This window comes from Peromyscus californicus, unplaced genomic scaffold, assembly GCF_007827085.1.
Source record: "Peromyscus californicus insignis strain IS unplaced genomic scaffold, ASM782708v3 Scaffold_7__1_contigs__length_154581171, whole genome shotgun sequence".
NCBI lineage: Eukaryota > Metazoa > Chordata > Mammalia > Rodentia > Cricetidae > Peromyscus > Peromyscus californicus.
In genome coordinates this window covers 4,465,706-4,609,884 of record NW_026294595.1, presented here as the reverse complement: position 1 = coordinate 4,609,884, position 144,179 = coordinate 4,465,706, and the positions used below count along the sequence as shown (strand labels likewise).

Below are 144,179 nucleotides of genomic sequence, written 5' to 3'. Positions count from 1 at the left end.
GCTTCCTTCCAGCCCCCAACGGCCTGGTTCTTCCTCTAGGCTTTTTACCTTTCATGTACCACTTACTTTTCCCAGCCACTGTCAGGAGCCCCTTGAGGCTCAGGAGCCAGCTGAGGAGACAGTAGTTTTGAGTCACTGAAGGTGATTTTTCCCAACCTGTTCAGAGCATGCCAACTGGGGCTAGCCTGGTAGGAAGCTCAGCTCACTCACCCTTTGCCAAACTAGCGTTCAACTGCCTCAGCAATGGTTACTCTGTCTCTAGAGGGCTCTGCCTCATCAGGGGAGACAGACCAAAGTAGAAATTACAATGCAATACTGACAGTCACAGAGATGCTATGTGGGTCTGTAAAGGGAAGCTGGCTGACATTGCCCTGGGTAAACAGGCAGATTCACAGCAGCCTGGGAAGGGGCCAGGCAGCAAGCTGGGTTGCCAAGAGGCTACATCCACATCATGGGTCTTGTTGATTCAGGAGCTCTAGGGCAGGACCTGGGGTTGGCCCCCTTCTCTGAAGCACCCTGTGCCACTCAGGCCTCTGATCTCTGTGGCACAAGCCAACCAGAATGCCTCCCAACCAGCACTCCTTTCCCCAGGGAAGTCCTCCACAGTTAACAAGTAGAAGAAACAGTGCTGAGGAGTGAGAAGGAAGACGGCCTCCCTACCCTGTGCTTGGTGACCCTTATACAAGCTCTGGCTTTGTTTCCCTACTTGTGAGGTGACCATCAGGGTATCTCCATTGCCCCCACCTGCAAGGGACTGCTCAGGTGTCAAGTAAACCAGATGAGATTCATGGCCCCTCTGGATCATTCTCTCATGAGAGAAGCAGTCAGGTGGTAGTGACAGGAGCTGAGCTCCCCTTCAGAGTTCCCACTGAATCTCGGCAAGTCTGAGGTGGGCCCAGGAAGGTGTTCCCGTTGCCTGCATGAACAAAAAACCCAGAGGAAAGGGGGCTGTGCTAGGGCGGTGACTCTGGTACATCGGCAGGACCAGAAATTAACCGTGCATGTGGCCGGTTCTGAAGTGTGTGCTTGCTGTCCCCAAAATGCCCTGGCTTGACATGAATACCGCAGTTCAAAGACCTCACGGCCACCCGAGAAATCTAAAGGATAAAGCTTCTGGGAGGACAGTTGAGGACAAGACACAGTGTCATGGGCAGATGGGGAAGGTCACAGGCCATGCTGACCAGAGCCCCCAGGGGACCAGGGTGAGGATAGCGCCCACTCAGCAGACTCCCAGCAAGCCAAGAGTTACTTGGCAGGCCATCACAAGACCGTCCAAGGAGCTTGTGCCAGGTGTTTGGAAAGTGGGTAAAAAAAATATCGCAGTCCCCCACTTCATCAAGGCCTAGACTTATTTTTATAGCAAGCATTAAAATATTCAAGTCTTGAGAAGGGTTCTAGTAAAATTATAATCCTGTGTTTGACATCAGAATAATTTTCACAAGAGCAGATTGATGACAGAAACACAGGTTTATGACTTCAGTATGAGACTGGAAGATCAAGTACAGAGAAATCATTTGACAGGGCAGAACGCTCCCTTAGTGCAGACGCTTCTCTGCGAGGCCCCCCACCCCCCACCCCCTAGCCTGCCTCCTACCCTGTAATGCCTGTGTGCGTCTCAGGGTGTTTGTAGAGAGATCACATCATCGTGCACTCAGAGGGCTTCATCCCAGAACCTGACTGGCTCACAACTAATGATCATGGTCCTGAAGGCTGAATTTCACTCCTCCTGCCCCGCTCTCAGAGGGTTAAACTCCAGCTTTTCCGACATTCCCTTCACGTTCGTACCCAGGGCTGTGTGAGCTTTGTACCTGAGCTCGGCTACCAAGGCCCTGGCCGGCTCCAGAATTGACAGGAATGTTAAATCAGGGCCTCTTTAGGGTTCATCTCAGACTCAAGTAACATGTCAAGAGCTTAAATGAGAGTTTAGACCAAAATTAAGAGCCAAAGGCTGGTGCCAGTGTGGCCGTCACAGAGGCTTTCTGTAGGACGATGCAGGAACCCCTCAATAGAGGCTGAATAGCAGCTACACCTAGGGTGTCTCATGTGCCATATCTTATCTCACCCTCCCAACTTTCCTCACAGTGTAGACATCATTGTCCCCATTTAATAGATGAGTAGATGGAGGCCCAAAGTCTCAGAGCATGGGCAGAGCCTCACTGGAGGCCTTTCTGCTCAGGGCTGCCCTCTACTCATTCTGATACGCTGGAGCCACACAGTGCTCAGTCCCTCATTCTGCCAGGCTCGAGATGAATCTCTGAGGAACCGTTGGGCTCTTCACACTGGGTTCTTCTGTGATCGAGTGATGGGGGCTGTGGCTTTATTGACCATGAAAACTCCCTATATTTTTATGCCTTAAGCTGTAAAGTGCATCGAAAGTAAACCACTCCGTAGTGCATAAAATCGGCCCGTTTTAAGCCACAGCATATTAACCAGCTAATGGCAGACCAAAGGGCGTTTTTATCTTTTGATTATTACATTAATCTTGCATTAAAATTATCTATGTGATTATCACAAAGTACTGAAGATAATAAATTTCGGAAATAGTTGGCTTGTTAAGGACCATTTTAAAATGTTTTTGTCAAATTAAACATGCCAAAAATACACTGCAAACACTGGTCCGCTGAGTACAGACGGTATAAGGCAAAGATGGCATTTACCAAGTAGAGACTGCCTCCTGCCATCCCCACACCTTGTCCACACTGTCCCAGATCACGCTCCCCAGCCTACATCCTGATTTATGGCTCTCAGCTGGTAACTTGGCAAGGCTGTGGCCGAATGAGGCAGGCCTTCTGTACCCGTGCGCTAGCCTGTGCTTCCCACTGTTGATGACTAGCACAGAAAGTGTGGAGGGACATTGTCAGAGACTCGGTCTGTGCAGCTGCCCTCCTCCAGAGCCCTCAGCTGCCTTCTCCAGCCCGAGATTCAGCTTTCGAGCCAGGACTTTGAAAAGTATGAGAGTGAAAGAATTTATGTTTTCACAAAAAGCCCAGGCAGAAGACAGAGAGCCGTGAAGGAAACCATGTCCGAAGGGGCACAGGTGGCCCTGAGAAAACACACACTCCAAACGGAAGTCCACCCTGACTTCCGACCTCAGCCCTCTGCAGCCTCTCAGCCTCTCCTTTCTTACTGGCTCTGGCTGGTGGGGTGCAGTGGACATTGGAGGGAGTCCCATGCCAGGCTGTCAGGAGGCTGAAGGGGAGCTTTGTTGTGACGTCACCCACCACATTTTTCAGATGTGGAGGCCAGGGGGGGTCATGTGACAACCAGGGCTGTAGAGCTGGCTGGACGAAGCTGGGAGTGGGGCGTTCTGGGAGGCAGCCCACACCACGTGACTGAGCAGCCTGCACTGGCCTCCTGTCCACTGTAAAGCAAGGGCCTCATGCTGGCCTGCCGGGCTGCAGTGGCAGAAGCAGCTAGTCCAGGGTCACCAGCCCAAAGCAGGTCCCTTCCACCCCATGCTCTGGCCTGGGTGAATAGCCGGTGCTGCCAAGTGACAGCCATGTCCTCTTGCTCTCTAGGTCAACTACATCCTGGAGTCACGAGCGAGCACTGCCCGGGCTGACTATTTTGCTCAAAAACAAAGAAAACTGAACAGACGTACAAGCTTCAGCTTCCAGAAGGAGAAGAAATCAGGGCAGCAGTGACACTGGCCTCCAATCTGTTGCCACAGGCCAGCTTGTCTGCAGGGCCAGGTGCCCAGAGTCCACCTTCATCCTGCAGTGCCTGAGCTCCCAGGCATAGGGCTGCTGGGCTCTAGGGGGAGGGAGGTGGAGAGGTAGGGGGTGCCCTACTCTGGAGTCCGGGGACATTGCCATTGGACTGAAACCTGGCAATGGCTTTCAGTAGCAATGCCCCGGAGCCAGACCGCCTCCTAGAGGAGCCCCGCCGTGCTCGCCGCCTGGCAGTACCACCCAGGATGTATATAGCCATGCCAGATATCTCCTTGCAACTTGATCACATTTCTTAAAGCAGACAAGGAACAAAAATGTACATTTCTTTTTTTCCTTTTAATAAACAGGTGTACTCTTTATCATGGTTGGTATGATGGACCATTTTTGGGGGGCAGAGGATTGACTATATTATCTTCTTTAAAATCTGTTCCTGTATTGAACAGGCAGGTTGCAAAAGCTGTGGTTGGAGTTCTCAGAAGCAATGTTTAGGGTTTAGCCAGTAGTTAACTATGCCATTTGTTTAAATGAGTTCATTTGCTTTGAGAATAGCATCTTACAGAAGTTAGGAACGAGGGCCGTGCGTGCGTGCGTGCCTATCATTTTCCCCTTCAAAGGCCTTCTCAACATGCCAGCGCCTGTGACCTGAGAGACAGGTGCTGGTAGGATAGTATGACAGACAGTGTGTCTCCAGGTACTGCGTTCCTAGCCAGAGTGGTCTCTCATTTCCTCAAAACAAGTATAAGACGGTCAACCTGAATCCAGAAGAGTCTGCCTCCCTGGCTCTGGAGCCTGTTTCCTACCCTCTTCCCGGTGCCTGCTGAGAGAGTTGTGTTGGGGAAAGGGGAGTAGAGGGGAGCCCATGTCCTTGCACCCAAAGCCCTGAGCAGAAAAGGCAAGGTACCCAGCACCCTGACACCACACCTCTGACTACACCAGATGCCTCTGCAGACCTCACCATGGTCCCTCCTGTGACAGCATCTTCTCATACTGTCCTGGGCCAGTGCCGTGGGCTGATGTCTCAAACACCTCTGTTTAAAACATTTTTTAAATCATTGTGTTTAAGCATCTCAGAGTCAAGTGTGTTTCCTTGCAAAGGGGTCATCTGAATGAATGTCTCTCTTATTCTGATCTGTTCAGACAGCAGGGGCACCCTTTTCTAATGTCTTCCATTCCTATCTCCCCAAAAAAGAAATATTATTTGTAGCTTGCTGTGTATTTGAATTTTTAGCAATTTTATATTTAGATATCTTTGAAATGTAAATGACTAATTTGGTCATTAAATCTTGTCATGTATTCAATATTAAAATACTAAAATAAAAGTCATAAATACCCTCTTGTATATTGCTTTGAATTCCTAAAGCCTTGAGTCCGCAATGCTGAGATGGCGATGCCATGGGTCTTCTGGGGTGATACACACTGGCAGTCGATTTCCCAGCCATGTTAAACTGTACACAAGCCACATCTGGTCCTCCCTTTACTCCAGGGACACTGGGATCGTGGGCTCTGCTCTCCACAACTGGTGGTATGTGGTTCTCAGCTGGCTAGGGTCTCTGGGGCTTGAGTCGCCTGATGTCCCAGTGCAGGTGCTACATTAAGTGAGCTGTGATCAGGGAATCTTAACTCCTCGGGGTCACTGTGAGCCAGCCTGCCGGTCATTGATGTTTGCTAGTCTTGAAGATGCTTCCCTGGCCTTGATGGGGGAGTCTGGCCAGCCCCATCTCAAGTTCATTCTTGTATAGCTGGTCTCTGAGCCTCTGCCAGCACCTCTGGCTACAGTGCTGACAGGCCCCATGCTTTCTCTGTTGGCCAATTTGGTCATCCTAACTCCCTGTCACCTGCTGGCTTCTGTGGCCAGAAGTCCTCCAGCTCAGGGGCATGGTTCACACCCAGCAATATGTGGCTGTGCTCTATTGTGTTCCTTTTCCCAGCTATGAGCTGGCAGCTGACCTACACATCTATGTCTTCATGGAGTCAAAAGTGGGAGGTAGCCCCACTGGCCATATCCCTGCCAGCTGCTTTTAGGGACTCACTATCTCCTCAGATCCACCCACATGCAGGCATACACACCTATACATAATTAAAAATAAATCTCTTAAAAAAAATTAAAAAGAGGAGGTCAGGTTCATGACAGGGGAACCCACAGAGACAGCTGACTTGAGCTCATGGGAGCTCAGACTCTGGAGCTAGGGAGCCTGCATGGGACCCACCTAGGCCCTCTGCATGTGGGTGACAGTTGTGTAACTTGGTCTGTTTGTGGGGTCCCGAGGAGTAGGATCAGGACCTGTCTCTGGCTCATGAGCTGGCTTTTTGGAACCTATTTCCCATGCTGGGATACCTCACCCAGCCATGATGCAGGGAGAGGAGCTTGGTCTTGCCTCAACTTGATATGCCAAGTTTTGTCGACTCCCATGGGAGGCCTGCCCCTTTCTGAAAGGAGGAGGAGTGAATGGGGAGAATAGACAGGAGGTGGGGGGGGAGAGGAAGGAGGGGAAACTGTGGTTGGTATGTAAAATAAATGAAAAAATTGAATATAAATAAATAAGAATGGGCTGGGCTCCTTGTGCTAACAGACTGCACCCAAACTTGAGTGTCCATCAAAGCTGTGTAATTCAGTCATGGGTCCAGCTTCCTCGGGCTGTCACAAAGGCCAGGGCTGGGAAAGGAGGGCTGGAGGATGGGACACTGTCCACTTCCACTCACATTCTTCCACCCAGGCTCACCAGATGACACACTCCAGGGAGCCTAGGAAGGGTAGCCACCGAGGATGGACAGTCACACGCGTACTTCGCCAGTGTCCCCCTTCTCTGGCCACTCCAGGGGCACCTTGCCTACAACTGAACTTTTCCTTTTCATGCAGACTAGCAGCCTCTCGCCTTCAGAGCCATCCAAACAAGCAGAGCCATGCCGTCAGGATTTAGTGAGCACTGTGTGTTCTCTGGTCCCCTGAAATAAATATGTGACTATTCAGGTTAACACTCATCCACGTAAGGGGCTGGAGAGATGGCTCAACAGTTAAGAACACTGGCTGTTCTTTCAAAGGACCCCAGGTTCAATTGCCAGCACCCACATGGTAACTCACAAGTGTCTGTAACTCCAGTTCCAGGGGATCTTGTGCCCTCTTCTGGCCTCCATGGGCATCAGGCACACGTGTGGTGCACAGACATCCATGTAGACAAAACACTGCACACATAAATAACAGGGAAACATTTTTATACCACCACCATCCAGATATCCTACAATCATGTCATGATGAGAGCCATATCCCACACAGGGGACAGGAGCTATCCTTGGAAATTTTTGAAAAAAAAAAAATTTTGTTTTTTTTGTTTTTTTGGGACAAGATTTTTCTGTATATCTCTGGCTGTCCTGGAACTCACTCTGTAGACCAGCTAGCCTCAAACTCACAGAGATCCTCCTGCCTCTGCCTCCCATGTGCTGGGATTAAAGGTGTGCGCCACCACCACCCAGCTTGAAAATATTTTTATTACATTGTATTGTCTTATTTTCTGTGTGGCAGGCACACACATGTGGAGGTCAGAGGACAACTGTAGGAGTTGGTTCTCTCCTTAAACCATGTGAGTCCTGGGATCAAATTCAGGTCATCAAGCTTGACAGAAAGGGCCTTTACCCACGGAGCCATCTTACCAACCCTGCCTTGAAGATCTCGACCAGTGCCCACCCCTGCCTGCATTTCAGAGTCTATAGACTCATTTCTATTTCACAAATCTTGGCCACCCCAGGCCAAGCTCTCCCCCACTTTACAGATGGAGAAAAGAAAGCCACTTGGGGTCCTGTCCGCCTTTGCTTTCTGTTGCTGTGGTAAACACTGTGACCAAAAGCAACTTGACGAAAGGGTTTGTTCAACTTACAGTTCCGTGTCACAGTCCATCATGAGAGAAGCCAGAGCAGGGACCCCACTGGTAGGAACTGAAGCAGAGGCCACGGAAGAGTGCTGGTTACTGGCTTGCTCAACCTGCTTTCTTACAGCACCCAGGACCACCTGCCCAGGGCTGGCAGTGGGCTGGTCCATTCCACATCCATCATCAATCAAAAAATGCCCTGCAGGCTTGTCTGCAGTCCAGTGGGATGAGGGTAGAGCTTCAGTAGAAGGTCCTTCTTCCCAAGCGACTCTAGTCTGCAGCAAGCTGACAAAAACTAGGCAGCTCCTGTCCCCCTGGTGTCTCTGCGCCCCACACCTTCTCCAGCCCACTGATGAGGGCCAGACGGCAGGGAGTGTGGGGCTGGAGGGCCAAGGCTTGAATATTTGTTTCCATCGGGACTCGGCCGCCAGATGCGAAGACCACCAGGGAGTCGCCAGGCCAGTTCTCGGGCGCAATGGGATTATGTTTCAAGTGGCTCCAGCCTGTTCAGTGTGCAGTTAAACTCCTCTGACGGCAGGAAAGCTCCCATTGCATTGGCCGCCGCCGCTCACCTCCTGATTAGACAAACACAGGCTGAGGTCTGGAATGAAAAGTTAATGCACACATTTATTCATTTTTCTGACAAGTCACAATAGATTTTTAACTGCCAATGAGGAACCTCCCCGAGGTGCAGAGGCCGTGAGTGGCCATTTCCGCCTAACACCCTCTGCCAGCCGGCTCTCTCTTGAGGCCAGGGCACTGCCAGCTGTGCCCTCTCCTGCACACCACAGCAGCTGCCCACCCAGCCTCATGGAGGTGACCAGGAGGTAGCGGTGGCCTCTAGCATGGCAGCACAGCCCTACTCCTCTGCAGTCAGGGATCAGGACACCTGTCTTAATCTGCCTTGGCCTCTGTAAAATAAAAGCTGTGAGAGGTTGTCCTGGTGGTGGGGTTCGGCCTAAAGAAACCAGCTCTGTGAGGGAAAGAAGAAACTGCGCTCGGGGTCTTGCTCCAGCACCAGGGATCCAGCCAAGGAATCCACAGAGAATACTAACATCTATCTCCCTATACCCTGTGAGTCCAGGCCCAGGACCCAGCCTCCGACAAACATGACAGCTCCCCACCTTGAATACAGCGACGTGCACAGGCCTGCTGTGTGCAGTAGGGCAGGGGCCTGGTAGCCATGCGGCCCAGCCACACACTCCTGGAGAGCACACTGGCCACACCTCCCGCAGCAGCAGGGCCTCTCCTGCAGGGCAGCCTGGGGTGCAGCAAGGTCTGTACTTTTCCTCCAAGAGCCCTAGCACCTGGCCCTGCTCCCCTCCCTGTCACATCAGCTGAGCAGCCTCAGGCAGGCCTCATATCTTCACACATTCACTCCTGGGATCCGGGAGAAATACTGGAAAGCTAATTCTTTTTAAACAGATAAAATCTGTCTGTGTTACAGCCCCCAGCTTCCTGAAAGCTAAAAATATTTTAATGTCGTATTTCCATGCAAATTTTAGTTTAGAATTTAATACCCTTTTAACATATATTAAATTTTTAGCATTCTTCAAGCCCTTGACTGTGTTAAGAACTTAACTGATGTGTGTTGGAGGGAAAAAAAAAAAAAAAAGAAAACAGCTGGAAGAAGCTGTAAATTAAGAAAGTTCTAGAAGCAAGGTTACCACAAATCTTCATGCCCACCTCATTTGGGGTGTTATTCTTTTGGCTAGCCCCTAGCATGCTGGGGAGCTGTTGGAAGACTGCAGTCCCCACGGGGACATCAGCTGTGATTGGTGGCTTCCCTGGGGAGTGGAGGGTCCCCACACGAGGCGCTTCGAGGACAAGAGACTTGGCTTTGCGGCAACTACGCTGCCGGGCTCAGGTTTGCTGTGCCGTTTGCCTGCATGGGGCTCTTGACATGCTTGGCCGTGCCTGTCGCCTTGCCCAAGGTCATATGCAGGTGAAGACACAGGAAAGGAGAAGTTTGGGGGGGCGGCTGCAGAGAGTGGGGTAGCTGCCTTGTTCTGGGTTCAGGGTACAGTAGCATAGAGTCAAGGACAACGGTGCCTTTTTTTGGTTTAAGGAGCAGAGGAGACTTGGACCACAGGAGCCATAGACAGCTCCTGATTCCATTGACTCCAGACTATACGACGACCTGCCTGGACAGCAGGTGACCAGGGAGCAGGGTCTCCAGCCTGCCTCCTGAGAGCCCTGATGCCAGTCTGGCAGGGCACATCCCCTGAGGACAGGAAGCAGCTAAGTGCCCAGCCAGGTCCCTGGGAATCCAACATCTAAGCAAGGATGTGAGCAGTGCAGCCAGGCTCCAGGACCACACATGCCAGATGTACAGGGCAGAGATGCAGAAGCCGCAGCCAGCCTCAGCCAGCTGCAGCCAGCATCTTTATTATGATTCTTCATGCCCCAGGAGCCCCAGATCCTAAGAGACCCTTGACCGGGACCCAGAGATGGTTGCAAAGCCCGTGAATGGTCTGTGAGTTCTGGCTCTTGGTACAGTCCAGCAGCAGCCAGGAAGGGCCCTAGCCATTTCTCACCTAGCAAGAAGGTGAGAGATTGAACAGGCCCAGGTATGGGGTCTCTCTGAGGTACACTATGGCTGGGCTGCTCTAAGTCACCACACCAGGGTCCCTCTGAGGACCCATCTGTGAAACAGGGCAGAAGAGTTCAGGAGACAGTGCCCAGGCAGGCCCCAGAGCATTGGCCGCTGGCCCTAAACAAAGCCTTCATTGCAAAGGGCTTGCCTGGCCATCTGTGCAAGTCACCCTAGCTGAAACAGGAAAGGCTGAAGATAAGGCTAGGGTACGCTCGAGCGCCTGCCTACTGTGCATGAAGCCCTGGGTTCAATCCCAGTGATAGGGAAACCTGTTTGGATGGTACACAAATGGTATCCCAGCACTCAGGAGAGGAGAGGCGGAGTTTAAGGTAAGCCTCAGCTACACAGAGTTCAAGCCAGAAAGATCTCGTGTGGAGACAGGAAGTGAGATGTCATGGACAGCTTGAGTTCCTGTCACTCCTGGACAGATATGGAACCTACAGGGATAACTCAGTTTGGGCTCCAACCAGCATCTCTGTGTCACGGGCTGTGAGTCGCTGCCACACTCTGGACAGCTCAGGCTCGAGGTCTCATGCCTGACCCATGCCTGGAGAACAGGGCCACTGGCTAAGCCTGAGCATTCTCCACCCACAAGGAGCACCTTCATTACCAGTGTCTCCTGGTGCCTGCCTGTTCCACTCCCATGAGAGCCCTGAGACAGGAATGATGTCACCTGATCCTGTTCTTAGGAACCAAGTCCTGGGGCTCCCATTCTCCATGTGCAGTTGACCCGCCTCTGTGACAGGCGGCTGCTGGACCTCTCTATACAGTAGGAGCTGAGGATCCTCCGGGTGAACATCTGAGTAGCACAGATTCCCAGAAAAGGAACCCCAAGGATATTCACCAAGAACATGACTAGAGGAAGGGGCCAAAGATCAGTGTGCAGAGGACCTTCAGGTGCTACAGAAAGGGGGTTCCTTCTGTTACCCCAAAATTGTTAGCTTCTTTCATGTCGAGAAGGGAGGTCTGCGCCTTGCCTGGGCCCCTGTGAGGAACCTTCTTCAGGGACGGGACTCCAATGTTTCTGGCAAACTTCCCCCTGGTGGCCACACCACACCCAGGCTCTGTGTCAGCCACATGTATCGCTGTGACCTCCCTCAGTGCCATTGTCTGCACCTGTGCCTATTCCCACCCCCGAGCAGGGTGTCCCCCACAAGGGACAAGGCAGTCCAGTACCCTCCCGGGCCAGCGTAAGTCGCACGCTCACCCCCAGCCAATCCCTGGTGTGAGGAAGTACACCTGTGACTGGCAGCTCTTCTAGGACAAGGGCAGGGCACCAGGGGACAGGAAGTGGATGTCTCTAAGTGTTTTAAACTGTTCTCAATTCCAAAGCAGCAGCTGCAACATAGGTCCGCAGTGACAGGTCCCAAAGAGGAAGGAGTTTGCCCAGAAGGGGGAGATCCTTGGAAATCTGCCCCTGGTTCTCACTCCAGTCAGGCAACCTGAGGGAAGAAGAGCTTACCCAGCAGCAGCCGGGTGGTGTGGTAGGAAGAGTGAGCATACACCTATGTGCATGTGTAGTCGCGTGACTTGTATCCATAGGGAAGGTTGGGCCACAGGCTTATGTATGTACTTGTGTGTGCCTGAGCTAAGAGTCAGTATGTATGTATTTATGTATGCCTATGATATATGAGTTTGTATGTGTAAGTTCATGTGTGTCTATATCCCTGTATGAACACGTGTGTCCATACATGTCTTTATATGCACTCTGTGCGTGTGTGTGTCTGTGTGTATGTGTGTACACATGTGTTGGTTCTAAAGCACGGGCAAGCCAGCCAGCCAAGCAGCCAAGCACCACCTGCACACCTGCACTGGGCCCCAGGCCGGCCGGCCGCCTTCTCTCAGAGGACATGTCCTGCTCTCTGAACAGCCCTCCTCTCAGCCAAGCAGCTGGCCACCATTTTGGCACACATTGACCTGTCACATCTGATTTGTGAAGTCATGTCTGCCAGGCCCACAGGAGCGTCCAGCTGGGCTCTTTCAGGTCAGGGAGTGTTTTCGTCTCTGGCTTTTCGGAGCGATGCAGAGCGAGCAGCCACTGCCTTGGTCAGCCGACCACACTCAGCCTCTGCCTTAGCCCTTCGTAGTGATGGGAAACTTCGGGCTGGAGAGTCCTTCTATCTTCCCAAGGTACACAGGGGCTGAGAGTAGACTGACCCAGGATTTGAACCAGCCTCTCTGTCCCTCCAGAACCTTGCTGTCCACAGCCTCCCTGCACGAATTAAGCAGGGCTATTACCAGCCAACACCATGCCCTCCTCCTCCTCCTCCAGGAAGCCTACCTGAGCTGACCCAGTCACCTCAGCCCCAGCGCCTGTCCACAGCCATGCAGGGTTTTCTGCAGGGTGACTCTGAACCCCGCAGTCCCTAGGAGCAGCCCTTAGAGCCAATGCTGGCAGTGGGACACGCGATATGATGTGCTGTTGGGTACTGTGAGGCTCCAGCTGAGCTAGTGTATAAGGGCCAAGCCACACTGTTTCCCTGAGGACGCCAGAGCCACCAGACCACCCAGATTCCCAAGCCCACAGTCACTCCTCTGTCGCTAATCTGCCTGTGAGCTCTGACTCCCAGAGGGAACATCCTACCCAAGTTCGGGGACAAGCAGAGGCTTAGGGAGAAACAGCATGATGTTAAAGGCTCCCAGAGAGATTCTGTGGCCCGGAGGTTTGCTGAACACTGTGGTGTGTGTGACTACAGGGTCCCTTCCTGCAGGGCTCCCAGAGCCTGTTTTGAGCTGTCAAGCCCTGCACTTCAGGAAAGGTGACAGAGAAACCTAATGAATGTCTGCCTACAAAGTGAAGCTCACAGCCAGCCTGAGGTGGTTAGGCCTCCAGAAGAGCAGTCGCCCTGGCCCAGGTGCCAGTAAGTATTTATAAGATAAATTGTGACCTTCTGCTGTCCCAACCTGGAACCAGATGGGGAAAGAAGAAAGCTGGACCCAGAGCCGTGGGGACAGGGCTAGCCACAGCCTGGACCCACTCTCTAGTTTCACAGGCTCTTTGTGGGGACAGGAGCCTTAATACATGTCACCAAGGTGACAGCAACATCAGCCAGGTGGCTTCACACTCAGTCAGGAGCCAAGATGAGCCAAGATGGCTGCCTCTCAGCTGCCATGTCGGGCCCAAAGGGGGCTGGAACTGAGGCAAGAGCCCCAGTATAACCAGATCCAAAACAAAAGTAATTGTTACGTTGCGTCCTGGCTCCAAATGGGGTAAGCCAAACCCCAGGAGAGCCCACATCTCCAAAGAATAGGATGGAGCTTGTCGACTATCCCTATGCCCCTGAGGATGCTGGGTAATTACTTCTCCCCTTTTGTCTTTCTGTTTGCTCTTAGCTCGACCACCAAGAAGCAGCTACAAAATCGGTTAAAGCTTCCAAAGTATGTTTCTCTCCAGAAATCTCTTACAAAAGGCAAAAGATTTACAAGATGTGAAAAGTAAAGCAGGATAATTGTTTTTGGAATGACCCCAATATTTTCACCCCGGCAACCCCAGCTGGGGATCTTGCCCCCATATTTACGATTCCTGGTCCTCTGCGCACTGCTGGGCGACCTTTTGAGCCCCCCTCTGAGAACCCCCAGTCCCTTATCGGGCCTGTAACTCACCCTGACGTTATCTCTCGGGAGGGTTTTATGCAGTTTAATTTAACTCCCCATCATTATTTCCCGGACTTCAAGGTTTTCTCTTTGGAAGTGCCCTTCCTGGGACAAGCATAATGTGTTTGCCATCAAACCCAATAAATATGTTTGTACGGGAGATGGGAACCACTGGGGAGAGGAGCGCAGCCTGAGAAGCAGCCCCAGCTCTCACCCCGTGTGCTCCAGGGCGGGTGAGCTTTTGTCCTTGAACCTGGTTGGGGGGTGGGGGAGGGCAGGCACCATATTCTCAGGCCGGTGGCAGAGCTGGCGAACAACATCAGATGCCGGACGGACGAACAGTTTCCTCCTTCCTGCTCTTCTCTGTCTTGGTTTTGTGGTGTGGTAGTCACTGGAGTTGTTAGTTCACAGCTCACTGGCCTGGAGCCCAAGCTGCCTCAAACCCACCGCCTCCTGCCTGCACCCCGAGAGCGAGCAAGCAAGCTGCAGCCACAGACCTGCAGCGATGCTGAGGCCCAGAAGGAGAACCAGACCCAAGCCGTGCTGCAGAGGGGAACCCTCCCAGCTGGATCCCCATGTTGCCTGAGCCGGCCGCTTCGGATCCCATCAACCTGCTGCACGGGGGGGGGGGGGGGGGGGGGGGGGGGGGCGGGCCCTCCCCGAGTTCCCTTCAAAGGAAGCTATGGCTCACAGTAGGGACCCAGCCGGAAGTCCAGAGGGCCAGTTTGGGTCCCTCTCAGGAGCCTTCTTCAGAGAGCGTGTGGCTCCAGTGGGAGCACACTACAGTTTCTTCCCAGTGTCTCCCCTCGAATTGCGGGCCTCAGCTTCCTCTCCTGCAAGATACCGGAAGGAAATTAGCTCTAAAACATTAGCCAGATGTAGGGGCTGGAGAGATGGCCCGGAGGTAGAGTGGGTTTTGCTCTTGAGTAGGACCCAAGTTCAATACCCAACACCCATATCACATCAGTGGTTCACACATGCCTGAGAGATCTGGTGCCTCCATGGGCACCTGCACATGTACACATACCCACACACAGACATTCACATCTACAGGATTAAAACTAATTCTTTAAGAAAATTAACCAAGAAGGGGTTGGGGATTTAGCTCAGTGGTAGAGCGCTTAAGGCCTTGGGTTCGGTCCTTAGCTCTGAAAGGAAAAAAAAAATTAACCAAGATATGGGGGCCCACCAGGCATTCCTATTTCCCATCCTGTGGCAGCTGCATGTGGTTTGGCACCTGCTACTGGAATGAGGGTGAGATTCCGTCCAGTTTGTGGGACCATCCTGCCTGAGCCATCTACTCCTCAACCCTGACCAAATGGCCCCAGAGCAGAACCCCCGTTGGCTGAGGCCTACAACAAAAGTCAAACCATGTTCTGGGGGCCGCCGAGTGGATGGCACCGAGCGATGTTGCTGTCCTCTTGGTGACATGTATTTTAATTAATTAAAAGAGGATGGAAGTGCCCAGAGCCCCAGAGAACAGGTTCCCTGCTGTGAGTGAGGACCAGGGTGGCCTCCGGCACTCCACAGGTGCCAGGGGCCTGGTAATGACCCTGTGTCCAAGATGCCAGTGAGCCAGAGATACATTGAGACCCCAGGGAGCCTCAGAGTCTTGGGTGCCCAGAGCAGGGCCTGCTGTCACCGTGTTTCCTGATGGGAACAGTGGGGCATTTGTCACTGCTGTGAGAAGTCCATATGGGTCATTGCTCTGTTATTATCTGGGGAATTCATGTCACTGAGTGCTTGAGTCCTTTAAAGATTTTGGAGATTCTACCAGTCCATTTTCTATGTCGTGGACTAGGGTACATCATTTGTGCGTGTGCGGTGTGCGTGTGTGTGTGTGTGTGTGTGTGTGTGTGTGTGTGTGTGTGTGTGTACATGTGAACATGAGTGTGAAGGTCAGAGGTCAACATCAGGCCATTTTTATTTATAATCCAACTTGCCTCCAACTTGCTACCACAGATCAAGTTTCCACCCTCTTAGCACCTCGCTGTGGGGACTCAATTTCAGCCTCACAAGGCTCTGAACCTTGTTGACAGCAAGGCTCTGCCTGTGTTTCCCCACTGGACCCTGAGCTTCCCTAATGCAGACACTGATGAGCCCCGCCACACCTGTACCTGAAACGCTGGCTATGCCGGGCCCAGCTGCATTATGCCCCTGACCAAAGACTCCAGGAGCCTCTGCCCACATGGATCAGTGGTAGAGCACCGGTCCGGCATGCTCAAGGCCCTAGACTCTGATTTGATTTGGGGCTATGGGGTCTCCTAGCACACCGGAAGCCCTGGAGTCCTCAGCACTGCGTAAGCCAGCTCTTTCAGAGGACGCTATAATCGGCCCTTTGGAGATGGAGGCATCTGGCGGGTCCACGTCAGCCTGAACGAAGATAAATCTGATTGACAGCCCAAAGGCACGTGTGGACAACTTATTAAAGCATGAGACTAGCTGACACACTGCACAGAGCACGTGTGGCCAGGAGAAAGAGCCTGAGGTCTCAACCCCACGTCCAGTTCAGGACTGAGGCTTCGGCAGCTTCGGCAGTCACATGTCACCAGAACATGAGGAGTTATTTTTGCTTCTTAGAACATGTTCTCAGTTGCCAGGCGGTGGTGGTGCACACTTTTAATCCCAGCACTCGGGAGGCAGAGGCAGGTGGATCTCTGTGAGTTCGAGGCCAACCTGGTCTACAGAGTGAGTTCCAGGACAGCCCAGGCTACGCAGGGAAACCTGATCTTGAAAAAAACAAACAAACAAAAAGAAGAACACTCTGTCAGCTTCCTATAGTTCTAAACATGCTGGATTAATACCTCCTCTTCTGAACCTGATGAGCCAATAGAATAAAATGAAATATTGAGGAGAAAGGACCATCAGAGATGTCCAAGATGAGGGCATGCTAACCCTGAGGCGTGGTAAGACAAAGATGGTGACCCTGACAGGAAGCCTGCCCGCCTGCCCGCCTGCCCGCCTGTCTGCCTGCCCGCCTGCCCGCCTGCCCGGCCACCTCTTACCCTCAGAGTCTGGCACAAAGAAGGCGTATAAAAAGCATGTGTTGGCTGAATGTACGATACGTGAATGGAAGAATGGGTGAGTCGGGGGAGAGCATATTGCTTCAGTTGGCTTCCTTGGATTGAATCCCCCAAAATGAGACAAAAAGCCACTGCTCTTCCCCCAAAAGGCCTGGGCTCTCCACTGTAGCCAGAGGTGGCCACTGCTGATCCCTTCCCTGGTACCCAGCACCAAGAATCTGGCCTGTGAGTATCTGGCCATGCCCCTGCCATAGAGCTGGTGAAATCTGATGAGATCTCAGCCCTGGGAGAACAGAACTTCCAAATCCAGACACAATAAAAGATTCTCAGCTAAATAAAACGGCAGTGACTAGGGCCAGCAGGCCCTGTTGGATAGAAACCGAGAGGGCCAAGTGGCCCTCCCTGAGAGATTTATTCCCAGTGGTGGCTTCAGGCGGCCGGCCCAGCTGGCGCAATTAGACTTGGTCTCCCTCCCTCCATTTGGGGGAGGGGAGTACATTTTTATTTTATCTTCATTGAGCTAGAACAGCAAAGATGGTGTGAACCCACATTAATTCTGAAACAAATTATTACGGCTTGATCTGGGATTCCGGGAACACCGCCCCACACCGCAGCCCCATCTGCCCCTCCCCTCAGTCAGACCATCCGTTGCCTCTGGAAGTCCATGGCCAGGCCAGCCAGGCCCCATTGAATGTAAAGGCCCAGAATGGATCAAGCCCAGAGCCAATGGAGCCGCGGCCTAGTGGCTATCTGCTACCTCCATATTCTGTTTCCTCCCTGCCCACGTGCATACAGAATGTCCAAGGTCAAGTGCTGCCTCTCCACAACCTCAGCCTCCATCTGTCTTCTCCTCAGAGACCATGGTCCACTTGGGGCTTCTCAGAACATCAGTATCCTACCTGGGCTGGCTCAGGTGTGGCTGCACCTTGGGAGCCATAGGGCTCCCACCTCCCACAGACTTGGGGCAAGACCCAGAGTTGCCCTAGTCCGGGACTCTGTTCACTTCTCCCCTGAAAGCTTCACCTGCTGGTTCCTTTTCCTTCTGGAGCTGTGGCCCACAGCCGGCCTACCTGCCACGCAAAAGCCCCACCCTTCCTACCTCAGGCTGTGAATGGATGGCTATCTGTGTATTTGTGGGGCCTCTGCTCCCCACACCCCAGTCTATACCAACTCCTGCATATCCTGTCCTTGGAATCAAATAGTACTTACTCAGGGGCTGCTGAGACGGCTCAGTGGGCAAGAGTACTTGTGCAAGCATGCGGCCCTGAGCTCGAATCCTCAGCACCCGTGGCCATGTGCATGCCTGTGACCGCAGAGCTGTGAGGGATGGGGTGGGAAGATCACTAGGGCTTGTCGGTCACTTGTCTAAGTCTAGGCTTAGTGAGAGATTGGTCTCAACAAGGTGACAGAGCAGAACACCTGATGTCCTCTGGCCTCCACATACACACACGTGTGCACATGTACCACCTATATACATTTATAGTAACAATAATAATAAATACACACTTAGTGCCCAGCCCCAGTAGACATGGCCCCGTAGGAGCAGAGGGAACAGAGTTTGTCCTGCTCAGTGTGAGCCGGGGGCAAACAGTGGATGTTCAATAAATGACTATTGATGAAGGAGGGGAAATGTGAGTCCCCAACCGCTCCCAACCCTCAAACCCTCTCAGGTACCCCAGCGCTGGCCCAGCCAAGAATTGGATGCTTCCAAGAAGCTGGCAGAGTTGGGCCCCTCTTCCACCCCACCCCAGACCTCCCAGGAATGGGACGACTTACTGTGTCAGCAGTTTACAGGCAACAGGACAACCCAGGCTCCCAGCAAATAGGAGTCGCCATTCAGCCCCGTCCCCCAGTCATGGGAATTTTGCCAACTGGACAGCAAAGGCCAGAGTCTTGGAATGACCTTGGCTAGCAAGGACCCCTTCTTCAGTCCTGGCCTGACCCACCTTTCTTACCAGAGACCTGTTCCCCTCCCTGCCCAGGCCACAGCCCAGGCTAGACCTCACTGTCCTTGGACCTACTCTTTCACTGTCATTTATGGCAGGACAGGAGTGAGCCGGTCAGCTGTAATTGTGTATATCACCTTCCTGGGGCTGCACCTGGGTCCATCCCCCCACCCAGAGCCATACATCAGGGCCATGAGCCCCCCATCTTCTCACATCTGGGTCAGAATTCCTGGGGTGTAGCTGCCAACACAGCAGCTACACCATAGAGTCCAGCCCTCTCAAGACTGGGTGCTGTCTTTGGGGGTGGTGAGTGGGGTTCCTGGGGGCCCCTGAATGGGCCCTGAAAATGGGTAAACAGGGTCAAGTAATGGCTCACTTTCTAGGTACCAGCAAAGGGTGGGGAGTCCTACTGTCCCTGTCCTGAGATTCAGAATGTGTGGTGTGCAGGAGCCTCCTACAAAGGCAGAAAAACTGGTACAGAATCCAGTCTGTGTCCCTAACCACTGTGCCCCGGCCAGGGTCAGGGGTCCCAGAGTAACCTTGCTCACCCAGTGCAGGGCAAGCAGCCACTGGGGGGCTCACAAGTACTGGCTGGGTTCTGAGCAGGGCTGTCTGGACTTAAAAGCTGCCTAGGTGTGCCGGGCGGTGGTGGCGCACACCTTTAATCCCAGCACTCAGAGGCAGAGGCAGGAGGATCTCTGTGAGTTCCAGGCCAACCTGGTTCACAAAGTGAATTCTAGGACAGCCAGGGATGCACAGGGAAACCCTGTCTCGAAAAACAAAGCTAACAACAAAAAAGAAGCGGCTGCCTAGGTGATGGATAAAAAGACACCCAACTGACAAACCGGAAAATCCAGTTGTGGGAGAGTGATGGGGCTGGAGGGACACAGGCATACCATGGTCACCAGTGGCTTCAGCTTTGGTGGCCTGAGGATCTGCCATTGCAAGCCTCCAGTCCCCGCACGCAGGTGCCTAAGTGGGTGGCACCGGCTCTTGGAGACTACACCTCTGTCTGGCTCGGCTTAGCGATCTCCGACCTGGGTCCCCACTTAGCAGACAGTCTGTGGACTTTTGTGTCCTTGTACTGGGATGACCTGAGGCCCTCTCACCGGACACCTGCCACGCTGCCCTCCTGGGTCACCTCTAAGCTCGACCTCTCCCCACCCCCCGCGACACACACACACACACACACACACACACACACACACACAAGCTGGTCCTGGAGCCTGGGTCCCCTAGGCCTGGAAGCTGGAATGCCACTTTGGTGCTGGGGGACTTGAGCAGGTTCTGAGTCCAGGCTGTGGAGGGGATGCACGGCTTTCTCCAGTGTAATTCCGGGGTCAAGGGAGTGAGCCACCGCGGCAGGGCCCACGGACACTTGCCTCGCAGGAACTGAGACCTTCTCCCACTACAGATGACGGCAGGGCGGGGCACGGAGGGAGGCCGCGACACCACCGCCTGCAGCTCGGCGCGGGAACAAAGGAAGCACCGGGCGGCGGCCCTGCATCCCACGCGCGTCCCCGGCACCCACGCCCACGCCTGTCGTGCACACGCACCCCGAGTACTCGGGCTCACCACGCGGCCGGGGACCCCAACTCGGGCACACCGCCCCTTGCGCGAGTGGGGCCCGCCTTTAACACCAAGGCCCTGGAGCGGGCAGCTGCAGGGACAAGGAAGCTGTTCCAGGCTTTCCTCCACGTCCAATGCCCGTGCGTGGCTGGCTCTGGCAGGCCTGGGGTCAGCCCTAGTGCCCCAACTGACTCACGGTGTCCCGTGGACCCAGACGGTGGGGATGACCACGCCGGCGAGGAACAGCCGGCACTGGACCGCGAGGGAGCGCAAACTGCAGCCTTGGGGCGCCACCTACGGCCCAGTCTGGGTCGGCAAGCTTTCCGCCCAGCCAGCACGACTCCGGGTCTCCGGGTGTGGCTGTCTGTCTGTCTGTCTCTTCCTTCCCCCAGGGACGCCCTTTAGACCACGGCCTTGGTCTGGGGATGCCAGGGCAGACAGCCCACCGGGTCCTGCCTCCCCCCTTGAATCAGCTGCGGGCAAAGGGGTGAGCGCCAAGCTGTCCATAATCCGAACCTTCCCCTCCACCCCAAGGAGGTCCTGCCGGGGAAACTGAGGCCTGACTTGGAGTGTGGGTTGGGGAGAGGGACATGTGGATTCCTGGTACCACCCGGCACTGTCTTCTCCGCCCAACTCCTACCTCCTCTGCGTGCATCTGTACCCCACACTTAGCCCCATCCCAGGGTTTCTAAATAATCACACCAGGAAAAGCTAGCCCGTGGCCCCGGAAACACCAGCCACAAGTTCTGAGCAGGGCTCCGTTTTCTGGTGTTCTCCCACCAGCCGCTGCTGCCACCCGAAGCCAGCATGGCTCCCAAGGTTGTGGACACTCTTGGGTCAGGAGTCATGGGAGGGCAGAACCGGACAGCTCTGGCTTGAGCAGCACCTGAGCTGGGGTGGAGTCTCAGTTGGCCCACGGCCCACGGCCCACGGCCCACTGCCCACCGCCCACGGCCCACGGCCCACGGCCCACGGCCCACCGCCCACGGCCCACGGCCCACGGCCCACGGCCCACGGCCAGTACCTGAAGGCCAGGCTACTCTGAGCTTTCTGAGGGAGACCGAGTGACATGACGCCCCGTACCCCACCCTTGAGAAGTAACCTCTAACACACACACACACACACACACACACACACACACAAACACACACACACACACACACACACACACACACACACCAGAAGAAGGACAGTCACGTGGCTCAGAGCCTCCAAGTGTTCAACACACCAGAGTCTGGGCCCAGGTTATCTTCACCACGGGAGAAGAGCACCAGCTCATGGGTCAGTCCGCATGGTAAGGGTCACAATGGTAAGGGTCACTCCACGTGGTAAGGGTCACGTAGTAGGGGGCACTCCAGATGGTAGGGGGCACACTGATACACCCAGGGGCAAACCCAGAGGTCACTACTAAGACCTGGGGCTTGGGGGGAGTTCGGGGAGGGATCACAGCTGAGAGGATTCTCCAGAACTCACGAAGAGGTAGGTATCAGCAGGCCCTGAAGTTGGGAGTGGACCATCTCACTGGAAGGTGTGGACTGGCAAGGAGGTCAGCCAGCGTCATGTGGTGATAGTGAAGAGAGGGCTTGAACAGCAGGCAGGCCAGGGTTCAAGGCCAGGTTGCAGCGCGGCCTCCCACAGACAGCCTTTCTAAGCAGGTCAAGTGAAGGTGACCCTGCTGGGTGGGCTAGCACAGTGTGGGGCCCACAGGAGGTCTCCAGGGAAGACTGCTCTTCGGAAAAGTGGAGGAGAAGAGGTGGGGATGGTGGGGAGGTCGTGAGAGGTCACCTTGAGTGCCACTCTGAGGACAATGAGGAGCTATGGGGGGGACTGGACCTCACAAGGGTTATTTGGGTCTCAGAGGGGCCTGACCCTCGTCCTTGAGGAAGGCTCTCCCAACCGCACAGGTCTCACACTGGGGTCAGGCTCTAGGCTCACCTTCTCTGACCCTGTTGTGAGAGGCTCAGGACCCCTCCCCAAATCCAAGGCCGGACCTGCCTGAAAGGCGCTGCTTCCACACCAGGTTGACACAGAGGAGCCTCCCCGCCTCTCCCCCACTGCACAATCCTCCCCACACCCTGTACAGTCCCCGCCACAGAGAAAGGACAGTGGCACCACCATAATTTCTATTTCCTTCTAAATAGACATTCCCAGATCTGCTCCCACAGAACCAATTAAAGCACCTGCCGGGACCCGGCTTTGTCAGCAAATTACCTCAGGCTCCATGGCTCGGGAATAAATCTCAGGCAGATGAAGGGGATGAATCGAGAAGCTGGAGGCACCAGAGCAGGCAGGGGCAGCCCCAATGGCAGCCGTCCAGCCTGGACCCATTGCCCCACTTCGGCCAGAGCGTTCATTAACTAGACATGGGACAACCATGTCCGGTAGACCAGCGTGGAAAACGGCCCCTGTAAACAGTGGCCTGGATGTTGCCATCTCCTCGTCCCAAAGGCCAAGCTCCCCTGTGCCCCTTGGCCTCTACCCCACCAAGCAGTGAGAAACAGTTGCCCCTCTGCAGCAGAACCCAGGACAAGTCCTTCCTGCTTAGGCCTCCCTCCTGGACAAAGCTGAGGCCTGGAGCGGGGAGGATCTCAATCCAGTGTAGCCGCCAAGTTCTCAACCAGGCCAGGGGAGGAAAGGGCCTGGGTGGAGCTAGGTGGGTGGGGGTGAGTTGTCGCTAGAGTTTTCCTGCCTGGCCCACAGTCAGGACAAATCTCTCTCACCTGCCAGTCCCACAGCCTCTCAGACCCGACCAAGTAAACACAGAGACTTATATTGGTTACAAACTGTATGGCCGTGGCAGGCTTCTTGCTAACTGTTCTTATAGCTTAAATTAATCCATTTCCATAAATCTATACCTTGCCACGTTGCTCGTGGCTTACCGGCATCTTCACGTGCTGTTTGTCATTGTGGCGGCTGGCAGTGTCTCTGACTCAGCCTTCCATTTCCCAGCTTTATTCTCCTCCTTGTCCCGCCTATACTTCCTGCCTGGCCACGGGCCAATCAGTGATTTATTTATTGACCAATCAGAGTAATTTGACATACAGACCATCCCACAGCAGTGAGTGGGTGGGGTTGAGTGGGTGGGCAATGACTCCAACCCTGAGGGTAGGGCCTCCTAGGGGAATCTTAAAGGGTATTATTATTATTATTATTAATAAACCTAGAGCCAGGTACTGGGATGGTGAAACGCTGAAAGATCAGAGAAGCAGAACAAACCACAGCTAACCTCACTTTGCCAACTCCTCAGCCCATCCTGTTTCCTCAGACTGGAAGCTTCTGAGTCCTCATCCAAATGGATCTCAGCTGAACTGCTGCTAAAAGCCTAAAAGCTTAACCAGCTCTAGTTCCTGGTCCTCACACCTTATATACCTTCTGCTTCCTGCCATCACTTCCTGGGATTAAAGGCATGTGTCACCATACCTGGCTGTTTCCAGTGTGGCCTTGAACTCAGAGATCCAGATGGATCTCTGCCTCCCAAGTGATAGGATTTAAAGGTGTGTGCCACCATTTTCTGACCTCCATGTCTATTCTAGTGGCTGTTCTGTCCTCTGACCCCAGATAAGTTTATTAGGGTGCACAATATATTGGGGGACACAATATCACCACAGGAGCCCTCTTCATGCATAAATAGTTTCACCAGATACCAGTGGTACTCCCAAAGATAAAACAACCCTGACTCCTGTGCCATCTCTGTGGGAATCATGAAAACACACCCTTCTTGGAGGAAATTGTTCTAACTTTAGAAAATGTACCATGCCGGGCGGTGGTGGGCGCACGCCTTTAATCCCAGCACTCGGGAGCAGAGCCAGGCGGATCTCCTGTGAGTTCGAGGGCCAGCCTGGACTACCAAGTGAGTTCCAGGAAAAGGCGCAAAGCTACCCAGAGAAACCCTGTCTCGAAAAAACCAAAAAAAAAAAAAAAAAAAAAAAAGAAAATGTACCGATGCCTATGACCTGAACAGGGCCCCTAGGGCCAGTAGCTCTGTACTGCGCTCTAAAGGGGGCAAGCGCCTCCAGAGAGCGGGGCCAGCTGTGCCCCGCCCCAAACACTGAAGAGCCAGAGCTTCCAAAACGACCAACCACCGAGAAGGCTCCCTCAGTACGGACCATGCTCCCCAAAGGGGCTGGTGCCACCACTTCATCCTGTGAGCCCTTGCCCAACTCTACAGAAGGTGCAATGCAAGAAACTGAGGCAACCAGTAATGTGATAGAGAGACTGAGTCAGCCCTATGACAGCCAAGGTCCTAATTCCTGCAGGAAGGGTCCATGGTGGCCGCTTTCCTGTTGAATCCCTGCAATGCCACTCACAGCATGGAAGACGGGCTGAGTTGGTGGACGTGGGTAGGGAAGAGGGCTTCTGAGGTAGACAGACGTCCTGGGATGGTGGGCTGTTGTCTGATGCCTTGGACCTGTCCATCATCCCTCTCAGCCTGGGACTCTGGCTGCTTTGTCTGAGAGGGTGCTGGTGAGACAGAGAAAAGCTTAGAAAAAAGAATCATTATTATTGTTTTTATTTTTTCCTTTTGGGGGGTCCCCAAGGTGAGAGAGGGGATCCTGGAACCAGGAAAGTTTGGGTTGCACCTATTGGAAGCAGGTCCGACCTGTCCAGATGGATTCAAGCTGGTTCCAGAGCTTGCTGATCTGTCCAGGTGGATTTTCTGGAACTTGGAAAAAATTTTAAACACATTAAAAAGCAGCCATGGGGGGGCTAGAGAGATGGCTCAGAGGTTAAGAGCACTGACTGCTCTTCCAGAGGTCCTGAGTTCAATCCCCAGCAACCACATGGTGGCTCACAACCATCTGTAATGAGATCTGGTGCCCTCCTCTGTATACATAATAAAAATAAAAAACCTTGGCGCCTGCACACGAGCCCGCGCGCCCTCTAGGACTTACCCAGAAGGCGCCGTGCGCTCTTGGGTCAGAATGCCGGCCGGCCTCACGGGTTAATGTGAGATCATACAGCATCTGAGACTGAAGATGTGAACGAAGCCATAAGAAGGCTTCCTGACCTTCTAAACAGCAGACTGTTTAGCATTGAGAGAGCCCTGGACCCAACTGAGGCATCAGATTTTGCCTAAGGAGCAGTGGACAAAATATGAGGAGTTAGAACAGGACAAAATCTCCCTTGAACTCTTATCTGAAAGAGGCTATTCGGGAAAGAAGGGAGAAGAATGGGCAAAGAAGTGAACTTGTAGTTGAAATCTGTGGATGTGCCTGGTCTCAGCATATTTTTATGAAGTTGGTTCAGCCTGAATCACAATTTAAGAATTATTTGCTCTGCAGATGTCTCATTTTAAATAAATGTTGGAATTTCTGAATTAAAAAAAAATTTAAAAAAAATAAAAAATCTTAAAAAGAAAAAAAAAGATGATTAACAGTTTAAAAAAAAAGCAGCCATGGGATATTTAAAATCTTGAGCTGGTGACCATATTATTATAATGTTTTAGTACTCTGCTGCATTGGTTAGTGTTGGGGGGAGGATATTTGGAACATGCTTTTAATTTTTACCTGAGATAAGCCTTATCAGAGACAGATTATTTTAAAGTACCTGTTTCCTTTTTTAGTTTAGCATCCAGGAGACACAGGTGATCAATTGCTGAGAGCATTTAACAGTAATAGATTGTTATATTAAAGTCTGTTGTTTTTTTTGTTTGTTTGTTTGTTTTTTGCAGAGCCCAGACACTTTTGGGTCTGGGGGTGTAAATATCTTTGAACTTGTACTGTTCCTTACCACCTGGATATACTTGATGGTCCTTGGACTCCAGCTCTATGGTGATCCTGTAACAACTGGCTGAGTAGTTAATTAGAAGAGAGAACCAGGAAGGGTCCCATTCTTCTGGAATTGGTGACAAGGCAGTGGATCCTGGTGTCCTCGGGAACTTGAGAGAGAGCAGGGCCCTGTCTGTGTCACTGTGCATGAGAAGCACTGCTGATCAATCTGGTATGAGGCACATGGAGGGAGCAAATGAAACGAAAGCTCCTACCTTAGCTGGAAACTCTCTTCCCATTAGGTACCCCTGAAAGGACAATTAAATCTGGTGAGGTGGGTAAGGCTGTCCCCCTTCCCCAACAATAGGGAAACGAGGAGAGGTGGGACCCCAAAACTCCCTCAGGACTGAGTAAGTGGCTCGGTGTCCAACAGGAAGGAAACGGATCACCCCATGCTGCATCCTGAGTTCCCTGTGAGCCCGTGGCCAAGCCTAGGAGTTCTGCTGGAGGTCTTTAAAGTCCCCATGCCACAGGGTGCATGAGGGCAGTCAGCTGACCAGTTATCCCTCTAGGTGGCACTTTGAACAAGTCTCAGTTGATGGCCCGAGGAGGGACAGGGCACGCACTAGCCTGCATGGCCTTCTCTAGCACACATTTGAAACAGGGACCTGGAGGCCCTTATGCAGTAGCCACTTGGATAGTGTGTGCCAGCATTTGGCAATTTTGTTCACGGCTTTCTCATCTCTCCCATGGTACCTTAAATGCCACAGCTGAAACTTCCACCTGTGGGGTCAGAAGCCTTTCTCTCCAGATGCTTAAGTTCAGCCCTGATGTTAGGAAGCTCTGGGAGACAAGAGACAGATTTTATTCCATATCTTGAATTACTTTTTTTTTTGTTGATAGTTTGCTGGTGTGAGGACAGCTTTAGAAAGACCCGCCAGGAGGCAGGTTGTAAACTGATCTGTGGCTAGAGAGCCATCTAGATTATTATGATCCCAATGTGGGTCCTGATCGTAAACTTATTTGCATGTGTCCTAGCCTGCTTCCAGACCTGTCTGTGCTTCTCAGGGCAGCTGAGATGGGTGACAGTGAGAATGGAGGTGTGAGCTAGAGTCAGGCAGGAGCGGCCCGCCCAGTATCAGAGCAACAGAGCGGAGGTCAGATAGGCAGAGGTTCTTTGGAGTCAGAGACTCCTCAGGTTCAGGAATGCATGTGGGCAGGAGAGAAAGACTCAGAAAGGGAGGGTTCAGAGCTTAGGTAAAAGCGTGGGGTAAGGTAACTCTTTTCATTTGCCCATTTGCTGGTAGAAGTTAGATAATTCCCGTGAAATATGGGGGTTCAAGCAGCCATTACGTGGCCATATTTACATAAAACAGGGATACTTAAGGCATTTCTCAGAGGAGGAGTGGGACCAACAGGAGGGAGCCTCCATGTCCCATGACTTCAGCTGAGAGAAAAAAATCAACACAAATTACCCCACCCTTCATCAAGGGAGGGGCAGGGGCTGGGAGCGTATGTTCCAGAGGACCCCCTCCCCCAGAGTCCAGACGGCATTCAATGCTTCATCAAGAGAAAACAAGTTGTGGTACACAGCCCGAGGACCCCCGGGAGTACAGCGTGAGAAATACATCTCAGGCTACAGTCATTGGAAATGGAGAAGGATTGGAAAGGGAAAACTCTCCAATCTGGGCAGCCAGTGTGTTGTGCGTAACAGTACTGGTGACTGGGCAAATGAAAAAAGCGGGCAGTTGTAGATTCAAGAAACCTTGGTACCGGTCCCGGATGCCGAGCGCTGGGAGAGCCTGCTTCCTCACAGCACCAATGTTGGTTTTAAATGCGGCACTTTTACTCTGTGAGGAAAGGTCATGAAGCACGACAAAACCCAGTATCAGAGCTTTATTGGGGGAGGGGGACAGAAGAGAGCGACCAGGCCTGGGAAAGGCATGGGGGGCTGCACATGCGCATGTGGGCTTACGGAGCTACACCACACATGCGCAGATTGCGAAATTATGCAGCACACTGATGTCGTAAGACGTAAGACCCCTTACTTAGCTACTGAACTGCGCATATGCAGTCATATAGCTGAAGGAGTGGCAGAATTCTAACAGTCTCCACCTCTCGAATTATAGGATGACAGGTGTGCACAACCACACCCATTTAAATGGTGCTAGGTAGGGATCCAGCCCAGGGCTTTAGACAAAGCTACATCCTTAGCCTTAGGATTTGATCTTTTACAAATCCAAACCCAACTGTGCGGTGCCCTGAAGTACATCCACACTGCAGAATGGCTAGGTCAAGCCAGTGCCCAGTGAGTGGAGGGAACACGGGGTGAGCTTGGAATAGGTGTGGACCCAGAGATTTCAGAAGATCAAAGAGCAGGCAGAGCAGGCAGAGCCCCTCAGATTGTGTTAGTAGAAGCCTGCTTTCCCCCTCAGGTGGGCCCCCTGGAGGAGGCTGGAGCCCGGCAGGTCACCTAGGCAGGGTCAGAGTTGCCTGTGTCAGAACCTGTCCCCACACAGAGTACAGAAACGCACATGTTCGGTCCCTATCTTTCCTGTCTGTCCCCTAGTGCCTCCTGGTGGCCATTTGAGGGTCCTAGACAACCTCGGAGCAAGCTTGCCAGAGAACAGCAAGAGTCTGGGGGCCTTGGCTCACCCAGGGACAGCTCAGCTTGAGGTGCCGGCCCAGAGGGTAGATGGGCCTGGTTCCCACTCTCTTCCTTTGTGTCATAAAGATAATATGGAATAAGAACTGTTTGTGATGACAGAAATCCACTCAAGCTAGGCTTCTCATGAAAATCGAGATGTAATAAAAACTCTGTCTTTAAGGAGGCACAGGCTGCACTGTGGTGAGGTGGGGTGGATCCCTCTAGGTCCTCTGCACCTCCCCTTCCCCAGGCATCCCGATAAGGCGGTGCCTGTTCTGACCCAATCAATCAAGATCAGGGGTGGGATCATGCTAGCACTGCGGGTGGGTGGGGCCCACAGCCCAGGGATTCCTGAGCTGGACAGAACTTCAGAAAATCTGGAAAGTGTGAGGGTGCTGTTAGGTTTGAATGATAAGGAAACATTTGACTTTTCTTCTCAGATGTGCTTACCTGCAGCTGTCTCTCTCCCATTTTCCAGATCATTCTGTAGATGCAATTTTCCATCTGGTTTTCATGGGTCATCTGTTTTCCCATCTCACAGAAAAATCTAACTTTAGTTATTCCTGGTGTGTGTGTGTATGTGGTGTGTGTATGTGTGTGTGTATGATGTGTATGTGGTGTGGTGTGGTGGTGGTGGTGGTGTGTGTGTGTGTGTGTGTGTGTGTGTGTGTAGACCAGAGGACAACAATGTTCAAGGCACTGTCTCTTTTTTTTGTTATAGGTTAGTTGGTCAGCAGGCCACAGGGACCCTCCTGCCTCTACCTCCCCAGGTCTGGGATTACAAGGTATGACTATACTCAGGTTCTTTGATTGTTTGGTTAGTTGGTTGGCTGGCTGGTTGGCTTGGGTTCTGTTTTATTTATGTGTTTTGCCTCTTTCTGTATGTGTATTGTGTGCACGCCTGGTGCCCTTGGAAGCCAGAAGAGGGTGTCAGATCACCATGGATTTACAGACAGTTGTGAGCCACCTGATGTGGGTGCTGGGAACCAAACCCAGGTCCTCTGCAAGAGCAGCCAGAGCTCTTAACTACTGAACCATCTCTCCAGTCCCCAGCATTCATTTTTGTTTTGTTTTGTTTGGTGTGTGTGTGTTGTGTGTGTGTGTGTGTGTGTGTGTGTGTGTGTGTGTGTGTGTGTGTGTGTGTGTATGTGTGTGTGTGTCTACATGCACACACGCTTGCTTTGTTTTGTTTTGTTTTGTTTTGTTTTGAGACAGGATTTCTCTGCATAGCCCTGGCTGTCCTGGAACTCATTTTGTAAACCAGGTTGGCCTTGAACTCACAGAACTCCACCTGTCTCAGCCTCCCAAGTGCTGAAATTAAAGGTGTGTGTCACCACCTGGCCCCAGCATTGTTTTTAATGTGGGTTCTGGGCACAGAACTCAGGTCTTCACACTTTCAGGGCAAGTGAGTTACCCACTGAGCCATCTGCCCCTACCCCGCTCTTATTTTTCACAGAAAACCCTGGGGCAGCAAAGCCGCCGTGCTGTGCTTCCCGAAGAAGATATCCCGGAGTTGAACGAAGCCACCTCCCTGTCTGAGGCAAGTGTTGTTCTCGTCCTCTCTAGACAACAGAGGCTGGGGTCTCCCTAAATGGTTGTTCACTAGAGGAGCAAGCAGCAGGTGACCACAGCTAGTTACTTCAGTCTCGGTTTCTCTTGGCAGTTCGAGGTCCGTCCATCTCAGTGAGGAAGGCAGGGAGGGCCACAGGGGCTGAAGCAGCTGCTTACATCTGCAGTCAGGAGTAGAGGGTGACAGCTGGATGCCACTTCTCAGCTCCCTTCTCCACTCACACAGTCCAGGATCCCAGCCAGGGAATGGCACCACCCACAGTGGGCAGGGCTTTCTATCTCAGTTAACACAATCAAGAAAACTCCTCACAGCCACGCCTGGAGGCAGGTCTCCCAGGTGAGTGTAGATGCCCCTCAAGTTGACATTAACCATCACATGCCTCCCACCACTGCCTGACTTCACAGACACAGACCAAAGGTATCTTTATTTTGCCTTTTTGTGCATGTATTTATTTTCTGATTGATTAATTATCTAATTCATTTTTATTCTAGGCTCCAACATTTCATACTGTGAAGTTATACAGAGGCTGGCAGGCTTAACTAAGGACCTCGCCTCTGTTGAGAGAAATGGAGTTTTTGTTATACATCAATGAGCTGTGTGTCACATACCAAGCTTTCGTGGCGGACACACTTGTGACACAGAGCAGGAAGAGCTGGGGTCCAAGGCCAGCTCTACCACTGAGCTCAATGCTCAGCCAGGAATGGTTTTGTTTTCCTCCCATTTTTTGTTTTGTTTTTTGTTTGTTTGGTTGGTTTGTTTTGTTTTTTCGAGACAGAGTTTCTCTGTGTAGCCCTGGCTGTCCTGGAACTCACTTTGTAGACCAGACTGGCCTCAAATTCACAGAGATCCGCCTGCCTCTGGCTCCCTCCCAATTTTTATTGTATGATTTCTTCCAAAACACAGAAAAGCTGAGAGAACTGTGCACTGAATTCCACCACCCCTCCACCTGGAGTGCCTAGTGAGTGCAGCACTAGAGTGGGGTGTGGCAGAATCAACAAGGATTTGGGGAGAGAACTCAGTGGGCAAAGTGCCTGCCAAGCAAGCACAGGACTTGAGTTTACACCCCCAGAACCCATCGTTAACCACCAGGTGTGGTGGTGTGTAGTTGTAATCCCACTGCTGGGGAGGTAGAGATGAGTGACCCCCTGAAGCTCGCTGACCAGCAAACTCCAGACCAGCGAGAGACCCCGTCTCAAAACCAAAAGTGGGCGGCAGAGCTGGTTCGGTGGTTAAGAGCACTTGTTGCTCTTGTAGAAGATCTAGGTTCGATTCCCAGCAGCCACATAGCAGCTCACAGTCATCTGTAACTCCAGTTCCAGAGGATCCAACGCCTTCTTCTAACCTCCTCAGGCGCCAGCTGTGCGTGTGATGCACATACGTATGGATAGGCAAAATATAAAATAAATAATTTTTTTAAATGTTAGTGTGGAGTTAGGGTGTCAGGGTCAGGAGAGACGGCTGAGCAGTTTACAGCACATCAGGAGGCTCACAACCTCCGCTGACTCCAATTCCAGGGGATCTGATACCCTCTTCTGGCCACCAAGGGAATCAGGCACCCGCATACACACCCAGGCATACACATACACATAAAATTAATAAATAATTTTTAAAGGTGGATGGTGGATGGCTTCTGAAGAGTGACATCCAAAGGTTAACCTCTGGCCTCCACGTGCCCACATGTTCCTGCACGCTCATAGACACACACTAACAATAAGTCCCACTGTGCATGCTCTCTCTTTCTCTCTCCCTTCTCCCAGTCTGTCCCCTCCCCTTATGCACTTTCACTATGCAATTTTTTATTTAATTTTCTCCCAGAGTCAAGTGTGAGTTAGAGGTGAACAGCTGGACCTCTCACCTCACGTTCCTTCTCTCCCAGAGCCACAGGAATCAGGACATTCGTGGGCTGCCATCATTCCTAACCCACCTTAACGCCGTGACTCCATGAAGCGTTTTCTAGGGGCCAAGTCTTGCTTCTAGATTAGTCACCACTGATAAGCCATTGCAAGAAATAAATGATGTTTGTAAAAGAAATCATCGGAGTTCATGGACCACCGTGGGGGCCCAGCAAAGACCCACACCTCACCTCAATGTAAATGCTCTGGGGTTCCCAGGAGCGTTCCTGGCAAAGTCATGCAGGGACAGTCAAACCATGGGCAGCCTGGAGAGGTTCCTCAGTTCTCAGCGCAGACACTGAAGACCCAAAAGCAGAGTGCAGGATGCTGGACTGAGTGAGCCTCTTACACCATCCAGTCATGACTCCAGGGAGGGGATCGGTGCCAGCCACAGCCACTCAGCCATGACATGGTAGGCAGAGCCCGGCTCCTGGCCGGGTCCCTCCTCTTACCAGGACAAGAGTAGGATTTTTTTTTAATTGTTTTCAAAACAGATTTCATGTGGTCCCAAAATGAGACCATGATTGTAAATTAAAGTGTAATTAGCCTTTCTGCTTTTATATTCATTAACTCTTCCCTGTTAATGATGCAAGGCTGGAGCGGAACCCCCCGCATTATAAAAACCACATCCAGGAAATAAAATAGTGATTTAGATAATAGCCACAATGTATTGCTGCTTACACATAATTAAACAAATGCGCCATTTAAACTTGGAAACATGACTGAATGTTGATTAACCTCGCCCGGCGATTCTGCTTGGCCCAGGGAAAGGGAGCTGCCTGGAGTGGGACTGGGACAGTGTCTGGGCCAGCCACATCCACTGGACACAGGATAGGGCCATGCGGGTCCTGGGAGCAGTGACCACAGAGCGGCCCTCAGACCATTTGGGAAAGAGCCACATTAATTAAGCAAGCCAGACACACAAGGATCAAACTGTCATTTTTGGGTCCAGTTGTGTGGGATTCTAGAGTGAAATTGTAGACTGACAAGGGGGACCACCAGGGGCTGACAGACAAGGGACTTGGGGGATGGATATTTAAATTTTTATTGTATACATTTATTTATTTATATTGGGGATTGGGTGTGCACATGCCATGGCCTGTGTGGAGGTCAGAAGACAACTTAAGTGAATCTGTCCTCTCCTTCCATTGTGTGTGTCTCAGGGATCAAACTCAGGTCGTCAGGTTGGTGACAAGGGCCTTTACCCACTGGACCATCTCGAAAGCCCCAGGATGAATGTTTAGTGGGGATGGAGTTCCAGCTGAAGTAACAGTTTTGGAGATATAGTGACTGTCATAAACAGAGAGCCGCTGAACTGTGCACGCAAAGCAGGGACATTTACATATCACAGTCTTTAAATGTGTATTTAAAACATTAAAAATACTGTTGCTAGGGGTTGGAAAGATGACTCGGTAGCTAAGAGCACTGGCTGCTCTGCCAGACAACCTGGGTTCAGTTCCCAGCACCCACATAGCAGCTCACAGCTGTCTGTAACTCCAGTCCCAGGGCATCCGAAGGCCTCTTCTGACTTCCACAGGCACCAGGCATGCACGTGGCACACATACATACATACTGGCAAATACATACCCATATACACAAAACAAAATAGAAAAATTAAAAAGTAATAAACACCATTGCTGTGCAGGCAAGAGGGCTCTGAGGTAAGGTGCCTGCAGGCAAACCTGGCGACCTGGGTTCGACTCCAGGACCCACACCTTGGGAGGAAAGAAACCACTGTGCAGCTGCCCTCTGACCTCGGCACCCACACGAACAAACAGTTGTAGTTTCCAGTCCGGCTGCTCGCTGGAAGCAGACCCAGAATCTGCTTCCTGGGTCTATCTTGGGTCTTCTGAGGCCTGACCACGGCTTTGTGGGAATGGTGTCTTTTGTGGTTTTAAGTGTTACTATGAAGAGAGAAGTGCAAACAGAGAAGCTTCTGGTTCTGGAACCCCGAGTGTTTTTCTGTTTTATAATTTTCTTCTTGGTTGGGTCCCCCAGAAGCAGATGTAGTGGCCGATTTGGAAGGTGGTCCTAGGAAAACCAGGAGGGCAGTGACGTGCCACAGGAAAGGACGCAGCGGAAAAGCAGTCGCGACTGTGGGAGAAATGTCTGCTCTGCGAGCGTGAGAACTGAGTTTGATCCCCGACACCCATGTGAAAAACCAGGCATGTTGACACACACCTGAAATCTCAGTGCTGGGACAGGAGACCCTCGGAGCTCACTGACCAGCCCTAGGTGCCAGTAATAGACCCTGTCTCAAAACACAAATGGGGCCACAAGACGGCTCAGCAGAAGCAGGTGCTTACAACCAAGTCTGATGACATGAGTCCAAACCCTGGGACCCATGTAGTAGAAGGCTAGAACTCACTCCAAAGGTTGTCCTCTGATCTCCACACATGCAGACGTGTGCGTGTGTTCACATACCCACACAATAAATAAATGCTGTAATATAACATTTTAAAAAATCAGATGGTGAAGCTGGAGTGATGGCTCAGTGGTTAAGAGCACTTGCTGTTCTTGCAGAGGACCTGGGTTCATTCCCAGCACCACCCACATGGAGGCTCACAACAGTCTGTAACTCCGATCCCAGGAAATCCAGTGTCCTCTTCTGACCTCTACGGGCACCAGGCATGCACATGGTGCAGAGACATACATACAAGTAAACAATCATATTCATAAAACAAACTAAATAAACCTTTTAAAACTGTTAGGGGCTGGCTGGGCGGTGGTGGCACATGCCTTTAATCCCAGCACTCGGGAGGCAGAGCAGGCAGATCTCTGTGAGTTCGAGGCCAGCCTAGTCTGCAGAGTGAGATCCAGGATAGGCACCAAAGCTACACAGAGAAACCCTGTCTCAAAAAAACAAAACAAACAAAAAGTTAGGGGCTGGAAAGATGGCTCAGAGGTTAAGAGCACTGGCTGCTCTTCCAGAGGTCCTGAGTTCAATTCCCAGCAACCACATGGTGGCTCACAACCATCTATAGTGGGATCTGGCGCCCTCTTCTGGCATAAGGTCATACATCAGATAGAGTACTCATATATACATAAAATAAATTAAAAATTCTTAAAAAAAAATGTTGGCTAGCACCTGAGAACATCAGACATCAAGTATGTGCTCTGGCCTCCCGTGCTCATGTGTACATACATGCACATGCACCTGTCACACATACACACACCTACACACACACCTACACACACACACTGCCCACAATTGTTGCATATTTAACTGCTGTCTTAACAAACAGCCCCCAAACTTAGAAGCTTGAGACAAAAATTCTTTGTCAGCTCTCATAGTTTGTGTGGCTGGTGAGTCACAGCATCTGGGGCCCTATCTTGGAAATCAGACATGGGTACCAGGCATCTAAAGACTGACCAGTCAGACGTGGGCACCGGGCATTTAAAGACTGACCATAGCTAGAAGTTGGTCCTGCCTGTCCCTGGCTGAAGCTGTCAGATGAAATCCCTACATATGGTAACCTGGCTCCTCAAGATTGTAGCCATGTCCCAAAGACAAGTATGAAGAAGAGACTGAGAGGAGCCGGATGACAACCATGCCGTATTGCCAGGACCTCAGACGTCATAGACTTGTCTCTTCACTAGTTACGAAGGTCAACCAGGTTCAAGAGGAAAGGGATGTCAATAGCCTGCTGTGCCAAGAGGAGACATTCTACCCCGGCCATCAAGGCACTCTGGGGACAGCTGGAGCATGAAACCACAGGCCGGCTCACCACAGCTGTGGAGGCCATGCGGCCAAAGACAGCTGTCAGGCAAGGTGGTAGCAGCTGGGGCTGGGTGTCACCATGTCAGGCCAGAGGGGCAATGGCGGGGCACTGACAGCTTCCCGTGTGAAGAAGCTATTTGTTGGCCAGAGAATGTGGCCACTGAGATTGACAACTCAAAGGTCACTGATCAGTGCCCCCACCACCACCCCTGTGTCAGGCACATGTTGGGATCCTTCCCCTCTACCCCTGTGCCAGGCACAGCCCAGGATTCAGCATTAGGCAAAGACCAACCAACCAGGACAGAGTGAGACACATGAACATGTCTGCTGAAACAAAACCCACCTCGGGCTGCATCCCTGCCCATGCTCATCACTGCTGCATGGATGTGACCAAAAGACCTGACAGAAAGAACTTAAGGAAGTGCACTAGTTACTTTCCATTGCTGATAAAAACAAAAACAAAACACAATGCCATGACCAAGGCAACCTAGAAGAAAGAGTTTATTCCAGCTTATGGTTGCAGAGGGCTGGAGACCATCATGGTGGGGGCAGCAGGCAGCAGGGACGGGAAGCTAAGAGCTCACATCTTTGTTTTGAAACAGGGTTTCTCTATATAGCCCTGGCTGTCCTGAACTCTCTAAGTAGGCTAGGCTGGCCTCAGACTCACAGAGACCCACCTTCCTCTTTCTGCCTCCCAAGAGTGGGGAGAAGGTGTGTGCCACCACGCCCAGGAGAGAGCATGTAGATATGCAAAGATGACCTGAATTTTGTTAATTAAAAAAACAACATCATTGTATGTATATGGATGTTTTGCCTGCATATGTCTGTGCACCACGTCCATACCTGGTACAGAGGGAGGCCAGAAGAGAGTTCAGATCCCACGGAAATGGGGTTACAGGTGGGTATGAGGTATCCATATGGGTACTAGAATTGAACCAAGGTCCTCTGCAAGAGCAGCCAGGCTCTTAACTGCTGAGTCAGCTCTCCAGGACCCCACCTTATTTTTTGAGACAAGGTTGGGCTAGGCTGGCTGGCCAGTGAGCTCCAGGGATCCACTTGTGTCCACCCCCACAGCACAGGAAGCACAGACTCGGGCTGCTGGGTTGGGCCTTTATGCACATGCTGGGCTCCGAACTCTGATCTTCGTGCTTTGGTGGCAGGTACCAGCTGAGCCATTTCCCCAACATTATTGCACAGTTTTTATAAATATTTATCTCATATCCAAATCTATCCTGGGAGATATGTATTATTACTATCCCCACTCTGGAGCCAGGAGAGCTGTCACTCTAGAGCCAGGAGAGCTGTCACTCTGGAGTCAGGAGAGCTGTCACTCTAGAGCCAGGAGAGCTGTCACTCCAGAGCCAGGAGAGCTGTCACTCCAGAGCCAGGAGAGCCTTCACTCTAGATCTAGGAGAGCTGTCACTCTAGAACCAGGAGAGCTGTCACTCCGGAGCCAAGAGAGCTGTCACTCCAGAGCCAGGAGAGCTGTCACTCTAGAACCAGGAGAGCTGTCACTCTAGAGCCAGGAGAGCTGTCACTGAGAAGAGTTGAGATACTTTCGCCCCAAAATCTCATCATCTGGAAGAGACGGAGCATGAACTTGGCCCAGGCACAATGGCTCCTCATGAGAACTGTGCCCCCAGTCCTGGAAGCATGGGGCTTGCTTCAGGAGACCCTCAGGCTGAAATGTGGCATCTAGGACTGGCTGGGGCTCCCTTTCTTGTCAGGCAGAAGAGAGACATGGAGTGACCTGTGTTGTGAGTGGTGAGCAGGCCTTGGACATGTGCCACCAGGTCACTGGCAGCAATCTGGAAAGGCCCTGTCATAGGCTCTCCTCTTGGGCCTCTGCATTCTACTGCAGGGAGCTGGCTTTCTCTTTCTTGATCCCAGGAAAGCAGATCAAGGTGGGTGGGAGTTCTGCCCCCACGATCAGCGGCCACACACCCTCTCTGTGCCTTTGCCCCACTGTCTGGATGGTGGAGTTAATGCCAGGACTCACCTCAATGTCACCATGTGGGCAACCTCCATCCCCCTGTAAATGCCACCAGCCCATCTCCAGGACTTCTGGAACTCTGGCTTCTTAGCTGCCTGGTGGACATGCCCTCTCTGACCCCAGCGTCCTCTCAGCCTTTCTGCCGCTCCCAGTCAGGCTAGACCAGTATCCCATAATACTCATAGCCCAGCTTCCTGGAAGAGCCTCTTCCCCAGGTGGCAGCCTGGCATGGCAGCAGGGGTCTTCCCCAAGAGCTGTCCCTATGTCTTGGACATCTCTCAATCTTCAGATGGACAACAGACGTGGCAAGCTTCAGGGCTCAGAGACACAGGGTGGCCCCCAAGGAGTATCTTCATCATGAGAGAAGTCTAACATGGGCTGTGATTAGCACCATGACCAAACTACACAACTTGGGGAGGAAAGGGTTTATTTGGCTCACAGTCCATCACTGAGGGAAGCCGGGGCAGGAACTTGTAGGCAGGACCTGAAGCAGAGCCCATGGAGGAGTGCTGCTTACAGACTTGCTCTCCATGGCTTGCTCAGCCTGCTCCGTTCTTATTCAGCTCAAGGGTGACATGGCCCACAGTGGGCTGAGCCTCACACATCAATCACTAATCAAGGCAATAGCAGATAGACTTGCCTACAGACCAATCTGATAGAGGCATTTTTTTTCTCAATTGAGGTTCCCTCTTCCCAGATGACTCTAGCTTGTATCAAGTTGACAAACACCTAACCAGCCCATGTGCCAACAGAAGCCATCAGTGGCAGGTACTTGGGAGCCAATCTTCCGTGTCACAGCCAGTGGAAAGAGTAGAGCGTTGGGTCTGGAGTGGCTTGCTGACACAGGTGGGCACTAAGTGGACACTGGGCTCCCATGGGAACTCAAGCAGCCAGAACAGACCTAAGGGTTTGCTTGGTCGATTTATCAAATCCTGGATCCAGAGATCCTCTCTGCTGAGTGAGGCTGAGATGCCGGGATCTCCTTGGTACTGTGTAGAAAGCATCAAAAGATTATAGAAGGTCAGATGTGGAGGTGCGTGCCTGGAATCTCAGCATCCAGGAGCTGAGGGAGGAGGATTATTCCCTTCAGGCTAGCCTGGGTACATAGGAAGACAGCATCTCAAGATAAAAGCCAGTCAGGCGGTGGTGGCACTTGGAGGCAGAGGCAGAGGCAGGTGGATCTCTGTGAGTTCGAGGCCAGCCTGGTCTACAGAGCAAGATCCAGGAAAGGCGCAAAGGTACACAGAGAAACCCTGTCTTGGGGGGGAAAAAAAAAAGAGTTTTTTTAAAAAAAAAAAAAAGACAAAAGCCAAGCGCTCAGTGGGCAAAGGTGCTTGCCCCCAAGCCCAACAACTTTAGCTCCATCCTGGAGCCCACACAGTGGAAGGAGAGAACTGACTCCTGTCGGAGTCCTCTGATGGCCACACCACACATCCACACACAAGCAAACCGATGTTTTCAAAAATAGACACGTTTAGAGGGGTTAGAACTGAACGCTCTAAAATCCACCCACTGACACACACCCTCAGTCTCTTCTGTTTGAGATGACAAAGGACAAGGAGACAGAATTAATGAATGGATCGTTTGATCATGGAGACCTCAGATAAGTGGGCAACATAATAAATTCCTGATTCGTACTAACATGGACAACAGAATCACAGGGATCATTGTGAGCCCCTGACCCAGTTCCCGTCTAAGCAGCTCACAGCCCAGAGGCCCTTGGATGAAAGGGGCACTGGATCCCCATGATGAAAGACCCCACAACACTTCAAGTCCCTATAAAACTGCTTCTATCGTCTACCCAAGACCACTTAGCAATGTGGCCCTATGTTAAAAAGAGAACACCAGGGATTACTGGATGGTGGCTCTGACTTAAGCTAATTCTTAGAAGTCTCTTGATATATTGCTGCATGCTAGTCTGAGGAGAGGCTTTTGGATGAGTTCTGCAGGGAGCAAGCTACCACACTTTTCTCAAGTCACTTTTGGGGTCCATGCAGAGCTCAGGGATATTGTTTTTACCCCTGCCCATGCCAGCCAAGATCATGCAATGGTACTCAGTGAGTGGGGTGGGGGCTCTTGGAGGTCCATGAAGCCCCTTTCACATGCCTTCCTGAGTGTCTGGGGACAGAACAGTGCCAGCCAAAAGGTGAGCGATGAATTGTTTAGTGTGTAAGCAAGGAAGGCACCTTGGGGGCTCAAGTCCTGCTCTAATACACCTTCAAACTAGGCATGCACAGAACTGTACCCTCCCCAAAGTGCCTCTCCTACTGAATACTTACATGTACCCTCATAAACTCCTCCCCGTCCCCTGTTGCTGCAAATTGTAGCTTTGGGACAAATTCCTCTGCTCTCCTTGCACCAAGTGGTGCCTCCATCTTTCTCCATTCTTGTATGTCTTGACTACTGATGTTGGCTTTGTGCTCCTGAGATGCAAGCCCACTGCATTCTATTACACATCTTTTTTTTTTCCCAAAAGATCTACTTATTTATTATTGTTTACAGTGTTCTGTCTGCATGCCAGAAGAGGGTACCAGATCTCGCTCTAGGTGGCTGTGAGTCACCATGTGGTTGCTGGGAACCGAACTCAGGACCTCTGGAAGGGCAGCCAGTGCTCTTAACCCTTGAGCCATCTCTCCAGCCCACCCACCCCCATTACACATCTTGTTGAGCCCAGATGTCACAGTGTCTTCTGTTAATGTGGGGGTCAGAGCAACCAACCACATTCCATCCAGACTCAAGAGAAGGGATGTAGACTGAATTTCCTAACAGAGGAAATCTCAAGAAATGCAGAGCCTAGGTCAGATGATGTTGACAGCCTCCCTAGATCCCATGTACAGGGACCTGAGGGCTCCCCGACACAGCTCAGGATCAGGAGACGGAAAGCTGCCAGTAATGCTTTCTTAGTTCACTGTTGTAGTAAACACTCGAGGCCCGGTACTTAATAAAGAAAAGAGATTTTTAGTCAGCTGATAGCTGCTAAAAGTTCAAGGGCATAAGGTCGGCGTCTGCTCGACTCCTGGTACCTCACAGCACAGTGGAGGGCACCATGTAAACGTGCTTGTGAGAGAGTCTGTAAGGAAGCCAGAGAGTCATGGGACAGGTTCTCTCTTCCTGTAATCCTCTTGTGGGAACCACCCAGGGGCCTGCAAGAACTATATGAATCCCTGGGGGGCAGGGTGGGGGTGGCAGGCAGAGGTCAAGTCGGCTGTTGTTCCTGAATCATCCCCATTTTTTTGAGCCAAGGTCTCTCACTGAGACCTGGGCCTGCCAGCAAATCCCAGGATCTCCAATTTCCACTTCCCGGGGGTGCGATTACAAACAGGCTGGCACGCTTCATTGCTTTTGGTTTTTGTTTTTTCATGTGAGCCATCTCCCAGTCTTCAGAACCTTTATTTTAATATAGATTTGCTTCCCCACCCAAAATGCCTCTGCCAAAACTCCATCCATCCATGTTCAAGGAGCTTGTCAGCCACCATGGAGATGTGCAGTCCTGCCCAGGCTCAGAGAGCCTGTTCTGCAGCAAGTTACACGTCACAGGGCACGTGGAAGTCCCCGTCCACCTCGGGGACTCTCCTCCACTCTGAAGCAGCAAGTTTTGTAGAAGGATGTGATTGTCATTCAGAAGACTCCATTATGTCACTGGCCATAGAGCACATGACATTGTAGGGCAGGACTTTGCCCATCAGGCTGGGCTGTGCTCTCACGGTCAAGAGTCCAAGTGAAAATGTGGGAATGGCTCCAGTCACTGCCACCCTTGGTGACCCTTGAGAACAATGTCGGTTTCCCACTCCTGCCAGGAGAAACAAATGTTCTGAGCCGGGAACACAGCACACTGTCACACTGGAAGCCGAGCCAGGAACACAGCACACTGTCACACTGGAAGCCGAAGCTGTAATTTGGCCATCGTCTTGAAAAACAAAACAACAAGAAATTATTAATTTTTTTTTTTGAGACAGGGTTTCTCTGTGTAGCTTTGCACATTTCCTGAAACTTACTCGGTAGCCTAGGCTGGCCTTGAAATCACAGAGATCCACCTGCCTCTGCCTCCCAAGTGCTGGAATTAGAGGCGTGCACCACCACCGCCCAGCTCAAGAAATTATTATTTCTATATAAATGATTCAGGATGGAATTTCTGGTCCACCAAGAGGGTCTTTTTCCTTTTCTCAGAGTTGGGCTGCACCATGACCACAAGCCCCTTTTCTCCTGTTCTCATTCAGCCTTGAGATCTTTCTCTGTCACTCTTCTTTGCCTTCTGAGGAGACAGCTTAAGAAATAATTATATCTATATAAATCATTCAAGATTATAATCTGGCTGTACTCAAAGATCAGCACCCCTGTCCTTGCTAACTTCTTAAGTTGTAACTAACTAGGAAACCTGTATACTAAGATTTGAGTCATATATATATATATATATGCTCTCAAAGTTATAAATACATCTAACAGATTTTGTTCCCCCAGTCCTCAAACACCTGTAGAGATCTGAGAATATGGCCATTTAATATAAAAGCTTTTTATGATAAAGATACATGTCAGCTCCTGGCAGCATCCTGTATCTCCTCCAAGAAGATGGACAGCCACAGAAGAATTTCCACCCAGAAGCTCATGGCAATGCTGGCCACACAGTGAAAAGCTGAGATCCTGTCCAGACTGTGAATAAGTGGAATGGAGGACCAATTGCCCCATACTGCAAAGTCAAGGTAGGTCAGTCTTCCCAAATTTCTACTCCACAGGAAAAAAAAAAAACTGTCAGATCTTCTGGGCTTATCAGCTGAACAAATGCTGCCTTTGGGGCTTCTGTCCCCCAACAACCACTGAGAGACTTGGGATTGCTGCCTAGGTAGCTAGAAAGCTGTCTCATTTCTCCTTAAATTTATCCTTCTCAGATCTGAAGATGTTTGATGACTAGGGTATCAGTTTAACAGCCCCAATCCCAAGAATATATACATATATATATATATATTCTCCAATTACAGACAGGTATGCCTCATTCACAGACTTCATGGTACAGGATAGACTGGTTTCAGATATAACTCCAGAGTTTCAAAGTTTTAATACTGACAAATGCAGCCCTGATAAACCGATAGGACATTGACTACAAAGAGTTCTTAACAGTCCTTAAATGGATTTTTAACCCTTTTGCCATGATGTAAATCCATTCCAGCTGTCTTACAGATACCTACTGTATCTGTAAAAAGGCTCCTGGAAAAAGATCTGCTACTGCATCAAGAAATCTGGATGAAAACTAACAATCTCCAGAGCCCATTTCTGACCCCACCTATTTTTCCGAGCATATTTTGCAGGTTCACTGTTCCCGCCTGACCTCCAGAGAAACAACAGATGCCATGGCTTCTCTACTCCTGATTTGCTGTGCCATTCCCCCGTCAGCTCCCTCAAGGAACGGTCCTGAGATCTCCCACCATGCGTGACTCCCAGTTCCCCCTCCCCACTTCGCCCCTTGTCAGCTTGAAGCAGTCTCGGGAATTCAGCGCCCTGTTCCCCCACTTGCTCCCATAACTCACCTCTTTTTATAATAATCAAAATGGAGGAATGTTAATATTCTGACCCGCCCCTTGAAATCCTACCCCTGGGGGCTGTCTTGTGTCCTGACATAAAGGAAAAACCTCTCTCTCTCTCTCTCTCTCTCTCTCTCTTTCTTGAGGTATGCACACCTCCGCTTTCTCCGCTTTCTCTCCCTCTCTCTCTCTCTTGTCTCCCTCTTTCCTATCTTTCTCTCCATCTTTCTATTATAATAAACTCTCCACGTGGATGCAGTGCCTGGGTGTGAATGACTTTCCATGCGCTGCCCCTGCTGCAGCTGCCCAGCATGTTTTCCCTCCTGTGGGATACCCTGGCCTGGCCAGCTGGGGGTTCTCCACTCATGCAAATTTGTAATAGTCCCAGAGTCCTGTCCCAAGCTCCGGTCCCAGGTTTGGGTCCCAGGTTCCAGTCCCAGGCTCCAACCATATGCTTCAACTCCAGACACCAGCCATGGGCCCCAGCCACACGCCCTAACCAAAGGCTGCAGCCCTGGATCCCACCCCCAGGATCCCATGGCAGGTTCCACTCTAAGTACTATGCCAAGTCTCTAGCCCCAGGATTCAGTCCCTGTTGCAGCCCCAGGCTCTGCACTCAGGTCAGGTATGGCCCTTGCAATCACTCAAGGATCCTGGCTCAGGCCCCAGCTCCAGATGCCAGCCTGGGGCAACAGCCCTGGACTCCAGTCAAGGTCTCCATACTCAGACCCTTAGAAGCCACCCCAGGCAACATTCCCAGACACTGACCACAAAATAAAGTCTCAAATCCCAGCCCACCGATCTTGCACTAACTCCAGACACCAGTCCCAGGCATGCCCCAGCTCAGGCCTCGGCCTCCACCGTTTGTAGGACTCTTGCAGGACACAAAGGAAGTGTGAGCTCCGGCACTGAGTTGGGGCACTTACCTGCCTGCAACCCCAGGACTTGGGATATGGAGGCAGGAAGGTCAGATAGTACTTGGGGAGTTCAGGTCAGCCTGGGCCAGAGATTCTGTCTCAAATAAGCCGTAAATGTGGTGAGCACCTATCTCAAAAGACAAATGATGAGAATTAAGTATATATACGTATATGAGCATATATGCAAATATAAGCACACGGAAAGACACTCACCTTTGTCAGCCAAGCAAGGGAGAAATGTGAAGGGGTGATGGTAACCACGACAGCCACCAAGCAGACCCATCTCAATGCCGGATCTGACCAACTCAAGTCCCTGAAGGAAAGATGCAACAGAAGTGTGCGCGTTTCCAGACACCAGCACTGTCTGTCTCTGCTGTCCACCACAAGATGATGAGTGTACAGCCTTCAACCAGTTATATACACAAGTGTGAGCCGAAGGCATAGGAAAGCCATGCCATGTTCCAGGTTCCATGCCTGTGTTCCAGGTTCCATGCCGTGTTCCAGGTTCCATGCCCATGTTCCAGGTTCCGTGCCTGTGTTCCAGGTTCCATGCCTTTGTTCAAGGTTCCATGCCCATGTTCCAGGTTCCGTGCCTGTGTTCCAGGTTCCATGCCTGTAGGTTCCATGCCTTTGTTCCAGGTTCCGTGCCCGTGTTCCAGGTTCTGTGTATTCCAGGTTCCATGCCCGTGTTCCAGGTTCCATGCCTGTGTTCCAGGTTCCATGCCTGTAGGTTCCATGCTTTTGTTCCAGGTTCCATGCCGTGTTCCAGGTTCCGTGTTCCAGGTTCCATGCCTTTGTTCCAGGTTCCGTGCCCATGTTCCAGGTTCCATGCCGTGTTCCAGCTTCCAACTGACTGATGGGAATCAGAGACTGTGGAGTGATTGTGGAAGTTGAGCTATCTTGAGACCTCTGTGTGTGACTCACACCCTTGTGACTAACATGCCTGGAATGTGCTAACACAGGAGCTTCCAACAACCCAAAGCTTAGAATGTCATGAGGCATCTGAATCCTGCACAGAAAGGTCCCTGCTCGCAGTGACACAGTCACTTGATGTTTCTGACATGGTGTTTGAAAAGTGTCTTAATCCAAACTCTTCCTCTTTGTGTTGGGATGAAAACTTTAGGCTAGAATGTGATATTGGGGCAACCCGAATCTGTGCTCCTGGACCACGGTCACTCATATTTAGCTGCAGAATAAGCTGTCTTTTATTCCCTGCAGGCATGTGCACCAGATGTGTGCTTACTGGATCCCCTGGAACTGGGATCTGTGTTTTTGTGTCAACACACAGAAGCAGAAAAGACAAACAAAAAACCAGCTACTGTCAAATGACAAAGACAGCTCAGTGGTTAGAGCACTGGCTGCTCTCACAGAGGACCCAGGTTCAGTTCCCAGACCCACATGGCAGTTAACCCACTTCTGGCTTCTTTGGGAGCACGAGGCACAAATGTAGTGAACATATACACATGCAGGCAAAGCATTTACACACACGAAATAAAATAAAGAAGACTATGCTAGTTCAAGGTCACATTGTAGTACAAATGGAGTTTGGGGCAACCTAGGCAGAGGACACCATGTCTGAAAAACAAAACACACAAAAGAAATAATAAACCGGCCGAGCGGTGGTGGCGCCCGCCTGTCATCCCAGCACTCGGGAGGCAGAGCCAGGCAGATCTCTGCTCATACCTGTAATCCTACCACTAGGGAGGCTGAGGCAGGAGGATTGCCGTGAATTTGAGGCCAACCTGAGTTACCATAGAAAACGGACTGGGGGTGTAGGCATCATGTCTAAAACACGGTTTCCCATCCACAGACACTCACGACTGTTAGGCCCAAGTGCCAGCACCCAGAGGCCTGTTGACAAGCCCTGCAGGCTGTACCCGTCTCCAATACTGTCTGTGTGATGCGGTGGTGCTTATTTGGGGGGCTTTGTTGTGGTGGTGGTTTGGGGTTTTTCGTTGTTGTAGGGTGTTCCTTGTTTGTTTTGTTGAAGGCAAAGTATCACTCTGTAGCCCTAGCTGGCCTAGAACTCACAATATAGCCTGGGCCAGCCTCAAATTCACAGAGATGCCTCTGCCTCCACCTCCTGAGTGCTGCAATTAAAGCCGCATGCCACCATGCCCTGTCTCGCCTTGTGCTTTAATTACATGAACATATTTTGGAGGATTTTAAGGTTAACTTTTGTCTCTCATCCCCAAAGGTGTGTCGAGAGCCTCACCCTAATGCCTCGGTGTGGCTCCATTGGCAGATGACATCAAGTTAAGATGAACCCAATCTGATAGGGCTCTTAGAAGAGGGGACAGAGAGGGAAGACAGCCCTGCGATGTGGAGGGTCACGGTGGTGTCAGCAAGGGTCACAGTGACAGCCTCCACCAGGACCTAGAAGCGGGGAAGTTCTGCCCAGTGGGGACAGAAAGCTGCTTGCTGTCGACACCCCATTTGAGACTTGGCCTCCGCAGCTGTGAAAGGACATCGCGGTGTTTTACGTCACAGCCCACAGAGGTGACTGCAGCCACACTGGGCACCTCTCACCATCGGCCCCCTGCTCAGAGTGATGTCACCCTGCCCCAGGGAAGTGGAATCAGCTTCTAGCTTTCCAGTCTCGTGACTTCAGAGGACAGGAGTCTCTCTACCCACACAGACCTACTATGAGAATCATCAAGGTCATTCTGGATGCTTCTAAACCTTCGCAGGCATTGAAAGCACCCTCAGGCTAAATAGTCCCTGTGAGCTAGGGAGCCAGGAGAGGCATGATGAGGACTGGGGGCCTGGGTCTGCCACACACTACCCCACTGCAGGAATGGCATGGCCACAGGTATCTTCAAAGTTTGTGCACCCTGAGCCTGATGGGGTGGTGCTCACGGTCACAGAATCACTTCAGTAGAACCTCCAACAGATTCCACAACAGAGGAACCCGCACATGTGGCAGACAAACATGCGTAGGGTCCAGAGACGTCCTGGGAACCCCCTTCGCACAGGGTCCTGGCGTAGGCCCCGTGGAAGAGACCTCTTTTTCATAGTTCCTCTTTCCTCACTCCACTCGTGACCCTAGAGCCTCTAACTCTGTCAAAAGCTTCACCAGCCTGGAAGGCAGGTTCATGTTGCCCCTCAACTAGGAATGTTCTAGAAGGGCAACCAGGCCAGTGGGAAAATAGAGCAGAAAATCAAAAGACTGGGCTCCCTTCTAGTACAGGCCTTTGCGCATGTGTGGCAGACACATGTGTGAACCAGCGTGTCCCTGTGTGCTCTCTCAATCCAAAGGGCCTGGCCCAGGAAGTTCACTTTCACTAGACCCCTTCTGGGCCTAATCACCAATGATCCGGCATCCCAGTCTCTGCCCCTCCAGTGGGAGGGACTTCTCCAGCCTGGCCCTGGCTGGTGAACAACTTCCAGGTAGAGAGGAAGGATTAAATGGAAGGCACAATAACAGTGAAACAATTAGAATTTCTGCCTCATTATCATGGTAATCTTATCAGTGGGATAATGAGGTATTAATGGAGACTTAATGTGCATCTCATAACAGAATCCCTTGGAGAAAACACACAGGGAAATTGCTGTAAACCCACTTAATGATGGAGAAGTCCCCAAACACCATATTCCAAAGGATGAAAAATGCAGGATGTAAATGAGAAAGAGCCAAGGTCAATAACACCGCGGGGACGGCCCTAATGGCAGATTTGGAGATATATGTAATAAAAATTGCATGTTGCTTTTAGACCTCACCCTCTGTTGTTTTCAAATGTGCATTCCTAGTAATGAAACACAGAAGCACAGAGTGATTTGTATGTTTTAGAAGCCATGGGGGGGATGGCAACATGTCTAGAAACCCATCAGGCCCCCCACAGGGAGTCCTGGGAAATGGGGTGTTTTACAGAGAGGCCTTCAAGGGGAGGGGAGTCCCCTAGTTGTGGGTAGAGAGGGAAAGCTGATCCAGGGTCAAGGTCATTTGGGAAACACCAGCAATGAGAGGACCTTGCCACTTGGCTGGGAAGGCAGAAGGGCAGTGGAGGGTCAAGCTCTCGTGGAGAGAAACTGCTAGAGGTGGGCCCTGCAGCAGTACCAGGCAGGATGATCCGGCTGGATCCCACCCTGCGGAATGGGAGCAAATGAGATCTCCAGACGCCCAAGGTGGCCTACCAGCACCCAAGCGCTGAGAGAGAGAGACAGAAGGGTCAGGAATTCAAAGCTAGCTATGTAGCAAATCTAGGGCCATCCTGGGCAACATAGTGAATTCAAGGCCAACCTAGGCTACAGAGGAAGACCCTCACAAAAGGAAAGGAAAAGAATGGGGAGGGATTTGAGTGCGCTAGTGTCCTAGGTAGCTTTAACTGTGAACTTGACACCACCCATAGACACCTGAGAAGGGAGTCTCAACTGAAGCTTTGTCTGGATGAAATTGGCCTGCCGGCAGGCATGTCTATAAAAAACTATCTTAATTACTAATTGACTAGGGGCCACTCCCACTGTGGGTGGCACCATCCCTTGGCAGGTGGTTCTGAGCCTGAGCTGTGCAAGAAAATTTGCTAAGCCAGCAAGCACTGTTCCTCCATGGTTTCTGCTTCAGGTTCCTGCTTGAGTTCCTGCCCCGGCTTCTCTCCGTAATGGGCTCTGACCTGCAAGCTAAAACAGCCCTTTCCTACCCTCAGGTGCTTTGGTCAGAAGAGTTTATCACATCAATAGAATGAAATTAGAATATAGGAACATAGTTCAGCTGATAGAATGCTAGCCTGGCATGGAGGTGGAACGTATCGCTAGGACCACATACCACAGCTGTGGTAGCACATGCCTGCGATCCCAGCACTTGGGAGGCAGAGGCAGGAGAATCATAAGTTTAAGGCCATCTTCTACTTCATAACAAATGTTAGGCTAGCCTGGGCTATGTGAGACCTTGTAGCGGTGTTAGGATGATCACAACAATGGGCTGGGGACATGGCTCTGTGAACAGGGAGCTTGCTGCCAAGGCTAAAGACCCAAGTCCCATCTCTGGGACTCACACGGTGGAAGGAGAGAGCAACTCACTCAAGTTATCATCTGAACACCACACATGCACCACACACACAAATGTAATAAGTAATAATAATAAAATAATATAAGGAAGAAAAAGAGTGCCACAAAATCCAAAAGCTTCCAGCCCCCAGAATCAGAGGTCAAAGGGCCTGTGCCCTGCTGTGCCCCCGACACCACACTTCCCACGACACTGGGGGTTCAGTCAGGGGCTACAGAGAAACAGAAAAGAAAGCCCATGAGACCCATCTGTAAACCAAACACATTCTGTCAATGACGGAAATGCACCCTTTGCTTCCTACAGCAGCCTGGGTGTCTCCGCTTTGGGGTTTATTTTAGGAGGCATTAGGTAAGGAGACTGTCCCGGGACACCAAGACTGCAGAGACTAATTGTCCGGACTTCCGCGGGACTGATCCTGAACAATGTCACCTCTAGAGAAATCCTCAGTCTTGGGCAAACGGGATGGCTGGTCACCCTGCCAGGGGGCAGGACCTGGACTCTGTTTTGAGGCTGGAGGCTTCGGCTGCAGCCAGCGCAAAGCAAGCATCTCATCGTGTCAGGCTCGGCACTGAGTCTGGGAAGAAAGGAGACAGACCCTGGGCCCTCTGCCTCTGTGACAGCCATTCCTGGAAAAGGTCAGAGGATACCAAAGAAGTCACCACACAGGGAACGGGACAGGACAGGACTCCTTCCCTTTGGTCTCTCAGGACGGAATGCACCCATTTCATAGACGAGGAAACTGGGGTGCTGGTGCTGAAAGGACTTGCAATGTCACCCAGGAGCCCACAGGTAGCTGAAGCACAGAAGAAAGACGATAAGACCCTGTTGAAGGACAGGCATGACCCCTAGAGAAAGGGTCAGCCTGATCCTGAGAAAAGGCGGGAACGGAGCAGACAGCCGAGCCCTGCAGCTGTGTTCCCTTTAATCACAGACTGCAAATTGAATGAAGTGAGGACGGTGCTGCCTCTCGAATTTCCCCCAGGCCCTGTTTAATGAATAAATAGGCATGATTTGTAATTAGCTTCTCCATTGTGCGCGGCTTCGGGAGCACCTGAAGCGAGTTAAGCATGCCCCCTGCAATCCCGCCAACAGTATTAGCCAGTGTGGCAGCAGACATTCCCATCCTGGTCCACAGTGCGTGGGACCGGAATGGTCAGCTACGTCTCTGCCGTGGACATATCGAGAAAAATTGGGAATGGGGGCTGGAAAGATGAAGACGCAGCGTCCTCATCAGCCGTGCCTCCCAGTGTGGCATCTGGACTCTGCGAGTCCTGTTTATTTTCCTCAGCCAACACACAAAGCAACACCCCATCTCCCCCTCCATCCAGCCATGAGGCCCCCACTGCTGCTGCTGAGGGAAAGGTTCTAGTCATCAGGACACTTCACTGAGGGGTCCAGGCTGGGCCAGGGGTCTTCACCCATCTGGGCCACCTCGCTTTTGAGCAAGCTGTCATCTGCTGGCTTGTTCTTGCCAAGCTCCCTGGCATCCGGGATCATTTATCCTGCAATCAAGGCTGCTGGTCTGTCTTTGCCTCATTTCTGTGCTAACCATGTGGCGGGGGCTGCAATTTCAAATCCTAATGTTTTCCTGCTCAAGGCTGGTGGGAGGGACCCTGGGCACAGGTAGCCAGCTTGATTACTGCCACGTTTTCTAACCAAAAGGGTTTCATTCATCTTCATCATGGACTCAATCTGTGCAGAGAGAAGAGGCTGCTGCCCCGTGGGGCTCCACCCCACCACCTGGAGGCTTCCCTATCTGTATCCCATCCCCCTCCTGCTTTCCTCAGGGTCTGCAAGGGACCCCACTCTGCAAGCAGGCCCTTTCCTCTAGGACCTGTGGAAGTCCAGTGCCAGCCCGCTGCAGCAAAGAGGGGGTGAAGGTCATTTGCTGTGTCGTTGGCACTGCTGATGTACGTGGGCCATGAGCAGGGACATGGGTCTTCCCTCCCTTGGGGACTAAAATCCAGTCTGACTTGCAGATCCCTGCCAGATGTCAAACCCTAACAATGGGATCAATACAGAAGGAGATCACAATAATGATGACCATGAAACACTGCCATGGCAACCACCCTCTACAGTTCACATTGCCCCTGCTGCTCCCTGGCTCCCATGATCCTCCACAGTCCTGTGAGGCTGGCTTTGCAGAAGGCAGACAGGGTCAGAGCCCTAGGAAGCTAAGATACAGACTTGGGCATTCTTGAGATCTGGATTCAAATCCTGTTTCTGCCTCTTTCTTTTTTTTTATTTAATTTTTATTTTGAGTATGGGTATTTGCCTGGGTGTATATCTGTTGTGCACTGCCAGAGGAGGCAGTTAGATCCTCAGACTAGAATTGCAGATGGTTGTGAGCCACCATGTGGGTGCTGGGAATTGAACCCGGGTCCTCAGAGCAGTCAGTGCTCTTAATCACTGAGCCATCTCTCCAGTCCTTTGTTTTGTTTTTTTAAGACTTAGAAATCACTATGGAGACCAGGCTGGCCTCAAACTCACAGATCCACTTGCCTCTGCCCCCAGAGTGCTGGGACTAAAAGGCATCTGCTGCCATGCTTAGGGTCTCAAGTTAGCCCAGGCTATCCAAGAACTCATTGGGTAGCTGAAAATGACCTTGAACTTCTGATCTTCCTGCCTCCGATTCCCAAGTGCAGGGATCATAGACATGCACCTCCACACTTGGGACTCCCCCTGCTTTTAAAAATAGTCATCAGAGCTGGACATGGTGGTGCACATCTTTAATCTCAGCACTCAGGAAGCAGAAGCAGGCAGATCTCTGTGAGCTGGAGGCCAGTCTGGTCTACAGAGTGAGGTCCAGGACAGCCAGAGCTACATAATGAGACCTTGTCTCAAACAGCAACAATAAAGTTATCGGTGGAAGCTGCTCTTCCAGATGACCTAGGTTCAATTCTGAGCTCACCACCATCTGTAACTCTTTCCAGGGGATCCAACATTCTTGCCTCCATGGGCACTGCACACACATGATGTACAAACATGTGCACATATACACATAAAATTTAAAAAACAAGGCCGGGCGGTGGTGGCGCACGACTTTAATCCCAGCACTCGGGAGGCAGAGCCAGGTGGATCTCTGTGAGTTCGAGACCAACCTGGGCTACAGAGTGAGTTCCAGGACAGGCGCAAAGCTACACAGAGAAACCCTGTCTTGAAAACCATAAATAAATAAATAAATAAATAAATAAATAAATAAATAAATAAATAAATAAATGGTTATCAGTAAGGCAATAGACAAATATATCCATATCCATATTATAGAATCCATAATTTGTAATTAAAATTGTATGCAACCATTTAAAATTGAGATTAGGGCTGTGGTAGGATTATGTCATGGTGAAAGTGTTTGCTTGAGGACGCCTCTTAAACAGATTCTGGTCTGAAAATTATAACATCTGGTGAGCTATGGAATCTGCCGTTTGCTTTCTGTACAGTTTCCATAAGCCAGCTTGCGTCTCTAGGCCATGGGGTGAGTCAGCTCGACACTATGTACCATCACCCAGGGAGATCTCGGTGAGGGACTGTCTAGACCCAGCTGGCCGGTGGAATTGCCACAGGTGTGTGTGGTGGGGTGTTCTTAAGTGGGTTAATTGCTGTGAAAAGACCCACCTCAAATGTGGGTGGCAACATTTCGAGGGAGGGACCTTGAACAGTACAAAAGCCGAGACAGGGTGCATTACGAAGCATGGCATGCGTTTATTTTTCTGTGGTTTCAAGTTCCTGCCATGTGTCCTGAAATTGTAAGCCACATAAAGCCTTTCTTTTTCAAATGTGTTTTTTGTCAGGGTGTTTTATCACAGTAATGACAGGGAAACCTGCACAATGGGGCCCAGGTGATGCCCATGCTGTGGGAGGGACATATACATGTAAATCACTGGGCATCACTCTTGCCAGATGAAAATGGTCTTAGAGGGACAGCACCTCCAGCAGAACCCCCTGCAGAAGGGGCCTGAGAGCCCTGTCAGGCCCCTTCTGTCGGGATAGTACTGCTGGGTCTTTCACGATGGGAGCCTTGGAGCGAAGGACTCAAGGCACTGCAGTAACTTGGACACTGAGTTGTTGTAGAGAAGCGTCACACACCCGGAATGATGACCGTCTCACACGACGCCGGATGGGCAAAGGGGATCCTGGTGTGTTCTCGTGTGTAACGTGGGGACCCTCACACATTCCAGGGTCTGTCTATAGCTGTCCTGATCCAGGGCTTCTGCAAGGCGGTGGAAGCTGGGAGCGACTGTGTTCCAGCCCAGAGCCCACAGGGCCGCCTCACAGCCAGTGCTTTGTACCTGTCCTTGGCCACAAGATGTCACCCAAGGAGCGGCAAAGCGGGGGCCTGGGAGAAAGCTGCCAGACCGGAATCAACCAGGGGCCAATGGCAGATCTCTGCGAGCCTACAGCAGTCGCCACCTAACCTGACCCGGCGAGGCTGCGACGGCGTTCTTTCCCCCACACGCGTCAATGCGCTGGGCACGGCTTCGAACACGCGTGCGGGGGACACGGAGGGTCCAGGGACGCTCGGCAGGTCCCACGTGGGCTGCGCGTGGACACAGGGGGCGCCGACCACGGCCTCAGCCCCTTGGCTTCCCATCTGACCATTCCCAGCAGAAAAACAACGCTTCTTCGTGTGGCGGTCATTGGCTTTACGACCCGGAAGGGGAGGAGAGGGAGGGTCGGCTTGCGCATGCGGAGCCTACAGCCCTCACCCTGGAGCGTTCATAACCAGTCACCGGTGTTCCCGACCCGACTTCCGACCTCAGACAAGGGGTGTGGCGTGGGAGCAGTGCAGGGCTCTGAACTTCACCGAGTGAAGTGTCGGATGCAAACGCATCTACAACCCACCATAGCCCACCTGTACACAGCTGCAGACCAGTTCAGCCCACCTGTACACAGCTGCAGACCAGCTCAGCCCACCTGTACACAGCTGCACACCAGCTCAGCCCACCTGTACCCACCTGCAGACCAGCTCAGCCCACCTGTACCCACCTGCAGACCAGCTACACCCCACCTGTACACAGCTGCAGACCAGCTCAGCCCACCTGTACACACCTGCACACCAGCTCAGCCCACCTGTACACACCTGCACACCAGCTCAGCCCACCTGTACCCACCTGCACACCAGCTCAGCCCACCTGTACACACCTGCAGACCAGCTACACCTCACCTGTACACACCTGCAGACCAGCTACACCCCACCTGTACACACCTGCAGACCAGCTACACCTCACCTGTACACACCTACAGACCAGCTCAGCCCACCTGTACACACCTGCAGACCAGCTCAGCCCACCTGTACACACATGCACACCAGCTCAGCCCACCTGTACACAGCTGCACACCAGCTCAGCCCACCTGTACACACCTGCGGACCAGCTCAGCCCACCTGTACACACCTGCGGACCAGCTCAGCCCACCTGTACACACCTGCGGACCAGCTCAGCCCACCTGTACACACCTGCGGACCAGCTCAGCCCACCTGTACACAGCTGCGGACCAGCTCAGCCCACCTGTACACAGCTGCGGACCAGCTCAGCCCACCTGTACACACCTACAGACCAGCTCAGCCCACCTGTACACACCTGCAGACCAGCTACACCCCACCTGTACACACCTGCAGACCAGCTCAGCCCACCTGTACACACCTGCAGACCAGCTACACCCCACCTGTACACACCTGCAGACCAGCTCAGCCCACCTGTACACAGCTGCACACCAGCTCAGCCCACCTGTACATACCTGCAGACCAGCTCAGCCCACCTGTACACACCTGCACACCAGCTACACCCCACCTGTACATACCTGCAGACCAGCTCAGCCCACCTGTACACACCTGCAGCCCACCAGGAGAGGGTGTGGGCATGATCTTCCCAGAAAATGGGAAGTGCAGGGCCATAGACCAGTTTGGGGAGGAGATAGCTAAGTGACAGGTCTTGCCTGAATTTGGAAAGAAAGATAGTTCCTGCTATCTACTCCCATCAGCAACTATCTGGGGCTATTTGCCTGAGACTGCAGTCCAGCAGGAAGGAGTTAGGAAGCCACCACTACCCTGAGGGACTGAGTGGGAGTGAGGCCTTATTGGAGAGGGGAGGAAGGAGTCAGTGGGTTCTCCAAAAGGGTATTTGCAGTAGACAGAGGTAACACCGAAGGTGGAAGGGACAATTTTGAGGGGCTGGAATGGAGCTGTAGGAAGATAGATTTCACTGGCAAAGGTAGACAGACCAAAGAGAAAAACAGCTTGGGGCAGTTTTGTGTTTGCCCTGTTTGTGTCTGTTATGTGGGTGCGTGGGGAAGTCTCTCCCTGAATCAGAGGTTCCTGTTTTCTCACTAGGCCGGAAGCCACAGGCCTCAGTGATCCTCCCTCAAAACCAGGACTTCTCTGTCCCTCATCCCTCGCTCTCTGGGGCTGCAGAGGTGTAAGGATACTGCAGCTGTTACAGAAGCGCTGGGACCTGAACTGATGGATAGATACCCCTGGTAGCTTTCCTGATAAAACACTTAAAAATGTTCCAATCTAGGACTTTAATCCCAGCACTTGGGAGGCAAAGGCAGAAGGATCTCTTGAGTTTGAGGTCAGCCTGTTCTACATTGTGAGCTCCAAGTCAGTAAAGGACACACAGAGAAATCCTGTCTCAAAAACAAAATAAACAAAAAGCCAATTCCAGGAGTCCACCCCCAAAGATGACAATTTGGTGACATCAGCTCCCTTGGCTGGGTTAGTCAGGAACCAATAGAAGAAACACATCTGTCAACAGACCCAAGTCACAGAAATTTTGTCCCCACCATGAACCGGGAGAGCTAGGGAAGCTCACTTTGGTCATGCTTGAGAGCAGCATCAAATTCCACGCATCAGTCAGCAGCGTGTGGCTTCCCGGACACCAGAAGATCACTGCATTTCAAGTTCGTTGTCTACAGGCCAAAAAACATCTTGCAGGCAAGATGGGTTTGTTTGTTTGTTTTGATTTCCTTAGCCAGTGATTGCCCAGTATGATCACGTGGTAAATGGTTATGTCTGTGGGCTACCCTAAGCAGATGGGACACGATGCCCAGAGCATTCAAGCCTCCATGTTTACATATAGCCGAGGGGCTTTAGACCCGGTCCCACATTCCAGGACACCTTACAGTGCAGGCTGAGTGTCAGAAACTGTAACTACCGTGTTAGAGGGAGCTGAGTGGGCACAAACAGGAGTACAGGACACACACGTAAAACGAACTTAGCAAGATATGATGGAGTCTCCCAATTTTAGGCAAGTCAGAGTCTCGTGTTAACTCTGACCACCGTGAAAGAAAACAGCCCTCAGCTAGTTTTCAGATGTCTCCTTCCTAATCGGGAGCATGTCTTCTGGAAAGCACCTTCCATCAGTGAAAAGAGTCTCCAGAGGGCGGCTGCCTTGTAGACAAGCCCACCTATCACCAGTTTTATGAACACCAGGTAAACAGAGGTTTCTTAAATACTGCAGTTGGAGGCAACAGCGAAAGCCAATGAATACCTAGTACGGGATCGGGTAGGAAGTGTGCTGAGAGAGCAGCCAGTCAGCTCAAGGGCTGCTGGGTCCCTCTAGCCCTGTCTAGCATCATATAAACAAGGGGTTTTTTGTTGTTGTTGAAAGTCTTTTTACCTAGCTCAGGCTGGCCTCGAACTTGCAATCTTCCATATGGTCAAGTATCTATGGCTATTTTTCAAGCATAAACTCATGGGGAACATCAGTAACACTCAAGAGGTGAAACACATTTTCAGCAATGCTGAACACAGAATACAGAACACACAGCAGTGAAGGAGGCCACCATCCCTGTTAACCAGGTTCACAGACTGACATCTTAGAGCAGTGATGCCCTGGGAGGCAGGTGACTGCAGGCCCGCAGGTCCAGGCTCACACGGAGGCGATGCTCAATGGAGGAAAGTGGGCAGAGCACACAGGTAAGGCAGGCATCATCTCAGCAGAAAAGACTCGGCCCCCAGCTCAGATGGGGTTCCTTCCTCACCCGAGCCTGCCCTCTGCTCAGCTCTGCTCCCCCAGTAAAAAGTACTGTGCTCTGGAACACAGTAGAAGTGAAGACCACAGAATACAGAACACACAGCAGTGAAGGACACGGAATTCAGAACACACAACAGTGAAGACCACGGAATTCAGAACACACAGCAGTGAAGGACATGGAATTCAGAACATACAGCAGTGAAGGACACGGAATTCAGAACACACAGCAGTGAAGACCACGGAATTCAGAACACACAGCAGTGAAGGACATGGAATTCAGAACACAGCAGTGAAGGACACGGAATTCAGAACACACAGCAGTGAAGGACACGGAATTCAGAACACACAGCAGTGAAGACCACAGAATTCAGAACACACAGCAGTGAAGACCACAGAATACAGAACACACAGCAGTGAAGGACACAGAATTCAGAACACACAGCAGTGAAGGACACAGAATTCAGAACACACAGCAGTGAAGGACACAGAATTCAGAACACACAGCAGTGAAGACCACAGAATTCAGAACACACAGCAGTGAAGGACACAGAATTCAAAACACACAGCAGTGAAGACCACAGAATACAGAACACACAGCAGTGAAGGGGACAGAATTCAGAACACACAGCAGTGAAGGACACGGAATTCAGAACACACAGCAGTGAAGACCACGGAATTCAGAACACACAGCACTGAAGGACACGGAATTCAGAACACACAGCAGTGAAGGACACGGAATTCAGAACACACAGCAGTGAAGACCACGGAATTCAGAACACACAGCAGTGAAGGACACGGAATTCAGAACACACAGCAGTGAAGGACATGGAATTCAGAACACACAGCAGTGAAGGACACGGAATACAGAACACACAGCAGTGAAGGACACGGAATACAGAACACACAGCAGTGAAGGACATGGAATTCAGAACACACAGCAGTGAAGGACACGGAATACAGAACACACAGCAGTGAAGGACACGGAATACAGAACACACAGCAGTGAAGGACACGGAATTCAGAACACACAGCAGTGAAGGACACGGAATTCAGAACACACAGCAGTGAAGGACACGGAATACAGAACACACAGCAGTGAAGGACACGGAATTCAGAACACACAGCAGTGAAGGACACGGAATTCAGAACACACAGCAGTGAAGGACATGGAATTCAGAACACACAGCAGTGAAGGACACGGAATACAGAACACACAGCAGTGAAGGACACGGAATACAGAACACACAGCAGTGAAGGACACGGAATTCAGAACACACAGCAGTGAAGGACACGGAATTCAGAACACACAGCAGTGAAGACCACAGAATACAGAACAAATTACCTGCTCTGGAACATTCACCAACATCAATCTGGCAAAGCTCTCAACTATCTTCCTTTTTTATTGACTTGAGGTAGGCCTTACTCTGAAGTCCTCAATCTCCATGGCTAGACTCACAAGCATGAGCCACACCCCTGACACTTAGCATTCAGATTTCCAACAGTCCATCACTGTGTGAAAGTGTACCAGCTTCAAGAAAATGGTTCTTGACCCCACCCCCATCACAGCAAATACAGAATCAACTTGCTAGATCTCAAAGATAAGAGTGCAGACTTGCGCCGGGCGGTGGTGGCGCACGCCTTTAATCCCAGCACTCGGGAGGCAGAGCCAGGCGGATCTCTGTGAGTTCGAGGCCAGCCTGGGCTACAGAGCGAGATCCAGGACAGGCACCAAAACTACACAGAGAAACCCTGTCTCGAAAACCAAAAAAAAAAAAAAAAAAAGAGTGCAGACTTGCACTTGGGAGCCAGAGGCAGGTAGATCTCAGTGAGTTCGAGGTCAGCCTGGTCTACAAAGTTAGTTCCAGGGCAGCCAGGGCTACACGGAGAGAACCTGTCACAAAACAACAACAACAACAAAAACCCCAGGAGTGCAGACTTTTCTTTAGGAAACAGCAGAGATGGAGCAGTGGAAAGAAACAGGTTACCCCACTGGTACCATGCTCCCAGGGCTGCATTTTCCTCACTTCCGTCTTGTCTGTGCAGCCTCCTAACACGTCTGACAGCTTTGTGTCTCCCTTCCCTCCTCACACCAGTCACCGGGAGGAATGCCACACGCCTGAGACTCCTCGTTGGCCTTAGTGCACACATCTCCACCATAAGCACTATGCAGATGGTACCCGGCTCAGCTTGTGGGTGAACGCAGGTTCTCAGGCAAGAACACAGCCCTCCTGTCAGACTGGGGCTTGCAGCTTCACTTACACATTTCAGGAAGGAGAATTTACAAAGTTCCATTGCAATAAAGATGTTTAGGACACAACTGGAAGGGAGCAACCACTATCACATCTAGTTTCAATGCTCCAAAAGCCCCGGATCCCTCCGATGGCAATCCATCTATACCAAAGGCTCTCAGAAGCACTTTAAAAAAAATATTTATTATGTATACAGTGTTCTGCCTGCATGTACCCCTGCTGGCCAGAAAAGGGCACCACGTCTCATTACAGATAGATGGTTGTGAGCCACCATGTGGTTGCTGGGAATTGAACTCAGGCCCTCTGTAAGAGCAGCCAGTGCTCTTAACCTCTGAGCCATCTCTCCAGCCCCAGCAGCACATTTTTATAAATAAGAAAAAAAAAAAAAGCATTAATTACTGTGGCCAAGATTTTACCTAAGGTGGGGAGAAAAAAACAAAATGTTTCCTAGTTTAAAAAAAGTTTAGGGCTGGAGAGATGGCTCAGCAGTTAAGAGCAGACCTGGGTTCAATTCCCAGCACCCACATAGCAGCTCACAACAGTCCATAATTCCTGTTCCAGGGGATCTGACATCCTCACACAGACATACATGCAGGCAAAACATCAATGTTCACAAAACAAAAATAAATTTTACCAAATTAGAAAAACATTCAAGTTTCTAAGGAAAAATGATCTCAAATGCATTCCTATGACATTAAAGAACAGACATTGACTGAAAATACAAACGGATTTCTCTTTTCCTTACTTCTGCAGAGCTGTCACAAGCCGAGCCACTGCTTCCCGGCCAACGTTCGCTAATTTTGTAAGTTCTACACAGGAGTTGAGGTGCCCAGACCTTCCGAGGTGCCTTGCCCACTGCACTAACACTCGTGGAGAATGAGTGCTGAGGCACAGTGGGAAACACTGAAGACCAATCACTCCCTTCTCCAGGTCTCAGACGCGACCACTGCCTGAGTGTGAACACTTGCTATAGAAATCCAGAGTTCTCTCATGGGGGCTGAAGCACCAGCCCAGCAGTTAAGAACACTGGCTGCTCCTCTAGAGGACCTGGGTAGCAGTCCCAGGACCCACATGGCAGTTTGCAACTATCTGTAACACCAGTTCCAGGGGATCCGATGCCCTCTTCTGGACTCCATGGGCACTGCCCACACATGGTACACAGACAGGCATGCAGGCAAAACACCTGTACACATAAAATAAAATCAATAGACCTGGGAGAAGAAAAGAATTCTAGCCTGAATGCAAAGCAGTGATGGTCGATGCCATGGTCCTGCTGACTCCGGATGGGTTTTAGAGGGGATTGGTCTGCCCCTGGAACAGTGCTGGCTTTGACCCCCAAGTCCAGAGGTGTCACCAATGTCAAATTCTACCTCACCACTTGCTTGGGCAGTGTAACCCTACACCCCAAATCCACCATCTTATTCCACAGAAAAGAGCCCTGCTGCAACGTCCATATCTTCATATTTATTTCCACAGTGATAACATGGAATATATTTAGCTACCATTACAGAGAGAGAGAGAAAAATCTCTCATTGACTTACAAGTTAAGTCCCATTAACAATGAATTCCAACTACTCAGAACCTGCTGTCGACTTAACATTCACGAATCGATGCTGAAGTGGCTGGTGAGACTCCCGTCTAGCTGCAGGACCATGCCCTAGTGTGGCGTGCACTGCCCTTACGATGGGACATACCTTCGACACAAGGCAAGCTTGACAAGGACAGCCCGTCAAGTCCATAGATTTCCTGACCAACATTCCAAAGGAATTTGTGGTTCTGGTTTTGATCTCTCCCTAAAAGGCAGAAACCACACTCCTGTGTAAATTCCTATTTTGGGATTTTAACGGGAATGAGAAGAGGAGGAAGCATGAGGAAGACCCAGCTTCTTTTGGCACAGTGTGGCCCAGCTCTCAGAGAGGGGAGCCTCGTTATCCATCTGCCCGTGGTTGGTCGGCACAGTCCCTTAGACGATGCCCGGATTGCTGCCAGCAACAAGGGACTTGTTGTACGGGGTTGCAGCATTTGCCATAAAAGCTAAACTTGTTTAGGAAGCATGCGAGGTGGAACCAGTCAGTGATGGCCTGTGTACAAGACTTGTGCTTGAAGCTCTGCTGAGCCTCCTGGGCCAGCCTCTCGGGCACCAAAGCCCATTCCTGATTCATTACTCATGTACAATGCAAACCAAACTATGGAAACCCTTTTTTCTTTCTTTCTTTCTTTTTTTTTTTCAGAAGAGGGCAATAAAGGCACAGAAACCTGCCAAAATAGATTTTTTTCCCCATAAGAATAGTGTGGCTGATCAAAATAGTTTAACACTAGTAAAACCTGGATCAGTAGAGCAGACGATATAAATTAGTTTTAAAAAATGACATTCACTGAATTCCTGGTCTGTGCATTCAATGTGAATAATCATCAAAAATAGATGACAATTAAAGGTCTGAAGGGAGCCCTGTCTGTGGCTTCCGCTCCGTGCAGGTGCACAGGGCATGGCACACCTTGCCATGTACCGCTCTTCTTATGTAATGCATGGCAGAGTCTGTCCTGATGTGCAGGCTCAACACATGTCCGTGGTGGCACACGCCTACACACCTTCCCCATCAAACTCCATATGTGGAGAGTAATAAACTGTATTTTACACTAATAAATATTTCTGGTTTTGCTTTTAAGCTCAGCTTAAATGTTGTCAAGGAAACCATTTCACAAGAGGGAATGTCACAGCCTACTCTCAGCAACTGTCCTTGTTTATTAGAGTCTGAAGATGCCCATATTACATCAAATACAAATATATATTATATTTACATATCCTTCTTAGCTTTTCAACTCAGGAGAGTGTATCTATGGGAAGGCTGTAGCACACTGCTCCTGAAATCCTCAGTGTAGCTGGCCGCCTGCTCCAATGCTGTGAGACACGGTCTTACAAGACACACACTGTTCTTTCTAAAATGAAAGGGACGGGTGGGGAATCCATGAAAGATGATCTGGACAGTTCCTAAAAGATTCTGTTCTGTTTTTTAATATTTTAAAACACCTGGAAAAACATGGTCCCTTTTGCAGTACTACTCTCTATTTGGGGACAAGAAGTAAAATATGCAACTCAGAAAGGCTGAAAGGAAAGAGAACCAGCGTGTTAGCTTGTTAATCTGCTTAGGAAGAGTCACGTGGAAACGTCTGGAAGCTGTACATATTGGACAAAACAATCTTCAGCTCTCAAAGTAGCTGCTACGCTGTCTTCCGGCTACAGTCTGATGCCCTGGCGGGCCTGGTCCTGGTCACTTCCTGTCGTCTATGGTTTTGATGAACTCCACTGCTGCTGTGAACTGCATCCACCAGTAGGACTCCTCCCCAGACAGACAGCTGGCATAGAAGCTGCTGATGTACTGCACGGTTGACAGCAGGCAGGGGGGGTTTGCCTGCACAGGTGGAAACAAGAAGGAGCCCATTACTCGTGCGATCTGCTATGCCAGAGCATCTGAGCACCTGGGCTTCCAGTATCTGTGGAACTGGTCATGGACCCCTAAACAAACTGTTTTGGAAAGACGCACCTTCAAGACCTGGAAAGGAACCCAGGATTTGAACCCATCTATTACCTTGTGCAGCCCTGTGGAACCCTGCGCAGGAGACCACACAAACTATCAGACACTAGTAAGAGACCCACCTTTATCAGCACAAACACCAACACAGGAACAAAGTCATCTGCCCCAGGGACAGAGTCCTCGTTGGCCAGGCTCAGGAGGTTCATGATGGTGGAGCACATTCTCAGGATGCACTGTACTTTGTCCCGGGGAGTTTTGTAAGCACTTATTGTCCTGATTTCTGACTGTGCAGATGGCCATGGGGCCTCACGAAGATAAACCTAAGCCAGATGGTAGACAACATACCGATCACAAATCCAACAGCAGCCTGCACTGTAGCCATGGTGCCTGCCCCATCAAGCTGAGGACAAGGGATTGTTTTTTCCCTCCCACCCAAGACATCGGGCAGAGACGGTATACCACAGAGCCTGGACACTGGGTGCAGAGATGATACATATACCACAGAGCCTGGAGCTCAGAACCATCCAGTGTTTTTTACAAAACTGGGATGAGACTTTCCTAAAGCACAGACAAGCCATCAGAAGAAGAGGATGCAAACATCACTGTGGGCCTTTGTTGCAGTACTGCTCAGGATGGTGGCACAAGCTTGTGACCCCAGCAGGAGGATCAGAAGTCTAGGGCCAGCCTCAGCAACACAGCATGCTTGAAGCCAGATTGGACTATATAAGAACCTGTTTCTACTTGGGAGGTAGAGGCAAGTGGATCTCTGTAAGTTCAAGTCCAGCCTGCTCTACATAGTGAGAACCTGTCTCAAAAAACGACTGCAAGAAGAGCCTGTCTCTAATGGATAAATAAATAAGAAACAACAAAAAACCCACACTAAAGAAAATGTAAAACTTCACAGTACTCTGTTTCATTATAAGGAATTTCTGTTTGTTTGTTTTTGTTTTGTTTTTTGAGACAGGGTTTCTCTGTGTAGCCCTGGCTGTTCCGGAACTCCCTCTGTAGACCAGGCTGGCCTCGAACTCACAGAGATCCTCCTGTCTCTGCCTCCTGAGTGCTGGGATTAAAGGTGTGCGCCACCACCTGGCTTCATTATAAGCAAGTTTTAACAACAACCAGAAGCCTGAAGCCGATGCCACCCTGCAGCTCCCTTATGGCACTCATCAGGAGAAGAGGCAGTGTTGGCAGCTCATCTGAGTAGCTGTCCCAAGGCCATGCAGACCCGAGTATTTCTTCTGGAACAGCTCTTATCTGGCAGCTGTGCAAAGCCCAGCTGAAGGTATGCAGAGGCAGCACATGCCCAGCCTGGAGGGTGGAGCTGGGACAGAAGCTACGCTAGGACACAGAGCTACCGAAGGAAACTCTCCTGGGGGATCTCCCTGCTCTTCCACTGAGGCCCTTTTCCACACTGGGGAAGTTAAACCCCAGAACTACCCCCAGGACAGTGATAACTCAAAGGAGGAACACCTGGGGAAGTGGCACTTTTCGTTTGGGGCACTTGGGTGCCTTGCCCAAGTGGTAACTCTCCACCCACCACCGACCACCCACCACCCACACTGCACACAAGTTCGTGTTACCTCTGGTATCTGCAGAGCTCTGTGGTTTGCCGTCACTACTTTAGATAATCTCTGGATATGTTCATGCAGAACCCTGAAAAACACCCAAAATTCAAATGTAAATGCACATTTGTGAAAATAAAGTATACAAATAGTCACAATTGTAGTTTATCAAAACAAAACATTTTAGACTCACTTCTAGACATAGATTACATTATGGTTGAAGCTCTCTTAGTCATAGGTATACTTTATTTAAGAAGGCTTTCCTAGCTCAGCATGTACTACAAGGAAAGTCAGAGGCTAGCCTTAACAACGCAGAAAACATGGTCTTAAAAACAAGAACAACAAAAAAGGCCCTCTTATAGCCCAAGCATGGCAGTGGAAGCCTGTAATTCCAGCCAGAAATCAAGGGAGGGATCAGGAAGTCAAGGCCAGCACCAGCTTGACTACACAGCAAGACTATCTCTATTTAGGATTTATTTAGAGCCTGGCGTGGTGGCACACACCTTTAATCTCAGCACTCAGGAGACAGAGGCAGACGGTACTCTGTGAGTTCAAGACCAGCCTGGTTTACAAAGAGTTCCAGGACAGCCAGAGCTACACAGAGAAATCCTGTCTTGAAAAGCCAAAAAAAAGGTGTGCCGCCTTGCCTGCCTGCATTCTTTTTCATTTATTATAATACTGAGATCAAGCCCAGGGCCTTTCGTCGTCTATCACAAGCCCTAAGTACAAGCCTAATAGTGGAGAGGGTGTAAACGAGGGACTGAAAATGAACAGGTCACAACCATCTGTAACTCTCGTTCCAGAGGACCTGATGCCTTCGTCTGGCCTCTGAGGGCACCAGACATGCACATGGTACACATGTAAGATAAAAATAAATCTTTAAAAAAGGAAAGAAACCATGATCAAACAGATTGCAATCAACCACCAAGAGACCATTAGAGGTGTGAGCCTGAGCACCTTAGGCTAGAAAGGAAATGGTTTCCTGGGTCCGGAAGAAACAACTGTCAAGAGCTCGCCTCACAGAGAAGGCCCCGAAGATCTGGGGCAGGCAGGTGCACAGCACTAATTTCACAGACCACACTAATTCAGACCACTCTCTCCCCACTGCGCACAACCCTGCCAACTGATGACTGGAGATGATCGTTGATACATCTCGCTTCACTACTGCACACCAAGCTGTGCAGGCCAGTGCAGACGCACTCACTGGTCTCGGAGTATGTCCCCGTCCTGGTTAGGGTAGAAAGCAAGCTTGAAGATCCGATTCATCACACTCCGCTCGATGGCCAGCTGGGCATCCTGCAGCTGCTCCTCACTGGCGTTTTGCCAGATGACGTCCTGAGCCATGGCGCCGTACAGGAACTGCAGAAAATCCTCCACTTGAGCTGTTTTGTCGTCAGCCGCAGTAAGTTTCTGAAAGTCTCCAAGGAAAACAGTCATCTTTAAAAGATTCTTTTTTTAAGATTTATTATTTATTATGTGTACAGTGTTCTGTCTGCACACCAGAAGAGGGCATCAGATCTCATTTTAGATGGTTGTGAGCCACCTTGTGGTTGCTGGGGATTGAACTCAGGACCTCTGGAGGAGCAGTCACTGCTCTTAACCTCTGAGCCATCTCTCCAGCCCAACAGTCATCTTTAAAACATGCATCAATGCGGGGCGGTGGTGGTGCACGCCTTTAATCCCAGCACTCGGGAGGCAGAGCCAGGTGGATCTCTGTGGGTTCCAGGCCAGCCTGGGCTACCAAGTGAGTCCCAGGAAAGGCGCAAAGCTACAGAGAGAAACCCTGTCTCGAAAAACCAAAAAACAAAACAAAACAAAAAAACAAACAAACAAAAAAAAAACCAAAAAAAAAAAAAAAAAAAACATGCATCAAGTAACACTAAAAAGGAATCACTGTGGACCCTGAGTATCCTTGGCTTTCTTCTCTGTTCCCATTATCTTTATCTAGAAGTACTAAATGGAAAAATTAGAAATAAGCACTGGTAAGTTTTATTTTTATCTCTCTTCCTTTTTTACATTTATTTATGGGGGGAGTGTGCACCTGGCATAACACACATGTGGAGGTCAGAGGCCACTTGTAGGAGTTGGTTCTCATCACCATATGAATCCCAGGAATCACACTCAGGTCATCAGGCTTGGTCACAATGCCTTTATGCACCAAGCCATCTTCCCTGCTCCACTCATAAGTTTTAAATCACACACTGTTCTGGATAGAGTGAAGAAATCGAGAAACTCCCGTTCTATCCAAGCGGACATGAATTATCCCTTTGGTCAGGACGGCCACACTGTATGCAGCCTGCTCATTATCATCTGTCGCTCAGCTATCCACATGGTATGCAGCGTTCAGTCCTATGCACAGTTTACCAATTCCACTGGGTATAGGGGCAGCCTTAGAATGTAACTCTCATGGAAAAGGGAGAGCAAGCTGTAGAAATCATTCTAATTAACTAATGATACTAATACCCTAATCTTAAAGCCAAAAATGTGTGGATAAGATTTTAGAATTTGCTGCCAAAATATCAAAAGCAAGAAAAAGTAAGAAATATGTAAACATTTAAAGTTTATTACAAAATATACAGTTGTTTTTAATATACACAGTTTTTAAAAGTTGTGTGGATACAATTTGGTCATGGTGAAAAATGCCTACATTGTCATCATTTAGAAGGCTAGAGTAGCAGGGTTACAAGCTGGAGGCTAGCTGGAATACACTGTGACTCTGTCTCAAAAAAACCACAAAAAGACAATGCTGGACATGGCCACACTTGCCTTTAATGCCAACATTTGGGAGTTGGAAGGAAGAGAATCAGTATAGTTCATGGCTAGCCATGGCTACACAGTGAGTTTGAAGCTAGCCTGAGATTTTGAATAAAAAATAAAAATGAAAAGTAGATCTGGGGCTGGAGAGATGGCTCAGCGGTTAAGAGCACTGGCTGCTCTTTCAGAGGTCCTGAGTTCAATTCCCAGCAAGCACATGGTGGCTCACAGCCATCTGTAATGAGATCTGGTGCCCTCTTCTGGCGTTCAGGTGTACATGAAGACAGAAGAAAAGAGAAAAAAAAAAAGGTAGATCTAAAATGTGAACATCCTCAGTTTTCTTTTAAACCTGATGTTTTGCTGCATGTACACCTGATGCCTGCAGAGGCCAGAGGAGGGTGTCATGTTCCCTGGAACTAGAGTTATAGATGGTTGTAAGGCCTCATGTGGGTCCTGAGAATTGAACCCAACTCCTCTGGAAGATCAGTCAGTGCCCTTAACTGCTGAGCCATCTCTGCAGGCCCTATTCAATTCTTAATACATAGATACTCAATCTGAGAGAAAATAATGCAACTGAGAGATTTGTTATCAATGCTCACTACTTTGAATTAGTGGGGATTGCCTAGGGCCTCACGTACGCCAGGATAATTGCTATCACTGAACTTACATCCTTACTCTGCTTTTGCTTTTAATCTCGAGACAGGGGGGTCTCACTAAGTTGTCCAGGCTAGTCTTGAATTCCTAATTCTCCTCCCTGGTCTTAAACTCACGCAGTATCTCAAGGAGCCCTTGAACGTGTGATCGTCCTGCCTCAGCCCCGAGCAGCTTACAGAACTCCACCACCATGCCCGTAATTTTCTTTTTTCCTTTGAGACAGTGTCTCACTTTGTAGCCAAGGCAGACTTTAAATTTACAGTCCTTCTCTCTCAGCCTCCCAAGTGCTAGGTTATAGGTATGGGGCTTCAAAGGTTACCAAGAGCCAGGCATGATAGCACATAACTCAAATCTCAGGATTCAGGAGACAGAGACAGAACCATCTCTGTGATTTCAAGGCCAGCCAGGGATACACAGTGAGATCTTGTCCAAACAAAACAAAACAAAACACACACACCCACACACAAACAACAACAACAAAGAAAAAACCACCACGAAAGTGAAGCTGCTGTGTGATCTCTACATTATTGCAGATTCCAGCTTCTTGAGTGGCCTGTATTTTCAGCCTCTGGCTATACTGAACTAGCTCTCCATCCAGTGTGATAATGTGTACCTAGGCAGGAGGCACATCCTGGAGGCAGGGTCATCAAGATCTGTTGCCACCCACCTACTCTGAGCAGAGGTTGTCTAGGACACGGAGCTCATCTTCCAAACCTCCGGTTTCACTCCAGTAGCTGAGCAGCAAATACAGGGCTGGCTTTCCCTACCCATCCTGAGCTAGGTACTATGTTCATAGAGCAGCACCGTGGAGTGGACCAGTGAAAGCTGGCATCCACGGAGGAAAATGATCTGGTCCTCCCTCTACAGTGGACTGGAGCAGCAGCAGCCCACCACTGGGAAGTCCGAGTTCTTAATGAGTCTCTTCAAGTGACAGCACTGAATTTGCACACTGACCCCATCTGGACTGTGCTGATGCTGACGGCTGTCTCAGGTAGCCCATCTGTGGGACAGAGTTCCTTCATCATAGCTCCGGGAGCCATTTGGGTTTCCCTCCCACGTTCTTTACGTGCCTTTCTTACAAATCTTTTATTATTTACTTTTTTAAAAAGATTTAATTTTTTCTATGTATACGAGTTGTTTTGCTTGCACATATGTCTGTGTACCACACGCATGCCTGGTATCCTCTGATGACAAAAGAGGGTGCTGGATTCCCTGGAACTGCAGTTATGGACATTTGTGAGCTCCCATATGGGTACTAGGACTCAAACCTGGGTCCTTTGCAAAAACATCAGGTATTCTTGAAAATTGCTGAGCTAACTCTCCAGCCTGTTTAGGGTTTCAGCCAAAACTCTGGACCGTGTTCACCCAAAACTTCTCCCTGCCTTTTCAGAGAAGCAATCCCAAAGTCATCCCAAGAGTACAAAAACCAGGCCTGGAAGACGGCTCAGTGGATAGCGATGATCGCTGCTTACCTGAAGACCCAGCCCACATCAGATCCTGTGATGGCGACTCTTGGCTACCAACCTGCCTACAACTGAGATTAACTAAAATCCAAGTGACTGAGCACACCTGTGAGGGATTTATTATTATTATTATTTAAATCATTTGAAGTAGGAAGATCACTGTTAATCTGGATCTTTTGAGGTAGGATGGTACACTCACCTGGACCACACCTTCTGCTGACAGCCTATATAAAGGACATGGAGGAAGGAAGCTTTCTTTCTCTGCCTGCTTGCCCTATTCTTGCTGGTAAGTCCACTCCTTCACTGGCATTACCAGCCTACTTCCTCGGGATTCCAATGTATACTGAAGATCAGCTGAGACATCCAGCTTCATAGACTGAATAACTACTCAGAACTTTGTTTATAGGCAGCCATTGTTGGACTAGCTGGACCATGGCCTGTAAGCCATTCTAGTAAATCCCATAAATAGATGAATATCTAGTTCCATCAGTTATTTTCCTCTAGAGAACCCTGACTAATCCAGACCCCATGGAGCCACAGTGGACGGAAGGAGAGAACCAATTCCTTCAAGTTGTCTGAGACTTCTATCACGTGCTGTGCCATGCCCCAGCCCCACAAAATTATAAATAAAAGTAACAAAAATAAATCTTAAAAAAAGCTGGAGATGGCTCACCAGTTAAAAGCAGCTTGCTACTCTTCTGGAGGATGGGAGTTTGGTTCCCAGCACCCATGTGCACCTTACAACTGCCTGTAACTTGAGTACCAGGAGATCTGATCCCTCTTCTGGCTTACACACACACACACACACACACACACACACACACACACACACACACACACACACATCGTATGTATACATAAACATTAAAAATCTTCTATGTAATTATTATTGTTGTTACTATTATTATTACTGTGTATAGGTGTTCAGCCTGCACAAGTCTGTGCACCATATACGTGCCCGGTCCCTGCATAGGCTAGAAGAGAGCAAATTCCTGGAACCAGCGTTATAGATGATTATGAGTACTGCTATGTGGAGACTGGGAATTGAACCCTGGTCCTCGGGAAGAGCAGTACTCATAACTCACCAGCCCCTAAAATCTTGAAGGAGGAAAGGAAATAAACTGGTAAATAGATGAAGTAAGGCATGTGCATGGACAGCGAAGCAGACTGAGGAGCCGCCTGTCCGAAGAAGAAGGCCTTTAGTTACCTTGAATGAACTCCCTGATCTTCTTCTCTTTGCTCTCAAGCAGTAACCGCACGCAGACGGTGGTAAAGTACCGATTGGCTACTTCTTTGTCCCGCAAAACTCTTTGCAAGAGCCTTTCCAGGTGCGCCTGTGTGGTCTGCAGTCCTTGTCGACAGCGAGTGAGATAAGCAATATATGGGGCTCTTTTCCTGAGAGAAAAAAAGTGCTGCTAAATATTGGATGTACACAGCACAGACTTCCATACTTTCTTCAGCAACTAAGAGTGTTAACTTTTTTTTTTTTTTTTTTTGGTTTTTCGAGACAGGGTTTCTCTGTATAGTTTTGGTGCCTTTCCTGGAACTCACTTGGTAGTCCAGGCTGGCCTTGAACTCACAGAGATCCTCCTGCCTCTGCCTCCCGAGTGCTGGGATTAAAGGCGTGCGCCACCACCGCCCGGCTAAGAGTGTTAACTTTTTAAAATAAGTACTTCATAGACTGATTTTTACAAGTTGGCGCAAGAGGCTGGAGACAAGCATCTTGGGAACTACTGCGGGAACCACGCTGCCAGCTCAAGAAAGAAAGCCTCCATGCATGTTTCTGTGGGACACATCATCGGCACCTAACTTATTACATGCCTCTAAGGTCCTCTGCAGGCTCATTTCGTTTATTATGGAAGCAGTTTCTATGCTTGTAGGACCCCACACTTAACAGAAAATTGGCTGCTGAACAAAATACAAATTATATACACTAGATCATTAAATAACCACTTATTCTTTTGCTTATAGTGTTAGTGTAACAAGATCCCTTAAGGCTAGGAGCTTCCACTCTGCCTAAGTGCGGCACTTACATTTCCCCCATACTGGCTAGGGCTTGGCAGCAAGACACACCAGCAATTCCCAAGATTATCTCTGCTTCCCTGGCCCTCTATAGTCTTTCCTACCACACATAAAAAGAAACATAATACATAACCTAGTACTCCTGGCCTCCCAGTGGAAGAAAGCCTATTTACCTGCTTTAAAAGATGACTGATTACTGTGTACATGTGAGTGTGAGTGTAGCTATACTACAGCATGCATGTAGAGGTCATAGGACATCTTCTGTGAAGTCACTTCTCTCCTTCCACCTTTTCGTGAATTCTGGAGATCTAACTTAGGTTGTCAAGCTTCCATGGCATGTGCCTTTATCCAGTGACATCCTGCAGCTCCATGTATCCCTCTTTTAGAGACAGGATCTCTCACTGAACCTGGAGTCTGCAGCTCTGGCTACTCAGCAAGCCCCCATGATCCATTTGTATTCCCTTGTCTCCCCTAAGATGGAGTTACAGATACATACCACATGCCTGGCTTTTGCCTGAGTGCCGGGGAACCAGACTCAGGTCCTCAGGGTTGCACTATACTTGCTCAGCCTTTTCCCCACTGTGGTGACATATTGTGTACCCTGATAAACTTGCCTGAGGATCAGAGGACAGAGCCAGCCACTAGAATAGATATAGAGGCCAGGCAGTGGTGGCACATACCCTTAATCCTATTACTCAGAAGGTAGAGATCCGTCTGGATCTCTGTGAGTTCAAGGCTACACTGGAAACAGAGCCAGGCAGTGGTGGTACACACCTTTAATCCCAGTATTAGGAAGCACACACACCTTTAATCCCAGGAAGTCATGTCTGGGCAGAGAAAGTTATATAAGGCGTGAGGAAACAGGAACTCCCTCTCTTTAGTCTGAGGATTTCATAGAGGTAAGAACTAGTGGCTGGCTCTGATGCTTCTCTGATCTTTCAGCTTTCACCCTGATATCTGGCTCTGGGTTTTTTATTAAAAGATTCAAACAACACCCAAACTTCTTCTTTACCTTCTTTTATGTAAAGCTGAAGTAAATTATATTTCTTTTTATTAGCAAGAACTGTTGATAACAACATTTCTAAATTGTATTGCTTAAAAAGCTCTATCCAAGTAAACATAGTCACATAGCTTCATTTCTTCAATAAAGACCAACTAAAACAAACAAGGAAAAGCCTCCCTCAGAACAAAGAACAAACAGCACCAAACACTACCAGCTTGCAGGCAGATCTATAAAGCGGCAGGTTGGGAACAGCACCTGTAGTCTTCAGCAATGGACGCCAGCAGCTTCCTGCAAGTCCTGTTGTCAAAGCGGCACACACAACGCATGGTTTCTTGAAGTTGAGCCATTAAGTTCTTATCTTGTAAATTAATTGCTTCAGCTATTTGAACTTTTAAGAAGCATACAATTTCATTGTCTAAAAACAAACAAAAACAAGAATTCTGTTAGGGTATCCACACCCTCTCAGCATCTGGGATATCAATCCTGCTGCACTGCAAACCATTAGAGCCAAACAATACTGCCACTCTTGTTAAGAAAATAAATAATCAGAAATCAAAGTACCAGGAGCTGGGGAGACGGCTCAGGGGTTAGGAGCCTGTGTTGTCTTCCAGGGGACCAGAGCTCAGATCCCAGCACCCACCCTGTCTGAACTCCAGCTCCAGGGGCTCTGCCACCCACTTCTGGCCTCTGTGGGCACAGAAACACACATGGCAGACACACAGACACATGTATACATTTTTAAAAAGAGATCAAAGTACCCTTAAGTGACTTAGCATGAATGTAACATTACATTAGAATAAATATAACAACACTGGATCACACAAAATTTCTGTCAGCTGACAGGTAAGGGATGGCAGTTGCTCTTGTTCAAGCTGTGCCTATGGGAGAGAGTGAGGAGTCCTGGGTGCCTTGCCTTCCGGGTCTGTGTGGTCCGGCAATCCGTTCCTTGTTGAATGGGTCAGCACTGGGAAGGCCACCGAGTCTGCAGAGCAAAGTGCAAGCCTCAGCTTCTTCTTCACATCTCTGTAAGTGCAGGCACACTAATTTACTCACACAGAAATGGCCACATCTTACAAATATTTACATATAAATTAACATGTTAGCTCAGAACTCAAACAAGTGTTTAAGAAAGGATCAGTTTTAACTGACTGACACCTCACTGAGAAGCACAGGCCTCTAGGTCCTGGATGAGAGGATCAGAAGAGTGCGCTTTTTTTTTTTTTTTTTTTTTTTTTTTTTTTGGTTTTTTGAGACAGGGTTTCTTTGTGTAGCTTTGCGCCTTTCCTGGATCTCACTCTGTAGACCAGGCTGGCCTTGAACTCACAGAGATCCGCCTGCCTCTGCCTCCCGAGTGCTGGGATTAAAAGCGTGCACCACCACCGCCTGGCGTTTGATTTTTGTTTTGTTTTTGTGTGTGTGTGTGTGTGTGTGTGTGTGTGTGTTTTAAGAGGTGTTATAAACTGCATTTGTTTAATGATGTAAAGAGGTGTTTGCTTTGCCTGTCTAAGGCACCTGATTGGTCTAATAAAAATCTGAATGGCCAACAGTGAGGCAGGAGAGGGACAGGCAGGGCTGGTGGGCAGAGAGAATAAGTAGGGGGAAGAATCTAGGCTTGGAGAGAGAAGAGAAAAAGGGAGAAAGAGAGGGAGACACCCAGGACCAGCCAGACAAAAAGCTGCCAGACAGACAGACACAGATTATGGCATACAGAGTAAAGAAAGGTAAAAAGCCCTGAGGCAAAATGTAGATGAAGAAAAACAAATTAAAATAAGCTATAAGAGTTAGTGAGGCCGGGCGGTGGTGGCACACGCCTTTAATCCCAACACTCGGGAGGCAGACGCAGGCGGATCTCTGTGAGTTCGAGGCCAGCCTGGTCTACAGAGCGAGATCTACGAAAGGCACAAAGCTACACGGAGAAACCCTGTCTCGAAAAACCAAAAAAAAAAAAAAAAAGTTAGTGGGAAAATCATAAGGCCAAGCATTCATAATTATTAAGTCTCCATATCTCTATTTGGCAGCTGGTTGCTGGTCCAAAAGAAATCCTGCTACATAGCAGTACTTTTTTAATCCCTGAATTAATGTTTTCAATATCTGATATCCACAATTGGAGTCTTTTCTTTAAAAAAAAAAAAGTTTGGGCTCAAACTTTTTCTGTAGCCCAGGCTGGCCTCAAACTCACAGAGATCTGCCTGCCTACTTCCCAAATGCTGGGATTAAAGGTGTGCATTACCACACCTGGCCCAAGGTGAGTTTTCTTAGTGAACAGTGTTTCACTCTTCTCTTGAATGTGTGCATGTGTGTGTTTCAGGTGTGCACGCACCACAGGACACCAGTGCTACTCCACAGGAGGTGCCATCAACCTTGTTTTTTGGGACAGGGTCCCTCATTGGTTTAGAGTAGACTCGGGGAGCCGGCCAGTGCTAAGATTACAAGTGCACGCCGTCAGGCTCGGCCTTTCAGAAAGGTCCTCAGACTTGTGCAGCAAGCGCCTAACCGTCCAGCCGTTCTTTACACTTAACAATTAGCTGACTCGAAAGGATTGAAATGGTGATAAAAAGTCCAAAGCCCAAATGGGAAGTGCTGGAAGGAGGACAGGGAACGGGAAAAACAATATATTTTTAAAAAGTCCAAACCCCAAACTTCCAAATCCTAAAAGCAATACCTGTAAGAGAAAGCAGAATCCTGAGGGTGGGCTGCTTGGCTGGCAGAGTCTGGGAGATCGTCAGCTGAGATGTTCTGCAGGGCTTCATCACGAGGGGAGTCATGAGCACTTTCACCGTCACCCATGACCTCTGGACAAAACCCGTCCCCAAGAAAAGGATACCCCAAGTTAATGTGGAAATCTCTGGTACTGGCAGGCATTCAGAACAACTTAATCTTTAAGTCCGCTTATATCAGAATCAGAGTTCTTAGAGGAAGAACACAAATTTCAGACACACAACCAGGCTGTCACCAACAATGGCAATGTGTCAAGACAGCAGAGAAGGGCTGCACTTCCTATCCCAGTCCCACAGCCAAGGCTTCAAGTAACTTCATAAAGCTCACACTCCAAAATCAGATCACTGAACCACACATCTAGGAGCCTCAAAAGCATTTTAGACAACACTCTCACTTTAGAGACACAGACTCTAGCCCAGGCAGAAGATCCCTTGGTTGACCAAATGCTGGAACAGACCCTCCTCACTCAGGTCTCCTGATTTTCCTCAACAGAGCCCTCCCACCACACCTAAGGCTTAGTCAGGGACTAGCTCATAAACACAGCAAGGCCAGACCTGTGCTTCTCACAACTGTTATGTTTTTACTTAGTCAGTTAACACAAGATTTTTTATGTGTGTGTGTGTGTGTGTGTGTGTGTGTGTGTGTGTGTAGCATGTATATGTGTATAGACATATACATATATGCATAGTACATACATACATACATACAACACACACATATATAGAGTCAAGAGGCTCAGTCAGTATAGCAGAGTGCTTGGTTAGGATGCAGGAAGCCACGGATTCCCTCTCTAGCCCCACATAACATGAGTGTGGTAATGTATGCCTGTAATCCTAGCACTTGAAACAGAGGCAAGAAGATCAAGAGTTTAGGTGGGGGCTGGAGAGACGGCCCAGAGGTTAAGAGCACTGGCTGCTCTTCCAGAGGACCCAGGTTTGGCTCACAGCACTCATACAGTACCTAACAGCTGTCTGTAACTCCAGTTCCAGAGGATCCAACACCCTTTTCTGGCCTGCACAGGTACTGCACACATATACTACCCATATGCTGCACACACATACATGCAGGCAAAAACACCCATACACATAAAATAAAATTAATTTTAAAAAAAGAAAAAGAGAGTTCAAGGTTATCCACTGTTACAGTTAGTTTGATGCAAGCCTCTGCTACATGAGACACTGTCTCAAAAAAAAAAACTTGTAAGTCAAAAGGAATAAATGGCCGGGCGGTGGTGGCGCACGCCTTTAATCCCAGCACTCGAGAGGCAGGTGGATCTCTGTGAGTTCGAGGCCAGCCTGGTCTACAAAGCGAGTTCCAGGAAATGCGCAAAGCTACACAGAGAAACCCTGTCTCGAAAAACCAAAAAAAAAAAAAAAAAAAAAAAAAGGAATAAATGTTCCTAAATATAATAAAGATACTGTCTAAGATACTATGACAAAGGGTTAGTGACTGGCAAGTCTAAATGTAGGTTTATTACCCTTCACTTACTGTTATTTAAAAGCTTTCCCCCCCCAAAAAAAAAAAAAAAAACCCCAAAAGATTAGACACGATGGCACACGCCTGTAATTTTAGCACTTGGGAAGAAGGAGGATTCTGAGTTCAAGGGCAGCCTGACTACAGAATGAGACCCTGTCTTACCACCCTACTACCCTGACAAAGAAAAACAAAGGTAGAATTCCCCTTGCCCTCTCTTCAGCCTTAGGTATCCTCCTCAGAGCATAATGCTTCTGCTTGCTGAAGATTCTTCCAGAAAATGCTCTCAGCATATGCAGGCATTGACAGATTTAGCAAACTGCGTATGATTTTATATGCTTTTGCTTTCCCTTCATTTATCTTGAGGATTCCATATTTTTACAAGCGCTAGTCAGTATTCCTCTGTGAAGAGAGAGAACCCTGTAGAATATTAGTAGCAAGCAACAGGAGTGCCTCAGCCCGTGCCAATTACCACCACTCTACTAAGTCCACAACTGTATCAAATCATACTTCTCTAGACAGTAAAAAAGAGTTCCCTCTCACTAAAACATGCACCAAGTTCCTCTGAGCTATCATCCCAGACTCATCAGATAACCTAAACCATCTGGGGTGGCCAGGGTTAGTGGGCAAGGACAATGGGCCATGCTAATGACGTGGGCCTCGAGATGGCCTACTGAGAGGCGGCTGTAGTCAGGACTGTTGCCATCACCACGCTAAATCAACAGTCACTGTCAGGTCTACCGGACTGTCACCTGCACTCTCGTCATTTGCCATCGCTCCTTCACTGGGGCTGCTCCGTTTAATGGCATTCCGGTATTTGTCCAGGATATCTTCAGCAACCTGAGCCTGTGCACTGAGCCGAGGGCTGGGCTCGTCTGCAGGGGAAAAGAAAGAGAGAATTATTTCCCTGGTTTATACCAACCCTGCTGTTAGTACGACACCAGTAGCATAATCCCAAAGGCAGATTAGGAGGTCTGACTAAAAAAGGGCACATAGCTCAGTGTTATGAGGCGCCATGCAGCTGCCTACTCAATCCCACTGCTAGGGCTAAGAGCCTTCCCAAAGCAGGAAACCAAAAGAGTCACTCCACCTCAGCCCTACTGGAATTCTGCATGATTCTAAAACGCTTGCTCAAGTCACAGTAACCATTAATTCATGTTAACATAACTTCTACCAATGGTTTCTTTTTAGGATGGGGGACAAACAGAAGAAGAGTCTTGCTGTATAACCCAGGCTGACCTTTAACTCATTATGTAGGCCAAGGCCTAGCTTTGAGTTTGTGGTTATCCTATCTAAGCCCGTTGAGTGCAGATACTTGAGGCATGTACCACCACACCAAAAATGAATTTTTATATAATACTTAATCAGATGTCTCCATGCTGAAGGAGAAAAATAATTATTCAAATTCAGACCTAAATTCTTTTTTAATTTGATAAACGGCTTTCTGCATTCTTTCCCTGTGAGTTCCTCTTCCATCACCTGTGAAAGCTAACATCCCATTCATCACACTCCACCTGTCCACGACAGTGCAGCTGTTAGGACACAGCACCTCTGCTGATACAGCATTGGCATTGCTAGAGAACCCAGGTATTCTAGGGCTAGGATGGTCCATGGGTTGCACAGAAGGCAGCTTGCCTCACTGATGGAACTGTTACCCTGACAACCAAATTAGATATCAAAAGCGCTGAGCTCACTTGCCGTCACATGCTTGTAACTCCCGCTCTTGGGAAGTGGAAGTAAGAGAATTGTGAATTCAAGGCCAGCCTAGACTACAGTGAGACTCTGTCTCAAAAAACCAAGCTAGAGACATAGCTCAGTGATTGAGACTTGCTCAACATTCACAAGGCCCTGAGTTTTATACCCAGCACTACACACACACAAGTTAGCCTACAATCTCAAACAGTAGTCATTAATCAACTACTATGGATCTTCAATACAAAATAAAGTTCTATAGTGAAACACAAACTTCTGAGACTAAGCTAGGCCAATAGGTGACCAAGCTGTCTACATTCTGGTAGAATTCCATTTGTAAAAATTCAAAAATCACATTAAAACCAATACCTATGTATGTAGTTACATATGGCAACAGCAGCTACCATTTATTGCATGGTTACCATATGCCAGTGAACTGTGCTAAGCACCTGTGTGGACACTTGCTCATCAAACAGAGAGGCATTGGCATCACATATCAGAGCAGAGCAAACAGGAGGCATGGAGATTCATGGCCTTTCATCTGCACAAAACAAGGATCTGCTATTCACGTTTCTATAAAATACCTCGTTATACAGATGATTCACAAAGTTGTACTTTGTAGTTTTTCTTTTCGGGGGACAGGTCTCACTCTGTAGCCTACGCTGGCCTTGAACTTGAAGCAATTCTCCTGCCCCAGCCTTGTGCGTGCTGGGTTATAGGTGTGAGCACAGCGGACTTCCAAAGTCATTTAATACTGTCTAGTATAACAGTGTGTCATGACAAGCGATCCATACTCTCTTGTGAACTTTCTCAAAATATAGGTGGAACCACTGCACAATCTTTTTAAGAAGTATTATTTTTGGTTATAGCTTTAAAAATACTCTTACTCTTTATTTAATACTCTGAGTGTTTTGCCTCATGTGTGCACAAGCACTACGTGCACACCTGGTGCCTGAAGAGACCAGAAGAGGGTTTCAGAGCCCTTGGAAGTGGAGTTACACCTGGCTGGAAGCCAGCATGTGGGTGCTGGGAACTGAACCCAGGTTATCTACAAGGGCAGCTAGTGTTCCAAACTGCTGAGCATCTCTTGAGTTCCACTGGTTATCTTTTGAGAGCTCACTAGGACTGTGAAAAGGGACAGATATAAACTGGCTAACCTCAGTCAGTTAAACTATAATGTTGCTTATTACCTCTTACTTTAATGAGCTGCTATGCAGGGCTGGGGTAGTTAGCAGGAAACTGCCTGATGGCAAGTGTAAGCCTGGGTTCAGTCCCCAGCATTGCTACACAACGTAACGACAACACTGCAGGCACAAAGGTATTTCCAGAGAAAAATGGTAGGAAACAAATACTTCAAGAGGAAATAGTTACACTACAGTGTAGTAGAATCAAATCGTCTTACAGCCAGTAAAAATGATTTAAAAACCAACTGTACCCAGTAGAAACTGGGAAGTGTATGAACCATGGTAAAGATAAATACAGTCATACAGGTCCGATTCAGTCACAGAAAAGCCACCATGCACAAATACTGTGGAAGACTTCGAAGGATAATAAAGTCAGTTGTTAGAGTGGCAGGATTATGGCCAGGCTCATAAGGAACATCTCTTTATAACACTTCAAACTGATTTCACTGTAACCTCCAAGTGAGCATTAGTTAGGATTGGGTTGAATTTCTCCAATAAGAAAGCTAAACTTCTTTAATCAGACCCAAAGAAAATGAACTATTTATGAAAAGAAAAAACAAAAACAAAAACTTTACTCAGTTTCTAATCTCATCAAGAAAAAAATTATTTCCCAAAGACCTAACAACTTAGAGTTTCTTCAAAGTCCTTAATTAAACAATGTAATTCAGCTTGTGTACACTGCAGTACTCCTCTCTGTCCTTTTTTTTTTTCAAGACAGAGTCTCACCCTGTAGCTCTGGCTAGCCTGGAACTAACTCACTATGTAGACCAAGTTGGCCTTGAGCTCCGGCCTCTTCCTCTTCAGTGCTGAGATTAAAGGGGTGTGCCAGAATTCTCAGTAAAATAGATGTACTTCTAACAGCAGGAACTAGGGGACAGGAAAATATACAAATACACTGCCCAAAAGACAGCTTTTCAAGACAGTGTTTTCAGCTCTTCCCAACCACACTGGCCCGTTCCAGCAAACAGCAGGCCATATGTGATTTGATTTAATACCCATAGTACCTAGTACAGTTTCTGCAAGACACAGATAATCAACAAGGATTTGCTGACCGAACAGGACAGGTCGGGCTGCTCTCAGCAGGGAATGGTGGACTATCTACCTGTCTCCTGCTGCTCATACCCTTTTACAGGAAAGTTACTGTATCAAATAAAGCAGGGCTGCCGAACGGTGGTAGCACATGCCTTTAGTCCCAGTACTCAGGAGGCAGAACCAGGCGGATCTCTGTGAGTTCGAGGCCAAACTGGTCTACAGAGCGAGATCCAAGATGGGTACCAAAAGTACACAGAGAAACCCTGTCTCGAAAAAATAAATAAATAAATAGATGGATAGATAGATAGATGGATAGATAGGTAGATAGATAAATAGATAAATTAATAAAGTGGGTACACTTGACATGCACAACTAGACATTAGAACATGCATCAAAATGGATGCTCCATGTTCTTAAGACCTATTCCACTTTTGTTCCCTTTGGTTTTTCAAGACAGTGTTTCTGGCTGTCCCAGAACTCACATTTGTAGACCAGGCTGGCCTCAAATTCACAGAGATTCACCTGCCTCTGCCTCCCAAGTGCTGGGATTAAAGGTGTGCACCACCACTGCCCAGCTGACCTATTCCATTTTAAATTTAAAAGTTTCATTATAACTTAGTAGGGTGGGAAGATAGCACATCTTAAAATTAAGATAAGAAAAAAAGAAGTGAGAAGAGAACGTCCCTCTAGATGCTCTACAGAATCTAAGGCTCAATATACAGATATCACATTCAAAACTGGTCATCTATGCTAGCGCTGGCGCTCTGCCTGAAGGTACCAAAGAAGCTGCGGAATGTGGGTGTTGGATAAGGAAGACCCTAAAGCTCTGCCATGGGTGAGAGAGCAGTTATAATGGTTCAAGCTGTAAAAAAATTAGTGAGGCCTTTAACTTTTACTATAATGGTTGGCATTTGTGATACTGTCTGAACAAATACTTTAATCATGAAAAAAATAAAATGATGAGATAAAACAATACTTCATTGTGAGCCTGAATAAACTAGAGCAAACTATAGATGGAAATAAACTTAGTGTCCTACGATCAGTGTTAGAGAAAACTATCCAACCAATGATGCAGAGAGATGGCATGCAGAGCACTAGAGCAGCACCCCGCGCTCGCTCCAACAGTCCCGTGGCATCGTCCCCTGGGTGGTGAGCTGTCAGGCAGGCCTTGTCAGAAACAGGCTATGGTAATGAGGATGGTGATGGTAGTGGTGGTCTGTAGAAGAGCACACCAAGACCCACTGTGGCCCCTAGGGGGAACCACAGAGCCATGAAGAACATACTCCCCACCGTACACACACAGACACACTCTTCTAAAAAGGCAACGCTTATGGCATCCAAGAAAAAGTGTTATGAAATATGTGCTCTGGGAATGAAGGAGCCAGGAAGCCCATGGGTCTACAAACCTGTGAGTGTTGAGAATCTGTCAGGCCCCAGATCATCTTTGTCTTTTTCTTGTTTTTCTTTCTTTCTAAATGGTATAGGAGCTGGAAATTAAATAAAGTCAGTAGTGTGACATATAACATACTGCACTCCTCGGAAGTTAACTGGTGTGCCAACATTTCTAAGTGAAAGGAGGTTGAAATTCTAAAAGCTAAGAAATCCCAAGCGTCAACTGATAATCATTCTTCGAATAGCATCAAAGGTTCTTAAAGAAGCTTTCGGAATCTACTGTGGAGTCATTTGCCATAGAAAGAATGATTCACGAGGATCCACTGAGAAATCAAAACCATGGCCTCTTAACCTCACCAAGAGAACACCTCAGAGTCGCCGCCTCACTCCCTCCTTCCCATTACGTGGGCTGGAGCACAGGCAGAAGCAGGTCTCAGCTCCTGAGTGCAGAGCGTGGGAAAAGGTCTCCAACTTTTGAGTGATCTCTTCTTCCAGGAAGAGACATTTTTGCCAACTCAATCAATGCCAGGCTATTCACTAAGAATAAATGTATACAACTAACTACCTTCCAAATTAGACACTAGCTACATCTGTAGGGCACCTAGACATGAAAAACTTAGATCTGTTCCAGGAACATCAAAGTGGCTATTCAACACTAAGTGAACAGTAACAATAGCATGCCAACAGTCCTCCATGTTTACTGACAATGACTGGCATGATTTCCATGTAGGACACCACTGCCACTTCCACAAAGAACAGGACATCTTAAAGCCCTGCCAGAGCATTCTTCCCAGTGAAAGCATCTCTACACTTCCACACAACTAGAAACAGGCCCAGCAACATCACAGAGACATGGCGAGACTGGAGGCTCTAAAGTCGTATGAAGTTACCTTTAGGCATAGCTGACACGAAGCGCTTTCTCCACCAAGGCCTGCTCCTGTCTGATCTCTCATCGTCACTGTCCTTGCGCTCTTCAGCCTGCAGAGAGAGTCTGATGCTTTACTGTGAGTTCAGCAGCAGGATAAGTTGCCGTGAAAAGGATTTCAGTAAGTCTGTATGCCAATCCCATTTGCCTTAAAACAAAGCTGTTCTTTTGGAGCTATTAGCGGGGCAGGAGAATAGTGCTAGGGATGAAACTCAGGGCACCCTTCCACTAAGCCACATTCCCAGCACAGAAAACTACCAATGCCTGCCAGGCAACCTCTGGAATGCGAAAGAATACCCTTCAGGTCAGGCTGATGTGCAGGAGGGTAGGCGCTGTTTCTAAGCTGGAAACCAAAGGTCTAACCCAGGAACACCTTACAAAGGAAGTCTAAGAGCTTCCTTCTAGGTAGAGATCACTGAGAGAAAAAAGTGCTTATCAGGTACCAGCTCTGGGTTCAATCCTCAGCACAAAAGCAAAGCAAAACAAAGGAGGCGACTTCGTCAACGCCGTGAATTCTAACGAGGGCAGAGAGGATGTGGTGCGGCAATAGCAATCTGGTGTGTCAGAACCCAGCATGAGAACAGATCCCTCCATCCTCTCAGAGCCTGAGAAAACGGCTCCTGTTATGGGGGGGAGGGGGGGGAGGAGTTGTTATTGTTTTGAGACAGGGTCTCAATCTGTAGCCCAGGCTGACCTCTTCCTCAGCAATACTCCTATCTCAGCCTCCCAATTACTGGAATGTAGGCATGAGCTACCATGCTCAGCTCTTAAGTCTTTTTTTTTTTTCCCCTTTTGCTGGGTCTCACAGTGTAATCCCTGGCTGTCCTGGAACTCACTCTGTACACCAGGCTGGCCTTGAACTCACAGAGATCTGCCTGTCTCTGCCTCCCGAGTGCTGGGATTATACAGGCTGTCCTAAGTCCTTTTTATAGATGAGAAACATGAAGCTAAATGAGATGATCCTCCTCGAGGTCCACAGTTTACATGTGGCCCAGCTGCCCATCAAACCTTGACCTGCCCAGCCTCTGATACAGTTACCATCAACTCAACTCTGTTCACACTGCAGGACAGGGCAGTAACTCTATTTCTAGCCTATGCGACCACAGAAGTCTCTTAGTTTCCATCTTTTCATGTACTGAATTGGCTGTTGGGGCAGGTGCCTGTTCTCTGCCCACCAGTCCACTCTTATTCTGTACTTTCTTCTCTGCAATTCATTGTCTTCATTTCTACTTAGAAGGAAATATTTCTTCAAAGGCTTTGTGTGAATGGAGAAGATACAATTACTACTGAAAGCACTTAACAACAGGTAATTTCTCCCATCAGAGAGATCAGGGTTTATGTGGCAGAAGTTAGAGGGGAGGCTTGACTGTTTATCTACATGTTTATACACCTGAGGAATAACAAAAAGCAGGTTTCTCACCATGGGGAGTTAAAGTGTGGGAGGAGTGGGGGGGAAGCAGAGTAAACTGTTTTGTTCTAGACTGAAACTGAATCCTCGGTGTCCAGTCACTGTTTTCTCTACGCCGAGAAAGGCAGCTAAAGTAGAAACAGAGGTAATTGTACACACCTACAGACACACACATACTCCCTAGTCCTACCCCTTGCAAGATCTGAGAGCAGCACCGTGCGTGCTACAGAAGTAAGTTCTGACTCAACTCAACTTCTAAAAACTAGTTTGACCAAAAGCACCTAAAGACCCTTGGAGAAAAAGCTAACTTCAGGAATAGACGGAGAATACACCATAGGAGCTGAGCAGTTAGGAGTACCAGTTGGACCAGGTTCCATTCCCAAAACTCCTATGTTGGCTCACAACCATTTGTAACTGTAGGCCTAAGGGACCTGATGCCCTTTTCTGGCCTCTGCAGGTGCTGTACGTACATGGTACACAGACAAACATTTGGACAAACACTTACACATAAAATAAAAATAATCTCAAAATAATTAAAGGGAAGAAAAGTGGCCAAGACAAAACTGAACCGTCAGCAGAGTGAAAGTGAAAAAGACACGGTGACAAGCAACACATACACTGTTGAGTCCTGCTGCTAGAAATTAAGGTGAGTCAGGCTCAGTGGCTCACTTGCACTCAGAAGGCTGAGGCACAAGAATTATCACAAGTTCAAGACCACCTGGTCTATATAATAAGTTCCAGGTAACCTTGGGCTACATAATGAGATCCTGTCTCAAAAAACAATAACAACAACAAACCAACAAAACAAATGAAAAGAATGCAATGTTGGCAACTGGGGAGGGATAGTTGGGGTGAGCATTTCAGAGCGCTGATGGGAATTACATGCAGGACAATGTGTTACTTGTTGGAAACTCACTACTAACACAACAAAAAGGGAGAAAAGAACCAGGTGGAAAACTTACTCTTAAATGAAGAAGAAGTGTTTTGTCTTCCCAACTTTATGACTTTCAAATAAAAAAATGATACACCTGATTTAACCATCTCAAAAGAGTACTGTGAGTCAGTCCTAAGTGTCCGGAGACACAAAACTGCTTAGAGAAAAGTTGCTGCAAAAGGTAAGACTATTACAGAACCAAGTTGTACTGTATCTATCCGATGGATGACTAGACTGACAGGTTTTTTTTTCCTTTTTTTGAGACAGGGTTTTCTCTGTGTAGCCCTGGATGTCCTGGAACTCGCTCTGTAGACCAGGCTGGCTTTGAACTCACAGAGATCCGCCTGCCTCTGCCTCCCAGATGCTGGGATTAAAGGTGTGCACCACCAACGCCCGGCATGACAGATCATTAGTCATCCTTAATCTTGAGGTCACAGTCCACGCTTCATTTCAGACATCATGGGAACCCCGTCAGATAGAACACTGACCTGGCCATAATATGAAAACTCTACATGGCTAGTGTCCCATACCTCTCCTCTGGAAGAGTCCTTACTCGGGGAAGAAGATGACGAATGAGGCGCGGCCACCAAAGAAGTAGCACCGGTGGCAGCCGCTGAAGGGAGCTCATCATTTCCTGGACGGCGGTTCCAGCCGGGGTCGCTCATGGGCCGCCGGACAGAAGACACTATGTCAGAGCTCCGGCTGCGAACCAGTCTCTCGGGGTAAGAGTGCCTCTGCCTGAATGCCTCCATTTCAGCTGCAGTTAAGACGTGAGAACCAAAGCTGGGCAGCCTGGCCTCATTTCCTCCCACTGCTCCTTCTAAGATTGGAGGATCCGGGGGCGGATGTGAGGGCCGGGCATAGTGAACCTTCGGCCTTACCACAGCAGAGGCCCCTGTAACACAGCAAAGAAGTTTTGTAGACCAGACACAACTACTCGACAAAGGCACTAGCCACAGGTTTGCATATCCTGCCTGTTGAGGACAGGAGTCCACAAGCTTACCATCATGTGAAGCCAGAGGATCAAACATGGCAAGCAGAGACTCTGACTGAGAGGGAGGAGAGGTCAGCTGGTGGGGGCCTACAACAGAAGGCAAACCATGAGATCAAGCTAGATGCAGACAGCGCATCCCACACTGAAGAAGGCACTGGTACTCTTCCAGTTTTTCTCTCTTGATTAGTTAGAACTTGAGAAGTATACCAGAAATAAAAGAAACAAATGAGTATCAAATTCTGATTACCCCACCCGTGGTGGCCCATGCCTTTAATCCCAGCACCTGGGAGGCAGAGGGAGGAGGCTTGAACCCTGTGAGTACAAGACTAGCCTGGTCTACAGAATGGGTTCCAGGACAGCCAGGGCTACAGAGAAACTCTGTTTGGAAAAAACAAAGAAAAACAAAAAGCAAAAAAATTACCCCACATTTTAATCTGCATGTAAGAGTTTTCACTACATGTCGAGGGTACAGCATCCATATGCTTATTAACATGATAGGCAAATACAGATTCTGTTAGGTTAGTTCGAAGAACACAACCACAAGACTGCAACCGTATTTTTCATAATGGCTCAAGCTCTCAGAGACTCACCTCCCCCACCTACAAAAACAAGCAATACTATCTAAAGAAGAGGTAATTTGAGAACTGTGAATTTGGAAAGTGTAACATTGCTGTCAGCAAATGACTTGATTTTAGAAACTGTAACTTCTAAATGTACTATTTTAGGCTACAGAGTCCCCACTCCCAAAAAGACACCCTTAAGCATGTCTTAACACAACTAGAAATATTAAAATAGATAAATATACAGAGACTAAAACTTTCTCCATTCATAGATTTCCTTATTTCAAATTTAGAATATGAGCATTTAATGCCTCAAGCACACAGTGACAAGCTATGCTTGAGAGCTGTACTAACTGATGAAATACCAGCAGGATATGATCTTTGTTGTTAGTGCTTTGTTGCGTTTTTTTTACATTATTTACTTTTATTTTATGTGTATGAGTGTTTTGCCTGTGTGTATGTCTGTGTATGCAGTGCCAACACAAGCCAGAAGAGGACATTGGATCCTCTTGGAACTGGAGCTAGAGATACTTGTTAGCTGCTATGTGGGAGCTGAGGGTCTAGCTCCTCTGGAAGGGCAATCAGTGCTCTTCACCACTGAGCCATCTCCCCACTTTGGGTTTTGTGAGACGGTTCCCAATATGTAGCCCTGGCTGACCTGGAACTCATTATATAGACCAGGCAAGTCTCAAACTCACAGAGATCCATCCACCTGCCTCCACCTCCCGAGTGCTGGTGTTATAAGGCAAGTGTCACCAGGCAAGGCTATGATATGATCATTTTAAAAAGCCATTCTCTCTCCCACTGCTTACCATGGGCTATGTCATCCATGTCTGGACTAGTTACAGAATCTTTACCCCCAAAATCAGAGCTGCACTCAGATCTCAGGTCTTCAATCTTATTGGGAATATCCTCTGATGTAGCACTTATACCTTTGAAAATACAGCAAAAATAAATATGTAAATAAATAAACTGCAAGAAGAACAGAGTAGCTACACAAAATTATATGAAGTTTGGAGAAATTCTTTCTCAAACTTTATATATTCCAGGTCTATACATGTGAATTGCTGAGTACTGTGAATTTATCATATTGCTGTTCAAATATACTTATCTTACTTTATACAACATATTCAGAATTATACCTAAATATTGTAGCAGAAACTACCAACATCATCAAGAGTTGTAGAGGAACAGTTCATCTACTGTTTCAATAGGCTGTAAAAGCCACACAACAAATTCTCAAAGATTATGGAGGCATAGAATTAATTTTGTTCCCTGGAAACTACTGAGCTTTTAAATAAAACATCTCTCTTGGGGATGGAGATGCAGCTCAGTGATAGAGAACTTGACTAACATGCCCCAGTTCTGGGTTCAAGAGCTAGTACCATCCCATAAAACAACAACAACAAAGCCCATTATCTCATTGGTAACACTTTATAAATATGGAGTAGGGATGCCTTCAAATTCCTAGTCCTTAAAACAAGACAGACATACCGGACACAACACTGAGGCCTGGTGTGCTGGGGCGGGAACTGACCTCCCTGACATCCGTATCATCCGACGTGCTGCCCAGTCCAGAACAGCTCTCCAGCTCCTGGAGGCGCTCCTCCTGTTTTAAGTCTGGAGCCTCTAAACAGAAGACAGGAAGAGTCACCTAGTGATTCAGTGAGCATGAAAATTTCAGCATTTGAGACTCAAACATACAAGCTCTTAGGGTGCAAAGAGATTTCTAAGTCTCAGCTACTAAGCAGAGCTAGTTAGATCAGGATTTAAAGAAAGCAAGGTTATGATTTTCCCTTGATATAAAGTCACTTTGTTTTGTACAGATGACAACTATTCTAGATGTCTCTAAAAAAAGAAAGAAAAAACACATTCTTGGTTAACATGCAAAGAAACATGTATAAGAAAGCACAGAATAGCTTAGCATTGCATCAATCTGTCTACATTTTAATGTTTTCAAAAGCACTTTAAGGGCTGGAGATGGCTCAGCAGTTAAGGGCACTAGCTGCTCTTCCAGAGATCCTGAGTTCAATTCCCAGCACATGGTGACTCACAATCATCTATAATGGGATCTGATGCCCTCTCCTGGTGTGCAGGCGTACATGCAGGCAGAACACTGTATACATAGTAAATAAGTAAATCTTTTAAAAAAAAAAAAAAGAGCACTTTAAGATGGGCATGATGGCAGACACCACTGATCTTAGCACTCAGGAGGCAGAGGCAGGTGGATCTCTGGGAGTTTGAGGCCAGCCTGATCCTATAGAGCGAGTTCCGGGAACAGCATGAGCTATATGGAAAGATCCGGTCTCAAACCATTCCCAAAAAGAAAGAAAAGAAAAAATAATTTCTTCACTTAATCATTTATCAACTGGCTTTTTGTTTTTGTTTTTGGTTTTTGGTTTTTCGAGACAGGGTTTCTCTGTGTAGCTTTGCGCCTTTCCTGGAACTTACTTGGTAGCCCAGGCTGGCCTCGAACTCACAGAGATCCGCCTGGCTCTGCCTCCCGAGTGCTGGGATTAAAGGCGTGCGCCACCACCACCCGGCTTCAACTGGCTTTTTGAGGAGTCTCACTACACAGTACAATTACAGGCAGGTGACACCACATTAAGTCTCCTTTAAGAGATTGCAGAGATGGCTCAGTAGTTAAGAGCCCTTGCTGCTCTTACGAAGGATCTGGGCTCAGTTCCCAGCACCCACATGGCAGCTCACAAATGGCTGTAACTCCAGTCCCAGGGGATCTGACGCACACGAGCACTCGGGCATATAGAATAAATGAATAAATTAGGGCTGGAGAGACGGCTCAGAGGTGAAGAGTGTCTGCTGCTCTTCAGAGGATGGCACCCACATCAGACCATTCATATTTGCCTATAACTCCAGACTCCAGCTTCAGGAGACCCAATAACCTGTGGGTACCTGCAATTACATGTGCACACACCTACATACAAACACCCATGTGAACACATAACTTTAAAAATTATTTTTATCTCAAAAAGAATAATGAACAAACTTTTAGACATCCCTTAAAAGGGACAAGTTATTCCCAAGGTTAAATTTACACTTATTTACTGTATGCACACACATGCACTTAGGAACCAGTTCTCTCCTTCTGGATATTAAACTCAGGTCATCAGGTGTGGCTGCAAGCACCCTTATTCATTAAGCTGTTTCACTGGCCACCCAGGGATAAATGTAAGGATGCTGACTAGGAACTCAAATGTGCAGTCTGAGCTGGGCTGTTACTCTCATCCTGGGATGAACTGGTGAAAGATATCGAATACATCATACACACAACACTCTGATGAGTTTCAAACAATTGCTTCAAATAGAATTTAACAGACTCAGAAAGCACTTGCTATGTATTATTTATTATTATTATGTTGTTGTTGTTGTTGCTTTGTTTTGCGAAGACAGGGTCTCTCTGTGTAGCCCTGGCTGTTCAGGCACTCACTCTGTAGACCAGACTGGCTTTGAACTCAGAGATCTACCTGCCTCTGCCGCCCAAATGCTGGGATTAAAGGCATGTGTCACGTCTCCTGGTAGCACTTACTATGGTCATCAGTGCTAACTAACAATAAACTTTCCCGTGATGAAAAGAAAATGTTCTACTTGAAATTTAACAATATGATTTTCTGATACATCGGGTGCTGTGATAAATGCCTGAAATTCTAGTACTTATAGACAGAGGCAGAGGATTTTGAATTCAAAGTCAGCCTGGGCCAGATGTCTCAAAACACAAAACAAAACAAAACAAATAAAAGTATATCATTTGGCAAAATATATCTAATATAGAAATTAAGATACCTTACACACTAAAATATGCAAAGGAAAAAGCAAACAATGACAGCATACTAACCTGAGTCACTTGGCAATACCTCTACGCTCCAAGCTTCACTTGTGGTCTCTGATATGGTAGAGCCAGTGCAAGGGTCAAGGAGAACTGACCCTGAACCTGGGAGGCACAGCAAACTGCCTAACACGTTCTCTGCTGCTGCACCTGGACAAGCAGTGGGGGCGAACATTAAAGCATCTGAGAGCAGTGGAGAATCATGGTAAACAAAATCTTTAGCAATAAGACAGTGACCAAGGAAGGAATTATTCCATTTAAACATGATACTAAAAACACAAAGTTCCCAGCTAAATACACTGGCCCAACCTCCTTTCTTTTCATTCATTTATAAAAACAATTTATATTTACTTTATACGCATATGTGTGCCTGAGTTATGTGCACCACATGCATGTAGGAGCCGGAGCAGATCAGAAGAGACATCAAATACCTGGAACTAGAGTTACAGACAGCTGTGAGTCACCGTGTGGGTGCTGGGAACTGACCCCAGGTCTGCTCCTCTGCAAGAACAGTAAATGTAGTGCTCTTAACTGCTGAGCCATCCCTCCAGTCCCACAATCTCCTTTTCATTAAATTCCTCCTGCTTACCTTTGACCCTCCACAGGGAAAACACATTGTTAGATTCATGGCAACTTGTTTTCATTATGGTTTTTCAGCAAATCTTATCTATGTCCTTGATATCTTTTTTACCTTTATAAAATTTATATTCCCACAGGGATTACAAAACTCCAGAGAATTTAACCACAGAAAATTATATTAGCCAAATATGTTTTCTTCTGGCATATTAGCAATAAATTCAGAGCAATAAAAAACATTTGCAAGAGACTATACAGCTCCTTCATAGCACTCAGCCAACTGCAAATACTGCTTGTGGCCAAGAACAATACTACATTGGCATCTGGAACAAAGTAATGCAAAACCAATTGAGAAATCTCTACACACTACTAAAAAACATAAGTGGAAGGGACGAAGTATTATTGTATGCCTGTGTTAATATACTCAAGATGAGGAGAGATGGCTCAGCAGTTAAAATACTGGCTGCCTTTTCAGGAGAGTTTGGTTCAGTTCCCAGCACCCACAAGGCAGCTCACAAATAGCTGTAACTCCAGGGCCAGAGGACCTGACACCCTCTTCTGACCTCCACAGTTACACACAGAAGTGGTGCACAGACATACTAAGGATGGGAATTCTATACTACATCTGATTGAACCTAATAAAAGAATAATTCTGGGGCTGGAGGGATGGCTCAGAGGTTAAGAGCACTGGTTACTCATTCAGAGGACCCGGGTTCAATTCCCAGCATCCACATGGCAGCTCACATCTGTTAGTTCCAGAGGACCTGACACCCTCACAGACATGGATGTAGGCAAAACAACAATGCACATAAGATAGAAATAAAATCATTTATATATATAAAAAAGAAAAAGCATTCTCTTTTGGATCATGAAAAAGTTTTGAGAATAGTTAAAAGTAAAGGCTACCTTTTACAGATAGAACATTTAAAAAACTGCAACCAAGGCCCGGACAAAGAGATACTCAGTAGTTAAGAGCATTTGTTGTACTAGTAGAGGACCCAGATTCAGTTCCAGAGCACCCACATAGTGGTCCACAAACAGCTGTAACTCCAACTCCAGGGAATCCAACGCCCACTTCTGGCCTCTGCGGATATCAGGTACACATGCAGTACCTATGTATACATGCAGACACTCACACACATGAAATACAAATAAAAGGAAAAAGAATGTCTGGAACGTGTCTAAGCCTGATGGGGGAGGGGAACAAGGGAAATTGGGAAAACCAAACTGGCCATGTGTGTCTGATTGCTGAAGCACAGGGCCAAGTACAGTGAGTTCCCAGCATCCTCTGTTGTCTGGTTGATACTTTCCATGATTTACAAAGAAAATGAAGATAGTGATTAAAAGCTGTATGAATCTTTCAAAAATCACAAAACAGTATTCTAAAAAGGGTAGGTCTTGAATGTCATAACACAATAAACTGACATTTCAAAAAAGGAAAAACTGGTTGGTTACCCTTTAGAACAGAATTAGTCCTTCTCGAAATGAGTTCATTTCAATGCTGTTTTCTACTGTTTTGTGGGGCTTGGGAATGGTTCCTAAACCATCACCCTGGTAGGCTAATGTTCCACTGACTACATCTCCAGCCCTCCTTTTAGAGAACTTCAGTATTCTATTATTCCATATTTTTAAAATAATTTATTGATTTTTATTTTATGTGCACTGGTGTTTTGCCTTCATGTATGTTTGTGTGAGGGTGCCAGGTCCCCTGGAACTAGACAGTTGTGAGCCACCATGTGGGTGCTGGGAATTGAACCCAGGTCCTCTGGAAGAGCAGCCAGTGCTCTTAACCTCTGAGCCATCGCTCCAGCCCCTATTAGTCCATATTTTATGGCTACAGTCTGTAAAAACCTTCATTTTAAGGTAAGGTTTTTAGTCTCAAAAAGACAATAAGCTAACCACAAACTGAGAATATATACTGTGCCCCAAAGGTAAGACTTGACATGAAACTAACTCAAAGCACTCATCTGTAGGGCCTTCCTTGTTCTTTGAGACGGTTTCTCTGTGTAGCTTTGGCTGTCCTGGAACTCTTTCTGTAGATCAAGACAGCCTCAAACTCACAGAGATTCACCTGCCTCTGCCTCCCAAGAACTGGGATAAACTTGAACTTTTGTTTTTTCAGAAAACCTGTGTATTAAAACTGTATTAAAAGACATGGCACACACACAGGTCAGAGGACAACTTGTGGGAGACAGTTCTCTCCTTCCCTCTACAGATCCTAGAGGTCTGAGTCAGCTCATGAGACTTAGCAGCAAGGGCCTTTCCCAGTTCCACCATTTTACCAGCGTGGTGGAGATGAACACAGACAGTAGGTAATACAAGTCTATTTAGATTAGGTACTGAATGCCTTGCTCCATATGGAGACTAGCCACCCAGGCAGTGCTCAGAGCCCTAACCCTAACCCTCCCATGAAGAAGAAATGGATAGGACACCTACACAGCTCTTCATTCCGAGAGGCTTTGAACACCAGTTACCTGCAATCTCTTGCAAACGATCTTCATCAACGTTTGGGTCAAAGTCACTTCCCAGGACATCGGTGCTCCAGGTCTCACTCACTGTCTCTGATATGTCCCTATCATCTGTTAGTCCCATCATGTCACGAATCTCAAACTTCCTCAGCTTATCATCAAGATTATCTTGGGTTGTAGCTATCAAAAACAAATTTAAGTACTTTAAAAATGGTGACACAGCTACAATTTTTTGGTTGACCTGACAGAATTCTGTCTTTAAACTTCAAGTTATTCATTTTATCACTAATAAGCACACATTCCAGCCTGCTCCCCACTGATCACTTCACCCCAGCTAAGATTAGCAGAGATCCCCACCTAACCACTGCCAACAGGAGATAGAGGAGAAGTCTAAATGAGAAGAACTAACCCAGAAGGAAAGCAGAGGTAAAGGTTTCAGGGTGCCTTATTGGATCCAATTGTTGTGCTAATAATTAGGTGATAAACCCATATGCAAACTGTTTCCCTCGGCAATAGCTCAAGTGTGCATTCTAGAGTTTTCCTTCTTTCCTAGACCAGGTTCCCACAGCTTGCTTGTGTATGTGATGCACACACACACAAGTCAGAAGTGTCCTCACTACTGCTCTTCACCTGCCACTGAACCGAAAACTCACCGATCCAGCTAAGCAAGCTCCAAGGACGGTCCTGTCTCTGTGGCCCAATGCTGAGGTCACAGGCACACATGGCTTTCACACGAGTGCTGGAGACTCAAACTACGGTACTCATCTTGCAGAGCGAGCACTTTTGGTATCCATGAGCCATCTGACCAGCCCCACAACTCACTCTTGTCAATTCCCTTATATTAAAATTTTATGTTTTTTGTTTTGTTTTCAAACAAGGCCTCAAAATGGCATGAATTATGTTCCTCCCACCTCACCGTCTCTTAACGATAGGTTACAGGCATAGGTCATCACATCTAGCTCTCAATTCACTTTCTTTCTGTTTTTTAAGGTAAGGTCTCTCTGTGTAGACCAAGCTAGCTCTAACTCCTCTCCCCACTGAGTGCTAGGATTAGACACGCACCACCATACCCATGCCTCACTCAGTTCACTTTCTTTTTAGATTTATTTATTTTATTATTTCACGTATATGAATGTTTTGCCTTCATGTATATGTATGCGCACCACAAGCATGCCTGGTGTCTGCAGAGCCCACACAGGCTGTCATGTGGGTGCTGGGAATAGAACCAAGGTGCTGTGCAAGAATAGCAGTCCTCTTAACAGTGTTCTCTGAAACCAAAATAGTCCATCTGGAAGAGAAGCTCTTTAAGCAGGAGGTAAACAACTCAAAATATTTGGGAAGTTCCTGAAACTGAGCAGATTCACTAAGTCCCTCCCTGCCAGTATAAACAATAAAACTGACAGTCCTTCTCAGACATACAGAGTCAAGAAAAGCCAAACTGCAAGGAAGAATCTAAGACTAGACCAGCTGTCTGGAAGAAGCAGAAGCCAGCTAAGCTGCCTGGAAGAGGTGTAGACTAGTCACGTAGAAGAGACACTCTCCAACCTGTTGAGCTGCCTGCAGGCTGTGCAGTGTGCTCCAGGTTCCCAGCTTTTGTGAGCTGTCACTCATGCTGGGGTGGGCTTTAAACAGCTGTCTTTGGGTCATTTCTACTCCTGTAAGTAAACCCAATAAAAGTCATTGTTTACTAAGTTGGACTTTGGTCTGTCATGGACTCCCTATCTGGAGTGAGCAGACTTGTGTGTCTCTCCAGGAAGTTTTGTCATAGCAAATGGTTGACCCACTCTCCAGCCTTGATTCACTTCTTTTTTTTTTTTTTTTTTTTTTTTTAAAGATTTATTTATTTATTATGTATACAGCATGTATGACTGCAGGCCAGAAGAGGGCACCACATCTCATTACAAGTGGTTGTGAGCCACCATGTGGTTGCTGGGAATTGAACTCAGGACCTCTGGAAGAGCAGTCAGTGCTCTTAACCTCTGAGCCATCTCTCCAGCCCCCTTGATTCACTTCTTAACTCAGCAGTTCACATGTGGAGACTGTCAACTCCTACACTGGAATCCCTCAGAGGCCAAAGATGGGATTTTCTTTTCTTTTTTTTGTTTGGTTTTCCCAGATAGGGTTTCTCTGTGTAGCCCTGCCTGTCCTGGAACTCACTCTGTAGACCAGGCTGGCCTCAAACTCACAGAGATCCGCCTGGCTCTGACTCTTGAGTGCTGGGATTAAAGATGTGTGCTACTACTGCCTGGCAAAGGTATGATTTTTCATTCAACCTCGGGAGTAGGCTAATTTTAGCCTGTTTCTCTGTTATGTGCAATAAATATGACCTGATACCCTGAAAAATGGATCCACTATGGCACTATTTCTACATAAGCCATACACTCCAATGGCAATACTCACTCTATCTAGGACGGCTTGGGAAGTTCCCTAACAGCTTTCATGGTCACTGCAGTCTAAGGAACACACCTCACACTGAGTTGAGGATGTGTGCCCTAACTATAGGGTTTGTGAGGTTTTATACCGTTTTCACGTATGTGTGAGCAAGAGGTCGGACAGCTCCAGGGTCCGCCTGTCTCCGCCTCCTCCCACCCCATCCCCAAGCTAAGGCTACAGGTGTGCACGATGCCCGGCTTTTTAAGTGGATGCTGGGGATGCAAACTTGGACCCTCATGTTTGTGTGGCAGGTGGTTTACCCACTGAGCCATCTTCCTGGCTCCTTTGTTTCTCTCTATTTGTAGTCTGTGTGTCTGCACAAGTGTGTGCAAGCATGGGTGCCGTGTGCACGTGTGGAGCTCAGAGGACAACTTAGAGGAGCTGGCTCTCTTCTTCTACTAAGTGAGTTCCCAGGATCAAACTCAATCACCAGGCTTGGGGGCTCTTAACCATTTGCATACTGTTCTTTCCCTGGACTACATTCCTTGAGCCCTGAGTAGTTACCATTGCAGACCATAAATATTAGAATGAAGAACAGCAAATATTACAGAATCTAAAGTAGTTCATACTTCTGTATATAACTAAGCCTGAATAATTCACTTCCCAACTAAACACCTTTTTAAAAACTGAAGCTATGAATAAATGCACCTTTAATGGTCATTAGTCAACTTAAATTACTCTTCCCAAACACAGCCAACCTACATGTAAACAGACTGCTTCTCTTGAAATCGCATACGTCTTTCCTCCTGCACAGCTGTATCCACACTACTTTACCTTGCTCGTGTTCTAGCAGCTGCAGTGCTTCGACTCCATTACTCCCAGAAGGTCCTGCCCCGAGCTCAGATACAGACTCTCCTTCCAGGTCAAGAGAAGACACTGAATTGGAGCGATTAGAAGGACCTAGAGAAATGTTTATCCTGTCAGCAACCTTTTTAAAACATTCATAAGTCACCATGTAACATTTCATGCCACGAAAAGAGCCTAAAAATTGATAATAGTTTTTGTTCTGTTGTGTTTTAAAACAAGGTCTCACTACATAGCCCTTTTTTTTGTTGTTGTTGGTTTTTCGAGACAGGGTTTCTCTGTAGTTTTGCGCCTTTCCTGGAACTCACTTGGTAGACCAGGCTGGCCTCGAACTCACAGAGATCCTCCTGCCTCTGCCTCCCGAGTGCTGGGATTAAAGGCGTGCGCCACCACCGCCCGGCTCCCAAACTAGTCTTTACACTCAAGTCTTCTGCCTCAGCCTTCTGAACAATTACAGATGTGTGCCATCATGCCTGATTTAAAATACTTTTAATATTATATTCACTTCCTTAAAAATATAGATGCCTTTGGGCTAAAATTTATCTTTATAAAAACTAATGAGAAAAAAATAACCTAAGGTTGCTTGTTGTAGAACTACTGTAATATTTAGAAAGCAGAAGTACATTCTGCACTTTCACAAAGGACCTAGAGGGAACAGGTGATGTCTGGACATGCAGAACAACACCAGCAAGTTCGTGGACCTGTATGCTCCACAAACAACCACATCATTAGTGCCAAGAACCATTCATCCATCCAGATGAATATGGCCAAGGTTGGCAAGGTCACAGGAAGGTTTAATGGCCAGTTTAAAACCTATGCCACCTACAGGGTCATTCGCAAGATGATAAATCAGACAATTCTATTTTCTGATATGCTAAAGTTGATGGAATTGTCTCAAAGAACTCTTGACCAGGGGAAATTGGGAAATATTTGTCATAAATAAAAGTGAAAAAGTAAAAAAATAAAATAAAATAAAATAAAAAGTAGAAGCATTCTACCATTCAAAACATAGAAGAATGCCGAAATAAATTAATAGGCATATTTGATGCTAAAAATCCCTTTAAAAGCATGTTATTGCCAGGTGTGCTGGCCATGTCTTTAATCCCTTGGGAGAACTTGGGAAACAGAGCTAGGAAAACCTCTGTAAGTGCAAGGCCAGACTATTCTACATAGTGAATTCTAGCCAGCCAGGAATCCACAGTGACACCTTGTCTCAAAAAGAAAGAAGAAAGAATTTCATAAAAATAAAAGCATGTTATTTAAGAACATAAATTACAGAGGGAATGTTACTGGTACACAAAAGTAAAAAGGTTACAAAACATCATAGACTTAATTTTGCTAGAAATAATCCAAATATTAACTGTTAATAGTGAAATTACAAGTGAATTTATTTCGTTTCCACATTTCTAGAGTGAACATACGTTACTCATTTATATCTTCTTTTAAATGTTAGTAAACTGAACTTTTATCATAAACAAAATGCCCTAGTATATGGAATGACAAACTCTTATTTCACAGTCTGGTGTAGCGTTTCCATGTTTATTTCCTACTACTCCTGAAGATTAAATCTAGCAATGCCAGGCAAACATTCTACCAACTGAGCTAAATCTCCACCCTCGACTGCCTTTTTTATTCCATGGTGTCCTGATTCATAAAGGCACATGTTAGAGTGTGTATAAAGGAACACAGAACAATAAGAAGTCTGCACAACATCCTGCAATGCTAGTAAGTCCATTCTCCCCATTTGTACATGCAATATATCCTTCTAAAGGAGCTCTATAAGCTTTGACAGATATCAAGGCTGAGAAACATGACTTGCAGTTACTCATTTAACACTGAATGAAGACACACGTTCTGATTTTATATGATCAACAGCCTCTTGTAATCTTAATTTTATTCAGGAAACAATCTTCCAGCCATGTTAAAGCTCATTAGAGGAAAATGTCATTATCCTCCTTAGTGAGAGGCATGGTGGCTTAAATGTAATTTATAAGGCTCCTTTAAAGAACAGAGAACAACTGGGATCACACACTCCCTGAATGCAGTAGCCCTTCACCTTCAGATATGCCTTCCAGATTATCACTGCAGAGGGAAAAGCGCAAGGTTTTGTCAGGTTTACCGTGGAGTTTGTTTTCATCAACAGGGACATCTCCTTGTCCTCCGTCTGAGAGCTGCATGTTTAGGACCTGAAAAAAAAAAAATAAAGAAGAAAAATAGAATAAAATTTTTGGCTTATCACAAATGAAAGACTACTGAAATAAAAATAAATAAACCACGAGTGCATATTATTTTCTTCTTAATTATTTTTAACTAAAAGCCCATTTGCAAGGCCTATCAAGCTTTCACAAGAACTCAGAACAAGTCTTATGTGTGAAGCCAACTCAAGCTATGTCTTTCCAACCTTCTACCAGGGTCAGCAACTACATGATGGCTCACAACCATCTATAATTCCAGGTTCAGGGATCTAATGGGCCTCCTGGTCACTGGGCATGCATGTGGTGCACACATGTAAGCAGGCAAAACACTCATATGCATAAAACAAAATAACATTTAAAAAACATTTGTTTCCTTTCCTAGCTTTTCATTTATCTCTTCCATTTTCCCCCAACCATACAATAGAAGGTATATATTAGGAATTTTGAACTCTAAACAGAAATACTACTGCTCTATCACCAGATGAAAATAAACACAATGTTTCCCACAAATCACTGGAGAAGTTTTACCAAACTTCTCTACCACATGTCATGGCTTTCTTTCCTGTCTTCTGCTGCTACCAGAACAACTCCTTTTGTTTCTGGCATATCACCAACTTCAGGATCATGGTGGCCCTCCTCCATAACTGTTCAAAGGGGCTTAGGACTCGTGGCTTATCACAGTAGACTTTTGAAAATAACGCACTGTCAGGAATGGACACTGGTAGAGTGTTTGCCCGTGTGTGAAATCCTGGGTTTAATCCCCAGCACCAATGAATGCATCAGGCATGTAAATCCTTAGCACTCAGGCAGAGAGAAGGGTCACAAGTTCAAGGTCATACACTGGAGCTATGTATATTGGGTTTCAGTCTCAGAGAGGAAAGAAAGGGAAGGAGGAAGGGAGGGGGATTTTTTAAAAGGAAATGAAAGAGGGAGGGAAGGAAAGAAAAGAACTGACATACCCTGCAGGTTTGAGGTCTCCAAAGATTCATTGGTGAAATCCTAGCCCAAAAAGTGACAGTATTTGGACCTGGGGCTTTAGATGGGGTGACTGGTTTGTGAGGGCAAAGCCTTCATAGATGGGGTTAGTGTTCTTCTAAACTCAGCACATGCACCTTTTCTCCACATGAGGCACAGGAAGAGGTGACTAGAAATCAGACCCTAAGAAGATACCAAACATGCCTGGGTCTTGGACTTCTCTGCCCCCAGAATAATCAGAAATAAATTTCTGTTACTTATAAACCACTAGCATTTTTATACTATGTTATATATTTTCCATTGTTTTTTATATATTATAAACCTCTATGTTGCGTGCAGTGGCATACCTACAACCCCAGCACTTGGGAGGCAGAGGCAGAAGACCAGAGTTCAAGCCAGCTATGGGTGATGAGACTCTGTATCAAAACACAAAATAAAATAAAGTGCCAGGCAGTGGTGGCGCACGCCTTTAATCCCAGCACTCAGGAGGCAGAGGCAGAGTAAGGTGAATCTCTGAAAAACCCTATCTTGGAAGACAAAACAAAAAGTAGTAATACATTCATACCTCATTTTCTGACATCATCCCTGGAGTAAGTTGGGGACCTGTCCCTAAGGAAATGACCAGCACCTCTTCTGGTTGTACCTCCTGGATGGTTTCTTGAGATGATCCTTCATGGTCCATATGTAAGTCCATTAGCATATTACTTCGGCTTCTGCTCCGAGTTGCTAATAAATAAAATAATTTAAGAGAAAAAGTCAAAATGAAGAAAATGGCAAATGAATACAAAAATGTATTTTTTCTTAGTGTTAAACACTCATGCGTGCATAAAAGATGATGGTGAAAGCATGGACAGGAAAACTAAAGACAAAACAAACCTAGGCTCTCCTAGTCTGTCTCCTGATGACTGACACAGATACTCCTTCAAAACTAACCATCAGAGGGCTGGAGAGATGGCTCAGCAGTTAAGAGCACTGGCTGCTCTTGCAGACAACCTGGGTTCAATTCCCAGCACCCACACACTAGCTTACAACTGTCTGTAACTCCAGTCCCATTGAATCTGACACCCTCTTCTGGCCTCCACAAGCACCAGGCATGCACTTGGTGCACAGATATGCATGCAAGCAAAACACTCATACACATAATACAAAAAAAAAAAAGTTTTAAACAACTGATCATCAGAAATATTGCTCCACCTCACTGGACAGAAAGGCTGCACCTGATCACAGGTGTGGTACAGGATTTCAGGGACAAAAAAAGTACTACCTTGTTCTCATGTTTTTAAGACACTTATAAATTTTTTTAACTGCCAGGAGTCTCCCATAATAATAAATAAATTTGTAAGTGTGTAAAAATGCCAGGTGAAAACCTAGTACACAGTGAAGTAACATGCTTGGTCTTATTTCTGTAAGGTAAGGCTGTCTTATGTAGCTCAGAAGCCTGGAACCCACTACCATCACTGTTCCAGAAGAGATGACAGGCATCACTACCACGCCCAGCAAAGGACTTACACAATTACTGGCAAACCCAGGTCAGTTTTCGAAAGCACATTTCTTTCTTCTGAAATACATCAATGCTTTCCAGAGACACAGGGGTACTACTTTATGTTAAAGTGAGGTCCTTCCTGCTTTAATGAATAATCTATAGAAGATTCAGACTGACAAGGTGTATCAGCAGTAAAGGCACTTGCTGCTAGCCTGGTGCCGAGTTCAATTCCCAGAATCCACTTGGTAGAAAAAAGAAAACTGGCTCCCAAAAGTTGACCTCTGACCTCTACCTGTGCATGTTGGAGCACCTGTGTATACACACATACACACACACACACACACACACACACACACACACACACACACACACACTCGCACATGCACACACAAAACAGGGTTTCTCTATATAGCCCTGGCTGTCCTGGAACTCGCTCTGTAGACCAAGCTGGCCTCGAACTCAGAGATCCACCTGCCTTTGATTCCACAAAATGCTTTTTTTAAATTCATTATTTCTGTTTTTCTCCTACCAGTAATATATTTTTCCCCTTTTCTATTTCTTTAGTGTGGGGGTATACCATAGCACTCCTGTAGAGGTAAAGGACAGCTTGTGGCAGTCAGTTCTCTTCTTCCACCATGTGGATTCCAGGAATCAATCACAAAGTATCAGGTTTGCCATCAAGTTCTTTACCCTCTGAGCCATCTTTCCAGCCTTACAAGTAATACTTATTTTTCAACTATTTTGTTATATATATTTAAAAATCTATCTATCTATCTATCTATCTATCTATCTATCTATCTATCTATCTGTGATACTGGGGACTACACCCAGGGCCTGCCCATGCTAGACAAGCACACTCCATTGAGCTATCCAAGGCTTCATCCTATACATCTTCTAAGAAATTTTGAACACTGAAACATCCAATTCTTGTGACAAAGTGACCTAGTCTTCCAGGAGAAGTTTAACCTTTCCCTCACAGAGCAATCAAACTCAACACACTGTATGAAGTGGAAATGCTCTGATAGTACAATGCAGTGAAGACAGACAGAGGCAGAGGTGGAGACATCCTCATTTCACAAAGCTGTATGCGTTCTTCATCACTTTTATTCTGAAGTCAGTTAATACCCAAAAACCTAAGACAGGCTCACCCCATCGTCTACTGAACTGTGAACTAAGACAGGCTCACCCCATCGTCTACTGAGCTGTGAACTAAGACAGGCTCACCCCATCGTCTACTGAACTGTGAACTAAGACAGGCTCACCCCATCGTCTACTGAGCTGTGAACTAAGACAGGCTCACCCCATCGTCTACTGAGCTGTGAACTAAGACAGGCTCACCCCATCGTCTACTGAGCTGTGAACTAAGACAGGCCCACCACATTGTCTACTGAACTGTGAACTAAGACAGGCCCACCCCATCGTCTACTGAGCTGTGAACTAAGACAGGCTCACCCCATCGTCTACTGAGCTGTGAACTAAGACAGGCCCACCACATTGTCTACTGAACTGTGAACTAAGACAGGCTCACCCCATCGTCTACTGAGCTGTGAACTAAGACAGGCTCACCCCATCTTCTACTGAGCTGTGAACTAAGACAGGCCCACCACATCTTCTACTGAGCTGTGAACTAAGACAGGCCCACCACATCTTTCTACACCCCATCATCTTCTACTGAACTATGAACTTACAATTAACCTCATGAGCAGCTCTATGATCTTAGCCAACTTGAAAATTATAATTTATAAAAATGCAAGTAATCAACTTTCATGTACAACTGAATAGAAAGCAAAAGCAGCATGCACACAGAGCACATCTGTGAACATTTCTAAAGCACAATTATGGAAGAAAAAGAGAACAGCCTATTACCCACCAAATGGGGTTACTAGAGGAATATGAGCAGTAAGATTGGTGGCTGAGGAATCCCAGGCAGTGATGGCTGCTAACTGTTGTCCTGGGTTGCAAAAACATTAAATAGAAAGAAAATCAACCTCTGAACACTGGAAACATTATTTAAAACATAAAATTAAATGCAATGGCAAGGTCACATGACCAAACAGAACACTGGGCAAACATTTGAAATCTACTCCCCACTAAACCTACCTTTAATAGCATTTTCAAGTGACAGAAAATGAAAAAAAAACTACTGTACAACAGTGAACAATGGGGGGGGGGGTTATCCCTACCCAAAATAGTGTTTTTTCATGTTATTAAAAGTATAAATAGTTCGCAATATTAAAAATCATTAAACATAAAACTTTTTTTTTCCATCAAAAGAAAAATTCATTTGAGACAGGGTCTCACTATACAGTTCTGGCTCCCTCTGCCTCCCAAGTGCTGGGATTACAGGTATGCAACACCACCATCTGGCTAGAAACTTATTTTAAAAAGTTTGTGCTGTCATCAGTGAGCTGGACATTCATTTAGCTACATAGGAATAAGCTGTCCATCTGTCTGTCTAAGACATGTTCCCACCTTGCAGCCAGTCATTGTTGGCCTGGAACTTCTCTTGTGAGCTAGACCAACCTTGGGCATGAAGTGACCCTCTGGGGTCTTGGTATTTCAGGTATGAACCACCAATCATGGATCAAATAAGATCTATTTGTTTTGAGACAGAGTCTCACTAGGCAGCACTGGCCGCCCTCAAATGAGATCTATTTGTTTTGAGACAGAGTCTCACTAGGCAGCACTGGCTGCCCTGGAAGTCGCTAGATACACTAGGTTGGTCTTGAACACACAGAGATCAGCCTTTTCCTGCCTTCTAGATGCTGAGATTAAAAGCATGCACAAAGCCAGGCGGCGGTGGTGGCACATGCTTTTAATCCCAGCACTTGGGAGGCAGAGGCAGGTGAATTTCTGTGAGTTCTGTGAGCCAGCCTAGTTTATAAAGTGAGTTCCAGGATAGGCTCCAAAGGCTACACAGAGAAACCCTCTCTTGGAGAAAAAACAAAACAAAACAAAACACCATGCACAATTAGGCCAGGTTTCAAGTATGGTTTTTAAAAATATTTTATTGCTTAAAAAAAAAAAAGATTCCTCTTGATATAAAGCCATATTATATTTTTTGGGGTTTTTGTTTTGTTTTGTTTCATTTTAAGATTGATCTATTTATTATGTATACAGTGTTCTGCCTACACGACAGAAGAGGGCACCAGATCTCATTACAGATGGTTGTGAGCCACCATGTGGGTGCTGGGAATTGAACTCAGGTCCTCTGGAAGAGCAGCCAGTGCTCTTAACCTCTGAGCCATCTCTCCAGCCCAAATCCATATTATGTTAAATGAGAAAACATTGATTTTAAGAAACTGTGTTCATTTAAAAAAATCAGTTAACAGAAGCTACAATGAAACCCTCTTCTTTAAAATGTGTACAGGTAAGCTGGGGATATGGCTCCATGGCTGGTACTTGCCTGGCATGTGCAAAGCCCTGGGTTTAGTCCCTAGACAGCCAAAAAAGGGAAAAAGTATAAACTATAAAGCTGACCTAAGTTGACTAGGCCTTCCTGAGTTTCTCGTCATTAAGCAGATGCTGGAATGCTGTTCCCCTGAACCTAATACTCCTCTCTGCTTCTTGGTTCTACCTCCCACCCATTCCTCAACAGAGAATGCAGGCTTTACTCTTCCTTCTGCACCCGGCTGAGTTATGGCCCATGACTCACATGCTTCTCTCCATGGACACTTAGTAGGAAGAGCACTGTTTCTTGCTCTCCCTGACCGCCTAGGAGGAACTAACCTGAGACTATCAGGGCCCATATTAACGTTCTGTGTATCCACGGCGGGCGTCTGATATAATGCTTCAGGTACAACACAGTGACCATGACTGGATGTTTGTATGGATTAAATGAAAAAAGGCTTAGTGCCTGCTACAGGCTACATGCTCAACTTTTGCATATGTATGAAGGCCCTGTGCCGTCACACTCAGTCTACGCAGTGCTGGAGGCTGAGCCCAGGGCTTCAAGCAAACTAGTTAAGTACTCTACCTACTGGCTACACCCCCAACTTTGAAGAAAAAATAAATTTAAAGAAAAGCTCCAACATGGAAAGTTCTCATTACCTATAGGTAATCGGTTCTTTTTATTGGCTGGAGTGGTTGCTGGAGACATCTGAGGAGTGCTGTAGGGAGTCATGTCTAGACTGCTGCTCTTCCCTGGCTTGGCCTGAGGCAGGTTTGCCAACAAATTGTCAAGAGCCATTCTGTCTTCTTTCAGTTCATCTCCAGACATTACACTCTTCATGAAGTTCACCTGGAAGGAAAGGACCTGACCTAGTAAAATTAATTTTTCAGAAATAAAACATACTTCTGACAGGATATATTCATCTGTGACCTGCCAATGCATGGCTAAAAGAATTTCAAAAAACTAAATTCAAGACTGATGCCATTACCAGAGTAATAAGCTGACTGTAACTTATATACACCACAGTTCTGCTCAAGCCTTCCAGAAGATTGACGGAGGACATTGGCGGAGTCTCCACGGCCCGGCCCCCAATAACAACATCAAGGAAAGCAGCAACACAGCCCTGTGGAGACAGCAAGAGATCAAAGTCTCCCGTCAAAAGACGAGAACACTGTCTGACCAAGGTGGACAAGCATGAAGAAAAGTTAGTTTCATGAAAATTATTTTAAACCCAGTATTTTAAAAACTGCAACTCTTTATGTAGTGATACAGAATAAGCTCAAGAAAAACAAAGCAGATGTAATCTACAGCCTAGAGTCCTGAAAAGGCAGGGAGGGTGTGGTGGGAGTCCTAAGAATCTGCCAGTACACACAGACTCGAGAAGAAAACACAGAAGACTGGTCCCCTGAGAACTTCCTGGAGCGGAAGTGAAGGTGAGAGCTGAGAGCTATGGGGAAATGGCACAGGACATGTTTTTATCTTATTTGGTTTTTCCTTTAAATGTTTGCATGTGTTTATTGGGCGGTGTGTGTGTGTGTGTGTGTGTGTGTGTGTGTGAATGAGTGCTCATGGTGCACATGTGGAGATTAGAAGACAACCTGAGGAGCCAGTTCTCTCCTCCTGTAGGTCCCAAGGGTCAAACAGAGGCCATCAGGCTTGGTGTCAAGTGCCTTTACCCACTAAGCCATCTTGCTGGCCCTGTTTCTTGGTTTTTTGTTTTTTTGGCGGGAGGTGGGGGGTGGGGGGTGGGGGGTATTGTTTTGTTTTGCTTTGTTTTTCCAGACAGGGTTTTCCTATGTAGCCCTGGCTGTCCTGAACTCCTTCTGTAGACTAGGCTGGCCTCAACCTCAGAGATCAACCTGCCTCTCTCTCCTTCCTGAGTGCTAGGATTAAGGGTATGCACCAATACCACCCGGCTGTTTCTTGGATTTTTTTATTGTTGTTATTCTTACTGTTTTATGAGGGGAAAAAATCCTACTCTGTGGCTTTGGCTGACCTGGTACTCACCATGGTGTCTAGGCTGGCCTCAGCCCAGAGTGATTTTCCTGCCTCCACCCCTCAGGTACTAAGATTATAGTATGTACTGCTATACTCAGCACAGTATTTGACTTTTTATATATTGTATTCATTTGTTTTTAAGATTCTGATTTTTATCTATGTGCATGTGTATTCATACATATCTGAGCATATGTGGGCTGGTGACTGCAAAGGTAAAAGATGAGGCTGCAGGATCCCATGGGGGCTGAAATTACAGGTGGCTGTGAGCAACACAGGGTGGGTGCACAGAACTAAACTCCTGTCCTCTCAAAGAACAGCAAGCACTCTTAACTTCTGAGCCATCTCTCCAGCTCCAACATTTGAATTTTAAACCAAGTTGAATTGATAGCCTACTCAAAATCTAATGGAATACTTCTTTTACTCAATTAACTGAACAATGCCATAAATGAAGAACATTTAAAATTATTTAATTACTGCTGATTGTTAAATTAGTAACAAATTACTTAAAAACAAACTTTTTAAAAATAATCTAGTAGGTCTAGATTCTTATGACACTCCTTCAATATTTATAAGACAGTTTAATCATTAGAGAAATCTTCCTAAATTTAACTGCTGTCGATACAATATTGTTAACTAATTTAAAAGCAAATGATTGAATTATTTAACTTTCATACCACCTAAAGGCAAGATTTAATAAAGAGAATAGTTAAGGTCACTAGTACTTTGCCAGAATTTTTTACAAATTATATTTTATACTGTCTATTCTTTCTAAATTGCTCTGGCTGGCCTGGAACTTCCGTGTGGACCAGGCTGGCCTGAGAATCACAGTAATCAGCTGCCCTTGCTTCCTGAGTGCAGGGGTTAAAGCTGTGTACCAAGGAAGGTGTTTATTTGTAATATGAAGACTCACACTGTTGTCTAAATTAACCTTGAACTCAAGGCAGTCCACACCTGGACACCTAACAGTTTACAAACAGTATTTCACATAACACAACATTTATTCCTACTTTGTCAAATTTTCCAAGGCTATTTTTGGTCCGGGGATCTCCTTCTTCAGTGCCAGTCATTGCTAACTGTTGCAAAAGGCGGCCAACCTGCAAACAAAAGCATTGATAAGCACATGTGGGCTGCACACACCAACGCTGGGCTATGAAGCAGGTCCATTCTAGTCTGGCTCATAATAATATTCACATTCATCTGATCAGGCAAACAAAATAATGTTCCCAATAAAATGTGCATCTTGTGTGTGTCAGCTTATACTATTTTCACATTAAGAGGTAGAGGAAGTAGAAAATTTTGCTGTAATTTCTCGTTAACACATGACAGGAACATTAGGAAATCGAAAGTACAGTATATTTATTTCTGATACTGTACTTTTTCTGTGCTTAAAAACATTTTAAACTAGCCAGGTGATGGCACATACCTTTAACCCCAGCACTCAGGAGGCAGAGGCAGGCAGATCTCTGAGTTCAAGGCCAGCCTGGTCTACAGAGACAGTTCCAGGACAGCCAGGGTTACACACAAAGAAACCCAGTCTGGGGGTGGGGGGGACTATTATTACTATATGTGAGTGCATTATTGGGGGCAGGGGAGCACATGCATGAAACAGTGCATGTGGAGGTTAGGAGACAACTTTTGGGAGTTGGCTCTCTCCTTCTATTATATGTTTCAGAGATGGAATTCAAGTTGTTAGCCTTACACACCTTTTTTTTACACCGGAACCACCTTGTGGGCCTAAGAAAATTTTTAAATAATCTGCAAAGGCTAACCCATGCAATGACTGACTTCAAGGCTAACACAAAGTACTTTTCCCCTTACAAGTCCATGAAGAACTCAGGGCTAAGTATTCTCTTTATTGTTTTCTGTTGGTTTTGAAATAGGGTCTATGTAGCCCTGGCTGGCCTGGAACTCTCTGTAGACCAGGCTGGCCTCCAACTCACAGGGATCTGCCTGCCTCTGCCTCCCAAGTGTTGGGATTAAAGGTGTGTGCCATCATGCAGACAAGAATGAATTTTTTTTTTTTAAATGTGTGTGTGTTTAAGTATAAGCCACATGTGTGTGCCTGCTCATGGAAGCCAGAGAAGGTGTTAGATCCCCTGGAACTGGAGTTACAGGAGGTAGTGGGCTGCCTGATATGGGCACTGGGAAGTAAACTCAGCTCTTCTAGAAGAGGAACAAACACTTTTACCCAGAGAGCCTCTCCTGCCCTAACCAATAATTTTTTTTGAAAGGCTTATCGAGTCCACATGGTGGCACACACCTCTAATCCCAGCACTCAGGAGGCAGAGCCAGGCGGATCTCTGTGAGTTCGAGGTCAGCCTGGTCTACAGAGCGAGGTCCAGGACAGGCACCACAACTACATGGAGAAACCCTGTCTCAGAAAAAAAAAGGCTGGGCACCCTGGTGAGATGGCTCTGCAGTTAAGACCAGTGGCTACTCTTCCAGAGAACCTAAATTCAATTACCAGCCCCTGCTTGGCAGGTGAACAGCTGTCTCTAACTCCAGTTCTAGGGGATCCAGTGTTCTCTTGTGTAGACACTATGAAGATATACATGCAGGCAAAATCCCCCCCCACATACACACAATAAATTAAATAAATCAATAATTAAAATAAATAAGACTACTTTGGGTAAAACATACACACACATAAAATAATTAGGTAAATAATTAGAAGAAATAGTAAGACTTCATGTAAAACACCCTACATGTAAAATAAATTAATAAATAATTAAGACTTCAGGTGTGACTTAGCAGCAGAACTTGGCCTTAGCATTGTGAGACTCTGGGTTCCTCTATGGCATGTTCATGGAGGCCACAGGACAACTTTCAGTAGCTGGTTCTCTTCTACTAACATGAGTTCCAGGGACTGAACTCAAGTTACCAGTTTCCTCAGCAAGGACTTTTACCCAAAGAGTCATCTCCTTAGCCCAAAACTCAGATTTTTAGGAGGGTACCTTACTACATATATGTAACATCTTCAAAGAGTGGTGTCTACTGTCAAACACAGGAACATTTCTGCAGAAAGGCCTGAAGTTCACTAGGGCTCCAAGGAATACTAACTATAAGTAGCCTCCTGTTTGGCTCCAGTTTTGAAGTACAAAGGACATCTCAGTTCCTAACCAATCTGGACTCTGAAATTACAGGAAAGGGATGATGGGCTTGTTCTAGAAAACCCAGCCAACTCTATGTCCAAGAGTTCAAGGATTTCACTGAAATCCAATGCAATGTTTTATCACTATAACATCTCAGAATCCTAATATAATTGCTTTTTTTTTTCATGAGAAGTGAATATTTAGGACAATTTAAGAAAAGAGATGATAGCCAGGAGTTGGTGGTGCACACCTTTAATCCCAGCACTCACTCTATATAGTGAGTTCTAGGACAGCCAGGGCTACACAGAGAAACCCTGTCTCAAAAAAAAGAAAGAAATGATAAGAATATATGAACAATGGCATCAATTTGTTCCCACTCCATTCTATAATAATCAGCTGATCTTACACTAAACATGGCATTAATAATCACGAAAGCACACCTGCATCAGGTTAAATCTGGCCACCTCATTGATGGGAGCATCAGATATTATTCCATACTGCTCTGGATTGACAACTGCAGGACAAATGAAGCAAGCCAACAGAAGGTCGGTGCACATGGCTCTGACCTCCCCAACCTCCAGTCTGTCCACACAAGACAGAGTTTTGTACATCTGTGACACAATCCACCTCAGACTATGTGGAAAGCAGTACGTGTTCTGTTTGAGATAACCAATAAATTTGTTCACCAAAGCCACCAGTTTGGCCTCATTGGAATCTACCATTTCTTGAACCTTTTGCCTGAATCTGTCTGAGCCTTTCTCTCCAAAGAGTTTTTCCTGCTGAGCTGGGGAGAATCTCTCAGTTAGCTTGTTGGGGTCTGTTTCCAGATGGTCTTCATCTTCCACAAGAAGCTGCATGATGGGTTCATGTAAAGTAGCTGTAAGGAAAAGTTTGGCAGAAAACAGTCCTTCAGAAAAGAGTTTAAATAAGATGCTGAAGGCACAAGTTCCTCTCCTCAAAAGCCGCCTGGGGTTGTCACTTTCCTTCAGTTCAAATTCAATCAGGTATCGTAACACCTGAAGGAGGTAGCTCTCATCTTCCTGCATAATACAGTTGCCATACAAGGAGGTAAACACTGTGTGGATGACGCTCTGGGTGCTCTCCTGATTCAGTTTTTCTCCAGCAACCAAAGAGGAAGCAATAAGACGAGGATTTTCTCTTAACCGACTCAAGAATTCTCCATAGGCTGTTTCCTGAAATCCCAGTTGCTTATATCCATCAACAAACTGTGTATCTTCCAAAATCTTGGCATGCTGGCAACACTCAGCAGGGGAAGCTTCAGCACTGGAAAACATTAGCACGCACATTAGCAAAATAATACTAGTAACAACAATAATACAACACAGGCACTATATTGAAATGAATAAATCTGAGTTCATTATTGTGCCAACAATGAAATCTCTTTGAGAACGACATGGAAATGAGTAAGACACACCTAAAAGTAAAGAGGAAGCCAACTTTTTCATATTAAATCAAATTTATTGCAGTGTCAACTTATAGATACTAATGTTGTCCAGAGTGATCCTCTATAGATTAAATTTTCAATTTTGCTATAGCTTCAAAACTGCTTATTTACTGACAGAACATTCACAAATATTCAACTACTAAAAATAATCAGGACAGGAGGTGGGGAGGTGGCTCAGTTAGAAGAGGGCTTCCCTGCTATGCACTCAGCCCTGGGTTTGAGCTACAACATGGAGTGCTTTTGCACGGCCTGCCTTCCAGTCAATACCTCCCTGGCAAGCCCAACGAAGAGCTGTAATTCTGAATGCCTTTACAGACTTACACAGTAGGTATTCTTTTTAATCTGACTGCTTTCATCCCCATTATACTAACACTGTTACAGTTAAAAACTGCTTCGTGGAACAATACAGCAAGCACCAGGCACACTAGTGGCACATAGATACATATGTGGACTACACAACTCATACACATAAAATAAAATTTAAAATACAAAAAACGTTTTTCTTTAAGAAAGATAGCCAGGCAGTGGTGGCCCATGCCTCGAATCCCAGCACTCGGGAGGCAGAGGCAGGCAGATCTCTGTGAGTTCGAGGCCAGCCTGGTCTAAAAAACGAGTTCCAGGACAGGCTCAAAAGGTACACAGAGAAACCCTGTCTCCAAAAAACAAAACAAAAAACAAAAAAACACACAAAAAAGAAGATAAATAATTCCAAAGCATGGAAATGGAGATAAATAATAACACAAAATTTACTCTTTGTAACAATAAAATGCAATAAGTGTAAAGACACAAAACTAGTGTGGTATAAAATGTTAATCCTTAAATTATAATTTTCTATATCACTGTTTAAGCTAATTAGTAAACAAAATAAACTATATACTTTATAAACAAAGACTCACCTACTATTGATTTAAAACCATGCACTTGAGAGATTCATTTAGTTATAGTTGTAGTATAACTAAGTGTTCACAAAATGCATGACCTAAAATTTTTGACTTTACCTGGTTATAATAAGCCGATCCAAATTAATCCTCTGTTGCTTTGCAATCCATGCCGTTCGATACAGCTTTTCAGCTGTCTTCAGCACATCTGCGTTTAGCCTCTGAATGAGCTGTTTCTCAGAGCTCACGTACAAGCGCTCCTGTTTGAGGTGGTGGGCCAGAGTGTGGATATCTAGCTTCACCATCTTTGAATTCGGAAAAGGTACAAAGGCTGATCACTAATAAAAAAAGACAAAATTCAAAAGTTTATGTCATACAAGTTACTTTCTAAAATCAAAATTTTGATTATGGGGGCTGGAGAGATGGCTCAGCGGTTAAGAGCACTGGCTGCTCTTCCAGAGGACCAGGGTTCGATTACTAGCACCCACGTGGCATCTCACACCTATCTATCTGTAACTCCAGTTCCAGGGGGACCTTACACCCTCATACAAACATCATACATGCAAACAAAACACCAATGCACATAAAATTAAAATAAATTAAATCATAGTAAGAAAGAATGTGTCTTTAAATAAGACTTTAATTATATTTGGTACAACACTGACTCTAATTTAAAAATAATCCCAGCACGAATCAGTCATGGAATCACCCTTGACTATTTTCACATAGCAATACACCTGATGATAATTAAATAATAATAAATAAGATGAAATAATCTGATTACTTTTCCTACTTCCACTGGGAATCTACCATCACCTCAACCTAAAGAAAGCCTATGACTAGCTGATTTCCTTGCTCCCTATTTTGAATTCCCAAAGTCTGCTCTCCCCATAACACTGAGTGTACCTTAAGGTCACATCATTTTATTCCTTGACTAGAAAACCGTCCCAAGACTTTACCTTCTACTTAGAATGAAATCTAAAGTCCTACGTGGTCTTCCTTAGCTACATCTTTGACCCTCCAGGCCCCAAGTTAGCATTTATCACAGATACCAACTTGCTTGTTAACCATCCTTATTGGGTGGCTTGTCTAATTTGTTCACTGCTCTAATCTCAGGTCTGGATGAGGGCCTAGTTCACAGTAGTAACTGAATAAATATTTGCCAAAGATATGAAATCAAACAATTCTTATTTATCTAATAACTAAATAAAAAGATACAAATAGCATACATATTTTAAATCATTATTATTAAAGCTATACCCTTGAACTGCCAGACCACAAATGTTTTATATTAACAAAAGAAAAATCTATATTTAAGATAACAAAACAAGCCAGTGGTGGTGGTGCATGCCCTTAATCCCAGCACTCAGGAGGCAGAGGCAGGAGGATCTCTGAGTTTGAGGCTAGCCTGATCTACAGAGCAAGTTCCAAGGTTACACAGAGAAACCCTGTCTCGAAAAAAACAAACAAACAAATCCCAAAATTGAAGAGCATTACTGTGAACTAAGGAATGCAGCTCAGTGGTGGAGAACCACCTATGCAGCCTGCTTGAGGCACTGGCTTCAATCCTTCACTACAAACCCAAAGTGACAACTAAGGAATGAGTGAAGGGTTTGTTTTGTTTGTCTTTTTTTTTCCCCCTGGCTGTCCTGGAACTTGCTCTGTACACCAGGCTGGCTTCACTCTCCTAGAGCTCTGCCTGCCTCTGCCTCCCAAGTGCTGAGATTAAAGGCGTGCACCACCATCTCCCAGCATGCATGCATGTGTGCATTTATTTACTTACTTACTTATGCATGTATGTATGTATTTATGGCTATTTAGGCTTTTTAATGCCAAGAATTGTCCTAGTTTTTCCTCACTGCAACCTCACAACGGAGTGACAAGTGTGCTCTCAGCCTCGTTTGACAGTTCAGGAAAGTGTTGAACTCTGCTGTAGGATTCAGGTCTGTCTGACTCCAGAGAAGCACCATTCAACCATCTAATCTAAACATTTTGTCAGTTGTGTCTTCTTTGATTTCTAGTAGTGGTAAGGAGGTTTTGTTTGAATATTATTTGACTTCCAGCAACATCTACTTAATTTAAATTCAAACTGGAACACCACATAAACTGGGAAGGATGTAGAGAAAATAATGTCTTTGCACACTGTTGATGGAAATTTAATTTTGTATCACCACTATGACACCAACAATATTATTCTCCAAAATTTAAAACAGAATGACCTCCTGACCAGCAGTCCCACAACTAGGTTGTCTGACAAGAGGAAACGAAATCGATGTGAAAAGCACAGCTGCACCTTCCTCTTTATTGCAGCATTTCACAGCAGCCACTATCTGGAATCAATCTAAGTGTCTCAATAATAGACAAGTGAACAAAATTAATACATAAACAACTAGAGAGCTGGTTCTCTCATGTGGGTTCCAGGTATCCAACTCAAGTCATCAGGCCTGGAAGCAGGCAGCTTTACCCTCTGAGCCATCTTGTTAGTCCTAAAGACATGATCTTAGAGACTTTTGAGGGGGAGTGTTGTTGAGAAAGAGTTTCTCTGTGTAGTTTCTCTGTGCAGACCATCCTGGAACTCACTCTGTAGCCCAGGCTGGCCTCAAACTTACAGAGAACTGCCTGCATCTGTCTCTGAGATTAAAGTCATGTGCCACCACCACCCAGCTTTAGAGACCATTTTAATAAGCGTAGGCCACAGGCAAATTTGCCAAGCATTTTACTTTAAACAGAATTATAAGCTTTCCTTTCTATAATAAACTGGTCAGAATGTCATAAAAAATCTGACCATGGCTTACTGTGTAAAACAAAATTTTAAGAACTATTATTGGGACTAAGGAGTATAGCTCGTGTGTGTGTGTGTGTGTGTGTGTGTGTGTGTGTGTGTGTGTGTGTGTGTGTAATATTATTTGGCATATATAGTGTATATAATAGATATAAATGGAATATTATTTGGCCATAAAAAGAAAAGGGGGCCGGGCGGTGGTGGCGCATGCCTTTAATCCCAGCACTCAGGAGGCAGAGGCCGGCGGATCTCTGTGAGTTCGAGGCCAGCCTGGACTACCAAATGAGTTCCAGGAAAGGCGCAAAGCTACACAGAGAAACCCTGTCTCGAAAAACCAAAAAAAAAAAAAAAAAAAAGAAAAGGGGAGGAAATCCTTACATGTGGAACATGGATGGAACTAAGACCACTCTGTTAAAGGAATAAGGCAGGCCCAGGAAAACCAAGCACTGCATGAGCTCACTCACATGCAGACTCACATGCATGACCTCGTAGAAGCAGAATGGTAGCTTCCAGAGTCTGAGGTAGCAGGGACAGGAGGAATTAGGAAATATTACAGTTAGGAGAAAAAAATATGAGCTCTATTTTTTCTTTCTTTTTCTTTTCTTTTCTTTTTTTTTTTTTTTCAGAGCTGAGGACCAAACCCAGGGCCTTGTGCTTGCTAGGCAAGCGCTCCACCACTGAGCTAAACCCCCAACCCCGAGGTCTATTTTCTTTTTTTTTTTTTTTTTTTTTTTTTGGTTTTTCGAGACAGGGTTTCTCTGTGTAGCTTTGCGCCTTTCCTGGGACTCGCTTGGTAGCCCAGGCTGGCCTCGAACTCACAGAGATCCGCCTGTCTCTGCCTCCCGAGTGCTGGGATTAAAGGCGTGCGCCACCACCGCCCGGCCTCGAGGTCTATTTTCTAAGCACAGTAATTACAGTTAATGACAATCTGTTGAATATGCTGATTGTATTCCTCCTTCCCCTCACACAACCCCTTTGAGACAGGGTTTCCCACAGTCCAGGCTGCCTCAATGTAGCCTCACTATGTAAGTGAAAATAACCACCACACTCACTGACAAGACACACACACTGTGTATTGAAGATGTTCACATTTGTTAATTGGTCTTGATTTCTTAAAGCATATTTCCAAGCCCCTTAACTTAAAATTCAAAATCAGTCTTACCTCAGCCCACCTACCCACACCTATTTTACACTACTACATTATTTGTTTACTTACTAGTGCCTGTACAAGTGTATGCACATAATGTGTGCACACGCCACGGTGCACGTGTGGAAGGAAGAGGACAACTCTCAGGACCTGGTTCCCTCTTTCCATTGTAGGGTCCAGAGACTCAACTCGGTCACCAGGTTTGCACAGCAAGCGCTTTTACAAAACAAGAGCCGTCTGTTTTCTGTAATAGCGCCCTGACACTGTTTCCTTACGCTATCTGTTCTAGTCAGACTGACCTTCTCATTTCTATTCTCCTGTGTCTTCATACCCTCGTATCTACATGTTTTAGTTCCCACAGCCTGGCTCAATGAACTTTGCAATCATATCCACTGCTGAGTGACAGACCTCAACTCTGGGCTACAGAACCAATACGTCCCGTACTTGGAACCACCGACTAGGCTTGCTTTCATCTTTTACCATCTACCTCCTGTCTTTTCAATAAAAAAATAAAAAATAAATAAAACAAAAAAAACAGCCCTTCAAAATGGAGCATCTGATAGGCCCATATATCCAGATACCATAAAAAACACAAAACGTTTCTACTACATCTCTGAAAAAGAGCTCAAGCGGCTGGGTGGTAGTGGCGCATGAGCTTGGGAGGCAGAGGCAGGTGGATCTCTCAGCATGGTCTACAGAGTACGCTCCTGGACAGCCAGGGCTACCCAGGGAAACCCTGTCTCAAAGAACAAACAAACAAAAGCAAGGAGAAGAAAGAAGGGCTCAAGCGACACCAAAGAACTGTGCCATCTAGGCGTGGTGGAGGACGCCTGCGGGTCTAGCACCACAGTCACAAGCAGGACCACTGCACATTCAAGTTCTAAGCCAGCCTGGACTACTAGTGAGTGTCAGGCCAGCCAGAGCTACAAAAAGGCCCTGTCTCAAATAACAGTAGTATAATGATACCTAACAACGTTATGATAGTCAGGGTTCACCCAAGATAAACCATCACAAATATATATTTTTCCTAAAATTTGCATGCATTTTCTATATTCGCTAATTTCATTTTTGAAAGGGTCAAAAACTAGACTCTGACCACTTAAATTCAATACCACTTGCCACTTTTTCTACAAAAACAATATATGTATGTATGTATGTATGTATGTATGTATGTATATATAAACACACACACACACAGAGTATATGCTACCCATTCATATTAAATCAGATTCTGATGCTAATTTAAGCTTCTCGACTCGCACAGTAAAAACGTCACTTAGAGCAGCTAGGGTGACACAGGCTGTTTCATCGTCACCCCACAGTGGTGTGCAGCAGTGACAGGCCACCTATGGCTTGCAAATCAGGGTTAGCCCACTGTCTGTCTGTACTCCTAAAGGCTGGTTTGGGGGCTTTGTTTTTGAGTTTGTTTTGAATAACTAAGTTGGTTCTTTAACAATTTCATACATGTATACAATGCAATAATCACTCTTTCCTACCCCTATTACCCTCCCCACCAGTCCCTTTGTCAGACTCAGGACTTCATTTTATGACCCATTTAATTTAATAAAGGTTTTAAAAATTTATTTGTGACTGGCATGGTGGCACATACCTTTAATCCTAGCACTTAGGAGGTAAAGGCAGGTAAGTTCAAGGCCAGCTGGTCTACATAGAGTACCCCAGGTCAGCCAGTTAGGGAAACATATCTCAAATTACTTTTACTGTTCTTGTATACGGGTGGATGGCACATGCTACAGCGCCCTAGAAGGGTGACAAATCTGTAGTCGGTTCTTTCCTCCCACCTCACGGGGTTTCAAAGATCGGACTCAGGCTGACAGGTCGGCAAGGCAAGCAGCTTCCCCTAGAGCCACCTGCTCAGCCTCAGACTTGTAAACCCTTAAGACTGACTTCTAACTCTGTGTGCATGTGTGTGTGCTGAGTGTTCGCATGTGAGCGCAGGTGCCCACAGAGGCCAGAAGAAGGCAGTGCATCTCCTGCAGCTGGAATCACAAGTGGTTGTTAACCACACAACATGGTGCTGGGAATCAAACTCAGATCTTGCGCAAGAGCAGCACATTGAGTCGTTTCCAGCCCCTTAGTGCAGATTAGATTGCTGGATCATACATAGCTCTGCCCATCTAGTCATGTTGTCCGTGACTGTTCTCACGGTGGAATGGCGGGGGGACAGCAGCCAGTCTTCTACAACCCATTCGGCCTCCACCGGAAAAGGTTGCCAACCTCTAATAAGCATGTTTATCTCCTCTACGGAGGAGCATGGGGCAGAAGCATAACCTGAGAAGGTACAATTTTTGAGCTAAAATTACATTAGAAGTTCCAAGGAGAATACATGTAGTACAAGTGTCGACAGCTAACGGGACATAGTGACACACAATTGTAATCCTAGCACTTGGGAGGTAAAAGTAGGAAGATCAAAAATTCCAGGTCATCCTCAAATAATACAAGTTAGAGAGAGAGAGAGAGAGAGAGAGAGAGATGAAACCACATCCAACTTACTATCTAATATAGAGGATACTTTAGTCAATAAAACAGAGAGGAAACTAAAACTGGAGTAGATCTGAGGAATTAAGACTGGCCTCTTACCCATCATGGTGAGGTGACCTTTAAGTCCTGTACTCAGGAGACAGGGGCAGGCTAATCTCTATGAGATTGAAGCCAGCCTGGACTACAAAGTAAGTTCAAGGCCAGCCGGGACCCTGTCTGAAAAACAAACACACAAAAACCATGATGATCTCTGACACCCGCTGTCTTGTGACCTGTGACCTCAGACACCCGCTGTCATGTGACCTGTGACCTCAGACACCCGCTGTCATGTGACCTGTGACCTCAGACACCTGCTGTCTTGTGACCTGTGACTGGCCACTAAATTTAAGAACAATGTCCTGGGACTGGAGAGATGGCTCAGAGGTTAAGAGCACTGCCTACTCTTCCAGAGGTCCTGAGTTCAATTCCCAGCACCCACATGGTGGCTCTCAACCATCTGTAATGAGATCTGGTGCCCTCTTCTGGCCTGCAGGCATGCATGCAGATAGAACACTGTATACATAATAAATAACTCTTTAAAAAAAAAGAACAATGTCCTTATCTGTCCCATACAGAAAACAGTAACAGGACTGTAACTCCTAAGCCACAGGAAGCCAAAGGTGGTGGTGCACGCCTTTAATCCCAGAACTAGGGAGGCAGAGGCAGGTGGATCTCTGTGAGTTCGAGGCCAGCCTGGTCTACAGAGCGAGTTCCAAAACAGCCAGAGCTGTTACACAGAGAAACCCTGTCTCGCAAAACCAATAAATAAATAAATAAAAACCGGGGATTGGAAACGCAGTAGGTTGTTACTATTCTCAGTGAAAAGCTGTGTAGTTTTAATTACTTCACCACTATACTTAGACAGACTCCATCCCCATAACACAGCAAAGTTGTGTAAACCTTTGAGAACGTAGGAAAGATCAAGATCATGTGTTTGTTTTGTTTGTTTCTTTTGAGGTGGTCTTACTAGGTAGCTATGTAAACCAGGATGATCTTGAACTCACAGAGATCCATCTATCTGCCTGCTACCATCTTCCAGTGCTGGGGTTAAAGGTGAGTGCCACCACACCTGGCTAAAATCAAGGTCATTACTAAAGAGATGTAACAGACTACCTGCTAACATGGGACCTACACTTTGTTTTTGCTTGTGGTGTTTTAGTTTGTTTTTTATTAAATTTATTTATTTTACATGTTTGTGGGTTTTTTATTTTGTTTTTTTGAGACAGATTGGCCTAAAACACTGTGTAGCTGAGGATGACCTTGAGTGCCTAATCTTCCAGCATCCACCTCCCTAGTTCTAGGACATAGGCCACCATGCCTGGTGGATTCATGTGGTGCTGGGGGTCTCGAGCATGCTCCGAAGTACTCTATTAGCCGAGTCCCTCTCTAGCCCCCAAGCACTGAAAGTGTGATCTAGTGATAGCTATCTTCACACTAAGAGTATTATTAGGAATAGGGTAGGCCTTACAGATGAGAGGCCGTAAATTTGAGAATAAAGCATTACTTGCAAATAAACTGTCAAATTAAAGATGTTTCAAATAAAAATTATACATTGATAACCGAATGTAATAAAGTTAGCTAGAAGAGAATGAGGATACAGTATGCTAGAAGTAAAAAAAAAAAAAAAAAAATGAGAAAAACTGAATAAACTATGAACTTCAGTTAATAACAGTCTACCAATACTGTTCACTACTTGTATTAAATATAGTAGACTAGTGTAAAATGGTAGGAAGCAGAAACTTGATACAGGGTCTATGAGAACTCTATATTATTTTATTTTTTCTTTTCTTTTTTTTAGGGGAGTGGTTGTTTGTTTTTTGAGACAGGGTTTCTCTGTGTCGACCTGGCTATTCTGAGACTTACTATGTACACCAGGCTGGCCTTGAACTCTCAGAGATCCACCTGCCTTTACATCCTGAGTGCCTCTGCCTCTGCCTCCCGAGTGCGCCACCACCTACAACAAGACTTTTTAATTACATAAATCATAAGCTCCTAAACTCAAGCATTCAGTTCAGTGAAATCATATAAACTTGAAAAAAGTATTAACACTGTAATGTGTCCCAATCTCTGTCAACTACTGCCTAGAAAAGGCACCAACTAATCCTATGATGGTCTAGAACAGGCCAACATTCTGCGACACACAACATTATACTATGTTTTTCTTTTAGTTTGCTGCAATTAAAAAAAAAATACAGAAATTTCATTACACAAATTTCCTGACCTCCTAAGATTTTGCACTAATTTCATATGTGAAGTGAGGTAAATATATTTCCTAGGTAGAACTGTTTAAGAAAAACTAGGTTTTTGTTTTTCCAGTTTTTTACAGAGCAGGAAGTTGAATCTATGGCCTCTCACATGACAAACACTCGACCACTGAGCAATACATTCAGCCCTGAAAAGCCACCTTTTTTTTTTTTTTTTTTTTTTTTTGCTTGTTTGTCTGTTTGTTTGGTTTTTGGTTTTTTGAGTCAGGGTTTTCATTGTTTAATGGCCTTGGCTGTCCTGGAACTAGCTCTGTAGACCAGGCTGTAGTTGGCCCAAACTCACAGAGACCCGCCTGCTTCTGCCTCCCAAGCGCTGGGAAAAGCCAGCTTTTATGTTACCTTTTACCCAACAGCAAACCTTATCTTAAGCTAGCAGAAGTACTGGTTGAGTCAGAGCATGGTGGTACAAGCCAGCAATTTCAGCATTCAGGAGGCTGAAGCAGATGAATCCTGAGTTTGAAACCAGCCTGGGCTATAAAAACCCTATTTGAAGTAAGCAAGGTCTTGGCTAGGAATGCACCTGTCTGGGTTCAGTCTCCAGCAATGAACATATACAAAAGGTAGTGTGGCCTGGGCTAGAAAGGTGGCTCAGCATTTGAGAGCACTTGTTACTCTTGCAGAAGATCCTGGTTCGAGTCCTAGAACCCACAAGTTACAACCATGAAACTCCAGTTCTGGGGAATCCAACTCCCTTTTTTGATCTCCACAGGCACCAGACATGCACATGATGCTCAGACACACATGCAGCAAAACATCCACACACACAATGGGGGAAAAAAGGCAGTAGCCAATGGCTTATGGTTGTAATCCTTCCCAGCACTTGGGAGGCTGACAGATAAGAGTTGCTACAATCAAGGCCAACCTGGGCTACGCAGTGAGTTAGACCAGACTGGGCGATAGTGTGACAATGTGTCTACCTGGAGAGTGACAGAGACACGAAGTAGAATAGTTGTGGTGGAGCAGTTTCAACTGACTAGTGGTAGTAAGTACGTAGGTGCTTAGGAAATACAGAGTAGTAACTACCACATTTCAAGCGTGCATTCTGCATCAGCTGGTGCCTACATCCTCCAATTTAATACTGAAATACTATGACTTCTTGTTTTTAGTTTTGGCACTGGAAGCTGGACCTACAGCCGAATGCATGCTAAGCTTGTGCTCTACCAATACTTCCACTCCAGAAGGTGAGTAATCTTGCTCCTTAATTTGTTATACATTTACTTACTTGAGTGAGTGAGTGTCATGGAACACATGTGCAAATCAGAAGTCAGAGGATAGCCTCTGGGAGTCTGTGCTCTCCCTATACCACGTGGGTCCTGGGACGAAACTGAAGCCCTCAGTATTGGTGGCAAACACCTTTACCCATAGAGACATCTATAAGTATTCTTTTGTTTTGGAGACAGAGTCTTGAAAGTCATTATGTAGACCATACTGGCCTGGAACTCACTGTGTAGCCCAGGCTGGCCTCGAACTAGAGAGATCCACTGCCTCTGTCTTCCAAGTTCTGGAATTAAAGGTGTGAGCCACCACACCTGATGATATAGAAGTATTCTTAATTACAACATAGAGTTATATAGCAGAGGAAAGTGAAAACAATTTAATTTTCCAAGGTCAAATTAGTTAACATGTAAAGTTGAAACTAGAATCCAGTTTATATCCAGTTTTAGAATTCGGTTTTCCACAGTAACTCACTCTCTCTCTCTCTCTCTCTCTCTCTCTCTGTCTCTCTCTCTGTCTCTCTCTCTCTGTGTCTCTCTCTCTCTCTGTCTCTCTCTCTCTCTCTCTTTCTCTCTCTCACCACTAAGCCCATTCACTGTCCCCCAACTGTGAGTACTTTAATTTACAGTCAAGGTTACCACTTACAGCACTTACAGTTGCCCCACTCACAGAACTGGGACTTGTTGGGAAAAGGAAGAGATGGAAGAGAAGAGGCTAAGAGAGAGAGAAGGGATAAGTGTGACCATAAAAGCACGGATGAAATTGCCAAGAATGAATTAATTAAATGTAAGTAAATTCCTGCCTCACTCTTGAACAAGTACTACAAGTACTCATATGTAAATCAGAGTGCAGACATTGCCCAGTTTTCTTGGAAAGCTTCCAACGGTCTGGCAAGGTAAGTTTTAGTTGGACTTCAGGACTAAATAAAGAATCTCAATTCCCTCAAATTCTAAGGAGGAAGTGATAAAGAGATGATGGATCAGTGGTTAAGAACACTGACTGCTCTTCCAGAGGACCCAGATTCAATTCCTAGCATCCACATGCTATTCACAACTGTGACTCCAGTTCCAGCAGACCTGACACCCTCACACAAACATACATGCAGGTAAAAACACCAATGCACGGAAAATACAAATAATTTTTTTTTTTTTTTTTTTTTTTTTGGTTTTTTGAGACAGGGTTTCTCTGTGTAGCTTTGCGCCTTTCCTGGGACTCACTTGGTAGCCCAGGCTGGCTTCAAACTCACAGAGATCCGCCTGGCTCTGCCTCCCAAGTGCTGGGATTAAAGGCGTGCGCCACCACCGCCCGGCTACAAATAATTTTTTAATTAGAAAAAATTGCTAGGAATTAACCCCGCATATTACCAAAAAGCCAGGCATGGTGGTGCATGCTTTTAATCCCAGTATAGTGTCTGTTGTTCTCTTGGAAGAGCACTCACATGAGGTGGCTCATAACCGCCTGTGTACTCCAACCCCAGGAGGATCTGATGCCCTCTGCCAGCCTACACGCACACACACTCACTTAAAATAAGGAACTGGAGAGATGGCTCAGTGATTACGAGCACTGGCTGTTCATCTAGAGGACCCAGGTTCGGTTCCTAGTATCCAAATGGAAGCTCACTACTGTCTGTAACTCCAGCCCCAGAGAATCTGACACCTTCTTCTGGCCTCCTCAGACACAGTATACACTTGTTACACAGACATACATGCAATCAAATCACCCATACACATAAAATAAAAATAAGTAAATCTTTTCTCAAAAAAGAAAGAAAAGCGGTAGCCCACGAGGTACAATTTATCACACTGAACACATTTTTCATTTCTTTGTTACTGCATTTAAGGCAGTCTCGTGGAGCCCAGGATGGCTTCAAATTCACTATGTAGTGAAGGAAGACCTTGAACTTCTGTCTCTACCTCCTGAGACCGGGATTACAAGTGTGCACTACAACACTGGGACTGTTTATAAAAAGTTGGGTTAAACCCAGGGCTTCGCAGATCTTATACAAGCACTCTATACTACTGAGGCACAGCTCCAAGCTGGAATGTTGGTATTATAATAATCACAAGTACTCATTATAAACTTCAATCGGCATTACTACCAATCGGTGTTTCTACCCAAAAGGAACCTCCTGGCCTAAAAAACAGTTATCGCTGAGTGGTGGTGGCACACACCTTTGATCCCAGAACTAAGGAGGAAGAGGCAGGTGGATGTCTGTGAGTTCAAGGCCAGCCTGGTCTACAGAGTGAGTTCCAGGACAGGCAGGGCTGTTACACAGAGAAAGTCTCTCTGGGAGAAAACAAAAACAAAAAGTCAGTTATTATGGGATTGGGGGGTTTTGGGGGGTTAACACAGGAAAGATGTGGAGATAGATCAGAGTTCTCTCCTTCCACTTTCATACTGGTTCCAGGCTTTCCTACTGAGTCACTGCTTCAGCCCTAACATAGCTTTTCAAAAGAAACAAGCCATTGAAATGTCCTCATTGGATCTAGAGAAATGGCTCACGGATTAAGAGCACTTGCTGCTTTTGCAGAAGACCTGGGATAAGTTCCCAGCACCTACACGGTGCCTAAGAACTGCCTGTAACTCCAGTTCCAGGGAATCAGACGCCCTCCTCTCATCTCCTAGAGTAATGGGCACTTATGTGGTGCATAAACATACACACAGGCAAATGACTCATACATATAAAATAAAAATAAATTGACCCAGGCGGTGGTGGCGCAGAGGCAGGTGTATCTCTGTGAGTTCGAGGCCAGCCTGGTCTACAGAGCGAGATCCAGGACAGGCACCAAAACTACACAGAGAAACCCTGTCTGGAAAAAAAACAAAAAACAAACAAACAAAAACAACAACAAAAAAAATCGTTAAAACAAATTAAAATGCTCTCATAGAACTCATAATTTCCAATACTTTGTATAATGCCTAAGAAAAAGAACTTGATAAGTGTAAGCTCTTACTATCATTGTTAACATGTTTTAAAATGATGAAACAAATACTCAGGGGCTGGAGAGATGTCTCCAAAGTTAAGAGCACTTGTTGCTCTTGCAAAGGATCCAGGTTCAGTTCCCAATACCCACAAAGCAGCTCACAACTGTCCATAACTCTAGTTTCAGGGGATTCAATGCCCTCTCCTGGCCTCCAAGGGCTCCAGGCATACATATGGTGAAAATACAGACAAGTAGATAGGCAAAACACTTGTATATACAAAATGAAAAATAAAATAATTTAATTAAAAAAATACTTTTAAGCCTGGTGGTGGTGGTGGCACGTGCCTTTAACTCTAGCCATAGAGAGGCAGAGGCAGGTAGATCTCTGAGTTTGAGGCCAGCCTGCTCTACAAATTAAGTTCCAGGACAGCCAAGTTCTAGGACAGCCAGGGCTACACAGAGAAACCCTGTCTCAAAAACCAAAATAGATAAATAAAAAACACTCAGAGTCTTAAAGTCATTTTCTGTTGGAATCCAAGTTGGAGTATTACAACCTTAAATGGCTAGTTAATGTGTACTTTATTTTAATAGAGAGTCAAAGTTAGATTACTTGCCAGGCATGGTGGTGTACACCTTTAATACCAGCACTCAGAAGGCAGAAGCAGGCAGATCTCTGTGAGTGAATTCAAGGCTCAGCTGGTGTACACAGCACAGTCCAGGCCAGCCAGAGCTACATATCGAGACCTTGTGTGGTGGTGTGAAAGAAAATGGCCCCCAAAGGGAGTGGTACTATTAGGAGGTGTGGCCTTACTGGAAGCAGTGTGTCACTGTGGGAGCGGGCTTTGAGGTCTCAAGCTTCCCTCAGTGTGACAGTCAGTCAACTTCCTGTTGCCTGCAAGATGCAGCACTCTCATCTCCAGCCTATCTGCCTGAATGCTGCTATGCTTCCTGTCATGAAAATGAACTGAACCTGTGAAACTGTACGCAAGTCACCTCAATTAAATGTTTTTATTTGTAAGAGTTGTCGTGGTCATGGTGTCTCTTTACAGCAATAAAAAACTCTAAGATACCTTGTATCCAATTTTAAATAATGAATTAATTAAAATGAACTAAAAAGCTGGATCCTTTGGATTCTAAAGGAGGCAGAAAAGATGAACTAAGTTGTTTTCCTTCTGACAGGTTCTCACTGTGCAGTCTAGGATGGCCTCAAGCCTTTGTGTCCTCCTGAGTGAAATACTGTCTAAAAAAATAAAAAGAGAGAAAGAAAACAAACAAACACACAGACACCAACAACAAAAAATGGTTTCTTTCTTTCTTAGGCTTTTCTGGTTCAGAAATCTCTGTTGGTCAGGTGTGAACGGCTCCTTCCTGTAATCCCAGCACTTGAAAGGCTAACACAGGAGCACTGGAAGTTCAAGACTAGCCTGGACTACATAGTGACACCCTATCCCCCAGAAAAAAGCAATAGTCTTTTTTTTTTTAAAAAAGACTCATTAGTGAGATCCAGGACAACAGGCACCAAAACTACATGGAGAAACACTGTCTCGAAAAACCAAAAAAAAAAAAAAAAAAAAAAAGAAAAGAAAAAAGATTTATTTAGGGCTGGAGAGATGGCTCAGAGGTTAAGAGCACTGGCTCTTTTTAATAATCAGCCCCTTTTTAATATTTTCACTTTTCTGGTCTACTTAATCCTTCAAGAATTATAAAAAAAATTAATAAAATATACACTAGTAAGCAAAAGAAGAAGGAGGAAGAGGAGAAGAACCGGACATGTTTGATGATATGCTAGTCTCTGTGTGGGCGTACCAGCATTATACAGGAGCAAGACCAAGCAAGCACCTTCCTGGATAGACAGATAATGAGCAGACATTATAGAGTCTTAAGAAAATAGCTTACTAAGAAGCTGTATAAACACATGCACAAGCTTAAGCAGAACTGTGGCCTAGACTTGATTTGCTTGCTTGACTTGCTCGAGCACACATGCACATAACACACAGTGTTTTGTTGTTGCTGCTGTTTGGATAGGATTTTTTTTGTGTCTGTTTTTTGAAACTCACTCAGTAGCCAAGGCTGGCCTTGAACTCTTGTTCCCCTTGCCTCCAGTACTGAAAGACTCAGATTACAAATATATATCACAAACTGGACATGGTGACACACATCTTAAGTCCCAGCATTTGAGAAGCAGAGGCAGGTGGACTTCTAAGTTCTAGGCCAGCCTGATCTACGGATCCAGTCCCAGGACACCAGGGCTATGCAGAGAAGCCCTGTCTTGAAAAACAAATAAAAACCACAAGTGCACACCACCACACCTGGCTGTAAGTTATGTAATATGCTCTTCTTTCAGGTAGAAATACTTACTAGATGTCAGATTCATCTTCATACTCAAAAGAGATACAGAATGGAGCTGGATGGTGGCGGTGCCCACCTTTAATCCTAGCACTTGGTGGGGGCGGGGGCGCAAATGTAGGCAGATCTCTGTGATTTTGAGGCCAGCCTGGTCTATATAGCGTGAGTTCCAGGATAGCCAAGGCTACACAGAGAAACCCTGTGGGGGTGGGGGGGGAATAATACTTTACCCTTGAGATTCCTAGAACATGTAACCAATTCTCCCCAATATTCACCCTTGAAAGAATTTTTTAAAAAAATGGATATCATGGCACCTGCCTATAGTCCCAATACTTGGGAGACTGAGGCAGCATCTCAAGTTTGAGGCCAGCTTGGGCTACATTATGAGACTGTGTCTCAAAGAAAGAAAAATGGCGGGGCTGGAGAGATGGCTCAGAGGTTAAGAACACTGACTGCTCTTCCAGAGGTCCTGAGTTCAATTCCCAGCAACCACATGGTGGCTCAAAACCATCTATAATGAAATCTGGTGCCCTCTTCTAGCCTGTAGGCATACATGCAGACAGGACACTGTATATATAATAAATAAACAAATAAAAAATAAAAAGAAAGAAAAATGGAAAAGATGAAAGAATAAAGTAAATGCCTTTCTGCCAAGAGGTACCTTCAGAAACCTCTTAAACTTTTCTGAAAATATAAGGGTAGTTTTAAAAATAGACTAAGTAAACTGCAGTTCATCCTATTTAAAAGTAACAAAATTCACAGTTCTCACACTCTCCGTACTACCGTGTAAGGCTGTAAGAACTGTGTCGTCACTGGAGAGCAGCTCAGCACCCTCAGGACGTAGACACAGGAGACACCGAGAAAAGTCCAGGCTGTGGACCAGGCATGGTGGTACCAGCACTGAAGGGGGAAGGGCAGGAGGACCAGGAGTTTGAAGCCAGCCCTGGCTAGAGTCATTTCTAGGCCAGCCTGTGCTACATGAGAACATTTTTCAAACAAACAGAGCATACACACACAATAAATGCAACTTAAAAAAAAAAACAAAAAACTTTTTTTTTTTTTTTCCTCAGACAGGGTTTCTCTGTGTAGCCCTGGCTGTCCTGGAATTCACTCTGTAGACTAGGCTGGCCTTGAACTCAGAGACCCGCCTGCCTCTGCCTTCCCAGTGCTGGAATTAAAGACATGTGTCACCACACCTGTCTTTAAAATTGCTTTTAATAAATAAATAAATAAAGCCAGGTGAGGTGGTACACATCTGTAATCCCAGCACTGGGGAGGCAAAGGCAGGCAGACTTCAATGTGTTTGAGAAAAGCCTGGTTACAGAGTTCCAGGCCATTCATAGCCATAGCCACACAGTGAGAGACCACTTTATAAATCAGTAAATAAATCAATAACAAATAATAAAGTCTGGAATAGGACAGCAGGCCTGGTGGCACAGAGCTGTCATCTCAACTATTGGAAAGGATGAGTCAGGAGGATCTTATCTTCAAAGACAGCCTAAGCAATTTAATGCATGTCTATCTCAAAATAAAACACAAAAGGAGGGTTAAAGGATATAAGCTTACCTACTACATATGAGGCCTAGGTTCAATCCCCAGTACCCTTTACAAGTACTTACACAAGAGAAATCATAAAACAGGGATAGTGACTCCTGCTTGTAAACCCATTATTTAAGAAGACGAGGTCCCCCAAACTGCCATAGCAAGTCTGAGGCCAGTCTGGGCTACAAAGTGGGATCGTGGCTCATGAAAAAAAGGGGACATAGAGCCTAGGGAGATGGCTCAGTGGATAAAATGCTTGTCTCGCTAACATGAGATCCTAAATTCCATCCCATTACCTACATAAAAAGTCTCCTGTGATGACACATTTGTAATCCCAGCACTGAGGGAGTGGAGACAAGAGGGTCCTTAGGGTCTTGCTGCCAGCCAGTACAGCCAATCAGGAACTCTAGGTTCAGTGAGCAAAACATAAGGTAGACAGCAATAAGGGCAGACACCCACCATCAACTCCTGGCTTATAAATACACACATATCCCAAAAACCGTGACTTTGAGAAAGTAAAAAGGATGATTATTCCACAGATTACTTATTAAAAAGGGGAAGATGCCTTTGCAACAGAAATCTAGTGAGATTCCTTAATCAGCCACATTTATGTCAACAGTGAAACTGGCTTCAAGAGTTTCTGATGACACAGAGTGAGAGGCCTAAAATCACCCTAGCACCCCAGCTGAAAATGTTTAACGTGGCTCTGACCTAAAGAACTCAGACAACAGGTGTGGTGCACACCTTTAAACCTAATACTCTTGAGGAAGAGGCAGGACGATCTCCGTGAGTTCGAGGCCAGCCTGGTCTACAAAGTGAGTTCCAGGACAGCCAGGGCTACACAGAGAGAACCCGTCTGGAATAACAAAACAACAACAACAACAAAAGCAACAATTTGGCTGCTGGGGTCCAGCTCAGTGGTATAACAATTGCCTCACAGGCTGTCTGTATGGGGGGGGGGGGGGGGGGGAGGTCCTGATCCCTAACACTGCAAAATAAAGTAAGTAAATAAAAACTTACAAACTACAAAACAAGGAAATATTTTTACTTTTTATTGTGTTTTCTTTGTTTTGAGGCAGGGTCTCTCTTTGTAACCTAGAGCTCACCATATAGATCACTCTGGCCTTGAACTCACAAAGATCCACTAGTCTCTGCCTTCTAAGTGCTGGGACCATATCCAGCTAAAATAAAAAATTTAAGTTATAGGTTCTAAAAGCCAAGTCCAACGGCAGAAAATGGGGAACCAAAAAACTATAAAACAACTTAACACTTGTATTCAGCTTTTCCAGAAATAACTGTTAGCATCATCACAATTCATGCACATGTGTGCCTGCATATTATTGGAATTAAACTGGAAGCTTCACACATGCTAGACAACTGCTTTACCACTAAGCTACATCACCAGTCCTGCTTTAGCTTTAGAAAAAGAAAGAAAGAAAAAAAAAATCACAAATATCATTACCTTTCTCACCACCTACCATCTTTATTCCCTAACAAACATTGTGAAATTATAGGGCAGGGTATGCTCATTTCAACTTCAGTAAGAACTACAAATACTATCTCTAATGGCACCTATACAAATTTATACTCTACACTAATACACTAATTATTGTCAGATTTAATTTTTTTTTAATCAGATGACTGTAGTGGTGCATGCCTTTAATCCCAGCACTAGTGAGGCAGAGGCAAGTGTATCTCTGTGAGTAGCAGGCCAACCTGGTCTACATAGGAAGTCTAGACAAGCCACAGCTACACAGTGAGATCCTGTCTGTCCGTCCGTGTGTGTGTGTGTGTGTGTGTGTGTGTGTGTGTGTGTATGTCTCTCTCTCTCTCTCTCACACACACACACACACACACACACACACACACACACATCACATCCGTGGACCAGGTAGTGGTGGTGCATGCCTTTTTTCTTTCTACTGGTTTTTCAAGACAAGGTTTCTCTGTGCAGCCCTGCCTGTCCTGGAACTCACTCTGTAGACCAGGCTAGCCTCGAACTCACGGAGATTCACCTGCCTCTGCCTCCTAAGTACTGGGATTGAAGGCACATAGATTTGCCACTTTGAGACCTGCCTGGGTTATGTAGTAAGTTCCAGACCAATCTGGGCAACTTTGTGAAACCCTGTCTCAAAATGAAAAGCTGTGTAAAGTTTTTCTGTGTGTAAAGACAGCTCAGTAATAGAGCACCTGTCCAGAATGCCTATGGCCCTGAGTCCACTCTCAGTACTACGGGAGAGCCAGAAAATGAAGAATTTGAAAGATTTTTTTTAATTAACTAATTTATTCATTTATTTTGGTTTTTCAAGACAAAGTTTCTTTGCATAGCCCTGGCTGTCCTAGAACTGGATCTGTAGGTCAGACTGGCCTTGAACTCATAGAGATCTGCCTGCCTCCATTTCCTGAGTGCTGGGATCAAAGGTGTGTACCACCACTGCCCATAGAAAGAGAATTTTTTTAAGTTTATTTATGTATATGAGTACCCTATTTACATACATGCCTGCATGACAGAAGAGGCCATCAGATTTCATTATAGATGGCTGTGAGCCACCATATGGGTACTGGGAATTGAACTCAAGACCTCTGGAAGAGCAGCCAGTGCTCTTAACCACTGAGCCATCTCTCCAGCCCCTGAAAAGAGAATTTCTTTTTAAAGGAATGATATAATTTATTTTTTTTAAAGATTTATTTATAAGGCCGGGCAGCGGTGGTGCCCGACTTTAATACCAGCACTCAGGAGACAGAAGCAGGCGGATCTCTGTGAGTTCGAGGCCAGCCTGGTCTACAGAGCAAGATCCAGAACAGGCACCAAAATGACACAGAGAAACCCTGTCTCGAAAAACCAAAAAAAAAAAAAAAAAAAGACTTGTAAGATTTATTTATATATTTAATGTACACTGGTGTTTTGCCTGTATATACTCTGTGTGAGGGTGTTGAATCCCCTGGAACTGAAGTTAGAAAAAGTTGTGAGCTGCCATGTGGGTGCAGGGAATTGAACACAGTTCCTCTGGAGGAGCAGCCAGTGCTTTTAACCACTGAGCCATCTCTCCAGCCCCAAAAGAATTTTTTAAAAAATGACTTACCAACTTCCTGATTCTCCATAATCTCTGTTTATTTTTTGTCTTATATGAAAAAACAACAACCAAAGACATATTATAGTTCAGCTTGCTATTTCTCACTCACAGAGAGAAAAATAAGGATCTCTTCCTATGTAAAGCTCACACTAGCTTCATGATTTTAAGAAAACCATACAAGGGGTGTTGGCTTCAAAGCTCAGCAGTAAAATCGCTTGCCTAGCACGTGCAAAGCCCTAGGTTCCATCCCCAGCAATGTACAAACAAACAATAAATAAAGTCCATTTATTTCAGAAGAGGAGGAGGGCTGGGGAGATGGCTCAGTTGGCAGTGGACTTCCCACACAAGCCTGAGACTCTGAGTTCAGATCCCAGCACCTATGTAAAAAGTCAGCACGGTGGCAGTGCCTATAATTCCTTCACTGGGGCAGCAGAGACAAGAGGGTCCTGGGGCTTCTAGTAAGCCAGTAAGAGATCTAGACTCAAAAACTAAGGTGAAGGTGCTAGGTGGTGGTGGTGGTGGTGGTGGTGGTGGTGGTGGTGGTGGTGGTGGTGGTGGTGGTGCGTGCGCACCTTTAATCCCAGGCAGAGGCAGGTGGATCTGAGTTCAAGGCCAGCCTGGCCTGTAGAATGAGTTCCAAAACAGCCAGGATACAAAGAGAAACCCTGTCTTGAAAAATCAAAAAAATAAAAAATAAGATGAAGAGACAGGAAGACATTCAACATGAAACTCTGGCTTCCAAAAAAATGCACATATACACATAAACACATGAACATGTACATACCCACATATAAACACAGGAACATATACATGCACACATATAAACACATGAACATGTACATACCCACAACACACACACAAGAAGGAAAAAGAAAATCAGCAAATACTAAAATCTCCTTTCACAAGCTTGAAGGGCTTCAACCACTCGTAAGTGTAGGGATGCCTCAGCACAAAAATCAAAAGGCCAAAATACTCACTTCCCTTTCTTCAGCACAGTATTTTGCTGATTCCCAAGTATCCTAGATGAAACATCTACAGTCTGGTCTATCTTTCAAAACTACTACTCTGGCATGATTCATGTTTAAAAAAAAAAAAAAAAGCCAGGAGTGGTGGCATACCCCTACATCCCCAGCACTGGGAAGACAGAGAGACAGAGGCAGAAGAGCTACAGCAAGTTAGAGGCCAGCCGGGTGTACAAACCCAGTTTTAGGTCAACAGGGCAATTAGGTCCTTGATTATAACATTCTTTTGTAGCATATAGTCTAATCCTGTCTGCTCCCCCCACCACACCCTGCTTTCTTACTGAAAGACCAAGTCCTCTCCAAAACTTTTCTTTTGTTTTTCGAGACAGGGTTTCTCTGTGTAACAGCCCTAGCTGTCCTGGAACTCAATTTGTAGACTAGGCTGACTTCCACAGAGAACTGACTGACTACCTCTGCCTCCAGAGTGCAGGGATCAAAAGGTGTGTGCCACCACCACCTGGCCCAAAGCTTATTTTTATTTCAGGAATTCTTCATAATTTTGTGCCATGGATCTACCTCTTTGATAGTCTGGTGAAGCTTAAGGTCCCCTTCTCAGATTGCTTTTAGGTACAAAATTCATATGAGTACAAAAAAAAATTATACTGATGCATTATAAAATGAAAAATTGACATGTACAGCTATAGCATATTACATAAGATATAACAGAAACTCACAAATTCAAAGAAATTTATTGATAAACAGATATGATATTTTGAGATAGCTCTAACTGTAAACGTGACACAAACATATGTTATTTCTATTGGTGGCAAACTCACAAGGATTGCTAGTACTATTGTGTGGTTTGTTGCCTGCTTTCATAACTGAAGGTAACAGTCAGTTTCCATTACTAGTTTGTAAATAAAGGTGTAATATTACCCTCATTCTCGCTAAAGGACCAGTTTTATTCTATCTACATTCAATCCACTGAAGAACCCCGGGTTGGAAACTCTAGACCCGAGCCTTCATCCCTTTTGCTCAAACTCAGAATTTTCATTTTATTAAGCTTGATTTTACTGAGTTTTAACGTTAAAAACAGAGTCCTCCTTGTACCTACCTCTCATCTGACACCTCACCGTATCTCACTGTATGTAGAATTATGCATTGAATCCCGCTCGTTTCTGCGGTCTGCCCAGCCAGTACCCGTGGCAGTTTTGCCGGTCAATAAAAGGCGACATTGAAGGAAGAGAGGTGGAAAGAACGGGCACTTGCAGACCACCAGCAGCAAGTGCACAGACGCCGAGCCCGGTGCGCGTTTGCGGGTGCACGGTGTCCCCAGCCCCGAGCGTCCGGCGCGTCACCGGCGGCGCTCCGAAGCCATTCGGTCCGCTCCTGGCTTCCGGGGCTCGGCTGCCCACCTGCCCCGGACGCCCACGGAGGCGACCCGCGCCACTGCGCCCCTTCCCGCCGCGTCGCGCTCCCGCCCCATCCCCCACGCGCCCTGGGTCCCCGCCGCCTCAGGCCGGCCGCCGGGGCCCGCACGCCGCCACCTTCCCGCGGGGCCCGGCCGCGCGGCTTCCCACCCGAGCGTCGCCCGGCGCGGGGCAGGCCCGGGGGCCCGGGGATCGGGGCGGGGCGGCCGTCAGGCGCGGGCTGCGGGGCTAGGCCGGACGGCGGGGCTGCCGAGCCCGCAGCGGCGCACGCGGCGCGGGCCGGGCGGGGACGCGCACTCACCGACGAGGTCATGCGGGAGACGGCGCCCAGGTCGCCGCCGGACGGCCACTCGGCCTCGGAGCCGTCGCCCTCGCCGCGAACTGCCACCGCCGCCCAGCCGCCGCCACAGATCGCCAGTCGGTTCCCCTGCCTCCTGCGGCGGCGCTGCCCCCTCGCCAGTGCGCGTGCGCGGCGCCGCGGGGCCCCCTGGGATCGGTGGTCCGGCCGGCGGCCGCCCTTCCGCTCCGGGTAGAGCGGCCTTCGGGACCTGTCCGCCCAACCCGGCTCTCACCTCTCCGTGTACCTGGTGCCGGAGAAGACGTGTGCAAAAACGTGACTCTCCTCACCTGCCCCGGACATCATCCAATGATCTCTCTCTCTCTCTTTCTCTCTCTCTCTCTCTCTCTCTCTCTCTCTCTCTCTCTCTCTCTCTCTCTCTCTCACACACACACACACACACACACACACACACACACACACACACACACACACTCACACACACACACATACACTCAACGCACGCACACTCCCTTTCAGTTAAAAGCTATGTCAATTGGGCGGTATCTTCATTTTTAGTATTTAATCTAATTTCCCACTTCTCGTTTGTCGATTTTTATTGTAAACCATACAGTTACATTAAATAGGTTTAAATTTTGTGTGTTTTTTTAAAACAAAAATGACACGTGACGTGTCAAGTTAGCAGAAGCGAACTGTCACAGAAACCTTGGAATCAGAACACACCTTACAGGTCCTCGGTGCAGCTCCCGCCCAGGCAGGGAAACCTTGCCGCAAGTTCAGCCAGATGGCCTCCGTGTGTCGCTTCTATTTTCGGAGGTTCCAGTATCAGGCCCCTCACAACCTCTAAGAAGTGCAGCATGCTCCACTGTTGGACAGCTCTGAAGGTTAAAAAGTTCTGCCTCCTGCTGAGCTGAAATCTGCTTCCCTTTTCTTTCCTCCCTTTGCTAGTAGTTAGGCTGCCTGTAGCAAGGATTGGTTCCCACTTGACAGCCCTTCAAAACACTGAAGACAATAAATATATCCTCCAACAACACCAGGAGTCTATGGCAAAAAAAAAAAAAAAAAAAAAGAAAGAAAGAAAAAGAAAAAGAAAACTCATCTTCCCAACTATTTCAAATATAAATCAGATCCCAGACTGGTTTCCATCACTCTTCCATGCACCTCCTTAAAACTCATTAGAATTTAACTGACATGGTAGCTCACACCTGTGATCTCAGCATTTGAGAGACTGAGGCAGGGGATATACCAAGAGCTCAAGCCAGCCTGAGCTACACAGCAAGTCCAGGCCAGCCTGAGCTATCCTGTGAGACCCCGACTCAAAAAAGAAAAATTTTGACAGAATTTGCTTCCTATTTGCTACCTCATTACAATAGCATTGTGAGTAGCTGGTTGGTTATTGGTACCATGTTGCCATTCAACAGAGTTGAGAAGTGAGTTCAATTAAAGATTATCAGTTGGGTCTGTTACATTGTACAAAGCACCAAGAAGATGAAAAGGCAAGTGGATACAATTTACTAAAGTGAAGAGGAACTCTCACAGATTAAGAAATGTAACAATAAACTAAATTACAAAGTGCTATGAGATTCCAGAGAAAGAGACCTTGTTAAATTAAGAGATCAGTTTACCAACCCCACATCTGACAGAGGACTGATATCCAGAATATATAAGGAACTCAAGAAATTAGACATCAAAATGCCAACAGTCCAATTAAGAAATGGGCTATAGAACTAAACAGAGAATTCTCAACAGAGGAAACTCAAATGGCTGAAAGACATTTAAGGAATTGTTCAGCATCCCTAATCATCAGGGAAATGCAAATCAAAACAACTCTGAGATACCATCTTACACCTGTCAGAATGGCTAAGATCAAAAACACTGAAGACACCTTATGCTGGAGAGGATGTGGAGCTAGGGGAACTCTCCTCCACTGCTGGTGGGAATGCAAGCTTGTACAACAACTTTGGAAATCAATATGGTGCTTTCTTAGAAAATTGAGAATCCATCTCCCCCAAGATCCAGCTATACCACTTTGGGCATATACCCAAGGAATGCTCAACCACACCACAAGAGCACTTGTTCAGCTATGTTCATATCAGCATTGTTTGTAATAGCCAGAACATGGAAACAACCTAGATGCCCTTCAACTGAAGAATGGATAAACAATATGTGGTACATATACACAATGGAATACTACTCAGCAGAGAAAAACAATGACATCATGAGGTTTGCAGAAAAATGGATGGATCTAGAAAAAATCATCCTGAGTGAGGTAACCCAGACTCAGAAAGACAAACATGGTATGTACTCACTCATAGGAGGATACTAGATGTGGAACAAGGATGACTGGACTGCTACTCACATCACCAGGGAGGCTACCTGGAAAACAGGACCCCAAGAAAGACACGGGGATCGCCCAATGACGGAGAAATGGAAGAGATCTACATGAACAGCCTGGACATGAGTGGGGGTATGAAGGGCGAGGGTCGAGGGAAAGAGAGCTTGGTGGAGCAGGAGATCCCAGCTGGATCAACAACAGAGAGGGAGAACAAGGAATAGGAGACCATGGTAAATGAAAACCACATGAGAATAGGAAGAAGCAAAGTGCTAGAGAGGCCCACAGAAATCCACAAAGATACCCCCACCACAGACTGCTGGCAATGGTCGAGATACAGCCCGAACTGACCTACTCTGGTGATGGGATGACCAAACACCCTAATTGTTGTGCTAGAAACCCCATCCAACTACTGAGGGATCTGAATGCAGAGATCCACGGCTAGGCCCTGGGTGGATCTCTGGGAGTCCAATTAGCGAGAATGAGGAGGGTTTATATGAGCAAGAATTGTTGAGACCAAGGTTGGATAAAGCACAGGGACAAAAAGCCAAACGAATGGAAACACATGAACTATGAACCAATGGCTGAGGGGTCACCAACTGGATCAGGCCCTCTGAATGGGTGAGACAGTTGATTGGCCTGATCTGTTTGGGAGGCATCCAGGCAGTGGGACCAGGTCCTGTGCTCATTGCATGAGTTGGCTGTTTGAAACCTGGGACCTATGCAGGATCGCTTGGCTCGGCCTGGGAGGAGGGGACTGGACCTACCTGGACTGAGTCTACCAGGTTGATCTCAGTCAGCGGGGGAGGCTTTGCCCTGGAGGAGGTGGGAATGGGGGGTGGGCTGGGGGGAAGGTGAGGGGGGCTGGAGGGGGGGAGAACAAGGGAATCTGTGGCTGATATGTAGAACTGAATTGTATTGCAAAATAAAAATAAAAATTAAAAAAAAAATTAAGAGATCAGGACTCAGGCTAGGGTTGGCAGCCCACAATTTTAATCCCAGCTCTGTGAGTTCCAGGAGAGCCAGGGTTATGTAGAGAGACCCAGACTCAAATCAAGAGAAGAAGGAGGAAGAAGGAGGAGGAGAAGAGGAAGAGGAAGGAAAGAAGGGAGGGAGGGAGGGAGGGAAGGAGGGAGGGAGGGGAAAGACAGACAGACTAGAAATTTGGTTGTGGCTGGATTTCAAGATAGAAGATGGAATTAATAGATTGCATAAAGAAGAACCCAGCTTGTGGGTTCTTTGTGTTCAAAGGCTCCGGAGCATGGAGGTAAAGGAAAGACTTTCAAAGACACAAAAGGAAGACTTCAGGTAAAGGCATTTGCCACCAAACCCGACCACAACAGTTTGATTCCCAAGTACCCCATATGACTGAAGAAGAAATGAGTCCTATAGTGTCTTCTGACCTCCACTGTGGCAAGGACTTGCCCCCCACATAAATGAATAAATAAATAGGTAGATGGTGTGAATATGTAAATAAGTGTGCAAATACATAGGTGAATATGTAAATATAAAAATAAAAGAAAGAGAAAATGTTAAAGGATCTTAAGAGTCCTAAAAGAAGTAGATTGTGCATTGTTTTGTTTTTGTTTGTTTTGTTTTTCAGAAACAGGGTTTCTCTGTGTAGCTTTGGAACCTGTCCTGGAATTCACTGTGTAGACCAGGCTGGTCTCGAACTCACAGAGATCCGCCTGCCTCTGCCTCCCGAGTGCTGGGATTCAAGGCATGCACCACCACTGCCTGGCTAGATTGTGCATTGTAAATGAAAAGAGAACAGGAATGTTCAGTTCCTTGGTAGAGCCCTGTTCTGTCAGCTACAAATGGAGTACCGGAACTAGATGGGCAGCTTTTAATCTTTCCACTCAGCATTCCTAAGGAATATAACATTGTTACCAGAACCCTGGATCACAACAAGGATTCTTACATGTGGGAGAGAAAAATATGGTCAAAATTAATAAATTTGAGGGAAATGGTCAGAACTTAGTAAACAATGCTGTTACTGCTCTGTGGGGCAGATCAACTGTCCACTTTCTAGAATTTGTCATGGTGGTAATTTTTTTTCTAACTATTGTTTGGGTGTGGTGATTTATACCTGTAATCCCAGCATTTGGGACATGGAGACAGGAGAACGGAGCATTTGGAGCCACCATGGAATATTTGAGACTCCATTTCAAGAATAAATAAGTAAATGAACAATGAATTCTATCCAAAGACATTTTCTTCCTGATACACAGGGATGTAAAATTATTTGTCCACAGTCACAAATTCTCACTGAATCTTTCTGGGCATGGTGGTACATACATGTAATGTCCGTGCTCAGGAGGCTGAGGCAGGAAGGTCACAAGCTGGCACCAGCCTAGGCTGCAGGGCAAGACCTTGTCTCAATTGACCACAACAGTGACAATTATACTGGCTCTTCATCAGGGCTCAGATATTTGGACTCCCAACTCCGTGCTGTCCATTAAAGTGTTGTGCCTCCCAATCACACGGCAGCCACAAACTTGGGAGTTCAGCTTTTGAAGTGGTTGCCTTCCTTACTGGGGTGCTAGCCGGTCTTAGAGGAGTAGGGCGAAACAAAACAAACAAAGGAAAACTGGGGGGTCTGGCAGACTTCATTAATTAGATGTGCTGAATTAAAAAACAATTAACTAGGTGGTAGTGTGCCACTTTAGTCCCAGCACTCGGGAGGCAGAAGCAGGTGGAGCTCTGTGAATTCGAGGCCAGCCTTATCTACAGAGTGAGATCCAGGACAGCCAGAGCTATTACACAGAGAAACCCTGTCTCAAAACAACAAAACAAAATGACATAAAATTTGTTTTAAAGGTGTTTTGGAGCTGGACATGTTATCTCATGCCTCTAATTCCACCATTCTGGAGGCAAAAGCAGGAACTCTGTAAATTCAAGGCCAGCCTGGTATACACAATGAGTTCCAGGCAAGATAGGGATACACAGTGAGATTTTGTTCCCAAAAAAAAAAAAAAAAAAAAATGGCCGGGCGGTGGTGGCACACGCCTTTAATCCCAGCACTCGGGAGGCAGAGCCAGGCGGATCTCTGTGAGTTCGAGGCCAGCCTGGTCTACAAAGTGAGTTCCAGGAAAGGCACAAAGCTACACAGAGAAACCCTGTCTCGAAAAACCAAAAAAAAAAAAAAAATGGAGAGGAAGAAAAGAACAAGAACAAGGACCTGGTGGCACACTCCTTTAATCCCAGCACTCAGGGTGGCAGAGGCAGGAGGATCTCTGTGAGTTGAAGGTCAGTCTGGTCTACAAACCAAGTTCCAGAGTAGCCAGTGCTGCATAATAGATCTTTCCTCAAAAAAGACAAAAAAGTTGTTTTTACTTATTGTTTGTTGTGTATATGTATGTAGGTGCCCATTAAGGTCAGAAGACAACTTGTAGGAATTTGTCTACAAGGTAGGACCTGGAATTAGAACTCGGGTCATCCAAGGAGAATGCTGGGAAGAGGAAGGGCAGAGTCAGCAGTCGCCAGCCAGATGCAGAGGAAGCAAGATGATAATGTCTAACTGAGAAAAGGTACCAAGCCACGTGGCTAAACATATAAGAATTATGGGTTAATTTTTTTCTTTGCCGTCAATAAGAAATTTACTTATTTAAAAAAAATCCAAATGCTGGCATTGTCCAGAAAATTTTAACAGGTTTATTTATAATTGTTATAAAGTTGAACTGTTGAAATGTGTTCACTGAAACATTTTGCTTGCATTAATGCTTTACATCTTGCATTTATATTAAAAATTTACACACAAATTAAAATGGAAAAACTGCCAATACCTGATTTCTGTCCCCTATATTTCCACTCGCAATCACATACTTAGGTACCTTTTGACCCCATGGAAAAAATATCTAACATTCAGAACTACTGATAACAGGAAGAAGAGGAAAAAAAATTTTGAGAATTAAATGTTTCCCCTCATAGTGGACTCTTAAGCACGTTCTCCGCGTATGCGGCGTGCTAGATGGATATCTTTTGGCATAATTGTTACACGTTTGGCATGGATAGCACACAGGTTGGTATCTTCGAAAAGGCCAACCAGATAGGCCTCACTTGCCTCCTGCAAAGCACCAATAGCTGCACTCTGGAAGCGCAGATCTGTTTTGAAGTCCTGAGCAATTTCTCGCACCAGACGCTGGAAGGGGAGCTTGCGAATCAGAAGTTCAGTGGACTTCTGATAACGTCTGATTTCACGGAGTGCCACAGTCCCAGGCCTGTAACGATGAGGTTTCTTCACCCCTCCAGTAGAGGGCGCACTCTTGCGAGCGGCTTTAGTAGCCAGTTGTTTCCTGGGTGCTTTACCACCGGTGGATTTGCGGGCAGTCTGCTTTGTACGAGCCATGGTATGGGCACCTCCTTACTTACCCCCCTTCTCCTTCAGCTGGAGCTCTGCAAGCGAGAGGCGGCGCTGGCGTTAGGGAGCAGCGGTGGCGCGGGCGACGGTTGCCCAGGCTGGCCTCGAACTCGTGATCCTCCTGCCTCCACCTCCTTCAGCAAATCCTACCGGCGTGCGCCACCACAACTGGCAAGAATTATGGGTTAATTTAAGTGTAAGAGCTAGTCAGTAATAAGCCTGAGCTAATGGCCAGTTATAAAAAAAAAAAAGAAAGAGAGAGAGAGAGAGAGAGAGAGAGAGAGAGAGAGATTGAAAGAAAGAAAGAAAGAAAGAAAGAAAGAAAGAAAGAGAGAGAGAGAGAGAGAGAGAAAGAAAGAAAGAAAGAAAGAAAGAAAGAAAGAAAGAAAGAAAGAAAGAAAGAAAGAAAGAAAGAAAGAAAAAGAAAGAAAAAAGAACTCGGGTCATGAGGCTTGTCAGCAAACACCTTAGCTGAGTCATCTCCCTGACACCACCACCACTGCCTGGCGAATGTCTTTTTAGTGTTGATTTACTTATTTATTTTCAGTGTTGGGGATGGTACAGGGAGCCCAACTTGGAGTCACACGTGCTGTACAAGTGCTCTATCTACTGCTGGAAGCCATCACACCCAGCTGACTTGATTAAAATCAATACTTAGTCCCTAAAGTCAGAGAACCCCATACTATTAACCATTGGTAACCTGGAACTCAATTTACTACCTAGAAATAAATATGCGCTTGGCTTTTTAAAAGATTTATTTTTATTATTTTTTAATTCTGTGTGTGCATGTACATCTGTGCACATGAGCACAGGTGATCAAGGAGACCAGAGGTATTGATTGGATCCCCTAGAACTGAAGTGATAAGCCAGTGGGAGCCAACTGACATGGCTACTGGAAACCAAACTTGGATGCTATGGAGAGCAATATTCCCTCTTAACTACTAGCTATCTCTCCAGTCCCACGTGGCTAGCTTTTTGTTTCCTTCTTTTAAATGTATTTATGCAATTGGTGTGTGTAGCTAGAGTTTTCCTGCCTGGCCCACAGTCAGGACAAATCTCTGTCACCCGCCAGTCCCACAGCCACTCAGACCCGACCAAGTACACACAGAGACTTATATTGGTTACAAACTGTATGGCCGTGGCAGGCTTCTTGCTAACTGTTCTTACAGCTTAAATTAATCCATTTCTATAAATCTATACCTTGCCACGTGGCTCGTGGCTTACCGGCATCTTCACATGCTGTTTGTCATTGTGGCGGCTGGCAGTGTCTCTCTGACTCAGCCTTCCACTTCCCAGCTTTATTCTCCTCCTTGTCCCACCTACACTTCCTGCCTGGTCAATGGCCAATCAGTGATTTATTTATTGACTAATCAGCAACACATTTGCCATATAGACCATCCCACAGCAGGTGTGTGTGTGAGGGGGGATTGGGAGGGTGACCGTGTGTGAGTGTGTATGTGTGTCTGTGTTGTGAGTATGTATGTGTGTCTGTGTTGTGAGTGTGTATATGTGTGTCTATGTGTGTATGTCCCTGTATGTATTTGTTTATGCATGTGTGTGTGCTCTGTGAGCATGAGCGTGTCTCTGTGTGTATGTGTCTGTGTATGTGTGTGAGTGTGTCTGTGCACATTTGTTTATACGTGTGTGTGCTCTGTGTGTGTGTGTGTGTGTGTGTGTGTGTGTGTGTGTGTGTGTGCAGGTCAGGAGACAACTCATGTGAATCAGTCCTTTTCCACCTTATGGGTTCTGGAATCAAATTCAGGCCATGATGGCAAGAACCTTTGCCTTCTGAGCCATCTCACTGGCCCTATAGTCTTGCTTTTAATAATCCGTGATTAGAGATTATATGTCAAAGATCGCCTAGTTCCTACCGCAAACCATCCCAGAAAGAAAAACAAGGCCCTATCTAGAAAGAAGGCAAAGGTTAGGAAGTGAAAGATGCAAAGAAGAAACAAGAGATTTACCTGAGACATTATTTTACCTATTTTAACCATAAACAGAGATAGCAACAACTCTGTTCCATCCAATAGTTATCAAGATAAAGCCAGCAGGTGGTGGTGGTGCATGCCTTTAATCCCAGCACTCCAGAGGTAGAGGCAGTCAGGTTTCTGTGGGTTCAAGGCCAGCCTGGTCTATAGGGTGAGTTCCAGGACAGCTAGGGATACACAGAGAAACCCTGTCTCGAAAGGGGGAGGTGAGGGGTGGGAGGGAAGATGATGCAAAAGGGAGAGAAAATTCCTTTGGTTTCTTCCTAGTTCTACACAGAGAAAGCCATTCTTGTCAATTTGGGTGCACTTTGTGTGCCTGTGCCTGTGCCGTGTGTGTGTGTGTGTGTGTGTGTGTGTGTGTGTGTGTGTGTGTGTGTGTGTGTTTAATACAAATAAGTTCACTTTTTACATCCTATGCTATGTTCTACACTTTTCTTTTTATTGAACACTATATCTCGGGCATCTTTCCTTATCAGCACATAAGGAGTGACCTCATTGGCAGGATATCATGGCTCATTCCTTTAATTCCAGCACTGAGGAGCAGAGGCAAGTGGATCTCTGTGAGTCTGAGGCCAGCCAGGGCTACAGAGTGAGACTTAAATAAGATGGCTAGAAATATAAACCAGTG

At 46.8% G+C, this 144,179-nt stretch overlaps 3 protein-coding genes, 1 long non-coding RNA gene and 1 pseudogene across 19 annotated transcripts in view; 2 read left to right on the top strand and 3 right to left on the bottom strand.

Annotated features, from left to right (window-relative positions):
- Mapkap1 (MAPK associated protein 1) overlaps positions 1–5,010 on the top strand; it is a 216,499-nt gene extending 211,489 nt beyond the window's left edge. For all 6 annotated transcript variants that reach the window (XM_052726308.1, XM_052726309.1, XM_052726310.1 and 3 more), the window contains one exon: positions 3,519–5,010. In XM_052726308.1, coding sequence (XP_052582268.1) covers positions 3,519–3,644 — 126 coding nt within the window. In that variant the 3' untranslated portion in view covers positions 3,645–5,010. The remainder of the gene's footprint in view (positions 1–3,518) is intronic.
- A 1,854-nt stretch (positions 5,011–6,864) lies between these two features.
- LOC128102506 (uncharacterized) lies at positions 6,865–20,359 on the bottom strand. Of its 2 annotated transcripts, none has more exons than XR_008215446.1 (2): positions 20,247–20,359; positions 6,865–8,132 (listed from the first exon to the last, which is right to left on the bottom strand). It is a non-coding gene; the product is annotated as an uncharacterized LOC128102506 (long non-coding RNA). The 2 variants fall into 2 exon arrangements; XR_008215447.1 differs by having other exon boundaries at positions 14,413–20,354.
- A 40,527-nt stretch (positions 20,360–60,886) lies between these two features.
- Positions 60,887–135,242, bottom strand: Gapvd1 (GTPase activating protein and VPS9 domains 1). Of its 10 annotated transcripts, none has more exons than XM_052722513.1 (27): positions 135,146–135,242; positions 112,470–112,687; positions 110,447–111,290; positions 107,922–108,008; positions 105,905–106,039; positions 105,576–105,765; positions 103,396–103,476; positions 100,608–100,768; positions 98,929–99,058; positions 96,843–96,968; positions 93,642–93,815; positions 90,601–90,741; positions 88,242–88,376; positions 87,560–87,679; positions 86,197–86,274; positions 85,724–86,088; positions 82,817–82,904; positions 81,941–82,021; positions 77,379–77,501; positions 75,098–75,227; positions 73,349–73,458; positions 72,691–72,850; positions 70,618–70,805; positions 65,744–65,957; positions 64,558–64,630; positions 63,100–63,297; positions 60,887–62,854 (listed from the first exon to the last, which is right to left on the bottom strand). In XM_052722513.1, the coding sequence occupies exons 2-27, from the start codon at positions 112,652–112,654 to the stop codon at positions 62,714–62,716; spliced, it is 4,458 nt and encodes a 1,485-aa protein (XP_052578473.1). In that variant the 5' UTR covers positions 112,655–112,687; positions 135,146–135,242; the 3' UTR covers positions 60,887–62,713. The 10 variants fall into 10 exon arrangements, with proteins under 10 accessions (XP_052578473.1, XP_052578475.1, XP_052578471.1 ...); XM_052722515.1 differs by lacking the exon at positions 135,146–135,242 and adding an exon at positions 134,875–135,030 and having other exon boundaries at positions 98,992–99,058; XM_052722511.1 differs by lacking the exon at positions 135,146–135,242 and adding an exon at positions 134,875–135,029.
- LOC128100397 (40S ribosomal protein S21-like) lies at positions 96,976–98,921 on the top strand (annotated as a pseudogene).
- A 5,883-nt stretch (positions 135,243–141,125) lies between the features above and the next one.
- LOC128102248 (histone H3.3A-like) lies at positions 141,126–141,617 on the bottom strand. The gene has a single exon (XM_052725828.1). The coding sequence runs from the start codon at positions 141,549–141,551 to the stop codon at positions 141,141–141,143; it is 411 nt and encodes a 136-aa protein (XP_052581788.1). The 5' UTR covers positions 141,552–141,617; the 3' UTR covers positions 141,126–141,140.
- Between the last annotated feature and the right edge of the window lie 2,562 nt (positions 141,618–144,179).

What these genes read in the sequence shown, in the direction of transcription:
- Gapvd1 (XM_052722513.1), bottom strand. Translation starts at nt 112,654, where the DNA reads ATGGTGAAGCTAGATATCCACACTCTGGCCCACCACCTCAAACAGGAG. An exon ending in GCCTTGGAAAATTTGACAAA is followed by an intron (nt 106,040 to 107,921) that starts GTAGGAATAAAT and finishes CTGTCTCCACAG; the next exon opens with GGCTGTGTTGCTGCTTTCCT. An exon ending in GGACCACACAGACCCGGAAG is followed by an intron (nt 72,851 to 73,348) that starts GCAAGGCACCCA and finishes GTTTGTTTTTAG; the next exon opens with ACAATGAAATTGTATGCTTC.
- LOC128102248 (XM_052725828.1), bottom strand. Translation starts at nt 141,551, where the DNA reads ATGGCTCGTACAAAGCAGACTGCCCGCAAATCCACCGGTGGTAAAGCA.